Source organism: Peromyscus californicus, unplaced genomic scaffold (assembly GCF_007827085.1).
Source record: "Peromyscus californicus insignis strain IS unplaced genomic scaffold, ASM782708v3 Scaffold_13__1_contigs__length_99412109, whole genome shotgun sequence".
NCBI classification, from domain to species: Eukaryota; Metazoa; Chordata; class Mammalia; order Rodentia; family Cricetidae; genus Peromyscus; species Peromyscus californicus.
The window spans coordinates 48,665,665-48,809,843 of NW_026294424.1; the positions used below are offsets into that span (position 1 = coordinate 48,665,665).

The window sequence follows — 144,179 nt, forward strand, 5'->3', positions numbered from 1 at the left end:
CTGCATCATCCCCGGAGGACTGAGAATTCCATGAGAGAAGGGACCATTTTACTTCTCTTTGTATTCCTTGCCATTCTTAGCCCGCAGCAGGTGCTTTGAAAGGTCTTGCCAAATTGAATTGGAAAAAGAGAGCAGAGGGCAGTCTAGAATTGAATCATACTCTGACACACCTGCTTCTATATTGGTAAGAAACATTTTTTTTAGTGTTATGATTAAGGGCTTATTTTCTTTGTGTATGATTTCAAAGTTAAATATAAACTTCTTGATTGTTGCTTTAAGCCTGAAAATTGTTCACTCAGAAATAATTTAAAGCAGACATCTGTACAAAAACTTGCTGGGCACTTATACATTTCTTGTATGGTTAGTTACATTCTGTTCCCTGTCAATATTATGGGATATTATTTTATCTAATTACCTCAGTTTTGATATCTTATTCATTAATTTTTAAATACTAGGCGCCCTTTCTCTCATAATACTCCAGGGACGGTATTTTACTTCTTTTTCAGGTGAGAAAGCTGAAAGGGAAAGAAAGTCATGTAATTCTTAGGGCACATGCTAGGAAGGGAGTGAGAATGTTTTCTGAGTGCAAGTCTTGCTTCTTTACTCTAAGACCCTTCTAAGCCCGAGCAAGCACAGTTACCTCTTTCGTTACCAGCCCGTTATTCTCAGCATTAATGCAGAATTTACCATGTTTTTATTATTTTTTATTGTTATTCAAAGTCAGGTTGCTTTGAAGGTTCATGAGCAGGCAGGGTATTTCCTTGGAGGGACAACAAAGAATCCAGATCTATTCATCCACAGGTCCGAGACATTCTGTGTTGTGGGAGACTGTTTTGTAAAGAAAGTACCATATCCCTTTCCTGCTCGGCTCTTTCAGAGTTGTTTTCCTAAACCATGTAGACCAGGTGGGTTATCTAGAATCTGTATCTATCTTCATAGTAGCTCTGTGATGGTTCGACAAATGCCAGGATGTGGTAGATGTACATAGATGATAGGTGTTCAAGGTCTTTGAATTCTTGTTTATCTGCTCTAGTCCCTCCCTATTTAGAGTTTAGCTTTTTGATTACAAGCATTACAATCTCCAGGGCTTTGTCAGCAATTCAAATTACCAGCTCCCACTAGAGGCTCATTGAATCAGAACCCACATTTGATTTAGCAAAATCTCCTGTGATTCTTAAGCTCATTAAAGTTCAATGTAATTAGACCAGAGTAGCCTTTTCAGCAATCTCAGGCTGTTTTCCTGAAATACTACTTTTGCCTTGCTTAAAATACATGTACACACACAAAACTGAAATTAATCCTTAATTACTCCAGTGATATTATTCTAATGTGTAATTTTACCTTAGGGCTTCTGTTGAGCTACGATTGGCCTTTGGGTTGACATTCAATTAGTTAAATCAGTTCTTCTAATTACAAATGTCTTTCATATAGTTCCTTGAGGACAAGTACTGCATTTTATTAAATATTTGTGCTCACACAGTTCCTTGTATGTAAATGTTTGATAAGCTGAAAGTTGAACCATGACTAAAAGACTGAATGAACGCATGGAAGAGGAGATGTCTAGATGTAAATTTCTTGAAGACCAGGACAATACCTTAGGCATCTTTGAATTAATAATGCTAAAAAAGAAAATTACTAGTTATGTTTGTTGGTTAATTTCTATCTGTAAGGAGACTAGTCTTAAGTTATGACTCTAGAGAATAAGAAACAGTAGAAAAGGAAACAAAAGTGCAACTTCATGCACTGTTTCCTACCTCACCCAACCATCAAAACATCCTGTCAACTAGTGTAAACTGAATTCTGAAATTTAAGCACCTCGTTGAAATGCAACAGCTAGTATCATACTGGCTGGGAACAATGAAATAAAATCTGCTTCCCGGCCCTGAGCTCTTTCCGTCCTCGGAACGCAAGTGCTTCGCCTTTCAGATGCGGAGGGGACCAGAAAGGGACGGACACAAGGCCCAGCAGTTGCCTGGCAACGCCCGCTGGAGGAGTCCCAGCGTAAAAAAGGTCCGGGAGAAGTGTCAGCGGCCGGGAGTGGGACTCTGCAGCGCATTCTTTCCGTGCCAGCGGCTGTCCCCGCGGCTGGGCGGGCTAGGGCAGGGGAAATGTTGCAGGAGGAGTCCGACCTATCTCTTATCATTGCCCAGATAGTCCAGAAACTCAAGGGCTCCAATTTGTACGCTCAGCTGGAACGGCAGGCCTGGGTAAGCGGGGCTGATGGGAAGCTATGGAGACCGGCGGGCCGCAGGACGTCCTGTCTGCCACACTGCCTTCACCCAAGCCAGAGCTGTCTGCTCTCCCCACCTCTTTTGGTGTCTTAAACCCCCTCCCTGAGCCCCGCACCTTGGTTTGCTCAGACCCAGGGGTGGGGCGATTGTATTTTATTAAAGATGGGTGGGGCACATCATGCCTTTCTTCAGGCTAGAGAATGGCAAAGGCGTCTCATTTCTTTATCTATTCTTGTAGTCATTTAAGGGACCTATTCTCTTACGCGTTGGACTCACTGACTGGCATGCCTTCCTTCTCTTGTACTGCCTTGTAGGTGGATTGGGGCCCAATGTGCATTTTTTTTTTAATGTGTCACTTCGTTGCATTTCACTGTTCCTGCAGTGATTTCCGACCAGTCCACCTAGCATTTATTCAACACATTCAAACAGACTAGGCACCGCGAGTACATAGAATGACCGGGAGATCTTTACTATATGAGAATGTCATGTAAATGGAATCATACAGGATGTAAACTTTTGTGGGTGCTTCTGTCAGCGTTAGGCTTGTGGGGTCCACCCATACTGTTGGTATTTCAGTACTTCTGTTCATTTTAATTGCTGAATAGTATTTATTTGGAAGCCTCATTGTTAGTTTCTCTGTTTAGTACTTTCCTGGTGGATATTTAGGTTGTTTAGAAATTATGGGAAATGTCAAGATGTATTTTCTGTGACTTTATCTTTGATCCATGGGTTATCTAGAAAATGCACTGTTTAACTTTCAAATTTTGGGAGACCTTTCTAATATCTTTCTTTTGTTGATGTCTAGTTTAACTCCATGACGGAGAGCATTCATATTATGTTAATTATTTAGATTTTGTGGAAGAGAAAGATTGTAAGAGCCAGAAGTGATGGGTGATTCTAAGAAAATGGTGTCTTCCAGACACAACAGGACCAATGCACATATGAACTCACAGGGACTGGTAGCATACACAGGACCTGCACAAGTTCAAGTCAGATGGAGTCCCATCCCTGAGAGGGGAAAGTGGATACACTTTCAATTTCAATCGTCAGTTGGTGTCCACTGGCAAAGAGAAAAGCAGTTTTTTTTCCAATAGATTGTAACTGGGTCTATCAGTCATGCTCCAGGGCAGTCCCCATGCCCAGGAATAGTTAGCCAATACAAAATGAACTCAATGGCTTTTTTTTTTTTTTGTAGACTTTCTGTTTCACTTTGCCATTTTTTGTCTTATTGATTTTTCGCCACTTTATTTTGATTTTCTTTATCTTTTGTTTTTGTTTTTGAGAGAGAAAAAGAACATAAAATAGGGTGGGTAGTTAGGTGGGGAGAATCTGAGGGGCATGGGGTGGGGAACATGATAAAAATATATGGTCTGAAAAGATTTTAATTAAAATAGAAAAATGTAATAATTAAAAATCAATATAACAAAAGTGAAAAACATCAGTCTATGTGTTTAGTAGTTGATTGATATTGCCTCCTGTGTGCCAGCGTCCCTTTCCTCCCATGCCCTGCCAATAGTTTGTCCTTGGATGACCTTGTTTAGAATCTGGTTTGTTTTGTGTTCTTAACACTTTCAGGTTTTCTTTGGAGGTGAGTCAGAGTGGACTGAAAAGTTATGCTTTTTCCAGGTGGTGGTGGCGTACACCTTTAATTCCTGCACTCAGGAGGCAGAGGCAGGCGGATTTCTGTGAGTTCGAGGCCAGCCTGGTCTATAGAGTGAGTTCCAGGACAGCTAGGGCTACACAAAGAAACCCTGTCTCAAAAATCCAAAGGAAAAGAAGAGAAAAAAGTTATGATTTTATTTCAAATGATCTGTTATTGGTGAGAATTGGATATTGAAATCACTCACTAATCCTGTGTTGGGGTCAAACTATGGTTTTAATCTTACAGTGTTACTTTTTATGAAATTTTAAAATAATAAATAAATCCCAATTAGGGTTTTTGCTAAGGTAGAACACCCAGAGTGCTCGGCTTCTCAGCTCTACACTTGCTTTTCCTTTTTTTAAATCTGGAAACTACTTTCCATTTCTACTTCTATTGTTTTCTGTCAAATGAATTTCTATTTATACTGTAAAATTTGGTAAAATTTTGTGAAAATTTCTACCCATTTCTTATACCATACAAAGTTCTTTGCAGTCTCATACTTTATACATAAATTTATTGTATAATATATTTTGTTACATTTATTTATTGCTATGTCTCTGTTACAAGTAAGTTTTAAAGGCAAAAATGTTATGGCTTTATAAATATGTATTTTTCTCATTGTTAGTCTGTGAGTGAGATTGTCTCACATTGGCTTTCTAAGATGGAGTTGGCACAAACCCACTGATTTGTGTATTAAGGAATATAACTATGTCATGAGAAAAAAATCTCTGTACTATTTTTCTAATGTGTTTGTCACATCTTATATAAAGGTATTCTGGCCTCATAAAATGAGTAAGGGAGTGTTACCTCATTTTTCATTTGCTACGCTCTGCAAGTGTTAAGAAATTTTGCTTTTTTAAACACTGGGGAGAGTTCTCCAATATAGCCAGTGTTTAGGTTTTCTGCTTGGGAAGTTAATTTTTTAAATCAACACACTTTGTTTTAGAGTAGCTTCTGGTTTATATAAAGTTGAGCAGAAAGTACAGAGTCACTGTTCAAACCTTCCAAGTAGCTACCTTTATTGTCTCAGTGCTGTGAGGTGCAGCTCTTACTGATGACTAAAACTGATTCACCATTATTTCATTCTGTAGTTCACACTAGGGCTCATTCTTCTTGCTGTACAGCTCCAGAGCTTTCAGAGATATATATCATGTAAAACTCGATGTGCCCCACTGTTCATCCCTTCCTTGTGCTGAGTGCCCAGACTCCATCTACCACCATCATTTTCTGTCTGTAAACTTTTCCCTCTGAGAATGTCAAAAACCATCACACCTACACAGTACGTGGTCTTTAAACTGGCTTCTTGAACTTACCAATAGTGCATCAGTTCCTAGTGTCTCTTGCATGACTTGATAATTTTTCTTCTGCTAAGTAACATTTTACTGTGTAAACTCAACCATTTTGTATACTTAACTGCTGAACAAAAATCTTGGTTTCCTCCAAGTTTTGGCTGTTATGAATGAAGCTTGTATAGACAATTCATGTCTGTGCTTCAGGTGTAGACATACATTTTCAACAATATGAAGCACAGTGATTGATGGGTTGTGTGCTAAGATTATGGTTAATTTGCAAGAAAATGACATCTGGTCTTCCCAGGGGCTGCAGCGTGTTTTTATTTGTGTTTTACAACAAACGACAATTCCCATTGTCTCACATGTTTTCCAGTACTTGTAGTCACCCATGTCTGGTCTGTGTGACTCATTGTGTTAGTTTTCAGGTTCCCAACGACACAGCATTTCTTTTGGGACACATTTTCTAGATCAAATTGCTAGCTTTTGGGGGCTTAGCGTGCTAGGGTCTGGGATTGCTTGCATTCCGCCACTGAGTTATACTCTGAGTCTCAAATTTCTTGTTTTTTATCCGTCTGGTGGTGTTTCATTATCTTCAGTTTAAAGGATACTTCTGCACGTGGCTTTCTAAGTTGGCAGTGGTTTTCTGGCAGTGTGTTTGAGGTGTTATCCATTGTCTTTCCCTTTTTGACTTCTGTTGAGAATTCTGTCATCACTGAATATGTGTTGCCTGCTTCTGCCTGGTGGCTTTTTAACATTTTCTTTCTGTTTGGGGGATTTCAGCAGACTTGTTAAGATGCACATTGGTAAGGTATTGTTGTTTTTGTATTATTATTGATGATCATTTATTCTGTTTGGGTCTGTGCTGGCTAGTCTTATGTCAATTTGACCCAAGAGGAAGCCTCAGTTGAGAAAATGTCTCCATGAGATCGTGCTGTAGGCAAGCTTGTGGAGCATTTTTTTTTTTTTTTTTTTTTTTTCGAGACAGGGTTTCTCTGTGTAGCTTTGCGCCTTTCCTGGAACTCACTTGGTAGTCCAGGCTGGCCTCGAACTCACAGAGATCCGCCTGGCTCTGCCTCCCGAGTGCTGGGATTAAAGGCGTGCGCCACCACCGCCCGGCTTTTTTTTTTTTTTTTTTTTTAAATTTTATTTTTTTATTTTTTATTTTTTTGCATTTTCTTACTAATTAGTGGTTGATGGGGGAGGGCCCAGCCCATTGTGGGTGGTGTTACATCTGCATTGGTGGTCCTGGGGTCTATGAGAAAGCAGGCTGAGCAAGCAGAGGAGAGCAAGCCTGAAAGCAGCACTCCTCCATGGTCTGATTATCAGCTCCTGGCTCCTGATTCCTACCCTGCGTGAGTTCCTGTTCTGACTTCCTTCAGTGATGTACAGTGATGTGGAGCTGTAAGCCAAATAAACCCTTTCCTCCCCAAGTTGCTTTTGCTCATGGTGTTTCCTCAGAGCACTAGTAACCCTAAGTAAGACAGGGTCTGGAGCCTGTTTAAACCCAGCACCAGTTTGGAAAATCATCTGAATGGCATCTTTTCAAAGACCTGTTCTGCCACTTGTTCCTTGGTTCCACAGAGGGCCTCGTGGCTAATTATGTCTCTAATACTTTTTTTTGTAATTCCCCTGCCCTCTTCCTGTTTAGTTTATAGATTTCCTTTGTACCTTCTAATTCATTCATCTGTTTTGTACTGTTTCTTATCTCTGATAAATCCACCCAATGAGTTCTTGTGCATATATTATATTTTTCAGTTCTGAAATTTCCAGGCGGTTCTCTTGTAAAGATATATATGTGTGTGTATGCACGCGTGCGTGTGTGTGCGTGTGTGTGTGTGTGTGTGTGTGTGTGTGTGTGTGTGTGTGTGTCTGCCATATGTGTGTGTGCAGGTGCAGGTCAGAAGAAGGCATGAGGTCCCCTGGAGCTGGAGTTACAGGACACTGTGAGTCATTTGGTCTGGGTTTGGGGAACTAAACAGGTCTCTGGAAGATCAGCGAGTGCTCTTAACCGCTGAGCCTTGTCCCAACCCTTTCAGGTGATTACTGTTTATGGAAACCAGTTCTGAGTCTATTTTCCTGGATTTCTATAATCATTTTCCCATAAACGTGTGATATTAGGTGCTGTGTCTTCATATTGTAACGGTCCCTCTCCATTAAAACTGTTACCTAGATTCCTCATGGAGCTCTTTGTAATCTTTCTCCTCTTGCTTCTGTTCGGGGGATGTCAGTCAGACAGCCGCATGCCTTTATTGACAGCTTTGCATTCTGCACAAATTAAAATATAACCTCCAAATGACTACATCATTGTCACCTTGCCTCATGAGTCAGTCTTGGAACTAATTACCCACTTTAATGCCATTTTGGAATGTGTTGAGTCAAGGCTGAGTTTTCTCAAGATCGACTTTCCCATGGTTCTTTCCTGGGTCTCTCAGGTTTTCAACAAAGGACTTGATATATTCTGTGAGTCCTTTACATTTGGGTCTAAAGCTTTAATCTTTTTTTTTTTTTAGACTGCTGAAATACTTCCTCAGTGCTTTTTTTGTGTTTAGGTTTTTAGCCTTCTTTCCCACAGAGTCCCAGTTCTTGAGGATACTTCATACTTGCAAAGTCCCTACTTATTTCTCGGTGGTCTTTGGCAGTCCTTCATGAGGCTTTGTGCTGCTCTGGTCCTGATCCTCAAGCCCATGTCTTTCCCAAAAGGCTTACCATCCAGAGGAAGTGTAGCCAGTTACTCTCCCGGGAGGTTTTCTTGTTACTCTGACTCCTGTTAACTCAGAAATGCTTTTCTGCTTCTCTCTGTCTCTGTCTCTGTCTCTCTCTCTCCTTCTCTCTGTCTCTGTCTCTCTATGTGTGTGTGTGTGTGTGTGTGTGTGTGTGTGTGTGTGTGTGTGTGTGAGAGAGAGAGAGAGAGAGAGAGAGAGAGAGAGAGAGAGAGAATCTCTACTCTTTGTTCTAGACAAGAGTATTAACCAGCTAGCAGTTTCTCCATCCACCTTGTACAGATTTATCCCATTTGAGATATATATATCTATATGTCTCACACTTACAAGTAAGTGGTTTATAAAAGGAAACCTGGGGTTTTTTTTTTAAGGTGTGAATGAGACAGCATTTTTTTCGTCCAGTGTCCTTCATTGTCTCAGTGTTCAGTACAGTACTTTGCCTTTCACCCTTGAAACACTGACCCATTTATTCCTTTAGTTAGCTTTGCTAAAGTACTTTTGAACAGCTGACGGGATCCTATGTGTCTTTTACATTTAATTAGCATATTTTCCTCTGGTCCAGCTCCTGTACTGCCTCAAGTTTTCTATTTAGGTGTTCACAGAAATTGGAAGAGCAACTTACATAGAAAAATACAGTTGCATAGATGTTTTAAAGCTAAATATAGATTTTTAGATTTTCCTCCTTTCAATCTTATGCTGTCTTTAGTATATATAATTAGCCACCAATTGTGTTTTAATATATCCTCCTATATAGTAAACTGGTTATAGTTTTTGTTTTCTGAATGTTCCCAAGTAGCTGTCTTGAAGTTAGTCTAATCTTAGGATGGAGTTTTCTCCTTCATTCCCTAAACACTGGGGTGACAGTCCCATTCCAAACTGATGTCCAGCAAAACATCAGTATTGTTACTTTATTTTATTGTGATTAAAATGGATGTTATATGAAGCCCCGGAATGTTATTTTTATTCCATTAAGCATTTAATATGTCTTGTGATTCAATTTTTAATTATAAATAGTAGAATTATAACAGGAAGGGCCCTGAAACAAGATAGACTTTGGAGAGAGGACTATGTAATAGGTACTGTCGTGTCTAGAACCCCAGAACATCTTAATACTACTAAAAAAAACTCATGAAATTATATCTCAGATATACAGAATTTGTATTAGTATGAAAGGTCTGGGCCATGACTAGAGCAAAATACATTCTATCTTTAAAAAATATTTTTAAAAGTTATTTTAAAATTGTATGTGTGTGTGTGTGTGTGTGTGTGTGTGTGTGTGTGTGTGTGTGTGTGTGTGAATGCCTGTGAATGCAGCTGCCCATGAGGTTAGAGGTATCTCGATCTCTCTGGAGCTGGAATCATAGATGTTGTAACCAGCCTGATGTCAGTGCTAGGAACTAAACTTGGATCCTCTGGAAGAGCAGTATGCATAGTATGGTATATTTTTAGGTAATATTTAGCATGTATCTGGGGAAGATCTAGATTGGACTGTTAGAGTTGATATACAAATTAGAAACTCAGGGTCCCTTAGTTGTCCTGAACCAGGAAGTGATGTCATCCTTATCCATTTTATGTTGTCTTTTGTTATATCTTTAATTCTATAAGGTAGGATAGTAAAGAAATGAATGGTGGCATACAGAATTCCAAGAGCTCTTGCCTGTATGGAATTTATGCCTAAAATATAAGATATATATTACAATGTGAATTTGGCTTGTCAAAGTACATTTTGTGGCTTATGTCATCACTGAATTGCTTAAAAAATGTCTCGTAGGATTCCTGAATTAGTAAGAATAAGCTGAAAGGGTGACGGGAGAACATTGGTCACAAAAGGGACCTGAGGATGAGTCTATGAAAGAGAATAAGACGTAGTGGTGAGAAGGAAGGCCGAGAAGAGAGTGTAGGCGAAAAATGGGTCAGCTGGGGTATGTCAGCAGAAGGTGGCCAGGGAGGATCCGTCATCAGGTGACAGAAACCAGAGTCAGGCTGGAATTATACAGCACATGTAGAGTGTAAGGCACAGTCAGCGTTCTGGGCGCCAGACTTTCCAATCTGAAAGTAGAGCTTACTCCTGTCCACCGGGACTTCTAGGATTACAGCAATGAGTCTGCCCTACAGTTTTAGATGGAACCAGAAGTATTAGGAAGAAATGGAGATACTCAATTCAACATGTTTTCATTGAGCATCTCATTAGTGATGGTGGTAGGCTCTTGAGAGGAATTAGATGAAGTCCAGAACAATTATGGTAATGACAAGGATGTTTGGGAATTACTGTGGGAAAGGGCAATATCTTTTTAAATAGTATCTCTCACTTTTGTTTTTATGTCTTTAATTATGCTGTGAGATCTTCAAAAGTAAGGGAGGATATCTTCTTTTTATTTTTAAACTCAGCAACTGGCATGTACAAAGGATTCAATTAATTATTGCAAGAGCAATACAGATGAATGGAACATAAATGCACCTAAAAGAAATGGCTGGAGAGTCAGCGTTAGGAATTCTTGTGTAGCACTCAGGGTGGGAAGATGAAACCCAGTTACCAGTGTTGAGGCAATGAGAAGGCCAAGCTGGTTTCTGAGGAGGCCAAGTGCAGGAACTTTCTAGATAGGTAAAGGTATCTAGGTTGGGTGTGACTAGTGTTTTGGGGAGTTGGAAGTTCATGAATGAGTATCAATTATTGCTATTATTGTTGTTAACTATACAGGGCATGAAGGGCTTGAGGTATTTTCAGGAGGGGGAAGACACAGGATTGTTTTCAGAGCACACACATGCTTCTTTAATCAGGAGAGATGGGGTGGGTGGGACTCTTCCTCTACTTACTTTTACTTCTTACATTCTACGGAACCATCTGTGATTCCACAAACAGCACAATCTGATCCCAGGAGGCATCAACCCTACATAAAGAACTACAGGCAACGAAGGAATGCTGGGAGAGGGAGAAGCCGTCTTCCCCAGGGAGGAGCACACCAACTGGTTATCCAGTACCAAGTTGTCAGCCCTGAAAACATGCATACTAGTAACATTATACAGACTGAGCAGGTTATATTTAGGAATAATATGCATGTGTATTTATGTAACAGCTGTTAATGAAAAAAGAGACCATGAATTTGAAAAAGAGCAAGGAGAGGTGTATGGGAATTTTTGGAGGGAGGAAAGGGAAGGGGGTAATGATTTAATTATAATCTCAAAGAAAAAAAAGAAATAATTTCAAAACCACTTAGGAGTTACAAGGAAATGGAATTGATTTTTCAAAAGTGAAACAGTTGAGCAACTGTCAAAAGCTATTATAATCCATATGTACTCATGTGTGCTGTTATCATAGAATTCATGTTACTATTTAAAAGTATTTGGAAGATACTTTATCAAAAAATGAAGTTAACATGTCCCTTAAAAGAAAGCCATTATGTGTGGTGATAAAATTCAAGCTCTGAATAAAAATGTGACATTGGGAAAGTGTGCCTGCCACTGTAAATTTATTGGCTTACCAATATCTAAAAACTATTTGTGGGTGATATTGGTGGCGACATTAATGAATATTACTTTTTGATGTTGTTCAGTGACATGTGTCAATCACTTGACTTAGTTAAACAGTATTTGACCATGCATGATGTTACAGAATCATATGTAGGGTACAGACTCAAGTTCAAGGTTGACCAATGCATTTTGAAGTGTTAGAGACTAGAGAGTTTATTGATGTCAGAGTCCACATCACAGCCAATCTTTCAAAAACCACTACTTATCAGATTTTGGTATATTCTTAAAAGAACATCTTGAACTGTCTGAAAAGGATAATGAAATTCGACTCCATTTCCAGTTACACACATGTATATTCCATATACATCAGACAAAACAGCAAGTGCCATAGACTAACTGCCATGGAAATTTCAAGAATGTGATAGTTTCCATCTACTAATTCATACATTGAAAGATTACATAATGCTTCTTATTGATGTTTTGAATTCACATTTGTTTCTGAAAATTCAGCTACTTTAAATATTTAGTCTAATATGTAATGAGTTATGATGATTACTTTTAAATGAATCAGGTTATTCTTTATTGTGATCAGCTATGCATAAAGTTTACTTCTGCCCCTTAGGTGTGCAGTCCTTTGGCAATAAGTACATTCGCACTATTGTTAAACACACCAGACTGTTGAACATCATCCCGACTGAAGCTGTGTGCTGTTAAATACTGGCTCCCCAACCTCTCCCCCTCCTGGTCACCACATGCCCCTTTCTGTCTCAGCTGACTGTTCTGGGCAAAAGCAAATCACCGTATTTGCTTTGGTTTTCTTATGTATGTCCCTTTCATGTAGCATGATGTCTGCAAGTTCATCCATACTACAATGGCATGCATCAGAAGTTACTTTTAAAAGGAAGAATAAATAGTATTCGCATACAAGCAGCATTCTGCATATCTGTTCGTTATCTAGAGCTATTTGGGCTCTTTCCACCTTGGGGCTGTTGAGAATAGTACTGGTGTCAAGTATCTGTTTGAGTCCCTGCTTTGCGTTCTTTGGGTATGTAGCCAGAAGGAGAATTCCCGAATCACACGGTAATCATGCGCTTCATTTTTAACCACCATACTAATAATTATTTTTAATTGTTTTTACTTTAATCAAATGGTGTACCAATATGTGTAATCCGTGTAAAGCCTCCCAGAGTCCTTGATTTTAAGAGAATGGGGAGCCTGAACTGGAAAGGTTGAGAATAAGTGATCTGGAGGAACAAGTGAACCAGGTCAGTTAGGAAGTCACAGCAGTGGCAGACGGGCCAGGGGAGAGTTGCTTAGAAAACGTCGCTGTGACACGAGAGAGCTTGGCACAGATTTGGCCATGAGGAAAGCAAATTCAGAGAAGGCATGATAGTTCTGATTAAAGGTCTCTCACCAAAAGGGATCAAACCTCCTGTGGCCTGAGGGTGGAGTGGTGAGTGGTGGCTCATGTTAGGTTAGTGCATTTTACCTCATGACAATAATTCAGAGCAGTAATGTAAGGCAAGGTAGGACGTTGCTAGGGTAAGGATGTAAACCATTTCTAAGCTGGAAAGCTGGTTCAGCGTCCACGTTGGATTTTCTCAGGCAGATCACCACTTGCAGAGGGCAGGGTGCTTAGTGGCCCAGCAGAGCCCCCTATGGTCCCTTCTAATCCTAAATTTCCATGATTTTCAGCCATCGATGGCTCCCTGGAGTCCAGCATTGGTATGTAAGTGTAGTGAGAAGTGGAGGCGATGGGGCCCATCCAGCAGAGGCTCACCGAGCACTTTTGGTGAACCCTGCTGTGTGCCCTGCTCTCCCTTCCGGAGCCTGTGGCCTCAGCCTCCCTCCCCCACCCAGCTGCTGTTTCCCTTCTCCAGTTTCCTCTACTCACCAAGATCGGAGATGTTAGATTGTCCATAGCCAAGGCTTTGAATTTAGGAGTGCTGTAGTGGGAATGGAAACTGTGTGTGTGTGACCAAGTGTGTCTGCACACCTGTGCATTGGGAAGAGGAAGCTCATGTTTTAGACATGCAGAAGGGTGATGTCACCATCAGCATGAAAGGATGGAGAGTGAGCACAGGCTCAGAATCCCAAGTTTCTACCCATTGTCTTGCTAGAGGAGCATGTTTAGTTCTTGTGAGCTAGAGGCATTGGGTTTAAAGAAGGCTAAAGTTCTGCCTGTAGGTCTTTTAAAAACATCTCTCTCTAAGACTCCTGTCTTCTTCCGTGAAAATCTGTTACAGATATCCAGGCTATTACCATCTGGGCACACCTTATTTTATAACACCACTTTATATTGGACTACATAGCCTAAAAATTACTTGGATAATTTTTCCCTTGATTGTCATAATAACTTAGTTTTGTTCTCTCTGTTAAATAACGAAGAAACAAATGCAGAGATGTTAAATGGCTTAATCAAATTACTAAGTAAGTCTGGGAGATAATTTCAGCTCTCTGGTGCCAAACCCATGCGCATGCCAACTGTGCTCTATTATATCCAAGCTTAAAAACAGGCAATTTAACAACTTTTTTTTTTTTTTTTTTTTTTTTTTTTTCCGAGACAGGGTTTCTCTGTGTAGCTTTGCGCCTTTCCTGGAACTCGCTCTGTAGCCCAGGCTGGCCTCGAACTCACAGAGATCCACCTGGCTCTGCCTCCCAAGTGCTGGGATTAAAGGTGTGCGTCACCACCGCCCGGCTTAACAACTTTTTAAATAACTTCTCAAATTCATTAAGCACCAAAAAAGTTGTTTAGTGCATGGTCTGCATAGCTCCTGCAAATGTCTGCATTTGCACGTGTTGTATCTGATGCATTGCAGAAAGTGAGGATGCGGCTGTAGCTGTTGTACAAGGCAGGGTGTGGGGGGAGCACAGTGCGCATGCTCATGGGGCTGCTACTGTACTCTGCTGCTGGGGTGCAGCACACCAAGCAGAAGGAATACTGTGCACACACACTTGAGCAGAGGGGTCAGAAGCCCTAGTCTGATTTCTGTGTTAGTGATAAGGGAATTTTGGATTTATCCTAAAAATTTCTAACTACTTCTCTGTCAGTTTCCTGCATTGCTTTAATTTGGGAGTGTGGTTAGGTTGCTAGGAAATTAGTAATACGAATACTTCTCTGTGAATCCGAATTATTGTCCATGTTGAGTGATCAGAACAAAATATAGCAATAAGATACGAAACTGTATCAGAGTGAAGCTGCGCCTTTTAAACACTGATTGAATGTTTGTGTAGTAAAGCTGCCTTCAATGTGGTTTATACAGCCGGATTCCCAAGAGTGTTTCGAGGGAGTTTTCAGAGAGGCTCATGCTACTGAATCATGCATCAGAACTATGTCACAGTAGCATGTGATGCTGAGTTACTGCCCTGTTCTGTGTATTGGTTTGTGTGGTGCCTGTGGCTGTGGTCCTGGGCTCAGACCCAGATCTTTGAGCCTGCTAGGCCACCCTCTACCACTTAGCTGCATCCTCATCTACCCTGTCCTGCTTCAGGTCTCCATTTTCTAAAGATTTTAATAATTAACTTGAATGGCTAGTGACTTTGGTTTGTCCCATGTCCAGCAGGGCTCTGGGAATGGACCTCACTGGGGCAGCAAGGAGATGAAGAAAAGACAGACAGACAGACACATGGGCAGAAAACTGTGATCCAGTGGACTGGACTTTCTGCTAGAGAAACCTCAGGCCCTGTCCCTGCCCCCACCCTCACCCCAAGCTCAGTGTGCTTATAATAATAGAGTTGAATAGAGAGATGGGGTTAGTGCATACAGGTAATCTAGGAGGCAGCGTTTATGGTATATAGCTGAACCAAGGAGACAGATTTATCTAATCTTGTGGGGAAGTAGTCTTCAGTCAGTATCTCAGGGGAATGCTATGGTAGATATTTTCTACACTGTCACCATCCATACATGGACCAGAAGGGAAGGCTTTGCCATTCCTCCATGGACCTGAGGCTCTGGAGTCTAACACAGCTGTGCCCAGCTCAGCAGTACACATTCACTCAGGACTCCCACCTACTCAGCCTTCTCTCTCTCTCCAGGCTTGCGTTTAGTATAAAAATCCATCAGGGAGGTCTAGCACCATTGAAATAGTGAAAATGTTTAGAAAGAATAACAAGCTTTTCTCTTCAAATTCTTTAAATGGTACTCTATGAATCATTTCCAAATACAAGCCAGAGATGGGAAAGACAGACAAGAGAAGTTAAATTTCCATTTGCCTTGGCCATTGTGAATAATGAGCCGGAGGTTTTACAGCTTTTAAAATACTCCTGGGAATAATGGACTGGAAATCACTCTGCTCAGTTAAAAATAATTTTATGAAGTTCCTTATTTATTTTGGGATAAAATTGACTAAAAAAGAAAGAACATGGTTTGGGCAATATAATTTTGTCAAGCAGTGATTAATGCCAGGGTAATATATAAGATGTAGCAGTGGAGACCTGGCCCTTGTCCTTCAGTAGATAATCTCGTCAGAAAGATAAGTAAGTGAGATGAGCGCTCCATTATAGTCTCCGTGCTGTCACTGAGGACATGGTGTCCTATCTGTGTTAGGGGAGCTAGGGAGGAGACTTTGGAAGCTACTATGGATTTGTGATGAGGGAGCATTTTTTTCCTAAGGAAATGACATGAACAGAAGCTTGGAGCCCTCAAGGGATTTCCAGCTGTGGAATCACTGGTTGTAATTTCCTATGACTAGTGAGTCCCATGATGAGAAATTGAGAGCGTCTTCAGCTTGGTCAAGCAGCACCAGCAGCAGATCTGTAGGATAAAGTAGATATACATTGCAAAGAACTATGTATGCCTGTGGAAAATTTCTGGCTCCTTTGTATGTCTGCAGAGCCACAGCCAGGACAGACTTCTGTTAGGAAGAAAGCACTAGAGAGCAGATTGGAAAAGGAGATGTCGATCCATTCATTCATTCATTCATTCATTCATTCATTCATTCAATAAGCATATATTGTGTATCCACTTTATGAAAGTAACTAGTTTAGGCTCAAAGATAGCTACCCTAGTGGAGCTGGCCATTAAACAGTGAGACATATGCTTTGCCAATAAACATAGTAAATGAATTAATTGAGTGTAGGCTAGGAGCTAGTGGATGCTAAGAAAGAAGAAAAAGTACAGGAGCTTGGGCATGCCAGGTGAGGAGTGCCATCTAAGTAAGATACCAAGTTCAGAAACTGTTGCAGTTATTCAGGTAAAAGATGAGGCCAGGGGTTGTGGCGACAGCTCAGTGATTAAGAGCACTTACTCCTACAGAGGACCTGAATTTGGTTCCCAGCACCCATGTGCAGTGCTCACCACTGTCTGGAACTCCAGTTCTGGAGGATCTGACACCCTCTCCCTGTGTAAATTTTAAAAGAAAAAAAAAACTAGACTAAAGGTAAGACTTTAGAATGGAGAAACGGTGTTTTGGAAGATACATTTCTTTTCTTTCATTTTTGAAGCTTTTTCATACAAACAAATGACAAGTCTGGAATGCATTATTTCAAGGTGAATGACTTTGTATCACCTACCATGGAAGCGGGTAAGACTGTCACAGCCAGACCCCTCTGTTGGCCTCATTAGAACTGCAGACCAATTCTTCCTGGCCACCTGATGTTTATGGTAATCAACTTCTTGCATATGTATATCTCTTAGTATAGCTTAGTCTTGCCAACTCAAAAAACGAATGCCTTCTAGTCTTTTAAATTTAGGTTTGCATATTTATCTGTGTGGTATATGTGTGTGTGTGTAGACACAGTCATGTGTGTTTATGCTCATGTGTGCGCTTAGGTGCATGTACACATGTGTTTGCATGTATGTGGATGCCTCAGATTGATGCTGGGTGTCTTCCCCAGCTTTCTCCACTTTATATACTGAACAGGGTTTCTCACATGAACCAAGCTCTGCTGTGGATATCCCTCTGTATAAATAAACACTGATTGGCCAATAGCCAGACAGGAAGTATAGGCGGGACTTACAGAGAGGAGAATTGAGGAAACAGGAAAGGAAGGGAGAGATTGCCTGGAGCCGCCGCCAGGACATGGAAGATGTAAGGTACGGATAAGCCACGAGCCACGTGGCAAAGTATAGATTAATAGAAATGGGCTAAATATAAGAGTAAGAGCTAGACAATGATAGGCCTGAGCTAATGGCCAAGCAGTTTAAATAATGTAAGAGTCTGTGTGTTTATTTTATAAGTGGGCTCCGGGACTGGCGGGACTTGGTGGGAGCTGGAGAGAAATTCTCCAGCTACAAGCTCTTGCTAACTTGACTGCTCTGGTGAGCTAGCTTGCTCCAAGATCCCTGTCACTGTCTCTCCAGTCCTGGAAGTATGAGCAGGTCACCATATCTGCGTAGCATTTCTGTGAGTGCTGGTCCTCCCATTCTGGAGCTCCCATGTCTGGTCCTCACATTCTCACAGCAAGCACTTTGTTCACTGAATCTTCTTTCCAGCCTCTTCCTTCTTTTTCAAGAACGCTTCCTTAGCTAAAGGGCTGATCTTAGCGTTTCTCATAGCCTGCACTTTACTAACTGTAAACTCATAGTGTAGCTCATCATGCTCTGTCCTCTGTATGTTTTCTTGATTGGCAGCTGAACCCCAGGCTTCATCAGACTCAGGAGTATTGAGGACTGTTGGGGTCCAGCTCCTCGATAGCCCTCTCCCAGGGTCCGTGGAAGAATCTATCAACCAGCTGAGAAGTCTAATCTTAAGGATGGTGGATGAATCTATATACATGAAACTCTTTAGTCCATACATTTTATTCTTCTTAGTCAGTTCTCTCTCTACACAGCTTCTTTTCTGCTCTCACACTTAGTTCCTTTCTTGCCTGATTCTCTCTACATCTTTCTGCTGTTCCCTCTAAGACTGTCTTAACTCCTTTATCTTAGTTCTGCCCCATCTTCCATCTCATCTTTCTAGCTCTCTCTCCTAGTCCTCCAATCTAGTTCTTCTCTAATCTAGTTCTCTTCCAATCTAGTCCATCTCAGTTCATTCCCCTCCAGTTCTTACTCATCTACGTCTTCCATTCTCTTTTTTCTTCTCCATCCTTGCTCTGAAAATAAAACTACCTTTTATCCCTTTGGCCCTTCTCTCTCCAAGCTATTTCTGCTCCTGCCATTTCTGGCAGGGCAGGGGAAGTGTGCTCGGTCACTAGCGACTTGGCAAGGCAACTTCCATCACAGATAAATGTACCTGTAAGTGGGAACCCTTTAGTTCTGAGTTAATTGTTAAGGGTAGATCTAAAACTAGAGATAAGACTTTGAAAAGGAGAAAGTTAAGCTTAATTAGCACATCCACCAGGCCTTCTCAAGCAGATAGTCTGGATGCTTAAGTCTGTTCTTAGAGAATCTGAGGTATCTAAGATAAGATACTTTCGTCCATTGGGGATGGTCCTGGCTGGATGCTGCTAATGACGATAATTATAAAAAGGCCTAAAATTAGGGATCTTGGCTGCATTTCTGCACAGAAGGTTATCTGAATATTCCATTAGTAGAGGGGAAATTGGGCCCAATGGATGATCAACACACTGTTCTTAGAAAAGGAATCTAATGAAAAAGCTACGATAGTACGCAAGAAATGTCATTGCAGGAAAATGACTAATATTCAAGAGCTAATATCTCCAAGACTCCCTGGGCCTTGGTTTGACCTCTGGAAGGCCCTTGGCCTCTTCCAGGTATTAACTTGTCATAATCAGCTGACATCCTACTTCATATTATTGCGTTTGCAGCACAGGTGCCATCCTTTTGGCTCAGCTCTTGGAAGCAGAGTGTTCTTTCATTGAGCGGCACGTACTGTCTAGGTGTCTCTTCTGCAGAGTTAATAGCTGTGTCTGTTCAAGGCCTAGAGTCAGCATTTCACTGGGGTTGCAAAATGTGATGGTTTAACCAGATCTGTTTTAGTTATTAGCTACAATACTTTATATGTGTGTGTGTGTGTGTGTGTGTGTGTGTGTGTGTGTGTGTGTGTGTTGCCGAAATGTATATTCACACACTACATATATGCCTGGTGCCATGGAGGCTAGAGGGCTTTGGAACCCCCCCAACTGGGGTTATGGACAGTTGTGAGCTGCCACATGGGTGCTGGAAACTGAACTCAGGTCCTTTGTAAGAGCGGCAAGTGGCGTTACCTGCCGAGCTCTCTCTCCAGCCCTTAAGCTGCAATACTTACTAAATAAACATTTCCCCTTTACGATGTGGTTTCTCAGTTGTACAATGCTTATTAGAAAGACAGGATAAATGTGTTTTCTTTATTTACCAGTTTTCAAGGTAGTGGGTTATTTCCCCGTCACCCACAGTTGGGTGACTCTGTCCATGTTTTCGCTTTAGTGTGTTCCTATTAGAAAAGGGAGCCCTGCTTGGTTGGACTGCTCTCGTGTCTTCCTGTCTCACACTGGAGTAGACTAGCCCCACCAGGCTTTAGGTTCTGCTCTACAGTTGACTCATTAAATGTTCCAGAGCATGCTTATTGGCTAGTTGAGAGTTGTTTTTTTCCCACACATGTCAGGTACCCCTGATCTTTGGCTTTTCCCCACACGGGTGCTGACACTATACAGATCTCCTGGCTGTTAAGTGGTCACAGCCAGTTGTAGTTTGGGTTTATGGTAGAAATCACCTAGTTTTGCTATACATGTTTTCCCTGGAATTTTGGTTTTGTTATTAGTTGGTCTGTTTTTTATGTGATAATAAATAAGATAAAAAAAAGCTTTAAACAAGAGAGATGACTCAGTAGTTAAGAGTGTCCACTATACTTGAGAGAACCCAAGTTTGGTCCCAGCATCCATGTTGGGCAGCTCACAACTTTCTCTACTTCCAGTTCCAGGGAGATCCGATGCCTATGTCTTCGCAGGCACCTGTACTTGTGTACTCATACTCCTGCACAGATAAAGACATATATCTGCAAAATTACAAATAATAAAAATAAGTCTTACAAACTGTTCACGGCTACCAGCCTCCTCTTTCAGGAAGAGCTTGAGCCATGAGGGGTTAAGGTACAGTTGAGAATAACTAGATTTGAACATTTTGACCTGGACGATGAGATGGGTGGCAGTTTCCCTGAAGAATATTTAAAGTTTTAGGAAAGGAGCAAGGCACATGAGGATGAGAGCAAGCTTTGTCTTAGTAGGTTTGAAGTGAGCATAAAATACCATGAAGTACGGAAATGTCTTGTTAAGAACTGTGCTTCTAAGCATTCTTAGACAGAACTAAGTCATGAAACCCCAACACCTTGAGGGTGATCAATTCCATCACAAGTAGGAAAGAATACACTATTTATGGCAAAAACTGCAGTGTGGAATACAAAGAATCCATCTGAAGATAAAAGAGACCTTAGTAACAAACACTAATAAATTACAACTTTTACGTATTTTTCATAAACAGGCACAACACATGGGTACGTTGAACAGACATCCAAACTGCACGCACTTACATCAAGAGATCTGGTGCTTTGGTGTCTAGGTACCATGGATTTGGGGTATGATATGAGACGAGATTGCTAAAATCTGAGCATATTTCTACTTGAGACTTTAGGTAAACATGCTAAGTATTTGTAAGCTGCACACCCGTGTGCTTTGTGTAGATTGGTGTGCTATCTTGAGAGGAGTGAGACCTTCTCCATGGTGAGCCAGTCTAGGTGTGTCTAAGGTGCGTTACCCTCCAGTGCTTGTGAAGACATCTGGTGTTTCCTTCTACACATGTGTTAGCGTTGCATATGAACTCAAATGCCTTGTGACTTTCCACTTCTCTTTTCTCTTTGCCTTCTTTCCCCAAAATCTAGGCCTGCCTTCAGAGACCCGAGATCAGACTTGAGTCACTCAAAGAAGATATTAAGGAATTCTTTAAAATATCAGGTTTGTAAAGTCCCCTCTCTTCAAGCATCCACAGACTTTCGGCTTCTTCCTCAAAATCGATATAACTTGGCTGACGGGCTTCTGTTAGGAGAGGACTGGAGTTCACACATTTTGATAAAATTGTGCAAATACTCAAGGACACTGTAGAAATGACTGCTTTGCTTCCTACTCAAAGTATGTGCCAGTGTGGTGAATATATCCTTACTTAGTTGTTGTCTTTTTACTTCCTGCTGAGGGTCTTCTCCTTCTACATTATTTTTCTATGCTTTGAAAGAAAGAAAAGAGAGAGAGAGAGAGAGAGAGAGAGAGAGAGAGAGAGAGAGAGAGAAGAAGAAGAAGAAGAAGAAGAAGAAGAAGAAGAAGAAGAAGAAGAAGAAGAAGAAGAAGAAAGAGGAGGAGGAGGAGGAAGGAAGGAAGGAAGGAAGGAAGAAAGAAAAAGAAAATCTTAGTGTTTGGACAGAAGGGATGACCTGGCGTCAACCCTTGCATGTGGGAGCTGAGAGATTAAGTGGCAACTCCCTAGAATGTTCATTCTGCCTTTGCTGGCCAGCAGTTTGATGACTAGTTATTTGTAACTGCTTCTTTGTTCTGTCTCTGGCACGCACCAGATTCTTGTCCCTCTCCCCAACACATCCATCACAGCATCAGTTCAAAGGCACTGGCGTCCATTTAGCAGGTCGACAGAGGAAGAAGACATTACTCTTAATTGGAGAAAATGACTCAATAGTTTTACTTCCATAGCAGTTAATGGTTGACAAAATTCTTTTACAAATAACCACGATGCCAACACTTTAGTAAGTTGGGGCTAGAGAGATAGCTCAGCAGTTAAGAATACTGACTGCTCTTACAGAGGACGCTGGTTCAGTTCCCAGCACACATATGGCAGCCCACAACAACCTGGAATTCTAGTTCTAGAGGATCTGATGCCCTCTTCTGACATTTGCAGGCTCATGCACGAATTTTGGTGCATGTATGTACATTCAGGCACACACACACGTGAAGTAAAATAAATGCATTTTAGAAGTTTAAAAAATTACTCTGTCACATATTTAAGACACTAATGTTTTGTTTTAAAACAGGTTGGGAGAAGAAACTTCAGAATGCTGTTTATAGTGAACTGAATGTGTGAGTTCTTTTCTGTCTATTTTGAGATACTATTTTGTTTAAGTAGATTTAGTTTGTATGTAGTAAATTTAGTGTTGCTATCTATATGCATATTTTCATTTCTCATTAGTATACTTATAGGTGTCTAGTAAGTTATTGTCACAAATCGCTACAGTCTGGTCTGAGAATGAGTAATGATTAGGGGGTACTTTTCTATATTGCCAAATTTGTATACAGAGAGTGTATTCATCCAGTGTAATTAGGTAATGGGATAGTTCTCATAACACTTGCATTCTTTTTATTGTTGAAATTTGAATGTCATACTTCTTTCTGGCATTACAAACTAACCATTCTGAACACTTTTTCTTTGTAGGATTACTATTGTTGCTAAGAACCCAATGTTTTTATTTGTCTCAATTTACCAACAGGGCTTATTAAAGCATATAGAACTTGTACTCTAAAAAATTATAGCTGCAGAATATTAGTTTATTCAACACCCCATTGTTTACCCATTATTCATGGAGTGTTTACTGTGTGGTAGTGGGATGAGAAGCACTCGGGGTGTAGATTAGAAAACTAGGCACGCATCCTGTTCTCATAATGTGTAATAATCAGGCCCGAGGAGTTTCTCTGTTTGCTATTTTCTTTTACCACTTGCCCTGTCTCTAGCATTCTCCAGTTTCTAACACTCCCATTTTCCATATTCTCTGTTTAACCTGTTGTTGACTGGGAAATAAGATATCCTTGCTTAACCAGATTGCTCCTGAGGTAGGCCCCAATGAAGATCGGTCAGCTCACACTTAGTTATTTTTGTATTGGTGTGAAGAAACTCCATGACCAAGGCAACTTAGAAAAGAAATCATTTGTTTGGGGGCTTGCTTACAGTTTCAGAGGGGGAGTTCATGACCATCCTGGTGGGGAGCAAAGCGTGCGCAGACAGGCATAGGTCTGGAACAGTAGTGAGAGCCCACATCTGATGGGTAAGCCAAGGTGCGGGGGGGGGGGGGGGGGGGAGGAAGGGAAGGAGGGGAGAGACTGGGCCTGTGTGGGCTTTTAAACCTCAAAACCTATACCTCAGTGACACCCCTCCTCCAACAAGGCCACACCTTTTAATATTTCCCAAAGGGTTCCAAAACCTCAGAACCCAACATTCAAATATAGGAGCTTATGGAGGCCATTCTCATTCAAACCACCACAGACATTTTAAAAATTATTTTTAGTGTGTTCTTATCACCATCTTCAAGTTGGTCTTTGAATTCTCAGATAACATAAGATATAAGTGGTATCTATTACTGAAGTTGAGTGTAACCATATCATTGAGAGCTCTGACCGCCAAAGGAGTAGATGTTTGTCATGACAAATAAAAATATTAATTCACACAATGTAATGGATAGACCTGTTGTATATTATTCCCAATACTGGGTTTTCAATCTGAGATTACTAACGACTTCTGTTTTGGAGATCTAATTTCTGAAAGTAGTTTTGTATGGCCAACTGTCAAAGATGGCAAGGCCCATCTTTCATTCTATGTCATATCTTCAGTTCCCTACACAGTGCAACTTTATATATATTTTAATAACTAGTTGAGAGTTATATGGGGGCTCATTAATACTGCCTTTCTTCTTACTTGAGTTCTGAACAAAAGGAGAAAAATGATAAAACAGAATGGTAAGTGAACACTCAAAATCAGGCTTTCCTTAATGATAGAGACTAAGGGACACATGCACATATGCTCACACATGTTCACATACATGTAAACACACATAGAGTTGTTGTTGTTGTTTTTTTTTTTTTTTTTTTTTGGTTTTTTGAGACAGGGTTTCTCTGTGTAGCTTTGTGCCTTTCCTGGAACTCACTTGGTAGTCCAGGCTGGCCTCGAACTCACAGAGATCCGCCTGGCTCTGCCTCCCGAGTGCTGGGATTAAAGGCGTGTGCCACCACCGCCCAGCCTAGAGTTGGTTTTTTAAAGACTAAATAAAGGCCATAGCTTATAATGAGAGTTGAGGGAAACCCTAACCTCGACTCCAAGATTAGATAGTCTTAAAAATCCAGTCACACAGCTGGATCAGGGTTAGCAAGCGTGGTTGAGTCCTCTTAGATTGAAAGGTTGGAGAAGGTGTTAAGAATATTTGTAACAAATACTTGTGATGCTTGGGGAGAAGCTGAGGCTGTTGTAGTAGATGGGCTCTGTTCCCAGGAAATGGCATATAGAGAGTGGGGAAAATGCATCTCCACTGATGTAAGTCAAAAGAAGAAAGTGGACGTAGTGTATTTGTTGGGTCTCCTTCCTTTTTTTTTTTTTTTTTGGACACAGGGTCTCTAATCCCAGCACTTAGGAGGCAGAAGCAGGTGGATCTCTGTGAGTTTCTAGCCCAGCCTTGTCTATAGAATGAGTTCTGTTGCACTTTTCATTAGCAGCAACTATTGGATGGATAAATCAAAAGGCTGGACAGCTGCCTCAGTGGTTTAGAACACATACTGCTCTAGTGGAAGACCCAGGTTAGATTCCTAGCACTAACATCAGGTAGCTCACCCACCTGTCACCAGCAACAAGGGATGCAATGACTCCCTCTTCTGGCATCAGTGAAAACCTGCCCTTGTGCACATATCTCCTCCCCCACATATGCTTAATTAAAAGTAAAATAAATCCTTTTAAAAGCAAAATGTAGGGTAGAAATATTTGTTAGGTAACAAATAATTGGATCTAAACACACATACACACTCATGCCTAATAAAGCTTACCTCGTTTTGTTTTAATAAACACTTCAAAGATTTTAGGTTTTTATTAAACAGAAGGTCTTCCATATTCTGTTATTACATGAAATCTGCCACTCTAGCTCAGTTTGGTACTTCCCACTTCAGATTGCACACCTTGTTTCATTTTCCATTCACTTAAAGTAAATATATATCTTCTATTGTATAACAGCTCTCCAGGTTATATTGGTGTCAGTTTGCATTGCTGGAATGCTTACTTTGTATCAGTGTCTTGAACACTTTATGTTCTTTGGCTTATTTATGTACCAGGACATAGGTTCAATGCCCAGCATTACTCCCCTAAAAGAATAAAAAAAGAGAGAAAAAGATGGAATGCAATCTTTATAACCACTTCTACCAAGTAGAAATTCATATTATCAGCATTTTATGGAAGAGCAATCTACCTGACATGTCCAAGTTTTTGACATTTCAATGTTCATACTCAACTACTCAATCAAGTTACAAAGGAAAAAAATGCAATTAATCCAATAATTTTTAAGTAGTGTGGTGGTAGGTTTGTGATTTTGTTTTGAGTCACATTCATAGCTATACTTGGGCATATATAGCCCATGAGCTACAGGTTGTAAATGCCCAGACAATGTCTTAGTCTGTTTTGTGCTGCCCTGAGGGAAGACCTGGCAACTATTTAAGTGGACTGCTATGGTTTAAATGTCCCCTCCAAGTTCATGGTTGAAATGTAATTGCTACTATAACAGTATTACCAACTGAGACCCTTACGAGCCATTAGGGCACAAGAGCCTTTCCCTTATGGGTTGGACTGGAGATACTGTGAAAGGCCAGGTTTGGCCCTGTTTTCCCAGTGAGCCTCTTACCTTCTGTCACCAGATGTCATTGCGATTTTTCTTTGGGCCTCCAACCAGCTCCCAAATAAAGACACGGAGACTTGTTATTAATTATGAGCGCGTGACCTTAGCTTAGGCTTGTCGCACTAGCTCTTTTAACTTAATTTACTTTGTTTCTATTAATTTATGTTTTGCCTTGGGGCTTTTTTTTTTTAACCTTTCTTTCATTCTGTATGCCTTACTTTACTTCTTCCTCCTTGTCTGTCTGTCTGGCCCCTGGCATCTCCCTGGTTTCTCTTTTTCTTTTTTCAAGCCTAAATTCTTACTTACTCACCTATACTTCCTCCCTCACTATTGGCTGTTCAGCTTTTTATTAGACCAATCAGGTGCCTTAGGCAGGCAATGTAAACCAGCAGCACATCTTTACATAATTAAACAAATGCAACACATCTTTACATAGTTAAACAAATATTCCATAACATAAACAAATGCAACAACCAGATGATATAGGAGGATGTTGGCAGATGTTGGCACCTGGATGTTTGACTTCTGGGGTCTAGAACTGTAAGCCAGAGTGCTTCTGTTCTTAACAGATTACATTTTAGCCGGGTATGGTGGTGCACACCTATAATCCCAGCACTTGGGCGGCAGAGGCAGGACTAGTTAAAGGTCAGCCTGGTCTGTATAGCAAGTTCCAGGCCTGCCAGGGCTATCCAATAAGACCCTGTATGAAATACAAAACAAAACATTACCAATTACTAGAATGGTATAATTGAAATTTCTATTAGATCTGGTGTACATACCTGAACTGTTAACAGATCCTCTATTTTGTTTATAGCAGGGACTGCAGAGGTAAGTTACTTTTTACCAAGAGAATTCATTATTGCGAGCTCAGTATGCTACTTAGCTGCCTCTTTCTGCTTCCAGGTATCCTTTGCCCAGTCATCCTTCTGCACCTCCTGAGCATCTCAAAGAGCCTTTGGTGTACATGAGGAAGGCACAGGTTGGCCACTATTCATCTTTGTTTTCTTTTTCCATGCTAAGTAATGCAGTGCAGAGTATATTCTTATTGGCAATATATATGTATATATATTCTTCATATAAAGACTGCGTGAGAACCTCTTAAGCAATGTTAATAATTCTTGCACACTCTGCCTTTTTATTTTTGGTAATCAAGGTTCATACCTGTTTAACTATAGTAACCATGGAAAACATTACATAGAAAGGAAAGGGCTTGAAGTTTGAAATAGGGTAAAATCTTCTGTAACAATCTACTCCTCATGGCCCGTGAATTTAAAAGAATGGAATAATGTATTAAAAAACAAGCAAAACAAACATAAAAACAGACCCAAACAAAAACCCTCTGTCCTTTGAAGCCTGTGTTACTGATATCATATTAAAAATACATGCCGGGCGGTGGTGGCCCACGCCTTTAATCCCAGCACTCAGGAGGCAGAGGCAGGTGGATCTCTTGTGAGTTCGAAGCCAGCCTGGTCTACAGAGCAAGATCCAGGACAGGCACCAAAACTACACAGAGAAACCCTGTCTCACATAAACCAATATATATATACTGGGTTCTTCTCTCCAGCATGGCCTCCGAAATAGATTGAAGTCATTCCTGCAGAAATCCTGTACCCTCATCCCTCTGCTCTAGCAGACATGCCATTGCTGTTGTAGATGATGCCCTGCCGTGTCAGTTGCCAGCTTCACAGTAGTGCATGTCAGCAAGATTCTACCTTTTATCCTCATTAAAACCGCCTCCAAACTAGATGCTGACAGAGACAGTGGAACAGAAATCTATTCATTTCTAGGTGGTATCTCTAGGGTCAGATAATATTTATCTGTTTGTACAAAAGCATGATAATTAAATATATTCATGAAAGAGTCGTATGGCTTTTGTTATAAAGATTTAAACTAAAAAACCCCAGAAATGTAAGGTCTAAATATTTTTAAATAACAATTCTTTATTGATTTTTTGGGGAATTTCACATCACATACCTCAATCCCACTTACCTCTTGTCCCTCCATATCCGTCCCTCATTCCTGCAGCATCCCCCCGCAAAGAAAACCCCTCCAAAAATTAATTAAAAACAAAACAAAAAACCCACCACCTCACTTCTGTCTTTCCAACACCTGTTCATTCATCCTAGTGGCATTGGGAGCTGTGATGTGTCACGTGGTATACCCTTTTGTCTAATCAGCCCCACCAACAAAATGTTCATTTCAACAAGTCATGAGTCATTGGTCTGGTTTGAGGCCTCTGGTTTCTGGTACATCATCATCACTGGAGCCTCACCAGAACTCCTTTCAGATATCCTGCTTTTGACCTGAGTCATGGAGATCTTGCTGCTATCATTCTACAGGACCAGTCCCTCAAAAGCTCCAGGAGGTCATAGATGTTAGAGTGGGCCAACCCAAGGCCCAGGATGTGGGCCTGAGTGGACCACTCACCTCAGGCGAGAGGTGGAGCCAGCTCTCCTAGGCCCATGCTAGCAGGTCCAGCTCTCCCAAACCTGTGGCGCGGGGGTGGGGGAGCTTTCCCATGAGGGGCAGGGCCAGCTCTCTTGCTGCAGTGTCCAGTCAGGGCCAAGACCAGAGCCAACCCAGCACAGTCCCTCAGATTTCAACATGCATGGTTCCTATGGCCCCGTGTGTTAACATGGGCCATGGGCATTAACACAGACCCCAACTGCAGCAGAACCATAGACCCAGACATGGCCCTCAGCTGCAGCCCAGGACCAGATGTCACCGTGGCACCTTGTGGCAGTGCAGGCCACCCAGATCTGTATGGCCCCAATGCAGCATAACCTTTAGACACCAACATGGTCTCAGGTGGCTGACCCGACCCCAGGCACCCTCACGGCTTTTGGTGATTACTGAAGCCATGGACATCAACACAGACCCTGGTTACCATAGGGCCACGGACCCAGACATAGCCTTGGCAACAGCTCCGGCCCAGATGTCATCATGGCCCCATGTGGCAGCACAGGCCATTGAGATCAGCATGGCCCCAGTGGTGGCATGGCCCTTGGACACCAACATGGCTACAGGTTGTAGCCTATACCCTAGGCATCTATGTGGCACCAGGGGCCATGAACATCAACACAGACCCTGGCTACAGGACCATGGTCCTTGGCAGCAGCCTGGGCTCTGATATGATTTTTCAAAACAAAACAAAAAACAACTATTTTTCTTGAGGCAGGGTCTTACTATGTAGCCCTGGTGAGTCTGGAACTCGCTGACCTCAAACGCAGAGATCCACCTGCTTTTGCCTCTGTGGTTCTGGGATTAAAGATGTACACCACCATGCCAGGATAGTTAAAATAGTTTTAAATCACAGGGTCTAACTATTTAGCCCTTGCTGGCCTGGCACTCACAATGTTGATCAGACTGGCCTCACACTTACAAAGATCTATCTGCCTCTGCCTCTAGAGTGTTGAGATTAAAGGTGTGCACTACCATGCCTAGCAGAAAATTGTAATTAATGAATATAGAAAAATCATCAGTTTTAGCATCTGAGAAACAAAGGGCAGAGGTTGGCTTTCTCGCATGACTGAAAGGAGAGATAGAGAGGTACGGTAGTTTGAATGTAATTGGCCCCCAATAATCTCACAGGGAGTGGCACTATTAGGAGGTGTGGCTTTGTTGGAGTGGGTGTGGCCTTGTTGGAGGAAGTGTGTCACTGTGGGGGTGGGTTTTGAGGTTTCCTGTGCTCAGGATACTTCCCAGTGTCTCAGTCAACTTCCTGCTGCCTGCAAGATTTAGGACTCTCAGCTACTCCTCCAGCACAACATCTGTCTATATGCCACCATGCTCCCCACCATGATGATAATGGACTGAACCTCCAAAACTGTAAGCGAGCCCCCCCCATTAAATGTTTTCCTTTATAAGAGTTGCTGTGATCATGGTGTCTGTTCACAGCAATAACAACCCTAATTTGCCTAAGACAACAGGCAAATAGTAACTTCATCTCTAAAACTGCCAGTGGCTGACTCTGAGTGGTATCAGTTTGTTCTGTATATGATGGATTCTGTTTTCTTTTCAGACTGAGGACTTGTCACACAATAGCCTTTGGTCTCAGTGCAATCTGACACCTGTGTTTTAGGACTAACAAAGGGAGTTTTACAAGTGTTTTTAACTGACTACAAAGCAAATTAGAATAATATTAAGAACTGAATTGTGTACACCAGAAGAATGGCCACAACTGAAGACTGACAAGATAAACACTGGTGGGGTAGTGGCAGCCTGAATTCGATGGTGTCACTGCTGGGGTGAAGTCTGACAGTTTAATACAATAATAAACTTGTGTATTATGACCCACAAGCTCCATCCCCTATCTTTTGCCCAAAATATAAAAAATAAGTATCCATGAAAAGACTTTTAGAAGGATGTTCACAAAAGCCTTATTCCTATGAGCCCCAAACTAGAAATCACCTGGCTATCAGTTAGAAAAATAATGAGCTATGTCCTTTGCATAGTTGGACTATCATTCAAAAATGAAGAAAAACAAGCTATTAATACACACTATAGTATAAATAAACCCCAACATATTATATTGAGTCATATCAACTTTACATAAAGAATGTATGCTAGGGTCTGGAGAGCTGGCTCAGAGGTTAAAAGCAATGGCTGCTCTCCCAGAGGTCCTGAGTTTAGTTCCCAGCAACCATATGGTGACTCACAACCATCTATAGTGGGATCTGATGCCCTCTTTTGGCGTAAAGTTGTACATGCAGATAGAACACTGTTACATAAACTAAATAAATTCATTAAAAAAGAATATAGAATGTATGCTATCTTATTTTGTCTTTTTTTTTTTTTCAGAGCTGAGGACCAAACCCAGGGCCTTGTGTTTGCTAGGCAAGCGCTCTACCACTGAGCTAAATCCCCAACCCCTATTATTCCATTGATAAGTTCTAGGATGGGGGGAATTAATCTATTCAGATTAATAAGGAAGTTTGAGGGTAGAAGTTTACAGGAAGAAGTATGAGGGAATTTGCTGTGGATAACAATCATGTTCAGTGTCTTGGTTATAGTTTAGGTTATACATGTGTATCTATTTGTGTGAGCCCCGTGGAATGACACACTTAGATTATACATTTTCTTTTTTGTAAGTATTATTGGTGGTATGTATATGGATATACAATTGAGTTATTTTCACCTTTTATGTGTGAAAATTTTTATAATCTGTAAACAGTGAGGAATAATAAGTTTATGGCACAGGAAAATGATAGGAATTACTAAAATATATTTTTGGAAATAGTCATGCTTAATCATTATATATTGTCTTGGACCCTTTCTGCACTACAGGAGTTAAGTAGTTGCAATGGAGGCCCTGTGACCTGCAAAATCTGTAGTATTTACCTGTTCTTTTGTTCCAAATGTTTACTGCCTTTAAGATCATCTGCCCCAGCACCCCACTAGTGCCTAGCCTAGAGAACTTCTGAATAAGTGTCTGGTGAATTAATTGATTCCTTACCCATGCCTATGAACTATCTCTTTCTATTAGTCAGGTCTTTGTCACTGTGGGAAGTACCTGAGAGAACCACTTGAGAAGGAAGATAGATTTATTCTGGTTCACAGTGTTGAGAGGTTCAGTCCATGATCCTCCAGCTCCATTGTTTAGTGCAGTGTTTGAGCAGAACATCATGGTGGAAGGGTGTGGGGGAACAGATCGGTTTATCTCTTGGTGGACAGAAATCACAGGGAAGGAGAAGGGCCAGGGATGAGATCCATCTTTACAGAACAGATTCCTAGAGACCCAGTTCTTCCAACTGGTCTCTGTCTCCCACTCTCACCACTTCCCAGTTATACTAAGTATTATGTGTCTGTAAGGGCATAACCCACCAATTATCTCAGAGGTCGTATTATCCATTCACTTTTCAGATTCAGTTAGCTGACAACAATAAAGCTCCTGCCCAATACATGAGCTTATGGAGGCATCTCATAGTTAAACTGTAACATTGCGCTCTCCACTTCTAAAAGTTCACGTTCTTCTCATAAGGTGATAACATTTAGTTCATCTTCAGGAGTCCCCGTATTTTTAACAGTTTTATTATTGCTCGAACATCTAAGTCCAGATTGTCTTCTAAGACTTAGGGAAAACTCTTCTGTGAACCCTTATAAATTTAAAAAAGCAAGTTACCTACTTACACAATGATACAGAGTGAACAATTATATTCCAAAAGATAGGTAACCGGGTCATGGAAAGGAAGGGTCAAACCAAAGCAAGACTGCGACCCAACAGAATATTCATCTGTCATCTGGGACACATGGTAGTTTGACGTGAGCTCCAGATGCTTTGGGCAGCCCCACCTCTGCAGATGTGTCCAGCTGTGGTCCACATGGCTTCTCCCCTATGCTGGCTTCTCCCAGCCTACAGACATTCCACATTCCTGGCATTAGTTTATCCTTACTTGAAATCTGGGTGAATGCCTCTGTGGCACCAGAGCGCTTACTTACATTTTGTGTGCTTGCAAAGCCAGTATCCCATGGATGACAACAAGATTGCCTCAACCAGAGTGACAGCCAGGACTCTCTGAACTGTGCCAGCAGCAGCCTCTGCCTCCCTGTCCAGCTGAGCACAGTGACTCTCTGCCAGCAGGGCGCCCTGTCTCAACACACGCTGTTGTCATGAGAAAAATCTTTCAAATGAATGTACCTTTTGTAGTTTTGAGTTTGTAATAGGTGGGCTCTGGCCAATTCCTGGTATGCCTTCAAGATGTCTGTTGTATTGTCTGAATTTCAAATATCTGGCTTCTTTTTAATAGTGTGAATCTCTTAATAAAACAAACCTTCCTTAACACCAATTTTATATAGATGTTTCTGACCAAACTTCAATATTTGAATCTTTCTGATCTGCATTTTTTTCTCCTGGTTCTCACCATAAACCACATGGCCGAGTTTTGTCATAGTAATGACCCCACTCCTGGTACCAATTTCCTATTAGGCTTTTCATGACTGTGACAAGTATCTGAGAGAACGACTCAAGAGGAGGGGAGGTTTATGGCTCACACTTCAAAAGCTTCAGCGCATGATCAGTTAGCTCCTGTGCTCTGTGCCATGGTATGGCATAAGGCTGTTGAGGAACAGATTTTCCCTCCTCTGTCAGATAGAAAATGGCCAAGAGTCAGGGGTAGAGGACAAGACATATCTTTATAGGGTGTGTCCCCAGTGACCTAAGTCCTCCCACTAGGCCCCACCTCCTATTTCCCACTATCTTCCAATAATGAAATTATATTATAAATCCATCATTAATGGATTAATTCATTAACCCTCAGGATCCAACCACTTCCCAAACACTATTGACTGACAGTTGATAAATAGCTTGTGGTGGAACATTTTGTATTCAAACCATTATTTCTAGAATATAACTAGAATATTCTCCTAGTTAATGGCAGTCTTTTTCCTGTATTTGCTGTCCATAGGAAAGCCAGTTCAGTTCCCTGTCCTGTTGAGCAATGTTCTCCAGTTTCCAGGGAGCCTTCTTGGTCTACATCTCATGACTACCATTTTGTCACGTCCCTTCCTGTGCCTCATAAGCCTTTACTCCTTCAGATGCATTTGTTGGATGTTCAAGGCCTTAGTCTAATGGTACTTCTACTGTCTATTGCCTCCTCTCAAACTGTTGACAACTTTGGGGTCAGAAAGTCACTTAACCATTTTGTTAATCATTAGTCCAAAATCATTTGTTTAACTTTTAGTGGATTAATTTTCTGCTTGCTGGTAATTGTATACTTTTTACTTAGTATCTGCCTTCCATTTAGATTGTACCAGAACTTCACCGTGCTTGAATGACTTACAGTTCTACTAATGCCCCACTCCTCTTTAGTGTCTGTCGCTTTCTTTGTTGAGAATTTTGTGATTGTCTCATAAACTAAGCCATTTGATACATCGCTGTGACTCCCAGTTGCCCGGGAGGTGGAGCTCCTAAGCTAAACCTCTGCATGAGGAACTTTCACTCAGCCCTCAGCTTCCCCTCCGTGTTCTCCGTGTTGGATGACTGTCCTGTGTGCTCATCTGGGGCACTGTGTCCTTCTCTCCTGCATTATGAACGCTGTTTGCGCTTTGTCTTTTTGTCCTGGAAAGAGCTTTCTGCTTGCTTTGTGTCATCAAGATGCCGTTTATTTTGTGAGGCTCAATTAAGGTGGCATCTTTTCTCTGATGTTGTTGTCCAGTGTCCCCGTTGAAAGGATCTGCCCCCTTCAACCCCACATCTCTCTGTTTTATAGCCCTTAGTATCAGCTGCATTAGCAGTTTCTGTACACACCCTTCTGCAGCTGTCTGCCCCTCAAAGGACACTTGAAGCATCCTTGCATCCGTTGCCTCTACTCTCCTGACCTCGATGCAGCAGGAACTCAGTTCATATTGAACTAAGAGTTTGCAGCTTTTCTACCAGTCATGCTTCCATAGTTGTGTAAGTTTGAACAACATTGGATTAAGTGAAATTTAAACATGTAAAATTTTATCCAGTGTTATTTGAACTTCCATGATTGTGAAACCCCATTTCTGCATAAGAAACCTTGGGAACTACTTTGGTACATTCAAAGAACGTAGTATCTGAAGAAACTGGTACAAGTGTGGTGCTTGTAAGTGGGTCAGTTTTCTTTGAAACTAGTGCCAGTGGTACACAGAGCTCTAATGTGCCAGCAACTTAGTACTTCACATGTGGCCATTTGTTTAGTATCCATGGCAACTGATGAGGTGAGTCACTCTGCCTAACTTCACCAAAGCAGTCAGTGGAACTAGACCTGGACAGTGTGCACCAGAGTCCATGCTTCCTGGTGGAATTCAGTTAGCCCTTATCTACTTGTGAAACTCAAAAAACACCATGTGTCGGGCACCAAAATGCCCTACAGGACACCCTCCCAATGCCTTAAAGGACTTTTCACTGGGTTCTAGTTCTCAAAAAGTCCCATTTCCTCTCAACTGTACACTGCTGGGGTCCAAGACTTTAATATATGGGCCCAAGAACACTGACTGACCAAACTACAATATGGTGGATGTCAGCACTATGGGCAGTACCCGATTCAGAGTGAGAAGTAATTGGTGTTTGTTGAGTGAACTAATGAGGATGCCGATCTCAACCGTCTTTGCCATTTCTATGAACATCGTAGTAATGTTTTTTCTTACTAGTGTGGATATTGCTAGTAAAAAACAATGATAGATTGTTCCTTTTGTTTCAGGGAAGTTGGGAAAAAAGAATCTTGAAGAGTTTAAATAGTATGTGCACTGAACTGAGTATCCCATTGGCACGAAAGGTAAATTTAACATTTTTCTGCTGAAGTACCTTTATTGTGAGTTAACTGAAAAATGTCACAAAGTTGTGCAGCTGTTAGGCTTGTTAGTCTTCATTTGCTGGTGTATCAGGTTTTTTTTAATGCAAACCGGTAAGTGCCAATTGTTTGGTTATGTCTTATACATACTCTTACTTTATATACTTTAGTGATTGTTATAATGAACTGATGCTGTAGCCTACTTAGACATTTGGCTGTTGTCTTAGTTACTTTTCTATTGTTGTGCTAAAACAGTGTGGCCAAGGCAAGTTGTAGAAAGAACGGTTTGTCTGGTGCTTACTTCTCCAGAAGGGTGGAGTCCTTCACTGCCGCAGTGGGGAAGCATGGCAGTAGGCAGGCCTGGTGAACAGCGCAGCAGTTGGTAGCACAAGCAGGAATCAGAGAGCAAATTGGGAATGGTGCAAACCTTTGAGCTCACCAAGTGCACACCCCCAGTGACATATTTGTTCAGTAAGGCCACACCTCTTAACCTCCGCAAATAGCACCACTAGTGGGGGGACCAAGTATTCCAATGCCCAGGACTTTAGGGGGCATCTCATTCAAACCACCACGCTGTAAAGAGTGAGTGCACTTTAAAGATTTTAATGACATTTAGTCTTTGTACATTCTGAGCCAGTGAGCACAGTAGCACTATTCCTTGAAGGCCACAGTGATTGCAATCTTATCATTGGCAATATGATAACATCTCCTAGTATTAGTATAAGGAATAAAAAGAATAATTTGTTGTATCTCTGCGAACATGAACGTCTATTTAGATCTAGTTCTTACTTAATGGTGGGAGAGGTAGGAAGTGAGAGAAGAATCACCAGGAGTCTGTTCTGGATACTATGGCTGCTCACAAGAAGAAGAGAATGAGTTTCCCTTCACTGCCTTCTCTGCCTGCCAGTTATCCTCCACTGTTGAGTAGATCAGGTGCATACACTTTTGATGAGAGCCAAGGAGAAGCCACTGAAGGCACCACCAGGGTAGTGTCTAGAAAAAACTTAGAGAGAACCTGTCTGCATGTGTAGTATGATTTGATACTGTCTTTCACATCAGAAGATCATGCCACTGAGTCAGGCGGCTTTCCTCAGCCAATCCTCTTGCCATGCATTTTTGAGCTTGCTGATGGGTAGGAACTGTAGGATGTGGCTGCAGAGCAGGCAGTTCTTTGTGAGAGTTACTGGCCAGTCTGATCATTTACCTTCCCTTCTTGGACTCATTGGCATCAAGTTCCAACTAAGCCATTGAGACTAGATATGTTTCAATCATTTCAAAAGTTAATTTAAGTGTAATTCCAAAGAAGTTGTCCATGTGTAATTTGTTTATCATATGCTATGGTACCTTAAACTTTTGAATAAGTTACTGATTTTGAAACTACTTAAAACCAATTTTAGAGACCAGTTGGAGAACAGAAAGAACTTCTCAATAAATGGAATGAAATGGGAACTGATGAACCAGGTATGTGAAGGGTTTCCTGCAAGATGTCTAACTTGACTGAAGTAACATAATACTTCTTTTGGAGCACTGCAGCCTTCCATCTCCACTAAGCCCTGGGTGTTTGATCTGCTGGTGTCTAGTTTGCAGCTCAAGAACTCCCAACTTTAGGCTGTGTTTCCCATTGCTTAGACAGCATTAAATCACTTTTCCCTTTTTTCAGGGGAAAGTAAAACATTTTTATAAGAAAGTATGTAACCTTTCTGCCCCCTCTTCTGTGATGTTCTCTGAGCCATAGGGTAGGGTTTGTTAGTAGATTTATCAATTAGGGAAGATTGTAAAGACAGAGGACCAGGCGATCTACTGTGAGATTGTCTTCTATATAGGACAGGGAAGCTGTACCCATGAAATGACAGCAACATGGCAGGGTGGCCTAAACAAGACCTAAACAAGGACACCAGTTGCTTTGCCAACATGGATGGGGAAAGATCTCATGAAGACCCCTCTGCTGGAGGAAGGACTGCAGATAGTTAATGTTTGCTGAGAGAAGGAATACCAGCCTTCCCTAGGGGTGCCCCAACAGTTATCCAATGCCGAGTGGTCAGCCCTAAAAACATACTTATGAGCAACACAAAGTGGACGTGGTTGGTTATGTTTATAGAATTAAAGAAGAAAGACAGTAGAGATCATCCATGAAGGGGGACTTGGAGCTAGAGAGAGTGGGGCAGTGGCAGGAGGTGGGTGGTGACAGGGATTGAAGTCATCAGAGTAGGTTATACACATGTGTGAAATGTCATCATGAAGCCTGTGAGTTTATACAATTAATAAATGCTAATGAAAATGAAAAAATCAAACAAGTAAAGAAAATGGATTCAATAGCTTCCCGAGACTTGTCTTTTAGTTAAGGTAGAAATTCTGTAAGCTTAATTATGCTGAGGAGATTGACTAATGAAAAGTAAATTTCAAAAATTAAAGTGTTTTAAATTGTATTTTATCTCACTTTAAAGTTAATATACAGCCAGATTTATAAACATATAATGAGTAACAACTGTATACTGTAGATGCCTATAATTACGTGGACAGATGCATACAAGGCTGCCCCCAGCTTGTGGCCCCCACTACTAAAGCTAGTCTGGGAACCAGGCGAGCAACATGCTATAATAGGAAATGTTGCACCTGAAATCAGAGAAGTTTAAAACAAGCAGAGGAATTCACTGAGAATGTATTATCTGTATTCTAAATACAGAATCTTTATTTGAAACTCTTAAGATCTTCTGTAATATGTTGTTTAAGTTGTCAAGGACTGTGTTTTTATTTCTGTGTTCCCAGTGTTTCACACAATGTACAACAAATAATCAATACTCAATACATATGTGATCCATCTCTATGGAAACACAGTAAAGTGACATTAATATTTATTGGTCATTTCATATATTACCTGAAATTTTGTTTAACTCATTCCAGATTTAAGCCTTTTTCGACCTGTTTATGCACCTAAGGACTTTCTTGAGGTATGTTCTGTTGGAAAGATATGCAAATAAGATGGGTGTAACTGAAGACTGTGCATGACCCCAAATGGCTTTTTAACCTACGGTTTTGCAACAAGAATTATCATGTTTGGCAAGGGCAAATCTATACAAAACACTAACCAGGCTTGTTGTTTATTTTTAAAGGTATTAATTAATCTCCGCAACCCAAATTATGAAAATGGTGACTCTCTTAGTTTTAGGACTCATTTGGGTTTAATCCAAGTTCCTCTGAAAGTAAAAGACATCCCTGAATTGGTAAGTATAGACATTGAAGAATAAATTAATGTGTATTAGAAGATAACCACCAGAAAAACATTTTAGTGCAGAATGTATCTATTATAAGAAGAGTCATGGATGCATTAAACAAATTTCTAGTGTGATATCTTTTTAGTTGGAAATATGTGCATAGAAAGAGCAAGTTTGTATGTAGAAGTCAAAGCAAGCTCACATTGGCCTATAAATGTTTTGCCCATTATTTTAATAAAGAGCAAATATTTATGAGGGAGTTTGCTGGGACGCAGGTGTCTGATGCATGGCTGTAAAAATGATTGGAACAAATTCTAAGATTTATAAAAGGATGTTTAAGAAAGTGCATGTCATTTCATTTAACCAACTTTCCTGGAGCCCAGAACGTGGTGAGACACTAAGAGAAGCTGCATTTGCTCTGGAAGCAGATTTCCTGATGGTGGAGCCACGTTGTCATCACTTCTGTTACCCATTCCAGAGTAATAAAGGACATAGCATCGCCAGCACCTCTGTGGTGATGCTCTGAACTTTAAAGATGGAGAGGCCTTGATAAATAACCTAAAGCCAGAGAAGTCTGACCGGATGGGAAGTGTGGATGCAGCTACACAGGACCCACCCGTCTGTCGGCGATCTGCTGCATTGTGCTAGATCCTGACTATTTCCTCTTGGCAGCAGGCCTCATGTTATTTTGTCGGTGAAAGGATGAGTGTGGAGAGACATTTGAAAGGCTCCCGCAGGAGGACGTTGTCTCCGTTCTGATTCCCATGTGTAATAATGTCGTCCGCAGCCCAGATCCAGCCGGCTCCTGGGCATTTTTTGTTTTTCCACCACCCTTGGTCTTGACCATGGCCTTGAGCCCTGGGAGGACACTTCTGATTTCTTTTCATTTCTGCTCCGAGAAGCCATCATTGCTTCCTGCATTTGCTACTTTTGTTTTTCTCTCTTGACGTCTGTGGCATGCCTTTTCTTTCCTAAGTAGAAAGTGACTGATGAAGAAAGCAAAATGGGGGGGCTGGGGATTTAGCTCAGTGGTAGAGTGCTTGCCTAGCAAGCGCAAGGCCCTGGGTTTGGTCCTCAGCTCTGAAAAAAAAAAGAAAGAAAGCAAAATGGTTTTCTTCGTAGAACTTTGGAAAGGCTCAAGGGTCAGAGACATCCTGAGTACCTGCCATGGCAACCCACAGGGCTGAGATTAGAGCTTCTGTGGAAGACTGTCATGCCGGGCTCCTTCCCACTATTCAGAGTCACACGGCTCTCCCCATCCCCATAGGAGCCCAGAGGCACATTCACCAGAGATACAGACTCAGAACAACTGTAAGCTCAGAAACCTCTGATGTTCAGTAGGAAGATAGAAGTCGTTAACACAGGGATCAAGTAAAAGTCTATGGAGTAGTGAGACTATATTCTTACCTTTGCTGCTATGCTTCCTGACCCTCTACCAACTCTAGAACACCAGAAAAGCTGGTGGAGATTTGGAGAACCTTCTGTAAAGCAGAATTGACTGTCTAACAGTGTGGCCCACCACACTCCAGGGAAAGTCTGTACTGCATAGCTCCTAATCACATTTTACTGCTTTATTCTCAGACTTGAGTGGTGAACCTAAAACCCACAGATATTTAAACTGTTGCAATTTGAGAGCATGAAGCAATGAACTCAGAGACCAAAAGGAGAGGGGGATGGGGAGAAAAACTGAGACTGAATGAATATGAATATAAATTTATAGAATGGCCACTAGTAGGTGTTGTAGATGTTTAAGGTTTGGACTTAGGGTGACATGAAGAGAATAGGCCACAGCTTGACCCCACAATAACTTAGATTTATAGAATGACACAAGACAGAAAACAGACATGCCCGTGTTCCAGCACTGATGTCAAAAATATATTCTCCTGGTGGTCTCAAGCTCTGGCTCCAATCCTGGTCTGTTTGGGGTCCTGGTAGAGTCTTTTCCCTTCTATTTTTCTCTTCATTGCCATTTCTAGAAATCCCCCTTCTCTGTCTATGGTTTGAATAGTATTTGTTGGGCAGAATAACGATTGCAGGTTCTACCCTGTGGCCTGTGATCTCCCGGTCATGGATTTGACAAGGATTATAGTACCAGGCACGATAGTCTCTCTTGTGGAACAGGCCTCAAGTCCAGTCAGAAAGTGGTTCGTCACACCATAGCGGCCATGCCTCGATTGCACCGCCAGTGGGCACATCTTGCCTGCCAGGTCAGTATTTAGTGGAGCAGCCAGATGGGACCAGACACTGGTGTTCAGTATTTGCTGGGTCAGGTGCTTTGATAAGTACTGGAGAACTCAGTACTAAGAGACAGTCCTCATCTCCAAAGGACAGCAGGCTGGTAGGGGGATGGACAGTAAAAGAACAGTTTTACTATAGTATAGTATAGTATATAGTATAGGATGGTATATAGTATAGTATAGTATATAGTATAGTATAGTACAGTACAGTACAGTATAGTATAGGTAAAGGCTGAGTAAAGATAATATACTGAGAGTTCCTTTTGTCAGGCTGGCATAGCAGGGAAGACTTCTGAGGAGGAACATTCCCTGTGATTAATTTTGATGGAAATCTGAGAATTTGCTAATGTTGAATGACAAATAGTCCAGAGCAATGACATAGAAAATGGACATTCAGATCTCACATGTCATAAGTAAAACTCTTCATTTTGATTACAGAACCTAGTATTGAAGTGCTGATTGGCCATAGATTTGTGTTTTAGTATCCAGATCAATGCTATTCTCAAACTGAGATTCATAATCATTAACAGTAATGATTCAGTGAAAGAAGAATCATAAAATACATGGAAGACAGTGGTTGAAATGGAAGAATCATGAAACTCACCAACATACATAACAGATAATTTGGAAAAATTAAAATTAATTCAATTTTATGCCGGGTGGTAGTGGCACATGCCTTTAATCCCAGCACCCGGGAGGCAAAGGCAGGCGGATCTCTGTGAGTTTGAGGCCAGCCTGGGCTACAGAGTGAGTTCCAAGACAGGCTCTAAAGCTACACAGAGAAATCCTGTCTCAAAAAACAAACAAACAAACCTCAATCTTAAAGGAGAGTGAAGTATAGCTCATCAATCAGAATAGTTATAAAGCACTGAAGCAACTATTAATAGAAATATTTAATTACTTATAGAATAAAAAATATGATTAATATGGGGTTTTCTATGCTTACAAAATACAGATGTGATTATTGTCTTAGGACATTACCAGATAAGAGAAGGAAATCTTATGAATAATTCTAATCCATCCTTATTTTAGCTGAGCGCTCAATAGTTCAGTTTGGCTCAAAACTGAACTTGTTTTGGATATTTGTGGTTTAGCTTCTTATCATCAGAGTAAGATGCCAAGTCATAGAAAACACAGAGAAGTTTATGTTGGTGATTTTACTGTGGTGTTATAAAACTGATAAATATGATGTGAGTGAATGAGTGTTTTCTGTGTGCAAGCAAGTGTGTGCGTGTGTGTGCAAGCAAGTGTGTGCGTGCATGTGTGAGTGAGTGCTTGCTTGCTTGCTTGTTTTAGGAAAGGTTAGAGCATTGCTATGCCTTTACCTAGAAGGATAGGTATCACCTCTTACTATGCTGATTTGTGGGTTACCTAAGGAGGCAAAATGAAGGAAAAACTTTTGAAGAAGATAATGCCAGTATTCATCCTGACCAAAGTGTTCGAAGTGAAAAAATTTAGAAAGGAAAAAGTGATGGAAAGAAAAACATTACCAAAGGTCCTGTACTGGAAAAATACTGTATGTTTATGTTTTTTCTCTCATTATGTTTACTAATTTTTCCTAATGCTATGGTTTTTCTAGTCATGTTTATTTCATGAAAATGATACATAGCCCTATCTGCAGTACACAGCTGTGGTTACTCTGCCCCTTAATGTTTAGAGTCTATTACTGTTCTTTTATTTTTGATATTTGAATGAAAAAAAGATTCATTTTACATGTGATTTTCTTTACTTGTTAGTATTTAGGTAAAAGTAACCTTTTTGAATACACTAGAGTCTGAGATGTTTGCTAATTCTTCATATGTTATTTTTCAGAAAGAATGCTTTGTAGAACTTGGCTTAAATACAGGACAACTGGGTATAGATGATTCTACACAAGTGCCTCCTGGTTAGTATTTCCCATGCGACATTTAATTAGTGACAAGTGATAGCTTCCAAGTACACAAGCCATCTGTATGCAGATCAGTGGGTTACAAAGTGGGCACACGGTGTGACCTCCAACCCAGTCAAGAAACAGCATATCCCAACAGCTTAGATGCCCCCTGGGCACAGGTACAGACTCTGCCATCCCCATAGGAATGGCTATCCTGCTTGAAACACCACAGGGCTAGTGTAGACTGTTTGCATTTACTCGCTGTACCCACTTGTATCTGGTTTCTTTGGCTTACTGTTGTCTATAAGATACATAGTGTTATGACAAAAAATTATTTGTTTCAGTTTTTGTATTGTGATCCACCATATGCAAATACTGCTGTCTGTTTTGTCAGTGGTTGATGGCCATTTGAATTATTCTCATCATTTGGTTATCATCTGTTGTCCTGCTGTGAATATTCTTTGATGGGCCATTTGGTGTGTATGTCCATCTGAGGGCACATACCTGAGAGTGAGCTGATAGTTATCATAGCATGTGCATATGTACAGTGTCAGGAGATATTGCCAGTTTTCCAAAGTTGCCATGCCAACGTACGCTCTCATCAACTTTGTATGAGAAGTTCATTGCTCCATACGTTTTTTCATTTAAAATTGCCAGTCTTTTTTTGTTTTTATCACTGCCGTGGCTCTATGTTTTATATGCATTCTAATTATTTTATCTGATGATTAATATAGTCAAGCAGCTTTTTTCCTGGTTTTTGTACCATTGTTGGTTGACTGTTGATAAAGAACGTTTTCAAACTCTTGGCTTATTTGTGTCTGGCAAGTGCCTCTTTCTGTAAGACTTCTGTCTTCATAAATTCTGGATACAAGCCCTCTGCCCCATACACATTACAAATACATCCAGAAACTTACCTTGAAAAAACTCCCTTGATGGTGTTCTTTTCTTTTACTGTGAACAGAGTTTATTTTAATATGTCGTAGTTAATGAGTCTGTTTGCATTATGACTGATAGTTTTTAAAGAGCAACTGTTCCAGTGAAAGTTTTTGCATAGCATTCATGAGGCAGAGCTTCTCCCTACAAGAGACAGGCTGTGCTTAGATAACCTTTGATGCTCAGCTGGAGTGGAACTAAGACTATAAATGAAGCTGTTAGCAAGGTGGCTGGGTTTTTAGTTCAGAGAAATTTTTCTTTATTTTTTAAAAGTTATTTTGTATTATTTATGCGGTGTGTGAATGTGTACTTCTGTGTGTATGTGTCTGTGCAGTTGTGTGATTGTGTGTGAGAGGGTGCCCACAGAACCAGAGCAGGCGCTAAATCCCTTGGAGCTGGAGTTTGCAGGGGCTTGTGAGCAGCCAACATGAGCGCTGTGAGCTGGTCTCGGGTCCTCCTGAGTGAGCAGCCACAGCTCTTAGCCCTGAGCCATCTCTCCAGCCACTGGAATGATAGTTAAAACCAATCTCTCTTTGAATTTTTTTCTGGATGTACAGAAATATTTTTGAATAAGAATATATTCTGTTTTAACAAAAGAAAACTTAGTTTGTCCATTTTTGTTCCCCACTTAAATGCACGAACTCACTTTTAACAACTTAGGTAAAGGCTTTCTGCATTTAGGCTGCTTATTCCAGTGTTCAGAGCCAGTGTGGTAGTGTGTGCCTTGAACAAAGGCTGAGACAACCGGGTTGAGAGCTTGAGGCCTCCCCAGACTGTTAGTGAGAGGAAGACCAGCCTGGGCAGCAATAATCTGTCTCAATTAAATAAACAAACAGACAGATAAATAAACAAATACATTCTTACATTTTCTGCATAGTTATCCAACTTTAAAAATAATTAAGTACCAGTAATGGGGAAAATACTTCTTACTCTAAATGTAATTGAACATGTTTGTGTCTAATAATTTTATTTTCTCTTAATATTTTTAGAACTTTTTGAAAATGAGCATGTGCGTATTGGGCAAAAAGGTAAGTGTAGTCACATTTATTAAAATCTATAAAAAAAAAATTGAGAGAGTTCTAGGTAACGGTTCCCATGAAATAGTCTCAGTTGAAATTTATTCTCTATAAAGTGGAGCGCCGGAGTCATAATATTTAACCGAGCAGGTAATCTAACGGGAATCTTTATTTAGAAGCAAATGCAGGGTTTTAGCTGCCTTAGGAAATTAAGCACACAGCTGGCTCCCTGAACAGGAAATGCAGACCCACATTCGTCAGCCACATGAGAGGCAAGCACTCTACAGCAGAATTTCATCTCACAATCAAGGAGGCAGCTTCCTCTTTAATGCACCCACACACCTCTCATTAGCGCTAATGAGGGCATGCTCCTGCATCAGGAGAGGATGGAGCTCTTAAATCCTGCTGACGGCTCACAATGATAAGGCTTAATAAGCGTAGCAGGTCTCCATATCCTGGGGAACAACTGCCCATCTTTTGGGCTCTCTTTTTCTTGTTTCCATAAATCCTTTACTGTCTTGGAGGTAAGAAGGCTGTGTGTCAGACTGAACCGTCTATGACAATTATTTCATGTACCAATGTCCCTACTTCAGCTTTTCAAAGTCATTTTAATTTCAAAGACTTCTTTTGTAGGCTTGGCCTCTTTCATTAAACATTCAGATAAAGAATGTTCTTTTAAAATTATTATACTCTCCGTGTCTCTTGTCATCATGTCTTTTTTTTTAGTAGAAAATTTCCTCTTCCCTTTAAAAGGAAACAAGAAAATGATACTGTTAGATAAATATTGGGTGCATGGTGGTCTCATATTTTGTTTGTTTGCTTTTATTTTGTGGGCTTTTTATTTTCAGGTTGAATAGTTCATATTTTAATTAAAGAAAATAAAAATGAAAGCAAAATGATACTGTACTGATTTTTTTATATGGGTGCTTAATGATAATTTTGTTGCAAGCTTCTTAGTCTGCTTTGCATTTCTTTTCCAATCTGACCTTTTTTAAAAAAAATTTTCAGAGCTAAGAAGTTATTTGGTAGAATGGGTGTCTTAACATTCTTACACATTATTCTTGGGCAGGATACTGCGTGTACAGTGCTGCTTCCAAGTAACAGAAGCTCCATGACTTGGTAGCATACATTCGTGAAAATTACGGGTTCTGAAGATGAGGCTCTTAGTGGTCATAGTGGCCAGACACCAGTCTCGGTAGTAGTTGCAGATCTGTGGAGCTGTGGAAAAGCACAGTGATCTAAAGGTTTCAACCCTGAAAGCTTTGATTGGCTGAGGAGAAGCTAAGGGAGATTAAGACTTGGAACTTTTGGTCTGTAGTAGGGCCGTCTCAAAACCCAGAGAGTGAAGGAAGAAAAAGATAGATCTGTGAGGTCACATACAGAGGCTGACGTTTTGCTTCCCGAAAGATTTATAATGAAAGATGTCTGAGACGCTCCCGGCACTGGGAATTTTCTAACAGGATTATCACATGCATTTGACAGTTCTAGGGCAGCAGGATAGCGCTGCTGCCCAGCAGTACATCCGACAAGGAAGTCCCACGGCACTGAGAGCTGAGCTCTGGGCGCTCATTTTGAATATCTCCAGTCAACCCGAGGTAAGAAGCAAACAGAGGGATCAAATTTAGTTGTTAAGTTTGTTTTCTAAATATTGGTTTTTCAAAGCAGAAAAGCTGCCACGTAGTTTGTTCTTCACCCTGCTTTTCAGTCCCAGAATCACAGTTGTTTTAAGGTAAGGCAGGATTTAACACCAAACTTGATCAGTATGCTCAACAGACACTTTTAAATACCGTGATCCTGTATATGTGTAATAAAACAAGAAGCAAAATCTTAAGAACTCAGGTCAGCGAAGATGTGACAGAGTGGGACGTTACAATAGCAAGTAATGCAGAAAACCAACTGGGAACGAGTAAGTGAATTCTCTGTGATTTTTTGATTTATTTGGTTGGTTTTTTGAGGTAGGCTTTCATGTATTGCTTTAAAACTCATTTAGGTAGCTGAGGCTGGCCTTGAACTCCCAATGCTCTTGTCTCTGCTTCTGAAAGTGCTGGGATTATAGGCATGCACAAGTACACTTGGATTTATGATTCCCTTTGAAGTGTGTGCTATCCCTATGGTTCTAAAATTTGACATAATGTACAAATATCATTTTTCCAAAAGACGATCATTTTTCCAGGAAATGCAATGAATGTTAAAGGAAGTGACAAAATCACTAACAGACAGACCGTGGATGTTTTGTTTTCTGATGCTGGGGATAGAGCCTAGGGCTTCATGCCTGCAAAGCCAGCTCTCTGCCAACTGAGTTATATCCCCAGCCCAGGTCATAGACTTCATAATGAAAACATGCGTAAGACATTGACTTCTGGAATATTCTTACTGTGTGCACATATGTAGTTACCTATGTATAGTGGTTATATATATATTTGTAAATTCACCCATTTAAAGATTTGTAATCATTGTAGCACCAATAGTACAACAAGTTCTATGATTATATAAACCTGGTTTAAACTCAGAGTTCCCTAACTTACTGAAGACATATCACTGAGCAAATTGCTTCAATTTCTTTAAGCTTAAGTTAACCTGTACATAAATATAGGTAATAATATTTATGTCACAGATTGGTGATAAATATCCAGAAAGTAACATGTATGTCTATTATGTAATAATGGACACCAGTGTTTGCCACTAATGGCAGTAGTCATAATAATTAGTATTACTTGTAATTATGTTACAGATTAATTGTAATGAATAGTTCTGATAACAAAATAAGACATTAATGTTTGTTATAAAAACTACATTTCTAACCTTTGCAAATTATGTGAAGTGTGTATGTATATCTATGTATGGTGTGTGTGTGTGTGTGTGTGTGTGTGTGTGTGTGTGTGTGTGTGTGTGTGTTTCAAGTCTCCCTCTGTGAACAGCACTGTCCGTATCTTTTATTTGAAAGAAGAAAGCTTGGGATTTGCTGCAGAGCAGTTTTACAGCGTGAGATATTGCTGTCTTTTGTAACACTTTGGAGAGAATTGTTTACAAAACAGACATTTTTCTGTTTGTGTGATTTTCTAGAAAACATAATTCTTCACTGGATTTAAGTTTCCAAGTAACATGCCACCCTCAACTGCTGTGGAGTCAAACAAATCCTGTTCTCTGTGCAAAGGAAATGCTACCTTTTCACAACCAAATTTAGGATTTTCCAAAAAATATTACCTTAATAATGACAGATAATGATTGTTTTTTGAAAGTGTTCTAATATGATTTTTACATTTGAATTTTGAAGTTGTAGCCATTTAAAAATTTAAATTTAAATGCCAAATCTAACTAACATTTATAATTAGAAAATAGTATTTTCAGAAAAACACTCGAGTACAGAAGTTTCAAAATAACTGTTACAGGTGATGCATCAAGGGTGGGTAGGGAAAGGAAAGGGAGGGTCCTTTTTGCTGAATTAATTTTCTATCCCTTAAACTGTGTATCTAGTTACAGTCATAGTTGAAAGTTTAGACACATAGGCAGAACATTCAAATTTTACTCCTCTAAATCTATTCTTTAGAAGTTTGGTTTAACTCATTGTACTATCCTTGAATGTTTCCAGTAAATGAAAGCTATTCTAAAGTAAAATTTTATTGAGATATTTAATTTTTTTGTTTTAGTGCAAAGACCTTGAGCATAATACTTTTAATTCCTGTTAGTTAATGTAGTACATTCAATAGAAAATTATTTAACTTTGATTTTTTTGTTTTTCAAGAAAATAAGTGATATGTTTTAAAGGATTGTTTGTATATGATCATTTATACACACAAAATGTATTTAGTGAATGTTGTTCATATTTTAAATATGCTTAATATCAAGTTTGCTAACTAAAAACAAAATCTTTTCTCTATTTTGCTCATTGATGAAACAACACTTCTCTAAGGTTTTCTAGTGGCGTGGTGTTGGGGTGCTGGGCATTAAACCCAGTACTTCAGACTTCCTGAGCGGTGCCCTGACCCTGACCCCCTTCTCCACATGGGTTTTAAGCTTTCGGTGGTGTGGCTCTTGTCATTTGTACGCGTAATCACCCTCCTTAGCTCCTCCAGCTCCCGCTGCAGTTGTCTCAGGGGGACGGTCTGCCGGGTCTCTTTCTTGAGGTTCAGACAGGGCTGCCCAGTGCACTGATGCACATGAATGTCTCCAAAGCACCTCGAGCTCAGGATGTCTCAGTTCCTCCTGAAGTCTTTGTTTTGTACCACTGTCTTCAAAACGCCCCAGATGAAAGGCTAGTGCCATTCTCTTCTTTCTACCCGAATCTCATAACATATTCATCTCTAATTCCTTCCTGACTCAGTTCCTCCATATATTTGAAATTCATGTATTTCTCTCTGTACATGTTTCTACCATTCCATTTCCAAATATTATCTTTTTGTCCTGCATGTAGCCTTGTTCCCTACAAATCTTTCAAACATCCTTTCTCTAATATTAACATCTGCTATTTCTGACCCCCACCCCTGCCCCTTTTAGTTTTTCCAGATGGTTTCTCTGTGTAGCCCTGGCTGTCTTAGAACTCACTCTGTAGACCAGATTGGACACAAACTCAGAGATCTGTCTGCCTTTGCCTCCCTAGTGCTAGGATTAAAGGCATGTGTGACCACTGCTCTTTTGCTTAAAACATTTTAAACCTCTTCTTTAAGATTCCTTAGCACACCTTATTTCTCTCTGATCTTTTCATATGTCCCATATACCAAACAAACAAACAGACAAAATCTCCCCCTATTACAGGTTGTGTATGCCTGTTATGTCCCCTTTCTCCAGAAAGCCTGCCTGACACCCACACTTACATTAGAACTTTCTCACTAGTTATTTAATCAACAAATATTTTCTGAGTACTGTCTATTCTGAGTGCTGTGGCAAAAACACAAAAAACAAAAACAAAACATATCTAGCCCATAAAAGGTGACCAAGAAATATGTGTTGAATTACTGGATCCTAATTTAATTAAAAGCTTTTTATTATTTTTAAAATTCTGTGTGTGAATGGGTGTTTTGTCTGCATGTATGATGTGTGTGCATCACATACATGCAGTGCCCTCTGAGGCCGAAAGAAAGCACTGGATTCCCTGGCTGGAGTTTATAGCCTGGGGATTGAACCAGAGTCCTCTGGAAGAGTAGCCAGTGCTCCTAATTGCTGAGCTATCACTCCAGACCCCAACTTATTGAATTTTGAGCCGTCTAATGACAGGCATGTTCATGGAGAATTAGTATGACTAGGCTTATGGCCATCACGTTCTTAGAGAGTGTTGTTCAAGCGTGATGAGCAAACTCTACGGAAAAAAAGAGTTGTGTCTCGGTGCATCCGTCCCTCGGCATAGCCCTGCAGGCTTGAGCCTGGCCAGGCAGTTCACATCCTCTCTGTTCTAAGAATAAAAGCAGATTGTAGATTCTGTGTCTTTTCTAGCTGTCTCCCTATTCCTCTTTCCTTTCAAAGCTGCATCTTAGACAAAAGTCTGTGTTGTCCTGAATTTCATTAATCACTTACATTAACTAATAATTAATAAATTAATTAAATAAATAATCAATCTGCCATAGTCTAGTATCTATCCCCACTACATAGCAGCAAATGCCCTACACAAATTGCCAAGGAGCAGGGAACATACTTTAATTCTTGTAGCTGCTGTACTTAATACTTTTGACTATTTCGTCCTTGGAATAATCTAAATCTTCCTTTTAATTTACCCTTTTTTAAAATTTGCCTTTTTCTATTTTTTTTCTATTTTCATGGAGAGTAGGGCTTCTTGGAGGGCCATGGATAGTTTCCTCTTCCTCTCGTACTGCTCTGAGGCAGCCGAGAGCCTTCAGACTGGTTTAGTAGATGTTTTTAAATCTTGAGGAACTAAAATAGTGTGGAAAATAGCACTTACCTTTAGTTTACTATTGAACAATATAATTTTGAGTAAATGATGGACTATAATGTATATGATGATCTGCATTATAAGAAAACACATTGCACAATGGTAATTCTAGAATAGGGTAGCTCACCTCACCTTCCAAGAAATTTATCTGAGCTTGTGCCTAAATCACAATTTACAAAATAGTCTTGGGATTGGAGAGATGGCTCAGCAGTTAAGAGCACTGGATGCTCTCCCAGAGGACTGAAGTTTGATTCTCAGAGCCCATATAGTGGCTCACAAAACCATCTGTAACCCCAGTCCCAAGGGATCCCATGGCCTCCATGGGCACATACATTGTACAAAAGCATAAATGCATGCAAACACCCATACACATAATTTTTTTTTAAATTCTTTTAAGTCTTAGTTTAACTTATAGTTTTGTGAAGATAACTTGTCTATCTAGATTCTTTCCCTAGCTCTATCTCCAAAAGATAGACTATTAAATGTCCAAACAATTTTAAATAAAATATGCTAAAGGTTAAACATTTGTTTAGCTGAGTCATATGACATAAAAAATAATTAAAAGCAAAGTACAAAGGTATTTAATTGTATAATTATTTCTTGTGTACACAGAAGCTTTGGTACATGGCAGTATCAATAAATTATTATAGTTTATTTTGTATGCTAATTGGTACTAAAATCAATGTGAAGGTGCTATGGTTATCATCATTTTATGAAGGCTATAGAAACTTCTCCATTTGTTTATTAGAAGAAACCAATATATTTTAACTACATAGTGAAAAGAATGTGAACTTGTTTTATAAAGTATCTTAGATATCTAGCCTGTGATTTTGAAATTTTATGGACAGATGAGTTTCTGAACCAACATGACCTTGTTTTCACTCAGTCACCCAGCATTTTGTATTTGTTGCACAATATTTCATTGCTTGTCTGAATTTTAGCCAGTTCAACTAAATCACGAGATTACTATATAAATATATTTATGGGATTGTTGACATTTTGAGTAATTGGGCCCAGTAAAATTTTTCTTTGTGTTTAAAATTTTATTCAATGCTTTTAAATACATATTTCTTTATAGAAATATTTGATCCTAAAATTAGTATATTAATTACTCTTATTAAGATATTTATTACTTTTCTAGCAATGGCCAGGAAAAGCATGAATTAATTGATAATAAATAGCATTATAAGTACAATTGAAAATAAATAATGTTGAGTATAGCAATTAAAGTGAAGTTCTCTGTGAGCATTTATAATTCATAAATAATAATGCAGATAAATTATCCAGTGTTTATTACCCAAGGAATTAATTCCTATAATTGATTTTATTTTATTTATTTATTATGTTAGCATATGTATGAACAAAAATTTTTAAACAACAAATTAAAATAAATATTAATAGTGTAAACTCACTGAACCTTTCTTTTCTTAAGCACTATTTTTTCAGATGTCACCAGGACTGTGTTTCTCTCTGCTTTCTATGGGAGATATAAAAGTCCTAGGATAAAATCAGTATCTCACTGATAATTCTCAGCTGCAGAGCTGTCCCCCTCCGACAGGAATGGTCGTCTTTGGCTACACATACACTGTAGACAGTCACCACGGGAGGGAAAGAAAGCCTGTCCTGTCCAGCTTGGATCAACTGAATTCACGCTGGCAGGGTACTGAGTGATGGGTGGCCCTGGGCCTTCAAATCCCAGACATCAGCATATTCATAGAGAAAAGTCACCGTGGGTGCCATATAGCCTAGGTGACATCCAACAGCCCTTTCGAATCAAATCTTGAAATGAAAGTACTGAAACCTGAGACTGTTCCTACACGCCATCGGAGTGTAAGCTGAAGAGCAGTTCTCCCATTCTTCTGGTTAGAACCAGCAGAAGGCTGCAGTAGCACCACTGCTTACACAGCATTGTTGTTCAGGTTCTAGGCAATGTTGTCAGCCAGGAATATGAGCAGGTTTATAACTGGAGGAAGAAGACACACCGTCATATTCTCCAGAGATGATTATGATCATGGTTGAGTACCTAGAAGACTAAAAATTTACTATAAAATATTTTAATAAGACATAATATAAAATATTTAAAAATTAGTTGCTTTTATCCATATTTTTGTTTTTCCAAGACAGGGTTTCTCTGTGTAGTTTTGGTGCCTGTCCTGGACCTTGCTCTGTAGGCCTCGAACTCACAGAGATCCGCCTGCCTCTGCCTCCCGAGTGCTGGGATTAAAGGCATGCGCCACCACTGCCTGGCTTCTTTTATCCATATTATCAACTTGAAATACAGAAGTGAGAAACACCTGGTTTATAATAGCAGGAACATGAAAACATTTAATGTGGAGAGCAGGAGAGCCTTGGAGCCCATCTGAGGAAAACAGTGCACACAAAAGGCAGAACAGTAACCCGCCCGGCACTGTTCTGAGCTTACGGTATGTTTCCATTTTCCCCACAGCAGCCCTACAGAAAAGGTGCTGCCATCGTTCTCTGAAGCCCATAAAAGCTTGTGGATTTGCCTTACACGACAAAGATCTCCATCGTATTCTTAATGGGATGCCTTAGCATCATAAAACATCCCTTCTTTTCTAAACAAATACTGGGTAAATTTCTGCTATTTTTAACTGGGTGTAGTTACCTTAAGGTTTTTATGGAGGTTAAGTGTCTAAGAATGACCAGATCCACTGTTAAGGAAAATGGAGTAGTGACTTAATAGATAACTCTTGCTCTGTAATTTTACTTCAGTTGAGAATGCTGACGTTACACTGGCAGAGAACAGTAAGACCTCTTGATACAAGACACAATAATAAGATCGAGGAAATGTACAGATATTTGAGTGAAAACTATTTGTATGAACATGTGATATGGAAGCCTGTCCTAATGCAAGAAAACCCAAAGCCATAAAGAACACTTAGGGAATTGTCAGGGTTTACCATAAAATTCAAGGAACATGGTACTTTGAAGAAAAGTGCTTACAGCATAATGACAGGAGGTCAGTTTTCCTTCTTAAATGAAGAGGCTGACACACTCTAGGAAAAGACCACCTACAGGACAGGCAGATACAACTGGGAAGGGCGAATCCCTGCTATGGAAATCCAAGTGGCCAGGAAACAGCGGGAAACTCGTCAGGTTTTTGGTTGAAAAAGCACCCATGAACACAACAATGAAATATCATTTCTGAGATAAAGGTGTAGACACAATGGCACCTCATTTTGCTGGGGGAAATTTGGATTGGTATTGTTCTTGGGAAGTGGTCAGGCAGTCCATATGCTGACGTAAGATGAGTATAGTTTTCACCCTCCAGCTCTGCTTTGCCTATTTATCCTGCACACAGGAAAGCACAGTGCAGGAAGGGTGTTTATTGTAGCAGTATGCATCAGGACAAACTACCTAGAGACAGCCTGAGTCTCCATTTATAGGGGCATGAGTTTAAAATTGTGATATACGAGACTTAGAGGACTTGACCTGGAAGCCTTCTCCTGAGGACCAGCTCTCATAGTATTCACAGTAGTCCTGCCCAACTGTAGAGCCATGACAGTGACCAGTCTGTGGCTTTGGACAGCGAGTTATCGTTCTCTCTGGACCTAAGCTCCTCAAATGTGAGTGGAGATAGTTCTCACTGATCCATTTCACTTTGTTAAAGGAATTGTAAGATGCACCTAGTTCATAAATATTGTATTTATTAGTAGTAAATATTGAGTGAATACCCACTAGATACCAGTATTGGAAATGGGTGTATTATTAAACATCTACTGTTACTTAGCTATCATTATGTAGTAATGAATAAAAGAGTCCCTATCTCTTTTTTTTTTTTTTTTTTTGTTTTTTGAGACAGGGTTTCTCTGTGTAGCTTTGCGCCTTTCCTGGGACTCACTTGGTAGCCCAGGCTGGCCTCGAACTCACAGAGATCCACCTGGCTCTGCCTCCCGAGTGCTGGGATTAAAGGCGTGCGCCACCACCGCCCGGCGAGTCCCTATCTCTTAATGGTTATAATTTTATTATTGACTATTGTTTATTAAGGTTTGAGGCTGACCTTATAAACATTAAATTTTTGTGTATTTTACTTTCAAATATAGGACATCCTGTATTATGAGCAACTTAAGACCAATGTGATACAGCATGACCTTTTGGTGGACAGTCTAATTTATAAAGTAAGTATAAGTATCCATTGTTTTTCCATTTCATCAGTAGCATTTACAGTGAAGAGTTTTCTCTCTGCAGGGCTTGAACTGTGGGCAAAAGTACATATTAAACTTGAAAAATAATTGGAGTGGCTGTGTGATAGTACATATCTAGGATCCCTGTACCTGAGGGCAGAGAAAGGAGGACCAGGAGTTCAAGGTCATGCTTGGATTCATAGTGACTTTGAAACTAACCTGGGCTTCCTGAGACCTTGTCTCAAAAAAAAAAAAAAAAAAGGAAAGGAAAGCAGAAAGGAAGGGAGGGAGGAAGGAAGGAAGGAAGGAAGGAAGGAAGGAAGGGAGGAAATACCTGACCCAAGCTGCAGACACTGTGATCTTCTTCTCTAGGGAGTTGTTCTTGGGTTCTTTTCCCAGTCACTCCATGTTTTTATGAAGAGAAAAAACATTGCTCATCTTAAATTCAAGTCTGTTTTTCCATTCCACACAAAGAGAATGGAAAAACAGCTAAAATTAAAACAAGACTGTAGTATTGTAATCCTGTTTGTCTCATGATTATTTAGGGCTTAGATGTATATTTTCTTTGTAATAAAGCTATTTTAAATTATGTGTATATGTCTTCATGTGGAAGTGTGCACATGAATGCAGGTGCCCCTGAGGTACAGATGGTTGTGAGCTGTCTGAAGTGGGAAAACTTGAGTCTTCTGAAAGAGCAGTACTACTGTACTGACCACTGAACCATCTCTTCAGCCACAAAAAGAAAACAAACGCTTTATTTTTTAGCTTCGAAGTATGTGGCCAAGTATATCTTAAGTTTTATCGTAGAGATACATTGAGTAGTTGGTGCCAGGAGTTATACTGTAAATGTAAACATTTCCCCCGGGATGATTGCTTCTCTAGGACTGTGTGGGAAGTCGTATTGAATACCTTCCCGGAACTGAACACTTGGACTCTTCTACCTGTGCTGGGTTCCCTCACCTCCCCAACAGTTGGCCTTGTGTCTGGAGCCTCTAGTTCTATTCTACTCTTTCCTCTGGCCTGCCAGTCACACCAGTGTTTCTCATTCTTTTCTCTCATACCCCTAAGGGAAAAGCTTAATTCATCTCTAATAATAAATGACAATGAACAAGACTCTGTTACAGAGTGAGGATTAGCTTTGCGGCTCCACGTGCCACTGTAATACATAGTTTTAACCCCAGGACCAGTTTTGACTGAGTCAGTATCACCTTTGCTGAGAAGGTACAACTCTCATGTCCACCCATGGAACCTCGACGTCATACGAATGATCCATTTCTTTCCCTGTACTCTGTAGTTTCAAGTTTTCTCCAGAGTTATGCAGGACTTATTCCATCGAGCCCTGGACTTCTGTTTGGTTCAGCTGTTTAGTTGAATGTCCTCGACTGTTTCAGCTCTATAGTCATGGATTGTTTTAATCTGTCATTGTGATTCTTCCCATATTTTTATTACATATCTGTTCTTTTCATTGATATGGTAGATTTATTTTTTATGTATATGGAGGTTTTGTCTTCTTGAATATCTGTACACCAGAAGAGGGCAACAGATCCCATAGAGCTATAGTTATAGACAGTTGTGAGCCCCCTTGTGGGTACTGGGAATTGAACTCAGGAGCTCTGGAAGAGCAACCAGTGCTCTTAAACACTGAGCCATCTCTCCAGCCAATATGGTAGATTTCTTGAAAAATAAACATTGTCTTTGTTTTCTTTGTTTGTGTTTTGATTTTGGTGTACTTCATCCTGATCAACCAATCAGTACTTGTTGAAATGATTATATGGTGGGTTCGAAAGTATCACCATCCTTTGGGTGCAGAGGTTCTTCAAGGTATAGTCAGTATATACCTGGAGGGGCTTTTGATCAACTCAGAGTTTTTTGAGTACTGGCTCAGAATCTGTTGTTATTCTAAGCACTTGCCACACCTTTTGAAGTAAGTAGTAATGTGGCAGTACTTTATGGTTGGGACCGCCAGCCTGCAAATAATGACATGGAGACTTATTATCAATTATAAAAGTTTGGCCTTACCTTAGGGTTGTTCCTAACTAGTTCTTATAACTTAAATTAACCCATATTTTTAAAATCTACACTTTCTCATCCTGCTTCCTTGGCATCTGGCTGATGACTCCACCTTTCTTCTTTCCAGAGTTCTCTCTCTGCCTGGAAGTCCCGCCTATATTCTCCTGCCTAACTATTGGCCGTTCAGCCTTTTATTACACCAATCACAGCAATGCATCTTCATACAGTGTACAAATATCCTGCAACATAGTAACTACCCATTTACAGACATGGAGACTCATTTTGAAGAAGGAAAGGCTTACCTTACTGTGTAGTTCATGGCTGTGGAGCTCTATTGCTTTTGGGTCTGGCAAGTCAGTACCTCGTGGCAAGAGTCAAGGTAGAGCAAAACTACTTGCCTCGTGGTAGCTAGGGTACAAGGAAAGGGACAGATAGGTACCAGGGTCCATATTCCCCTCAGAGTCACCTCTTAGTAACTGGACTTCCCTCATTGGGTACCAGAACTTAAAGTTCTAGCACTTCTCAAGAGTACATGAAGTGGGGGGAGGTTAAGCCTTTAACACATAGGCTTTTAGGGGTCACTTATCAAAGCACAATGACCTAGATTTGGAGTAACTAGCCAAAGTTATGTAGCTAGAAGTGGTTTAACTGAATTAAACTCTTAGTCAGATCTGGTGGAATGTCTGTGCTCTTCACCCTGAAGTACATGATGAGCATGTTCAACTCACCATAGAAACTGTTGAGAGACCGTCTAGGGGGTCTGATGTTGGTTTGCTGTTGGAGAGGTCTCCTATGTAATGATACATTGCATCCCAGAGAACTGCAATTAGGCAATTCGTTTCTGTTCATTTTATCATTGAGTCATCAAATATGTGTTGGACACTTAGGTGTCAGACCCTGTGATGGAGCTAGGTGTGTATGAATCAAGGTGGTAGAGCTGAGAGAGCCCTCAGTCTCAATGGGAGAGTAGAATGTTTTTAAGTAGTCTCAGATCAGGAAATCTACATAGAAGTAGCTAAAGAAAGGACCAACATTCTATCCAAGGGATGACATGAACTAGCCCTGAAGTTCATGGAGCAGGAAATCTCAGATATTAGCCTCCCAGGAGTATGTGATGATTCTCAGGTAACCAATGACACACACGTAGGAGATAGTTGAAGGAATGCCTAAGTGTCTTAGATGTGAGTGGTGAAGACGGAGTTTAGTCTGGAGAGAGAGTGTTATGATTGTTGGAGTTAGGATCCTGTTTGGTTTTTTTTTTTTTTTTACAGCTTTAAGACATCTAAGAGGAGATTAACTGAAATAAATCATAAAGAGTTATTAATGAAACCTTAAGGAATTAGAAATCAAATAATGTAGTACATATTTTGCTGAATAAGTATGTCAGAGGAATAAAATCTCACCAGGAAATTTCTATAACATCACATATATATAAAATTCATTGTAATATTATTTCCAAATGTTGTATTCTTTAGAGTTAGAGGCAGATCCATTTGAGTAATTTTTCAGTGCTTTGCAACTTTTAATTCTAGGATGTGAAGCTGACAGCAAGCAACGATGATTACTATTTTGTATTTGAAGATTATTTATATCAGGTAAGTTTTTACATTATCCAGATCTTTGTTTTAGGTTCTCTAAGTTGTAATACTTTAAAGATGTTCTATAGTTAAGTAAATCTTCCAAATTCCCAATGACTTTCTGGGCCGCCCCTTTTGGTTATATATGCTACAGCCAGGATATGCTAGCAGGTCAGTTTTCTAAAATTTTTGTTGGCACAAAACTTGTAGCTAGAGTTTTCCTGCCTGGCCCACAGTCAGGACAAATCTCTGTCACCTGCCAGTCCCACAGCCACTCAGACCCAACCAAGTAAACACAGAGACTTATATTGGTTCCAAACTGTATGGCCATGGCAGGCTTCTTGCTAACTGTTCTTACAGCTTAAATTAATCCATTTCTATAAATCTATACCTTGCCACATGGCTCGTGGCTTACCGGCATCTTCACATGCTGTTTGTCATCATGGTGGCTGGCAGTGTCTCTCTCTCTCAGCCTTCCACTTCCCAGCTTTATTCTCCTCCTTGTCCCACCTATACTTCCTGCCTGGCCACTGGCCAATCAGTGATTTATTTATTGACCAATCAGCAACACACTTGACATACAGACCATCCCGCAGCAGATAAGTCACTGTACTAACATCATTATCTTCTGTATGGAGAGTTCTTATCCCCAGCATGTAAATGTTGGTGTGCATGTGGTCTGCCAATCATTCCAATTTTCAGAAGGCACAGATAGGATCCCTGGAGCAAATCAGCTGGCTAGACTATGGTGCCTGTATTCTAGCTATGGGTTCAGTGAGAGACCTTGCCTCAATGACTAAGGTAAAGAGCAATCAAGGAAGACTTCTGACATCAATCTTGGATCTTCCTACACACATGGACATGCACACACATATAAACATGTACACATGCACCTATACACATACATGCATGTACACCATACCAAATTTTAAAAGTGTTATAACACCAAACTTATGGACATATCAGTTACCATGTATTGACCAAGAGCCAACAATGACATGATTCATAATCTCTGACTACTGTATTTCTATGTGTGCTCACAGGTTTGTTGCATTGGTGAATGAAGAGACTGTCAGTTTTAAGTTCCAACTATAAAGTCTTTTGGTGGTGGTAACAGGAGCTTCTTGCTAGGTGACAAATGCGTCTCCCTTGCCAGTGAGCAAGCATAACAATTTCTCCAGTTAATCCCAGAAAGTGACCCGTAAGGGCATATCCATTTTCCCCACACATAAATAACGATGTGTAAGAAACTTGAAAGTAAACACGTCAGACAGCAGAATCATTTTCAAACAGTGCATGTGTTTGCTGAGGAAAACCAGGACAATCTTCAGGGGATCCTTACTGTATAAACTACAGTTCCTTTAATAGCCTCTCTCACGAATTTATGATTGCTTTTTGCATAACTGAAATGTTATGCCATTGAATATCAACTCCCTCTGTGCCCTCTCCAAACTCTGGCAAGGACCATTCTGGTCTCTGCTGCTGTGCATTTGACTGTTTAGAAGTCTCATATCAGTAGGATACTGCCATCTTTGGCTTTATGTGACAGGCTTACCTCAATTAGCTGTATCCTTTAGGTTCATCTGTACTGTCTCCTGGGGCAAGGTGTCCTTCTTTTTAAAGACTAAACATTATTCTATTGTGTATACACACTCTTTTCTTTATTCATTTTTCTAAATAAGCTTCGATGTGCATCTTTATCCTCATTGCATAATGAGAGGATAATTACAACACTTTTGAGGACTTAATGAAGTTTTTATATAGTCAGGTATTAATAAATACTTTCTTCATGATGATATTTTAAAGTTATTTTATAAGTAGCCTGATTATTTAAAACTATAAGCAAAATAATATACTTACAGATGATATGATTTTATACATAAAACATCCTAATAACTCTACCGGGAAACTTGTACAGCTGATAAACACTTTCAGCAAAGTAACAGGATACAAAATTAACACAAAAAAAAAATCAGTAGCCTTTCTATATATGAGTGACAAAAAGAAATCAGGGAAAAGTACCTTTCACAATAGCCTAAAACAACAACAACCACCTTGGGATAACACTAGCCAAGCACCTGAAAGACTTGTATAATAAACACTTTAAGACACTGAAGAAAGAAATTGAAGAAAACACCAGAAGATGGAAAGAGCTCCCATGCTCATGGATTGAGAGGATTAATATTGTGAAAATAGCCACGATACCAAACGCAATCTACAGATTCAGCACAATGTCCATCAAAATTCCAACACAGTTCAAAGAAATCGAACAGTCTTCAACTTCATATAGAAACACACACACACACACACACACACACACACACACACACACACACACACACACATACACACACGCAAAAAAGAAAACAAAAAACAGGCTAACAAAAAGAATCCTGAATAATAAAGGAACTTCTGGAGGTCTCATCATTACAGGTTTCAAGTTGTACTACAGAGCTACAGCAATAAAAACAACATGGTACTGGCATTAAAAACAGATACATTGAGTAGTGGAATGGAATTGAAGACACAGATTCAGTCCATACACCTAAGGACATCTGATTTCTGATCAAGAAGCCAAAAACACATGCTGGAGAAAATACAGCATCTTCAACAAATGGTGCTCATCAGACTGGATGGCCACATGTAGAAGAAAGAAATAGACCTATGCTCATCACCCTGCACAAAATCAACTCCAGATGGATCAAGGACCTCAGCAGAAGACCAGATGCCCTGACTCTGATAGAAGAGAAAGGGGAGAATGGACTTGAACTCATTGTCACAGAAGGGACACTCTGACCAGGACACTGATAGCACAGCGCTAAGACCAACAGTTAATAAATGGGACATCACGAAGCTGAGAAACTTCTGTATGGCAAACAGCACCATCTTTTGGGCAAAGAAGCAGCCTGCAGAATGGGAAAAGAGCCTTACCAGTTACACATCTGGTAGAGAGAGAGTATCTAAAATATATGAAGAACTGAAAAGTTCTGAACATCAAGAATTCAAATAACCCAATTAAAAATGGGGTACAGCTTCTCAAAAGATGAAACACAAATGGCCAAGAAACACTTAAAGAAATGTTCAGCATCCTTAGCCATGAGGGAAATGCAAATTAAAACTGTTTCAAGATTTTTCTTACCCCTGTCAGAATGGCCAAGATAATAAAGCAAATGGTAGCACATGCTGGCGAGGATGTGGGGAAAGGGGGACCACTTATTAATTGCTGGTCATACTGTGAAATGGTACGACCACTGTGGAAATCGGTGTGGTGATTCCTCAGAAAGCTGAGCTTGATCTACCTCAAGATCTATACCACTTATAGGCAAATATCCGAAAGACTTTTTGTCCAACTACAGAGGTACTTGTTCAGCCACATTCACTGCTGCTCTATTGCTAATAACCAGGAACTGGAAACAGCCTAAATATCCACCACCTGATGAATAGATAATGGAAATGTGGTACATTTGCACCATGGGATAGTATTTAGCTGTTAAATTATTTTGTTGTTACTTCGTAACTGTGATTTTGCTACTATTATGAGTCATAGTGTAAATATCTGATACACAGTATATCTAATAGGCCATCCCTGTGGGGGTTGTGACCCACAGGTTGAGAACTGCTACACTAAAGGAACATAGTCATAAAGTAGTTCCTGATTACATACTGCTCTACTAACAGATCAGTGCTTTCCTTGGCTCTCATCAGAGAAGTTTCTCCTTGCAGTAGATGGGAATTAACACAGAGGCCCACAAGTGGACAATGTGCAGAGAGTGAGAGACTTTGGAGCACTCAGTCCTGAATTCATCAGACTACTCCCCTCGAGTACCACAACTACGTTAAAGAAGAGGCAGAAAAATTCTAAGAACCAGAGATGATGGATGACTCCAAGAACACAGCATCTTCCAGACACAACAGGACCAACACAAATATGAACTCAGAGAGACCATGACAGAGCATACAAGACCTACACTGGTTCAAGCCTGATGGGGTCCCAGCAGTGAGAGGGGGAACTGAACACAGGCTCCTACCCCCAACCAAGGAACACTCTGCAGTTGGTGCCCACTGACAAAGAGAAAATCAGTTTTCTCCAAATGATTTTCACTGTTTATATCAATGACACTCCAGAGTAGACCCCATGCCTAGAAGTAGTCGGCCAATGCAAAAGAAACTCAATGGTGTTTTTTGGACTTTTTGTTTCATTTTGCTTTATTTTGGGCTTTTTTGTCTTATCAATGTTTTGCTTGTTTGTTTTTATTTTCATTTTTGTGTTATTGGGAGGGTTGTTTGCTGTGTTTTTTTTTCTTTTACAAAAAAGAAAAAGAACATAATGTTGGGTGAAGAAGGAGGTGGGGAAGGTGTGGGAAGAATCAGGGGAGGGGAAATGTTAATATAAGAAGTATAAAAATATTTTATTATAATTATTTTAGAATTAGTCTGAATTATTTAAAGTTTATAAAAAATATATATATATTTATATATAATTGTATGCATTGAAAACAACATTTGACTATTAAAAAATGAGTTCTTTTTCCTCAGGGAAATTTTTATAGATTTTTATTCATATATATTTGTAGTGAGTTTTTCTCTGTCCTGCCAGCCAGTTCCCAAATCACAACACGGAGACTTATTAATTATGAAAGTTTGGCCGATAGCTTAGGCTTGTTTCTAACTAGCTCTTATAACTTAAATTAACCCATATCTTTTAATCTATGTTCTTTTATGTGGCTTGGTTACCTTTACTTTGTAATGCCCATACAGCTTGCTCTGCATCCCTGGCATCTCCTCAAGTCTGCACCCTTCTTTTTCCCAGAGTCCTCTGTGCCTGGAAATCCTGCCTAGCTATTGGCCATTCAGCTTTTCCTTAAACCAATCAGAGTGACATATGTTTACACAGTGTAATCAAATATCTCACACATATATATGTGTGTCATTAAAAACAGTAAGACAGGAGAAACTTTGCTCATCTTTAATTACACTTCCCTTCGCCATTTTCTAGCAACACAGCTGCTCTAGGGAAAATCATTAATGATAATAGAGTAAATTTGGCTTTTCGGGCATACCAAGGGCTCATATCCCTCCCAGCTAATGTGAGTCCATTGGATTTTGTGACTAGACTACAGAATTAGATGGCGTGTGGCATGGTGGTATCTGCGTACAGAAGGGGGAGTCTCCAGTGATCCTGCAGCAGCCTGCCCCTGAGCATGTCACTGCTGCTTCTGTGTCTCAGGGTGCAGCATCAATACTGCAGAGATAATGCTGTCAGTAAGAAAGAACTTCTTAACATTTTCATTTTAGACCTTCTATTTCATGAAATCCTTACAAATGTTTAGTGATACTGAGTTTTCAGTGACCTCAATTTTAAAATGTGTTCGATCAGAAACCATCTCTTACTCTACAAAAGGAAATTGGTTGGTTTAACAGAACCTTTCAGGTTCCTGAACTAAATGGCATTATCACAATGTACGTAAGTTAGCATGTCTAAAGTACATAAAAGTTTGTAGAAAAGAATCTACATAATAAAGACTGGAGGATTTACTCTGTGTTATGTGCTAAATTTTCCTCATATGGGGCATGTTCTGAGAAGCAGTGCTGGAAAATATGGTACATTTGTAAGGTGTTCTGTCACCAGGGTTTGAGAAAGACCCCAAGGTAATTAGGTGTTCACATGTGATTGAGTGCACATGTGTGCAAGTTCACACGCATGTGTGTGGGCCTACATGTCACTGATACCAGAAGTCTTCATCAGTTGCTCTCCCACATACTTATTGAGGAAGAATCTTTCAGTGGAGTCCAGAGCTGCCCATATGTCTAGTCTAACTTCATCTGGGGATCCCCTGTCTCCATACTCCAAGTGCTGGACCCAAACAAGCAGGTCACCACTCCCACCTAGCATTTTTGTGGTGACCTGCTTGTCTGGGCCATTTTACTCAGCCATCTCCCCAGCCTCTAGGTATCTTTTATTCATGTGTCCACTTAAGCACATTATTGAATGTTCTGATACAGACACTGTTAGGTGCTAGCAAAAGATGATATTTATTAAAGCTTATGTTTTTGGGGAAATTGGGAGAATTATAAATATATAGATGTTATTTGACAAGTATACTAGAGGTTTGTGTTCAGTTCTGTGCAAAATCAGTTAAAATTCTAGGAATGCACAGAGTTCAGTAGTAACTACAGAATGAAACATTTTAAGCAATGTCTACTTTTTTTTTATTGTTTGAAAATTTCATACATACACGTAAATACGCATTCCCGTTCCCTCCCCTTCAAACCTTTCCTAACCTCCATCGCTTTCCCCTCTCAACTTCATGTGCTCTTTTTTAGAAAAACAAAGACAAAACCATCACCAACAAAACACTGAGTCCAGTTAAGGCTGCCTGTGTGTGCATTGGTGGGGGACCATCTCCTGTAGAATGGATAGCCTGTCAGGGGTTGCATTCCTGAAGAAAACTGACTTTCCTTCTCCATCAGTCATCAGTTGCCAATAGTTACTCAGCTGGAGGTGGGACTTCATGAGCCCCTCCCCGTCCATATAGGGATTTTTGTCTTGCTTGGTCCTAACGCAGGTTTTGAGCATGCAGTCAGAGCCACTGTGAGATTATGTGTACAATTGATCATGCCTTCTTCAAGTTTCTTTCTTTTCCTGACCTTTAGGATATGAGGCGCATGAGTTTTCTGGGTCCTACCTGCTGGCATTCTCATTCATTGGCTGATTTCTCACTGTTTCCTCCTCTCTGATGTCTTATTCTGGAATCCCTACACCATACTTCCCAAGCGTTATCTTCCCTTCTTTTTTCTTTCTTTCCTTCTTTTGGACTCTCCACAGCGCATACAGTGGTCAGTGTGATGTCATAGGTTCCAATGTCTCTGTTCACTTTAATATTTTGTTTCTATTGCACAAACCCATTTATTTCCATTGCTTTATCTTCAGCTGTGTTGAATCGATTCTGCCTGTTCAGATCTGTCTTTCATCTTCCAGTGAATTTTCATTTCAGTTATTGTCTTTCCTATCTGGTGCAGGGTTACTCTTTTGTTCTGCTGTTGTTTTTCTGAGTTGGTTGTCTCTCGGCTGGGTTTCCATTTTGTTTAAATGTCATTGTTTATGTGAACATCTTTGATAGCATTGTCTTAACACCTGAACCTATTCAATTTGCCATCGACTCTTTTCAGGAACAATTTTATTTGACTTTTTCCTTTGAATGGCCCATAGTTTCCCACTTCTCTATTTATTCTTTATGATTTTTGTTGAAAACTGGATATGGAGTATAATAATGTATCTCTGAAAATTCTACTCTCTTCACCTCCCAGCTCATATTTTTGGTTACTGTTTGGAATTTTGGTTTTTGTTGCTTTGGTTTTTTTTTTTTTTTTTTAGGTTTTTCGAGACAGGGTTTCTCTGTGCAGCTTTGCGCCTTTCCTGGATCTCGCTCATCTAGACCAGGCTGGCCTTGAACTCACAAAGATCCGCCTGCCTCTGCCTCCCAAGTGCTGGGATTAAAGGCGTGCGCCACCACTGCCCGGCTTGTTGCTTTGGTTTTTGTAAGTTCTTTCTGAAACCAGCATGAGACATACCATTAAAGTCTTTACAGAGCTTTTCTGTGCCTACATTTTTACCTGGGCATGTAAGGTCACCTTCTCATTCTCTCCACAGTGAGGGGCATTTGCTATAATGTCCTGTCTGCTAACAGGAGGAAGGAAGAATGGAGCAGGGGTCGGGTTGGGATGGTTCTCTCTTTAAATCCCAGGCCCCTCACTTCAGCTCAGAAGCAGTAGAGGTGTGCATAACAGCAGAGCCTTCTCCGTCTCTACCCTCTGCCTCTGCACCACTCCGGGCAGATGTAGTAACCAGCAGTCAGGGTGCAGGTGTCCAGTGTGGTGTGCAGCTCGGCAGCGTGCCAAGGAAGGGGCTGTCAGCTCCCACTCTGATGTGGCATTCTGAGTTGGATTCTCTATCTGTGAGGAAATGGCAGGCATGCTGGAATTTTCTAGAATGTACACTTTAAGGAAGTAGCAGTTGTACCTAGAAAACTTAAATTTGGTTACTTACAAAGTAAGTAAAAATTGCATTTGTATTGGGTGGGGTTATGCATGGTAGTTATTTGCTTTATTTACAAGAGTCTTAAGAACATACACACAGCTGCTTGTCAAGACTAGGGAGTGGGGAGTGGTAAATGCTGCTGTATTACAAGCTGACATTGAGCAGGTTAACCCCAACTGAAGGTGCCCCTGAAAATTCCAAGCTGTCAGCCGACTCCATGCTTCCCAAAGAGCTAGATCAGACCTATCTGCCAGCACAGTGGTTGTCTGCACAGGACGATACGGGCTTCCTACTTCATCATCTTAGGAGAACTCTCTTGATAGCCAATTCGTGCAACCTCATAAAATGTTCCATTGTTTGGCTTTGAGTTTGAAATAGGGTCTTGCTATATAGTCCATGCTGTCCTGAAACTAGTGATCCTCCTGCCTCAGCCTAATCTCAAGTGCCAGGACTGCAGGGATGATTGGCTCTACAGGGTAACTTTATTCACTTTTTGCAGATGAAATGCAGAAGATAAGATCCCAAGCTCCTACAACTACAAGAACCACTAGCCAGTTCCATCCGTGTCCAAAACCCAGCAAGCCACACTGCCCTTGAAGTTATGAAAAATTTACAGCAGGGAAGAGTACTTTAAAGCCATTCTTGGAATTTGATCATTTCTTCATTAGCTTGGAGAAAAATGCAGAAGTACACAAATGGGAAGATGTATAGCACTTATATGTTAAAGATGTTGTCCAGTTGGTACCCGTCATTTCTTTTGTGGTTTTCATGACACAAACGACTTTTTTCTTAGAAACATTTAGAAGAACTGTACTTTGACATATTAAGAAAGCTTTTGGCCCAAGTAAACCCTTTGCAGACATTCTTGGTCTAACTCTGTGGTATCCACCCACAGTTCATATTAGTGCCTGGTTTCTTTATAGTTCTTTTAAATAATGGAGAGCCCTGCTGTGGGTCATCTCGCCTAGTACATTTACGTTTTTCTTAATTTTTAAGTGGCCACCATCTTCTGAGCGTATATCCTAGCAGATTTACAGTGAGCCTGCCATCTCCTTACAGATAAGGAAATCAGTGTTAAACCAGCTCAGACTAGAGTAGGAGTTGGCAGCACTCTGCTTGTAGGCCAGGCTTGCACCCAGTACATACTGTCGAACCACCACCTCTGGCATTCTCACTTTACAGCCCCAGGGTTCTCCTAGAGCAGTCTCAGATGTCCTGCCTTCTCTGAGGCCACAGGCCACAGGGCCTCCATGGGGATATATTTAAGCACAGCGCTTCTTCTAAAGTTACTGTACTATCCCAGTCTGCTAAACCAAGGGGATGTTGATAAGAGACATTTTCCTAGGGTTTTCCTCTCTGAAACAACGATAAATTATTACAGATTTACATTTGTGTATTTTGCCTTTATTTAGATGTATCTGTTATATTAGTTTATTATTTGTATTAGCTTACTGCTGGTACTGTAATGAATTATTACAGTTCAGTGATTTAAAGTATATAAATCCTCTTGAGGTTCTGAAACACAGAAATCCGAGTGGTTTGACTTGGTCACACTCATGGTATCCACAGGGTTGTGTTATTTCTGGGCTCTGAAGAAGAATCTATTGCTTTGTCTTCCCAGCTTCTAGAACACTCTTTCATTCTTGCTCATAGCGGGTCCACCATCTTCAGAGCCGGCAATAGACAACATCAAGTCTCTCCCCATGCCTTGTTGCCTCTGCCTCACTGATAAAGCTCTTTATGATTATGTTGGGTCCAGTCATTCAACCCTGGATAATCTTACCATTCACAGACTGTCATTTTAATGACATCTGTAAGTTCAATTTTTAAAAAATCAATTTTGAGATTATAATTACATCATTTCTGCCTTCCTTTTCCACCCTCCGTGCTTTCCCCACAACTTGCCCTTTTTCAAATTCATGGCCTTTTTTCTACAGTTGTTTAACTTTCAAATATACTTACATATTCTGAAATACATAATTAGGACCCACTCAGTCCATATAATGTTATTTGTATTATGTTCTCAGAGCTGACCGTTTGGTATTAGATAACCAGTTAGTGTGCTTTTCCCTCGGGAAGACTGTTTCTGCAGCTCTCAGTGTTCCTTAGCTGTCTGTAGTTCTTTGTCTAGGGCTGAGGCCTCACGAGTTCCCCCCTCCCACATTTGCATGTCTCTTGGTCTTTTCCTTGTTCCGTTCATGTTTAGGCAGCTGTGTTGCTAAGATTTCATGGGTGTAGCGTTGGACGTTTCTAGGAGACGCAGTCTCACAGCAAACTTTGAGCTCTTCTGTGTTAATCTTTCCACCCTCTTTTCAAAATGACCCCTGAGCCTGAGGTACAGGAGTTGTCCAGGAGACCCCCAAAGTCTTGTAGTCCATTGCTATTGCCCTTGGTTGCCCCCCAGAAGTGGAAGGTAAGTCCCTATTGCTGAAGACACCGTGCACTTCAGACATCGAGCACAGCGAGAGGCCCCTGAGCTGGAACTGATCTGAATGCCCCTCCCTGAGGACTATCCCCAGGTTGCCAATACCCAATACCAGGCTTGATTTCCCGCTTGGTGAGCCAGCCTTAAATCCAATTAGACTTACTAGGATTTGCAGGCAAGTATTGCACCCTTAGGGTTATTGTGAAACAGGCAGAGATCATTGCAGCTGATCACTTATGGACCCCAGTCCCGACTGATACGTCTAGAACATAATTCCTGTAAGTAAGGTTTGGGGATCATTGTGGAAGAGGGGACAGAAAGATTGTAAAAGACAGAGGACCAAGAAGTTGGCTGAGATTGTGTCTCCTAGAAATCTGTCAGAGAGGCTCCGTCCATGAAGTCTCACCAGTATGACTGACTAACCATGACCTGAACAAGGACAACATCAACTGACATACTAACGTGGAAGGAGATAGCTCACAAGACTTCAACCCTAGACAGCCTTAGAAGTACAGGCACCTGAGCGATGCCAACATCAGAGATCTTCTCTCGGGAAAAGTGCCCCAATTAGTTATCCAGTATCGAATGCCCAGCCTGGGAAACGTGTACATACAAGGAGCATTATATGGACTGAGCAGGTTGTATTTATATGTTTAGGAACACACATGCGCGCGCGTGCACACACACACACACAAATGCACACATAACAGTTAAATAGAAAGAGGCCATGAATTTGAATGAAATAAGATGGGAGTTACATGGGACGGGTTGGAGAGAGGGAAGGAAAGGAGAATGTTGTAATGATATGATAATCTAAAAAAATTAAAATTATAAATAAAATCAGTACACAAAATGAGATCAATATTATATACCAGTTCAATAACATTTTATAACTTTTTTTTTTCTTTTTTTTTTTTTTGGTTTTTCGAGACAGGGTTTCTCTGTGTAGCTTTGCGCCTCTCCTGGAACTCACTTGGTAGCCCAGGCTGGCCTCGAACTCACAGAGATCCGCCTGGCTCTGCCTCCCGAGTGCTGGGATTAAAGGCGTGCGCCACCACCGCCCGGCTACATTTTATAACTTTTTAATTGTTGAGACCAATGGTTTTGCCTAATTATTGGAAAATATACATTATATTAATAGGTCAAAATTAAAAATTTACTCAGTAGATGCCAATAATTTTTCTGAGCTGGGTTTAATAAAATATTTTTAGATTTATGGTTTAAAAAAACATGAAATTTGCCACCTTAACCATTCCTTAGTGTGCAGTTGGTGATGTTAAGTGTTTACATTGTTAATATTTACAACCTAATGTCCATTTTATACCATTTATGTCCTAGAAAGGAAATGTATTTCTCAGCATAATTGTGTCTATAATAGCAGCATTCCTGTCCTAATGTAATTTAGCGTTACTTACTGTTAAGTGCTGGGCATATTCTCATTGACGCAAAGGCACCTGCACCTACCACTGTGCATCACGGTCCACCTCCGAAGCCCCAGAGCCTCCTCTCTCAGCCTCTGCCTCTCCTTCCCAGGGTACTCTTCCCCAGTTAGCCACACACTTAAGTTTCCCAACCCTTTTCAAGTGTTTGACTAAAGGGCATCTTCTCAAAAACCACTTTCTGTGGGATGGCAAGCCCTTCCCTGGGTCTCCTTTATCCTGTTCCTGCGGCACTTGCTACCTAATGTGCTACTTAATTTACTCACCACGCTAGCTCTCTGTTACCTCCTCCACCGTAACTGTGCGCAGTGCTTCGTTTGCATGTCCGTTTTGTATGTTTGTTTGTTTGTTTTTCGAGACGGGGTTTCTCTGTGTAATTTTGGTACCTGTCCTGGATCTCGCTCTGTAGACCAGGCTGGCCTCGAACTCACAGAGATCCGCCTGGCTCTGCCTCCCGAGTGCTGGGATTAAAGGCGTGCCCGGCACATGTCTTTCTTTTGATGTACCCCCTACTTCACCCTGACATTTGTGCTTGGTGTACAGTAAGACTGAAAGAAGACAACCAACTGATTTTTAGAAATCTGTGGAGGTTCTCCAAAGTGGAGTTCGAAGTGATAAAATTAATTGAAAAGGACAGAAGGTTGAATAAGTGTAGGTCAGAATTATAGAAGTCCTATAAAAGTAATCAGAGAAAAGTGGGGATCATTAAAAAATGTAATACTTGCCCTTGTCATCCAGTTAATAAACTGTGTAGCTACAGTTTAAAGCCCAGCAAAATTAAGTCTAGATGGGTAACTGCCCTGGCACAAAAGGTTCCAAATCATTCTGTGCCCGTTTTTCTTTATGCAGTTGTCTTTGTGATATCTTTAGAATCCCGGGTCTTCTAAATGTCCTTTCACCTTCCTGAGGACTGGACTCCTGCCCCCAATTTCAGATCAGTGTCAACAATCCAGTTGCTTCTACTGGGAAGCCTGGGTCCTGATTGCACCCTCTCCATTTTATTTCTTGATAGAGTTGCCGTGTGCCCCTGCTGGCCAGGACAGCCAGCTTCTACCTGTACTGGGAAAATTCCTGCTTTGCTGCTGCCATGCTTTCTGGGGATGGATGCCCTCCCCTCATTCTTGACAGGCCCAACTGTCTGGTTCAATTTCCTATACCCTCAGTGCTCGTGTGTGATCACCCACAGGTGCCTCTATGTAGTTCTTATCTGTTAAGTTTCTCAAGGTTATTTTGTTTTCTGGATAAAACACAGGAAAATCAGCATATAGTTAGCAACTTGCATTTTCTGGTGTTTGAAGTCTGGGAAGCAAATAAGGAAAAAATCTTTTTGAGAACTGGCTGCCTTCATGAGGAGTAATGTAGGTGTACCGATAGAGGGCGCTCTTCCCATTGCAAAGCCCAGTGCCGAACTTGAGCCGTCTCACTCCAGTGCCTCCTCGTATGAAGTTATAATTAATTTAATTGCTATCAGTTGTTCTACAGCAGTGCTCATTGTTTATTTTTCCAATGTTATACCCAGGTATTACTTTGTTTTTCACGGGATACGTCTGTACTGGGTCACTTTGCATACAACAGTGCTTCACCGCCGAAATCGTACATCAGAGGTAATATTTTCATAATACTAAAGATAAATTACTAAAGACTTACATAATCATTCCAAGGATGTTTGAATGTTTTATATCTTACATTGGTATCTCCAGGTTTTTTTTGTTGTTGTTTTGTTTTGTTTTCAAGACAGGGTTTCTCTGTGTAGCTTTGCGCCTTTCCTGGAACTCGCTCTGGAGACCAGGCTGGCCTCGAACTAACAAAGATCCGCCTGCCTCTGCATCCTGAGTGCTGAGATTAAAGGCGCGTGCCACCACCCCCCGGCTGTATCTCCAGTTTTTAAAGTGAAAATTATTTCCGATTTCTCTGCAGCGCTGACTATTGTCTTTTCCTTTCAATGTGAGCACCCAGCAACAGATCACAGATCCTCCTCCAGTGACAGAGATAGCGTTGCGGTGGTCCTTGTCATCTCCTGCTTCCCTGTCCCGTGTGTGCCAAGCCTGTCGGTTTTTTTTCTCTCCTCTACCCATAAACTCATCACAGTTGGGATTTTTTGTTGTTGTTGTTGTTTGTTTTTTGTCTTTTAACTTTCTTTTTGTAGATTAATCTTTGAATTTGTCTAGTTCTGCTACACTTAAATTTATGGTATAAAACACGTGCTATTACCCCTCTAATTTCTGTTCTCTCTTAAGGCTAGCTGCCTCAGCCTGTCGTCACCTAAGACTGAACTAACTTGAGCCCTTCTCCCCTTTTCACGGAGTGGTAAACACCGAGCACTAAAATCTCACTGCCCTGTTGTGTGTTTGTGTGTGGCCCTTCTGCCGCCTCCATGAAGAAAGAAACCACTTCTGCAGGATTTTATCGCTGCCTGGTTGTTGCAACTCTTGCCCTAGGACAGACCCCATCATCTTGTGTTGGAGTCAGGCTCCCGCAGCTTGGGGCTGACATGGACACATAAAAGCTTCCTTTCCTTTTTATCTAAAGCGATTGTTGGGGTGGGGAAGTGGCTCAGTTGATAAACTGCCTGTGGTGCAAACCTGAGGATCTGACTTTGGTTCCCCAGTAAAGCCAGGCAGAGCAGCATGCCTATAACCCTAGACTGGGGTACAGAGACAAGTGGGTCCCAGACACTCATTGGCCAGCCATCCTAGCTGAATCATCAGAAAATAAGGCGGAGGGTGATCAGAAGACAGATGATTTTGATCTCTGATCTCTACATGCAAACACACCCCTACACGCGGCGCACGACACACCCCTACATCCCGACCTGCACATAGAGTGGTAATAAAATTTAATTTCCTAGTGGGCTAAAATGAGCTATAATTTTTAAGACACTCCACCTGCGCACACTGTCTTACCCTCCTTTCCTTCCCCGATTATCTCACAATGTGCTATATTCATTCTAGCCCCCTCCAGAGTCCTAGTGCATGAAAAGCTTCACACTCCTTCCCCACAAATTATAGGTCCTCGATGAACCAGCCTCTATCTCATGTCTACCAACCTATCATCAATCCCCCCCTCCCAAGCATTGAAACCCTTAAAGCCCATTTAAAAGAAGTCAGCAAACATAGTCTATTATTTGTGGCTTGCCCTGGATTATAAAGTGGTGGGGGGGGGACTGTACCCTCTGTTTGCTGTGCTTGTCTTGATATCTACTGCTTGATCAACTGTGTGTCTGTGTTTCATTATTCCATTTGTTCCTCTCACAAAGATCAGTTCTGTGTGTCTTCACCTTCACCTAAGATGGCCACACTTTTTACTCTCTCTTCTCCCTGCCTTATACCCAATTAGAAAAAAAAAACTTAATAATTAATTTTAATTCAAATCCCAGTACAAAAATGAATGTCTTTTTAATAAGTCCAGAGTTGTTAAGAAAACTGTTAGGATGAAAGCCCCCAGTCTTAGTTAGAGTTACTATTGCTGTGAGGAGACACCAGGACCAAAGCCACCAGTCTTAGTTAGAGGTACTATTGCTGTGAGGAAACACCAGGTCCAAAGCAACTTGGGGAGGAAAGGGTTATTTGTCTAATGCTTCCATATCACAGTTCATCATCTAAGGCAGTCAGGACAGGAACTCAAACAGGACAGGAACCGGAAGGCAGAGCTGAAGCAGAGGCCATGGAGGAGTGCTGCTTACTGGCTTGCTCCTCATGGCTTGCTCAGTCTGCTTTTGTATAGAACCCAGGACCACCGGCCCCATGGATGGCCCCACCCACAGTGGGCTGGGCCCTTCCCCTCAGTCACTAATTAAAAAGAAATGTCCTACAAGCTTGTCTGCTTACATACTGGTCTTATGGAGGCATTTTCTCAATTGAGGTTTGATCCTTTCAGATAACCTTAGTTTGTGTCAAGCTGACATAAAACTAGCCAGCACAGTACCTCAAGTTATTCAGTGGATGATGGGAAAAGTGAGCAGCTGTTGAACATTATAGAGAATGTACTTGCGCAGAAGCAGAAGAATTCTGTTTTCAAATGTTTATCCTTTTTCTCTGATCAGACAGACTATGTTGGGAGTCAGGATAGACGACTGTTGTAGTTGAAGACACTTAATTTTTAACTCTTCAGTACATTTTCTAAAAATGTAAGCTAATGGGATATGGCAAGACTTCAGACTTGCTTTAAGGAACAGGGTTTTTAAGTTTAGAAAAAACAATTTTATGCTTACAAATTATTCTCAAGTGCTTAAGGAAATTTGGAAGCATTGTTTAAACAGTATTATTGACTTTAATTCCTAAAAGACTTTGCTGGTATCAGATAATTGGCTGACAGATTTTTCAACTAATTCCATATAAGGAAATGAAATAAAGTTAGACTATGGTTAGTTTTAAAATTCCATTCGTTATCCATTTGTTATTAGGACATTCACAGAATGTTGGTTTTTAAAACTTTAGCTGGGCGTGGTAGCGCATGCTCTTAAGCCCAGCACTCAGGAGGCAGAGGCAGGGGGAATCTCTGTGAATTCAAGACCAGCCTGGTCTACCCAACAAATTCTAGAAGAGCCAGGGCTACACAAAGAAACCCTGTCTCAAAACAACAAAAACGAAACCAGCAAACTTTGTTTTACTGTGTGTATGACTTTCTCTTACAGGAAAGCTGGGATTAGAAGAATATGCTGTCTTTTATCCACCAAACGGTAAGTGATGCTTCTGCTTCCTCTAGAGGGGGATGGGGAAATGACAGCTCTTGTCCCGGGCATGTAACTTTCTCATTCTGTCCTTAAAATGGAGCACAAATTATCATCTGGAATATTCCTTCCTTCTCTAAAAGCTATATTTTAGTAACTTCCTCCATGTTTGTATAGTTTAATGCCAAATTGCACACAGCCTTTCCAGCTCTGTTTGGCCAATAGATTTGTGAGAAGCCGAGTCAACGCAAGCACCCAGGTATAAGGCATGTAGTTCTCCTTGAGGAACACTAACTAGCTCAACTAGGACTTTTTTCACTCTATGTTATCATCACAGTGCTGGAGTTAGGGGAGCAGACTGCCCTGTGCTGTATTTCATTGTCTTCATAAGGGGCCAGTGTGTATTTATGAAATACAAAGATTGTGAAGAAAATCATTGGACTTGCTGAGATGTGATTGCACATGACCTATATTTACTATTTAGACATTCAGTATCCATGTCCTTTAGTAAGTAGAGAAACACAGCTTATAACTGTCCTTCTCCTGCTGGGGTTAAGCTACACCCTGAAGAACATTTGCTTTAGAGGAATTAAGAGCTTGGGCGTTGTAACTCAGTGGATCTGGGTTCAGATCTGAGCTCTGCCATCTCATCCTCTGCCCTTGGTTAAGTTACTTGACCTCCCTGACCTCAAGTCTCATCAGCTTAGTGTGTGGCTAATGGTCACATGAGGTCTGTTATGAAGACAGGAGCCCAGGGCCTAACTTAGTGAGTGCAGACAGTGCAGCCATGGTGGCTGTGTTTAGCAGGATCGGGCACTCTCTGAAACCAGACATGGCTTTCCTCCCGTCCATCTTGTACCTTTCAGCTCTGTGACCTGGGTCCTGGCATCCTTGTTTTGGTGCTCTTCTTCTCTTTTCTTTTCACACATTTCCCTAACCCTCCACCTTTCATGGATCTATTTGTTAATTACTCAAATTTCTCTCTCTAGTTCTAACCTCTTCTGTGATTACCCCCAAACTTAATGTGACCCAACTTAGTCTATTATTTTCCTGTGCCCCTCAAGACAAAAACAAAAAAACAAACACAAATTAAAATAACAAGCAACCAACCTATACCTGTCTCAGTTAACTGCCATTTTCATCTACTCAGTTTCTCCAGGCCTGAGACCTGGAGGTCATCCTAGATGCCTCAGTCTTGCCCTGCCCTATCTATGTCTCCAGAGCCTTTCGCTTTCCTCTGGGGTCGTCTCTTCCTCACTCTTGTTTTTTTTTTTTTTTTTTTTTTTGGTTTTTCGAGACAGGGTTTCTCTGTGTAGCTTTGCGCCTTTCCTGGAACTCACTTTGTAGACCAGGCTGGCCTCGAACTCACAGAGATCCACCTGCCTCTGCCTCCCGAGTGCTGGGATTAAAGGCGTGCGCCACCACCGCCCGGCCCTCTTCCTCACTCTTATGGCTGCCTTGCCCTCCATCTGACCTGTCTCCAGTGGAAGTGTGATGACCATCTATCCTGGTGCCTCTTCCTTACCTTTTCTAGTTCTCGGTTTTTGCCTCTGCCATCTCAGTTATACCTCCAAAATGAAAATCTGAAGATTGCCATTTTCCTTAAAGTTTCTTAATGTTGCTGAAAAGTTTAACACCCAGGCTTCTCAGTATGATACGAATTGTGGGACCCCTGGAGTCTGACCCCTGTACATTCGACTCCCTAGCTTCGTATATTAACATTTCCCATCTCAGTGTTAAAAAATTAAAATTGATATCCAATTGCTTATTCTCACACACAGCCACACATACTCTGACACAAACACTGTGCTGCTTCCGACCTCATGCCCAATATTGTTTCTAGCTTAGGACGGACCATTCAGCTTTTCTTCCCTTGACCATCGTGGAGGCTCAGTTCATGAGCTGTTTGGGTGCATCATTGCATCCTCTTAGGTTAAGGGCCTTTCTCTTGGCTCTCACGTGCCCGGGCAGAGAACTTTGGTATCTCTCAACTTCATCTCCTTCTCAATGTGGCAGACTTCATAAAGTCCAGGGCCATATTCTTTTTTCATCCTTGTGCTCCCAGGATCTAACATATAGTAATATTGCAGCAGGTCTACTTGAACTAAATTAGATGTGTTTTAATTTTAATATCTGTGTGTAGACTTAAATTTTTTTTATCCTTTATCCCAGGGACTTAATTTTTCAATAACTTTTTGATATTTAAGAATTAGAAAATCAGAGAAAAATGTCTCAGTAGCTGGAAAAAAAAAGTGTTCATAGACTCAAGGTAACAGGAGGCATGGTTTAGAAGATCTTAGCTTTTACTTAAACACATGCCCGACATGTGTCAGAACTGAAATGTAAAGACCTCACACTATAAAACATTATACAGGAGCACTCCAGCAAATCATCCTGGGACTGATTTATATAAAAGCCAGTAACTCTCTGATCTTTGCAATGATTATAGGTTGTAACTCATTGTAATTTCAGCTCTTTTGTGTATGTTTGTGGTACTGGGTGTTAACCCTGTGTCTCAGATATGCTAGGCTCATGTTCTACCACTTTGCTATATCTCTAGCCCTAAGATAAGATCTGCATAATCATTTCAAGAAGTATGTATGTACAGTCACCGTAACAATTTAGGAGTTGTGGATGCATCAGCTAATATCTTCTGAGCCACACTAAGCAGCCAGAATTGTGTTAAGTATATATTAACTCATGAAATCCTTATAATAACCCTATGATACAGGTACTACTGTTACTCAGTTTGCAGTTAAAGATACTGAGGCACAAAGCTACCCAGCTGGTGAATGACAAAACCAGGCTTTGAACCCAGGATATTTGGCTTCAGAAACAGTATTTGTATCACTTGCCCCCAAGCCTCAGAACATGTAACTGAAGTTGTTACAGTATCTTTGGAAGAAAAGAAAGTGGCTAGAGTATTGACAAAGAGTTCCATAGAGTAGTCCTCCAAAGAGTTGAATACAAGCAGATGTAAACTCACAGCTGCTCACAAATTTAATTCTACAGAATCACTTCTTTTGAGTGGTTTTAGAACTCAGGGCCAGGCGGTGGTGGCGCACGCCTTTAATCCCAGCACTCAGGAGGCAGAGCCAGGCGGATCTCTGTGAGTTCGAGGCCAGCCTGGTCTACAGAGTGAGTTTCAGGAAAGGCACAAAGCTACACAGAGAAACTCTGTCTCAAAAAAAAACAAAACAAAAAAACCAAAACAACAACAACAAAGAACTCAGAGTCAAGCACACTTTTCTAGAAATAAAGTCCACTTAGTGTACGGACTCCTTTCTCTGAAGCTTAGGCAATACTATACCATATTTCACAGTTTCCAACCTCTGCCAGAATACTACTACTTTGAAAGCTGAGGGATATCTGTAGCACTATCCCAGTCAGAACTGGCCTGACTTTCCTGGGCAGAGACATTCGCCTGCAGCTCTCTGGAGTGCTCTGTCCCTGACCAGCGAGTGCTTCCGTGGACAGAAGTTTTCTCACCACCACCCACATTTTCTCTCCACACACCCGTGACTACCTTTCCTAGGATGGAAATTGAAGCCATGGTGGTATGAGACATTACCTCACTGAAGAGTCATCAGTCAACAGATCCTCTCTGATAAATTAAATTCTTCTTAAACAAGATGTCTGAGCTGAGGGAGACTTCTCACAGATGTCTTCAAAGTCATTCATATTTATTGTTGTTATTCACCATGTATAGATTGCCTCTGCTCACTCTGGCTCAATGCTGAGTGACCCAAGGTAGTAAAGTTACAAATACAGACCTGCTGCCAAGGACCGTTTACGCTAGTATAGTAGAGAGGCAAGAAGGAAAGAGAAAATCCTGGAGAAGGTGGCGAACTAAATAGAAAAGGTATCGGAAAGTGTGGGGAGCTGGGGAAGGCCTGGCTGGTGTAGCTAAGGCAGCTGAAAGGGCACCCCAGAGGAAGTAGAAAAGACTAGAATCTGAGTGAGCGGAGCGAGCTATGCCAAGCAGTGGGAAAAGAACATTCCAGAGGGAGAGTGTAGCATGTTTAAGGCCAAGAGCAGGACCAAGACTGATGGTCTGAAGAACATGATGATGGGTAGGGTGACGTCTAATGAGCTGAAACAGGGTAAGGAGGAGAGGCAAACCCGGGCCACACCAGGGTGGGATATGATTGATGTAAGTCCATCCAGGATCACTCAAGACAGTTTGTATTCATTCCTTTTTACTTTTCCCCCTTGTGGATGAGCTGTACTTCATTGCTTTGCATACCTAGTAGATTTTTTCCATTGCTGAAAGTTGGCTGTCTCCCCGATTATGATGCGGTGATTCAGGGACTTAGATTCCCCTCCGCCCCCCAGAATTCACTGTTGCTGCTTGTGCTTTATAATCGTTTGTTTAGTATTTATGACAACTCTTCTATAATTATTTTATTTATTGCTTTTGTGCCTACTGAAATCTCTGTTCCTTTAGCTTAATAGTGAGCTAGTGATTTGATGAGAATTTCCCTAAATATTTAGAACTAATTCTTTAAATTAAAACTTTCCTTGGTGTTTGCAAATTGCCTTGGAGTGAGTCACACCATGAAGGTTATCTAGGCAATTCACAACTCTGTTAGTGTGCACTTCTTTTACAGAGGCCTAAAGTCAGAAGTGAAAGCTGGGTTCTCAGGTCCTTGCTCGACCCGACCCTCTGTATTCTGTACGCAGGAGATCTCACAGTCCGTATTTCCTGCTGTAGCTCCTTTCCATGCTTTTCAGTCTGTCTGTTATTGGCCCATCTGTTCTTCCTTCTTCCTTGGGGCCATAGTTAAGGTATTTGCCTTTAAAGCTCATGACAAATGCTGCCTAGCAGGCCACTTTGGTCCTGAGAAATCACTGGGACTAGCAGGTGTAGCAAAGCATATCTGAACCTGTCCTTCAGGTCGCTGCTAGGCAGCTCAGAACACAAAGGAACAGTTTTTTTTCCGTAAAGATCTGTATTGTTCCCTCTGTCACACCAGCAAGTTACACCAGGAATGTGGGCTGCTGTTTTCACGGCTGTTGCCAAGCTGGGGAGTCGGGAATGGCAGTGGGTGGATAATTTAAAATGCCACAGTTATGTCTTACCAAAATTCTTGCTTCATTGAGCATCCCCCTTGTTGTGAGGGTATTTTTTTTTATTAGATTCCAGAGTGTTTAAAAAAAAATTGATTCTAACATGTTTTTGGTTAAGCATTGCTTTAACTAAAGGGACAGTGTTTGGGAATTGCCTCCTCCGTTCTTCTCCATGATGGCTCTCTTCCATTTTCTGATTAATACTGTCAAAAAACATTTGACTACAATCATCCTGGCTGCTATGTACACTATGAGTGTCCTTACCATGTAAACTTGAAGAGAACACAGACTTTAACAGTTTTGATGACCAATACATCCAGCATTTGTAATCATATGTAGCATGAAGTCTATGATCAGTAAACATTATGGGATGAATATGAAAATGAATGAGGGAACTAATGCAGAAGAATCCAGAGGACCAAGAAGAGAACTGAGGAGATCTTCCTATGATAGCAGGAAAAATACCTAGACATCTGCCCGAGAAGTACTTAACTGTGCGTGATTTGTAAGGTCATAATGTACTAGTCATTAATCACTAAATGACATTGAGTAGGGAAGGTTGGGCTCTAGAACAGTGATTGTCAGCAGACACCTCATATCTATTTAGAGCATGAATTTAGATGTAAACTGAGAAACTCATTAAAATTTTATTTTAAAGATGACCTTTGGATTCACATTTAGATGTTGTTATATTGTAATGGTTTGGAAAACTTTAATTACTTAAATAAAGTATCAAAGTCAAAGCTTAAAGTTTTAATTCAGAAAGATGATGTAAATAGCTTAAAAAGCCAGTTCGTCCATCGTCTTAATCTCTATCCTTCCTGACATGTTGGTTATTTGTAAGGTGAGAATAAACAGAGGAATTCATTATCTCAACAAATGAATGTCATAAAATGTACTGAGCAATCCCAGATGAAGAGGTTTAACCCCTTCAACTGGTGTGAGTTGAAGTGAATCAAATGTAAGTTATGAAGATAGTCAGGAAAGGGGGCAACAGATTTGGTAAGTGTGAAGCGTGTTGATAGTTGGGGTGTTTGTGAGTCATATTTACTATCTATATCTTATCTAGTTCAAGATGTATTTTTGTTGACAGTGTTTTCTGAGATCTGACAAGGGTATGTTACACCGCTTCTTTGGACCATTAGTCATATTACATGGGATGGGCAGTTAACATTTGAGACCTTCTTCAGATGCATAAGGGAGGCATGGATCTGAAAACAGCTACTCATAGCACACTTGTGGAACTTGGAAGCCAGATGCAAAAAGTGTCCCCAGCACTGATGTTTGCAGAAAGCACATGCTTGGATAGGAGCCAGGTGAATGAAACTTGACTCTTGAAAGGCTGAAGTGTTGGGAGATAAAGGATGGGCCTGAAGAAACTGACTAACAGCCCTGCTATCCAAGAAACCCCGTGGTCATACCGGAGTGCTCATGGGTACTTCACTACTCCTCGGGCCCCTGCTTTTTTTCCCCATCCTTTTACTGTGTCCCTCTTCAGACTATGGAGGCTTTTTGGAGCACTCTTTAGTCAGGCTTTTCGTGGGTTTATGCTCATCCTTTGTGGTTCTTTCTCTGTGAAGAGCATAAAATAGCTGTGAGTATTGAACATCAATGTGTACTAGAGATTATACTGGGATATTTTAAATGTAACAACTCATTTGTATTTGAAGGGAACTATAGCAGGAATCTTAAAGAGTCTTATTAATAAAATCAAACCTGTGGCCAGTTATTGGGATGAATGCTGGATGGTCAGAGAGACAGAACAAACTATAGCTAACCTCACCTGGCCAACTTCTCAGCTGGTCTTGTTTCCTCAGACTGGAAGCTTCTGTGTCCTCATCCCAATGGCTCTCAGCTGAACTGCTGCTCGAAAGCCTGAAGCTTAACCAGCTAAAAGCTTAACCAGCTAAAAACTTCTAGTTTCTGGTACTCACGCCTTATATACCTTTCTGCCTTCTTCCACCACTCCCTGGGATTAAAGGCTTGCTTTCTGAGATTAAAGGCGTGAGTCACCTGCCTGTCTGTATCCTTGAACACATGGATTTCTGCCTCTGGAATGCTGGGATTAAAGGCGTGTGCTACCACTGCCTATCCTCTATGTTTAATATTGTGGCTGTTCTGTCTCTGACCCCAGATAAGTTTATTAGAGTGCACAATATCTTGGGGAACACAATACTACCATATTTCCCCTTTTTTTGTCTAAAATTTTAAAAAAAGCTTATAACTAATACAAGAAAAACTATCCAATAAGCATATACAATATATACAGTCAAGAGTTACATTAACGATGTCTAGTCCATTAACATTTGACAGATTCAGACAAAAAACTTCATTAATATATAACAATGTCCAGTCCAGTAACATCTGATAAACTCAGACAAAAAATTTCATTACTTATTCTATGTTATTTAAAACAAGTAGTTCCCTTTCAAAAGTAGATTCCATAGTCTTCCTTTTTATCTTATCAGGGAACCCAGCAAAAGTCCATAAATTAAAACAAGGATTCAGAGAATGGTAGCTTGACTAAGGTCACAACGAATTCAAATCCATGTCTATATGACGTCATTAAGTCTTTGTTCTTTACACTGTCATATAGAACATCCTGTGCTATATTGTAATCACATGTTTATACGTGATTTTTTACTTGAATGTTTTATTTACAAGCCTTTATTGTATTTCTAAACCTTAACCACATTAACTATCTGGCACCTTGCAGAAGAGGCTGTGCTGGACTCTGAAGATGATCCACGGTGTGAAGTGTGGGCCTTCCTTTATGTAGAGCAGTTGCAGACGTCAGGTCTTGGGAGAATGTCGGGAACGTTTAACTGGCCACAGCGATGTCAATGTGACGCCCCTTTGTGCGTCTGTGCAGGTCACCGGCACCTCACCGTTATCGTTCTTGTTGAAAGTGCCTGTCCTGATAAAGCTATGACTCTCTTAGCACATCCTCAGGATTTGTAGTCGGTGAAAATAACAATGGCTTCATTTCAACCCACTGATCAAATGTTTCGGTAGAGGCTTAGCAGGGAAAGACAATAGAGTTTTAAAAAAAAAAACATTTATTTTATTTTTAAATGTAAATGTTGTGGGGGATGGAGTATGCATAAGAGTTCAGGTGCTGTGAGTGTTGAGATAAGGTTAAGAGATTAGGGATTTTTTTTCTTTTTAGGTTACAGTTTATTCTAATAGAGTTTTGATAGGATGTGTTGTATACAGAATCATCATTAAAAGCTACTGAAGTATGAAAGTACTTGATAAGAGCTAAAGTACACTAGATGGTGAATCTAATTTGCTACGCCTTAGAGGCTCCGGACTCAGGATCGTACTGTAAAGAAGAAACAGATGTATCTCAGGTTGTGGGGCCAAGTCAGAGGTTTGAATTCCCCTCTGTAGACATTTAACCAAAGTAACAAAAGCAAAATTTGAATTTCAGTAATGAAGGGTCTGTATCTCACTTATTTTATCCTTTCTAGAGGCTACAGAGTAGGTATCTACGTATCAGTTAATTCAACAAGTAAAAGTTTAGCAGACATGTGGTGGATAGATGAATGACCAACAGAAAGCCATGGATGCAGTGGTCTTCCTCATAGTCTCAGCTGACTCAGTGGAGGATGAATGGGTAGCAGGAAGCCCCAGATGTAGTGGTCTTCCTCATAGTCGGAGGTGACATGTGGTGATGGACGAATGGGCAGCAGGAAGCCCCGGATGTAGAGGCCTTCCTCATAGTTTGAGCAGTGTTTCAGAAGATAACTTGAGCAATTTCAAAAGTTGGTTAGTGACTCGAGCATTTGGAGGGAGGAGCCGAAATTGGGAGGCTTTGCAGAACCACAGGTAAGAGCTCATAGAGTCCAATTACAGGCCCTGGATGTAAGGTAACTAAATAAAAGGTTTAGAAATAGCAGAGGCAGGCTCTCTAGGCTCCGTGCACTCTTTCTGAAAGCATGTAATGGGCACATTTATTTTCTTGGCACAGTGCTTATCTTAGTGGATAGGTAAGTAATAAGTAGTTCCTATGCTCGAAGGATTTATATTTCTAAAAATGAATTATAGGACAGTGAGATAAGAGAAGGAAAATGGCTTGTGTTAATTACTGACTTCTGTCAAGTACTGTGCTGCATTACATACATTATCTTATTTACCTAACCATTCCATTGGCAACACTTTATATGAAAGCTGGTCTATCCATAACCCTCACAGGATCCATCTGTCATAAATCTAAATATTGTAAGTTGTAAATCAAAGCAGTAATCTGGTCAAACTTTCTGTGTTTTCTTCCTGGACACAGACCTTCATAACAACCCAGAAGGCCAGGTTTGGATTCTCTGACTCCTCAGCAGTCCCTAAAGCACAATATACACACCCCTTCTCATCCTGTTCTTGCTTCCACAGTGACCCACCCCTGGACTACTTCTCTGTCCTGCAGTATACATCCATCAGGACTGAAAAGAACGTGTAAGCCTTGTGAGCTGGCTGCAGGGAATTTGGCCTGGAAGTGTGGGATGGTTACTCAAAGGAGACGTGAACTTGGTGTAGGGAGTATCGTCAGAGCAGAGTCCTCTGCCCAGGGCCACTGTCCTTAGCCTGAGAGAGTTCTGGAAGAACAAATAGGTTCAATAACTTCCCTCCACGTCTGTAGACAGTGATAGAGTTGGATTTGCATAGTGTTGCCTGGGTACACAGAAAAGTGGTGCCTCAGTCGGTCAGGGCAGGTCAGCTGGGACAGGAGTGCTCTGTGATGAACTGGTGGGGTGAGAAGTCAAGGAATGTTGGGAGATGATTCTAGAGTGTTGCTAAATATGATCAAAATACATTGTACAAGTTCTTAAATAATGTGATTTTTTAAAAAAACCTTGAAGGGTAAGTCAGGGACAAGGCTGGAGGAGAATGCCATTGCCTGTAGCCCTGTCCACCAAAAGGCTAAAGGGGAGGCTATCCACTGGGGAGGAAGAGCCATGTTTGTGGGGTAGGCAAAAAGAATGATGTTGCTGGTGTAGCCAAGTGCACAGCTGACCAGAAAGAGAAACATATACATTGGGTTCCAGATCCAAAGGAGAACTAGGAAGCAGTAGTAGCCGAAAGATTCCTTTCCTGCTTGTCAGGAGATGGCTGCACATTCATAGAAACAGCATCCAGAAGGAGGCAAGATTCTGGGATTCACAGTTTCAATTAAAGAGTAATAATGAGAATTCTGGGAGAGAATGGAAGTAAATATGACAGTCTTGGAAGGCAGCTGAGGTTAGGAATGAGCAGAAGAACCACAGAAAACAAACCACGGAAACTCAAGTTTGGGGGAAACAGCCTGATCTGGCCAGGTCATCATTGCCATGGGAAGGTCAAGGTTGAGAAGATGCTTCAGTTGTTGGAAGCTAACTTAGTCATGACAGGCAGAGAGACCCGAGATTTGTTGATCAGAAGTTATGACCATATACGCAGAAAATAGACTTCCTCATAGATGGGTGTCTGGGGAAGAAAGTGGACTTTTGATGATGTGTGAGGAGATGTATAGGGGTGTGTGTGTGTGTGTGTGTGTGTGTGTGTGTGTGTGTGTGTGTGTGTGTGTGTGTAAAATCTTTGAAAAGTTTCTATGGAAACTAAAGTTACAAAAACTTAGGAACCTCTGTGCCCCCATAGTAGAAGTAAAGAGCAGACCCACCGCCAGCCACCTGAGACTACTTGTGAACGGTGAACTTTTCTCCTCCTCACAGCCATCAGTTGACTGTCAGCGTTTCTGCTCCCTTCACCCGAAGCTTACCTGTCCAGCCTCTGTGGCTTCCTCCCGCTGGCCTGGCTATCTGCCTCACCCCTCTTCAGTCTGCTCTTTTTCTTGATCGTACTTATCACAGTCAGAATGTAGGAACTTAGGATTTTTCCCTAGCAAAAAGTCAGTGCAGTCCTTAGACTAGCATCCAGCACGTACTAGAAGTTCAGCAGATACTTGTTGAATAATATGCATGGAGGAGAGAAGGGATAATTTGATGGACAGGATTCCAAAGCAAGATTGGCCGACTTTTCCTCTAACCAGCTGGATGGTCAATGTTTTCAGTTTTTCTGGCCACCGTCTTTCTGCTCCATATTATTATTTGTTTTTATAAATAATCCTTAAAAATACAAAAGTCATTCTCAGCTCACGAGGCAGACATAAACAGGTTGTGGAGCAGAATTAGCTTGTCAACAGATGCAGACTTTAAGGGACCAGGATTTAGTGATCTGAGAGAGGAAAGGGCAATGTCTTCCTGCCGAGAATGTGAGTGAGAAAAGTGAATATAAACCACAGCCAGGTCAGAGTCCATGCCAGTGACGTCAGCCTTCTCCTGCAGGGGAAGGAAGGTCTGCTGGGTGTTAAAAGTGAAAACGTTTTCCAAGCAGAGAGTGGCTAGAAAAACAGAACCCTGGAAAACCCAGAAACAGCCAAAGTAGACAGTGACTTAGAACCCTGCCACGTGCTGCGAGGTGAGACACCTAAGAAAGGGATGCAACTTCAAGCGTGGGACACCTAAGAGCTGTGCTGCCTAACTTCTGGGGGCTCTGGAGCACTCGATCAAAAGAATAACTGCATTCCCATCGTAATGTTTTTATTAAGTTGTTTTTAAAGAAATATGACATCGCTTTGTGACTGCTTATACGTTTATTACAAACCCAAGCATTTTAACTCTCTATTGATGGCTGAACCACAGTCATTGTCTCATGTGATCGTGTAAACTAGTTCTAGCATGTTCTCTGATTTGTGGATAAGGGAACTGAAGCCCACAGAAGTCAAGAACCTTACTGAAAGACATAAAAAGCTCCTAAATGACAAAACCAGGTTAGCCGTCAACTCTGCTGTTCCCTCAGCATGCTCTTCACTGACTACCAGGGCTCTGGCTAATGAGTTGGAGCCCACTGGAAGGTGGTCTAGTGACAATGCTGTCCTCACCCTTCCCTGTTCACCATTTCTATGTGGCCTTAGATGAGCACGTGGATAGTATGTGTCAGAGAGAATAGCAAGCACATTAGATAACCATGCAAACCCAGAGTTATCTCCAACAGGAGTGATTCCTCAAAGAAGAAATGTAGCAGATAAGAGGACAGCCGCTACTCGGGTCCAAAAACAGCTGTCCAAATGCACTGTCATAGCTGTCCTATGTGGGGATGAAAACACTTAGAGGTTTTGGTCATAAACTTTTAGATGAGAATAAATCAGGGGAGCCAGATCATTCAAGAACCTCATAGAGCCTTTGTGGGTCCCCAATTGTAACAGGGCTAGGGTGAGAGTAAATATTTCTGAACATTTTCCTGTACGTTAGAAAGCAAATTAGACATGTTGCATATGACTTTCATGATCAGAATTAGGAATACGAGGTAGACATTTGTCTTTCTGAGTCTGGGTTACCTCACTCAGGATGATATTTTCTAGTTCCATCCATTTGTCTGCAAATTTCATGATGTCATTGTTTTACATCGTAGTACTCCATTGTGTAAATGAACCACATTTTCTTTATCCATTCTTCAGTTGAGGGGCATCTAGGTTGTTTCCAGGTTCTGACTATTAGGGATAATGCTGCTATGAACATAGTTGAGCAAGTGTCCTTGTAGTATAATTGAGCATCCCTTGGGTATATGCCCAAGAGTGGTATCACTGGGTCTTGAGGTAGATTGATTCCCAATTTTCTGAGAAGTCACCATACTGATTTCCAAAGTGGTTGTACAAGTTTGCACTCCCACCAACAGTGGAGGAGTATTGGGATGCCTTGCTCAGCCTTGATGCAAGGGGAGGGGTTTGGTCCTGCCTCAACTGAATGTACCAGGCTCTACTGACTCCCCATAGGAGGCCTTACCCTTTTGGAGGATTGGATGGGGGGTAGAGGGTAGGAGGGTGGGAGGGAGCAGGAGGAGGAATGGGAGAGGTAACTGTGGTTGGTATGTAAAATGAATAAAAAATTTAAAAGAAAAAGAAGTGATCATTAGAGGTAGTTGGAGATTGAACCAGATGAGAAACTTGCCCACAAAGATGCCTTGGCAATGGCCCATGTCCTCTATTGCTGGGCATGCTTTAGACTGAGAACCAGCTGGGGTTTCTTATAACCTAGTCTAGATGGCCTTCCAGGACTGGTTAGAAGAATACAGCATTTCTATACTTCAAAATAAATAAATATAAACTTGAATTTTTTCTAGAGTGCATTGATAAACTGATTTAGTGCATGTAAGATTCTCAATGGTATATATTACAGATGCTCTCTTTTTTTTTTTTTTGGTTTTTTGAGACAGGGTTTCTCTGTGTAGCTTTGCACCTTTCCTGGAACTCACTTGGTAGTCCAGGCTGGCCTCGAACTCACAGAGATCCGCCTGGCTCTGCCTCCCGAGTGCTGGGATTAAAGGCGTGCGCCACCACCGCCCGGCAGATGCTCTCTTTAGAACCAAGGCTATGCAAATCCCAATTTTTCACAGAATATAGCAAAATGTTTAGTGTGCTAAAGTTAAGATTTGGGTCTTTCTTTGTAAACAATGTAGATTTTGTGTAATTTTTTTTCCGAGTCAGTTTCTCTGTGTAGTTTTGGTGCCTGTCCTGGATCTCACTCTGTAGACCAGGATGGCCTCGAACTCACAGAGATCCACCTGGCTCTGCCTCCTGAGTGCTGGAATTAAAGGCATGTGCCACCACAGCCCGGCTTGTGTAAAATTTTTGCCAATGATTATACCATATGAATTTATAATACAACCCTGTCAATATGTCGTCAATATGTCTCCTAAGTCACTCCCAGGATGTAATTATTAGTAAAACTGATGAAATACTTGTAATTTCTATAGAGTTATGTTTATAAGAAGTGCCTTGAAAGTCTCACTGGTCCTTGGCAGACTGGATTCTAGTAAGCTGGATGTAGTTGTTTAAGGAGGAACATTAACACCTGACTTTAAGATCATCGCGGTGGTTCTCAAATTTAGTCCCATGGCTAGCCTTTATGGCTTGATTCTGGTTTTTGTAATCATGTATATTCAGTTCTTCTTGCTCTACCATCTCAATAGAAAATTAATTGCGTGTCTCATCAGGTCAAGATTTCCTTTCGATTCTGGTCTTTCTAAAGGAAAGAATCTAGCTGAGAGATACAGACAGTGGCAGAAGTTAATTTTCAAAGCAATGTAAAATGATAGAACAACCCGGAGAGATTGGAGCAGGCTGACCCAAATCTGTATATGTAGGGGTAGGGGTGAGGGCGGGGGTGGGGATAGACAGTTGGGTACTGCCTTGTCAGGTTTTTTTTTTTTTACTGCTTTATAAATATTTATGAAGCTTGTGGTATGTTTGTTCATGGACATAAGGTAACCTTTTTACCTCTTTGCAAATCATGGTGAACCCCATCTCCTTTATAAGGCATATCTTCCTATGAAAAGGCCACAAGGGAAAAGGTCCAAACTGTAATGCAAATGTGTTATGATTAAAGCTTAACCCTGGGCTTTTGAGGATGATAGTAAGTTGACCCTTGCTAGTGCCCGAGTCATGGTTAGGAAAGGATAACGCCTTAATTCCCGACACAGTGGGAACAAGCATCTACAGTAAAGGATGTTCATGCACAAAGCTGCATTCTAACCGTAACTGGACACACATACCAAGACATGGGCAGGTCGTCAGCTCTCTCCTCTCCAGCTCCCTGCCTAAGACAAAGGCCACTGTAGCTTTCCACAGTCACCTCGTGGCTAATTCCTTGCTTACTCAGTCTCGGATATATGTTTGAAAATGTCTAGTTTCCTTTTCTAAGAGTGTTAAAACAGCTGTTACTGGTTACAATCACTGTCTTTCTGACATTTCAAACAAAGTAGAAGACGACAGCTAGAAGCATCTCCATTGGCAGTTTTGATCCGGTAACTTCCGGCATGAAGCAGAGGTGTGTGACCGATACTCTTTTTACTTTGCAGGTGTAATCCCTTTCCATGGATTTTCCATGTATGGTAAGTTGGGCTTGATATAGTCACCATTTTTGTTATGTTTTCAAAATTTAAACATAATGATAATGCTTTATATCTCACCATTCATACAAGCTTAACCTATTATGTATATTTTAAACATTAAATTCAGTATTTTTATGTTTCTAATTAAGAAAATTAAAAATAAAGATCAGAACTGTTCAGGTAATGATTTCTCAGCAGATGAGAATTAAAACACACTGTGAATGCTGCTGTGAGCTTTGCCATCTAATCTAATGTAATAAGGACACTTAGTATTTAGCTCTATTATAGTAATAAAAACAGCATGGGATTGGGACAAAACCAGACACACTGATTAATGGAATCAAACTGAAGACCCAAACTAGGTTCACATGCTGTGGATACAATGTTTATTTACAATGAAGTAAAAAATAACAGGCTGGAGAAAATACAGCATCTTCAACAAATGGTGTTCATCAGACTGGATGGTCACATGTAGAAGAAAGAAATAGACCTATACTCATCACCCTGCACAAAATTCAACTCCAGATGGATCAAGGACCTCAGCATAAGACCAGATGCCCTGACTCTGATAGAAGACAAAGGGGAGAATGGACTTGAACTCATTGTCACAGAAAGGACACTCTGACCAGGACACTGATAGCACAGCGCTAAGACCAACAGTTAATAAATGGGACATCATGCCGGGCGGTGGTGGCACACACCTTGAATCCCATCACTCAGGAAGCAGAGTAGGCAGATCTCTGTGAGTTCAAGGCCAGCTTGTCTACAGAGTGAGTTCTAGGATAGGCTTCAAAGCTACACAGAGAAACATTGTCTCGAAAAAAACAATAAACAAACAAACAAACAAATAAATAAATGAGACATCACAAACCTGAGAAGCTTCTATATAGCAAAGGGCACTATCTTTCAGACAAAGAAGCAACCTGAAGAATGGAAAAAGATCCATACCAGTTTCAGATCTGACTGAGAGATAATATCTAAAATATACGAAGAACTGAAAGTTCTGAACATCACGAATGCAATAACCCAATTAAAAATGGGGTACAGAGCTAAGCAGGTAGTTCTTAAAAGATGAAACAAATGGCTGAGAAATACTTAAAGAAATGTTTAGCATCCTTAGCCATGAGAGAAATGCAAATCCAAACTCCTCTGAGATTTGGTCTTCCCAGACAGAATGGCCAAGATCAATAAAACAAGATCATGCTGGCAAGGATATGGGGAAAGAGGGAACACTCATATATTGCTGGTGGGAGTGCAAACTGCTACAACCTGTAGCTAGAGTTTTCCTGCCTGGCCCACAGTCAGGACAAATCTTTCTCACCTGCCAGTCCCACATCCACTCAGACCCAACCAAGTAAACACAGAGACTTATATTGGTTACAAACTGTATGGCCGTGGCAGGCTTCTTGCTAACTGTTCTTACAGCTTAAATTAATCCATTTCTATAAATCTATACCTTGCCACGTGGCTCGTGGCTTACCGGCATCTTCACATGCTGTTTGTCATTGTGGCAGCTGGCAGTGTCTCTCTCCGACTCAGCCTTCCACTTCCCAGCTTTATTCTCCTCCTTGTCCCGCCTATCCTTCCTGCCTGGCCACTGGCCAATCAGTGATTTATTTATTGACCAATCAGTAATGCACTTGACATACAGACCATCCCACAGCAACAACCACTATAGAAATTTAAGTATGGTGATTCCTCAGGAAGCTGGAATAGACCTGTCTCAGAATTCAGCTATGCCTCTCTTGGGTTTATACCCAAAGGACTATCCTACTACAGAGAGATACTTGCTCACCCATGTTCATTGCTACTGTATTCATAATAGCAAGAAATTGGAAATATGTCCTTCAACTGATGAATTTACACAATGGGACAGAATTCAGCTGTTAAGAAAATAAAATTATGTAATTAGTAGGTAAATGGTTGTAGGTAGAAGAATTACCCTGCATGAAATAACCTGGACACCAAAAGACAAATATTGTGTATTTTCTCTTATATGTGGATTTAGATTTTAAGCCTTCAGTAAGTATGCTACAGTCCAAATAACCACAGAGGTTAGGTAACTAGTAAGATCTGGGGAGAGGAGAGAACCTCCAACACAGTGTTATGGAGAGTCAAAGGGAAACTAGAATAGGAAGATTAAATAGGGAGGGGATGGAAGAGAAGAGTAAAGGAAGGAATATGGGGAAGGCCAGTTAATATTAAAGGCCATTTGAAAAACCATATGGATACCTACTACTATAGAAGATTTCTGAAATAGACATACCTATATATTTATATTCATAAATACATTTGTGTTGAATATATATTTATATAGTAAATTAATGTATAAATGTAAATTTAATATATAAATCAATATACTTTAAATTATATAACACACACACGCATATATAAAAGGAGTATAAATGAAATCACCAAATAATGGGGGAGACAGTGTGCCAGCTAGACATCTTGTGTCACCAAGTAAACCTTCAGGGCAGGAATAGGTTACATCTTGTTGCATCATTGGCCAAAGGAGCTCCATGGAAACCCACAAACATCATAGGATATTGTTAAGGCTATTGGTTGCTCTCTACAATCTGATGATAAGGCCCTACTGCTGAAGACAACAGTTAATTAAATCATCAAACATGGAAATGTTGAGCTGTGCCTACCTAGAGGCTTCAATAATGACTACCATTATTGTATTGGTAGGTAGCCTTCTCACTCTCAGAGAAGAAAGATAATCATCGCTATCCCCCAGCTACAAACCCTGTGATCTACAACAGTAACCTGCCTGTCAGATACGGTAGTGAAATAGTGGCACAAATGTTATGGGAAGAACCAACCACTCTTTTTTTCCTCTTATGAAAATAGATTATTTTCTTACATAATTTATCCTGATTACAGTTCCCCCTGCCCACTTCTCCAAGTTCCTCCTTACCTCTTCTCTTATCCAGATCCCCTCCCTTTCTGTCTCTCATTAGTAAATAACAGACTTCTAAGAGATAATATTAAAAAATAACAAAATATAGTAAGATAAAACAAAAACTATCACATTAAAGTTGGCAGGACAAACCAACAGAAGGAAAAGAGCCACAAAAAAGGTACAAGAATCAGAGACCCACGTGTTCTCACACTCAGGAATCGAATCCATAAAAACACTAAACTGGAAGCCATAGCATATACACAGAGGACCTGGTGAAGACCTGTGCATGCCCTTTGCATGCTGCTTCCATCTCTGTGAGTTCATATGAGCTTTGCTCATACTGATTTAGGGGACCTTGTTTTCTTGGTGTTTTTCATCCCCTCTGGCTCTTATACTCTTTCCACCTCCTCTTCCATAGGGAGGAAACAACCACCTTTTGATTGGATTTAAGGCCCACTCCATGAGATGGAACCCTTACCTGATGCTTATTAAGTGGCCAAGAACCTGAGATGACATAGATCATGGGCCTGGAGGAAAAGCCATTACCTTATTCTGCTAAAGGAACATAGCAATACAATAATCCCTAGTGACATCCTGCTATACTCCATAGATCAGTGCCTTGTTCAACCCTCATCAGAGAAGGTTCTTCTTGCTTAGATAATAATCAGCACAGAGACCCACAACTGGACAATGTGCAGAGACTGAGAGACCTTGGAGCACTCAGTCCTAAATGGGATTCTTCATAACCCCCCCCCTCACCCAAGGCTCAGGGATCTATGCATAAGATGAGACAGAATGATTGTAGGAGCCAGAGGTGATGGATGACTCCAAGATGCAATAATACTGATGCACATATTAACTCACAGAGACTATGGCAACATACACAAGGCCTACACCTAGTTCAAGGCAGATGGGGTCCCAGCACTGAGCAGGGCAGGTGGATATGGGGTCCCACCTCTAATCAAGAAGCTATCTGCAATTGATACCTACTGGCAAAGGGAAAATCACTTTCTTCCAGTGGAGCGTCACTGGCCATCAGCCACAGTTCAGTAGGCCCCATGTCTGGGAGTAATTGGCCAACACCTAATAAATTCAGTAGTATTTTCATGGGCTTTTGCTTCACTTTTCTTTTTTTTTGTCATTTTTTGGTCTTATTGGTCTTTTGCTTACTTGTTTTAAGTTTTGGTTTTGTGTTGTTGTAAGAAATTTTTGCCTTTTTTCCCCCTAGGTGAGAAAATGAACATAAAATTGGGTGGGGAGGATCTGGAAGGAATTGGGGGAGGGGAAAACATGATCAAAATATATAATTTTTTCATTAAAATACTTAACTCTAGTAAGTTCAAAATCAGGTTGCATAAATTTCTGCACTAACCCTCTAAAAACTATTATGTCAGAAAAAACCTGAAGGAAGGGACAAGGTGAGTGGTGACTCATGAATTCTCTGGACTCTTGGTATGCCTGCTGTTGGCTCTGTGGGAGCATTCTTTCATCCTTAGGGAAATCCATCTACAGGCTTGAGAACTCGGAGGCCTTGGGGGCCTTACAAGTCATTGAGGAATAGTGAACATTTAACAAAGATTGGCAAGAGGAAGAATACACTATACTTCATGATGTCACTTAGATTGTAAGTGTTCATGAGTTACCTAAACTTATGGCATCTATTTTATTCTCCCCATGACCTTTAGGATACATAGAAATACTTAAATATTTTACCATTTTAACACAAGCCAAGCAATATACCAATATCTTTAAAAAAATACTTCCACATTGACAATCAAAGTCATTATGAATGACAGAATGCACTTTTCAAAGTTGTATACAGTAAGAAATGTGCAGGGGACCTAGAGGACCTTCACCTTGTGCTGTCCAGATGGTGTTGCTCACTGGCTTGCGTGAGAGTGTGCTCTGTTTTATAAACTTGCAGTATTATAGCGAACCTCTGGCATATTACTTTTATAAGATTGCAAGGAATCTGAAACAAGAAACATGAGGTTAAGAATATAAACTTTACCCTTGACAATAAATAATGTCTGAATTTTATTATTTAATTTAATAGCTCCAAGTTTCAACATTTTCCAAATAAAAAATGTTTAGCCAGGTGGTGGTTGTTCATTCCTTTAATCCTGGCACTGGAGAGGCAGAGGCAAGCAGATCTCTGTGAGTTCGAAGCCAGCCTGGTCTACAGAGTAAGTTCTAGAACAGCTAGGGCTGTTACTCACATAGAAAAAAAAAAACCTGTCTCTAAAAACAAGCAAAAACAGATAAACAAACAAACAAATGTTTAGTATACACAAGTGAATTGAAGTTTACTTATGCCATGAAGGATTAGACACCTGGCAGATTTTAGTAGACTCAGACTCTGCCCATTCATGCTCATGATCACTTAAGTAGGTTCACACTGATACACCTAAGGGAGAAATGTTTGATAAGGAAAAAAATGATGCAAAATATTTGATGAACAGTTCACATATACTGCGTTAGGAAACGGGAGGCATCCGTGGAGATGTTAGCAGCAGCCAGTTAACGGCGCCAGTGTTCCAGCACAGCAAACCATCGCAAAGTGGTTAGCACTTGGCCATTTCAGTTTCTTCATTTTACAAATCACAGTATTTATCTGTTTTCAAAATCCACTCAAAACGTACTAGTTTAAACTGTCTTCTGATCCTCATTTATATAGATAAATAGTTTTGTAAGTACATAACCATTATCATTTCCTTGGTAAAGTTTCACCACACATCTATATTGCTTTAAAAGTTAATGAAGCCGGGCGGTGGTGGCGCACGCCTTTAATCCCAGCACTCGGGAGGCAGAGGCCGGCGGATCTCTGTGAGTTCGAGGCCAGCCTGGGCTACCAAGTGAGTTCCAGGAAAGGCGCAAAGCTACACAGAGAAACCCTATCTCGAAAAACAAAACAAAACAAAAAAAGTTAAAGAATAAATTTCTTTTTATAGAAGAACCAAGTAGGGAAATATGCATGAAATCAAAATTTCAGTCTTGTTTACTTTTTACATGTCATATGTAATAGATGGATGGTTTGCTATTTTGTTGCTCTTTCAGGAAATTCAACAAAATATTGTGGTGCCTTGAATACTGATTACTTGTAGAAATTTTTGTATTATTTATGTTTATGGAAATGTATTTATTTTTAAGCTCATTCTTCATTTCTGCATTAGAATGGTTGTTAATAATCTCAGAACCTATAAAATCTTCAGTTGGAGGTTGCAGATTTTAATTAATAAAAATAAATTTTTTGAGAATTTCACACATGATTACTATATTTACATTATTTATGCACCCCCCCCTCTCCAACTCCTCCCATTCCACTCTTCCTGTCCCTTAAATTCATGTCCTATTCTTTAATCATTGGAAATGGAAATAAATTCCAATTATTCATTTTGAAGTTTTATTAACAATTTATTACAATTAAAGCATGAATTATAATTTTTAGATATATGGAATGCTTTAATTTGGGCTATTTCTGGAAGTTGCAATGTATTTTGATAAATTTCAAATGTTAGTTTTGAAATGGAAGGGCACACCTCTTTGGCTATCAACCGTATATCTATATAAAATATGTACTATATATGAGTTTTCTCTATTTCTAAGTAATTCATTTATTAATATATATTTTAACTCCTCTGAAAGTAATTTGTTCCTTGCATGCCCTACAGAAAAAGTAGAATTTGCCATATGAAATGCTGACTTCACTGAATTTATCATTCACAGTGCAAGCTGTGCTTTAGGCTTATAATTGAAGCTTTGTGCACAAGCAATTACAATATTTTTATAACTTTTCTGTTCACTTTGTCAAAAAGAAGAATGCTAAATTTTTCCACTGGTTTCCCTGCTTACTCAATGTCCATCCACTGTCCTCAGAGTTTACCAAGATATTAAAGAGCCCAACCCAGTTTGTACCATATGAAAACACTACAAATAAGCCAGACTTTTTTTGTTAAAATTAATATTTAGAGATTCAGTTTTATATATTTGCATTGTTTATGCTCAAATTCCTGGAAAATGTGCCATTGTTTGTCAGCATAGTAGAATCGTGTGGTCAGATTGGTCCCCATGATTAGCATTTTCTGACATCCCACAATGTGCTTAACTGACAATAACTGGATACAAAAGAAAACATCATTTAGCACTTGTTACCGAAATGAATCTTTGACCGGAGGAGCATGTTAAGTTGGTGGAAGCTATTTTGATATGTCAGGGGCTGAGGAATGTAACTTAGGTGGTAGCCAGCTTACCTCGCACGCAGGACTCCCCGGCATCACAAAACAGCAAAAACAGGAACAAGTGGTACATGCCTATGATCCCAGCACAGGAGGTAAAGGGAGGAAGATCAGAAAGTCAAGGTCAGCCGGGTGGTGGTGGCACACACCTTTAATCCCAGCACTCAGGAGGTAGAGCCAGGTGGATCTTTGTGAGTTAGGGGCCAGCCTGGTCTACAGAGCGAGATCCAGGAAAGGCGCAAAGCTACACAGAGAAAGCCTGTCTCGAAAAAAAAAAAAAAAAGTCAAGGTCATCTTCTGCCTCATAGTGAGTTTGAGACCATAAAACATTTAATATAACATAACCAGTAGTAGGAAGACATTATTCACATGTTTGCTTTCAAAGTGAATTAATTAAAGATGTTGAGAAGTCATCTTATGTTTTACTTACTTAACTTCCAAAATTAACGTCTTGAGGACTGGTGAGGTGGCACAGTCAGTAAAGTGCCTGCCACAAAGTATGATGGCGACCGAGTTCTGACCCTCAGCAGCCACATAGCAGCCCGGCGTGATGGCACTCATCCCTAACTAGAGCACTAGGGGTGGAGTTGGGGAGGGACAGGCATTGGGGGGAGATGAAGACAGGTGGATCTTTGGAGCCAGGCTAGCCAATTTGTACACTCCACATTTGACGACAGACCTTGTCTCACGATGTAATGTGGGAAGTGATAAAGGAAGACACTCAGCATTGACCCCTGGTCTTCACATGCATGTACTTGCACACACTTATATGTATACACACAAATACGCATACAATTTTTTTAAATTAAAGTATAATTTCACCATTCCCTCACCCCCTCTCCATCCTTCAATTCCTCCCACGGCCCCCCAAACACACCTTGCTCTTTCCCCAATTTGTAACCTTGTTTTCTTTCATTTCTGTTATATAAATACAGCCTGCTCAGTCTATATGATGCTACCTGCATGTGTATGATTTTACGGCTGACTACGTGGGATTGGCTAACTAACGGGGGGGGGGGGGGGGGCCTCTTCACTCAGGAGGACTGTTTCTCCCGCTCTCCGAGTTCCTTAGTTGCCTGTCGGTCTTTGTCTAGGGCTGAGGCCCCATGAGGTTTGCCCTTCCATGTTGCCATGTCTGTTGGTGCCTTCCTCGTTTAGATCTTCCCTGAATTTTCTAGGAGAGTCAGTCTTAGGGCAGACTCCCTGTTCTTTTGGCTCTTACAATCTTCCCGGCCCCTTTTCTACAATCATCCTTGAGCCGTGGGGCAGGAGTTGTGTTGTAGATGTATCAGTTGGGTGTCACTATCACTTGTTCTCTGTTTTTGTGTTTTTATTGATTGTAGTTTTTTTTTTTTTATAATGTTCTCCATCTATTGTAAAGAGAAGTTTCTTTGGTGAGAGCTATACTTATCTATGGCTATAAGGACAAATATTTAGGATGTAGTTAGGGGTTTTGCTGGTTTACTAAAGGGTTAATGGTAACTTTTCCACCAGCATCCGTAACCTCACTGCCCTGCGTAGTTGACTAGGTTTCCAGTACCAGGCATGATTTCCCTCTTGTTGAGGGGGCCTTAAGTCCATTGAGAGAGCTGTTGGTTACTGCCCAGATATGCCTGCCACTACTGCACTTGTAGGGTTATTGTGTGTGCTGGTGGTGGTTGTCCATAGGTGTCATAGGTAGGTAGAACTATTATTGGAGTCCCTCCCTTGGAAGCTTATATGGCACCTTCTGCTTTATTGAAATCTAAACCTCAGGGAGAAGGTTTTCAGGCAGATTCAGCTTGGATCATCTGAAACCTGTGTCTGAAGTACATGGTGTTTTCAGCAATAGGGACTTACCTTCCACCTCTGGGAGATAACTAGCGGCAGCAGCAGTAGCCTACAGTTTGGGGGAGTGTCTTGAACTACCATGACCAACAACTGGAAGGGAGCTTCTCATGCCTGCTGTTGGGGTTCTTGTTAGTCTTTGGCTCATTGTCAGCCTACATAGGAAAATATCATTTAGTTTACATATGTGTACACATAAACTTATATGTATTATATGAAACTTCAGTAAATAGATAATAATATGATTCCTCGTGAGTTTTCCAGACATCCTCACTTTTGTTTTACCTTCTTTATTCCCTCTCTTTCTGTATTGGCATCCTTCCCCTCTCCAAGTAGCGCCCCTCCCCCCTTAACCATTTTCCTCTTCACATCACTTGCACCATGCTTCTTCCCTCTCTTCTGCTCCTCCATCTTCCCTGGTCCCTTTTTCCTTTCCTGGTTTCTGCAGTTACTCTAGATTACAGGAGCACACCTGAATATCTAGAGGTAGGAGCCACAGATGGGAGAGAGAACATACAACACTTGTCTTTCTGGTTCTGGATTATCTCACTCAATATGACCTTTCCCAGTTCATCCATTTACCTGTAAAGTTCATGATTTTGTTTTTCGTTACAACTGAATAGTATTTCATGGTGTGTGTTTACCACATTTTCATTATCCAGCATATGACAGGCATTTGGTATTTTCCCATTTCCTCTCTATTGTGAATAGAACATCAGTGAATATGGCTGAACAATTATCGGTGGAGTAAGATGTCTAGTCCATTGGGCATATGCCAAGGAGTGATGTAGTTGTGTTATATGGTAGATTGATTTTTAGCTTTTTGAGAGTTCTCCACACTCTTTTCTAGAGTGTGTGGGCCCATTTGCAATCTCACCAACTATACATGAGAGTTCCCTTTTCCCAATATCTGCTCCTGCACTTTTGGTCAATTGTTTTGTTGATCCTCCCCATTCTGACTGGGATAAGGTAAATGTTTGATATTTCTTATTTAAGATATTTCTTATTTTAAGAGCTCTGTTCAGATCCCTAGCCCATTTTTAAATGTGTCTCTTTGTTTTGTTTTGTTTTTGTTTTTGACTCTTTGTTTTTTAGTTCTTTATATATTCCAGATGTTAATCTATCAGATGTACTTCTGGCAAAGATTGTCTCCCTTTCTGGAGGCCTCCTCTTCACTCGATTGATTGTTCCTTTAGCTGTGCAGAAGCCTTTTGTTTTTGTAAGTTCCCACTTGTCAATTGTTGGACTTTATTCCTGGGCAGATGAGGTCCTGTTCAAAATTTCCACTCATACACCTAAGTCATGTAGGATACTGCCCGGGTGTTTGTGTAGCAATTTCAGTTTTCAGGTTTCACAGTTAGGTCTTTGATCCAGTTGGAGTTAGTTTTTTTCAAGGTGATAGATACAGATCTATTTTTCTTCTTGCAGCCATCCAGTTCTCCCATCATCATTTGTTGAAGATGCTATCTTTTCTCCAGTGTATGTGATTGGCATCTCTGTCAATATTAGTTGGCTGTAGTTACTCGTACTTGGGTATTCTGTTTTATTCCATTGTTTTTCCTCCATCACTTCACAGTCAAGTGAAGAGGAGGCCCAAAGCCTGGGAGACAATTTTGCCAGAAGTACATCAGACAGAAGATTACTACCCAGAATATATGAAGAACTAAAAAACAGTCAAAAAACAAACAACTAAAGACACGTTTAAAAACTTGGCTAGGCTTCTTCTTCTTCTTCTTCGGGAAAACACCAAATGGCGGACGACGCCGTGCAGCGGGAGGGCCCGGAGGGCCTGGGGGCCCAGGATTAGGAGGCCGAGGCGGCTTCTGCGGAGGATTCGGCAGCGGACTTAAGGGCCGCGGTCATGGCCGCGGGGCTCGTGGAGGTAAAGCTGAAGGCAAGGAGTGGATCCCCATCACCAAGCTGGGCCGCCTGGTTAAGGACATGAAGAGCAAGTCCCTGGAGGAGATCTACCTATTCTCCCTTCCCATTAAGGAATCCGAGATCATTGACTTTTTCCTGGGCGCATCCCTAAAGGATGAGGTTCTAAAGATCATGCCAGCGCAAAAGCGGACTCGGGCTGGCCAGCGGACCAGGTTCAAGGCTTTTGTCGCTATTGGGGACTACAATGGTCATGTTGGTCTTGGTGTTAAGTGCTCCAATGAAGTAGCCACTGCCATCCGAGGGGCCATCATCTTGGCCAAGCTGTCCATTGTCCCTGTGTGGAGAGGCTACTGGGGGAACAAGATTGGCAAGCCCCACACTGTGCCGTGCAAAGTGACAGGCCGCTGTGGCTCTGTGTTGGTGCGTCTCATCCCTGCCCCCAGAGGCACTGGCATCGTCTCTGCTCTTGTGCCTAAGAAGTTACTGATGATGGCCGGTGTTGATGACTGCTACACATCAGCCAGGGGCTGCACTGCCACCCTAGGCACCTTTGCCAAGGCCACCTTTGATGCCATCTCCAAGACCTACAGCTACCTGACCCCTGACCTCTGGAAAGAGACTGTGTTCACCAAATCTCCTTATCAGGAATTCACTGACCATCTTGTGAAAACCCACACCAAAGTGTCTGTTCAGAGGACCCAGGCTCCAGCTGTGGCCACCACATAAAGGTTTTTATACAAGAAAAATAAAGTGAATTAAATCTGTAAAAAAAAAAAAAATTGGCTAGGACTCTGAACAGAGAGTTCTTAAAGTAAGAACTGGAGGAAGCGGAAGTATCTCACTGTTCCATGTGTGTGTTCGTTTCCGTACCAGTAGCATATTGTTTCTATTGCTATGGCTCTGGAATATATCTTGAGGTCTGGAATGGTATTCCTTCCACATTGGTCTTCTTGCTCAGGATTGTTTTGAGGAATTCTTTACAAGAAGCAAGGGCATGTTGCCGGTTGGCTACACCACTGAAGAAAATGGAATATTAATTGAATATAAATCCTCAGGGAGGGTTGGAGCCTGATGCGATCCTCCCCAGTCTATAATCAGATGTTGATCTTGTGTAGGCAATCATAGCCACTGTGCGTTGAAGAATGCAACGGCCTTGTGATGTGAGGAAATCTGTGTTCCACATCTTTACTTTCCCACTGCTTCCTGCTTCCTCCACTCTTACATTCTCTCCACCCATTCTTCCACAGTGTTTCCAGAAACTTGCAGGGGTAACATAGGTACCCCATTCATGGTTGAGCTTTCAGCTGTCACTCATTTCCATCCTTTTGACCAGTTGTGAACATCTGCAGTTACCACTGTTCACTGCAGAAAGAAGTCACAGAGGGGAACTGGTAGTGAATTTGATAAAATGCATTATATATGTATATGAAAATGTAATAATGAAACTATGAATAATTTATACTAATAAGCAAAATATTTGCAATAAGAACTTTTATCTAAGAATAGGAGGGAATGTCTTTATTCAGATCAATAATACCTGAGTATATAGTAAATATTATACTTGGCAATATTAAAAGCTTTGTCTCTAAGAAACCGATAAAGATGTCCCCTTGGTACTGTTATGTAGTTTAGTCCTTTGAAGGTCATAGCCAATGAAACAAAGCAAGATAAATAAGTAAGGAAATAAACAAACAGATACTGGAAAGAAAATAAAGCTTCCATTATTATCAGATATTGTAATTATATACATAGAAAATCTAAAAGGATAATCAGATAATCTGTGAGGATTAACAAATGAATTTAATAAGGTTGATGAATACACAATCCATACAAAGGCAAATTTTCTCCCTATGTACTAACAACAAAGGTGCAGAAAATTACATCTTTTGTAGAAGCTCTGCTTTAGGGTAAAGATGAGCTGTGGGGGGGGTCTTCATTTCTCCAAGGGCACATGAACAAGCTGGTGTAACAGATGGAAACACAGACACTGAAATAAGTCGGTGCTGTAGCCTTGGATAAATACCTCAGCTCCTTTGTGCCTCAGTTTCTCCATCTGCAAATCTCAGATAACAGTTATTCTAATCCTAGTTGTTATGATGACTAAAAGAAAGAAGGAGGAACTTCTACTTGGAAGGCTGAGGTGCAGAAGGAGCTCGGGGTAAAGGCCAGCGTGGGCTATGGCACCCTGTCTCAGAGAAAGGGTAAGAAATGCTTGGGTGTTGCTTTCTTGTGGCCTCATTTCTATGCATACCAGCTCTGTCACTCCGTTCTCGGTCAGATGATAGGCTGGGATCCTAAGCATCATAACTTGTACATCTATAATGTTTAGCAGTTGTCTGGACTTCCACATGCGTATATTCCCTTTGAACATGAAAGCACAGTGGACATATGACAACAGACTTTGCTGTGGGCATGAACACTGTGCCTTCTTGTTCTGTTCTTTGTGCTTCATGAACTTATTCTAAATGTTTTAGTCATGCAGTATTACCAATTCTTTTTTCTTCTAGTTGCTCCACTGTGTTTTCTGTATCATGAACCTTACAAATTGTATCAGATATTCCGGGAGATGTACGTCCGCTTTTTCTTCCGACTCCACTCCATCTCCTCACACCCTTCTGTAAGTTCCTGAGCTGGGTCAACTCAGCCTCTAAACTGTTCTTTCCTTACAGAAGAAGTCTCCCATTCAAATTACAGAGCAAGAAATTGTAATTTATGGTTTCAAATGTGTTTCTAGAATCAATGAGAGAAAAGAAAGTGACGTTTAAATATTTTGCAGAGTAGAGAGAAAAACATCTCTTATTAACTAGATTTTTAGCACTCTGTGTAAAAATTTAAAAACAAACAAACAAATCTGGGCTGTCTGGATTCTCATCCTTGACAAAGACGCCAACCTTCTTTGCTGCTGTCTCCATCTGAGAAGGGAGGTTGGTGAGGTCATCTGTGCTGCTGTGGGAAAACTTTTAATCAGAGTTGCTAAGGAATAAATACATTTTTTTTAAAAAAAGAAAAACTTGCTTAAGTTGGTTACTTCTACTTTACAAACAATGCCCTTTTTAAAAAAGTAGATTTAGTAAACAAAGTTTTTATTCTGAGTTATCAGATATGTTTGTCTGATAACTTCTTGATGTGATTCAAAGAGGTGAGAAAAGCAGGAAATGGTTTCCCAAAGACACACATGGGGAGAGAGGGACCGGAATGCCCACAGCACCAGGAAGTGCCTGGGAACTGGAACATAGCCAGAGAAAACGAAGTTTGCTAGACCTGAGTGGTGGTATGTGGCTCACACAGTGGCAGGTTTCCTGTGCAGAACGTTTATGTTTGCCTTGGGTTCTCCAGCTGTGGGGGGTGAGGGCTGCTGTGTCTAAAAGGAGACTGCTTAGCATGTCAGCAGGTGTGTATGCACGATGACATAAAATTTACCTTTAAATGGGGTGTCAGAGATCCATTGGTGTGCTCTGTTTTGATTCACAAGGATATTAATATGCATTGTCGTTGTTGAATGATTTGTTCCCATCATTCATATTTAAAGACTAAACCATGTCTCTTCTGACTCGTTGTTGGATCCAGGGTATCGTGTCACTGTGTTTGTTGTTTGAAACCCTTCTTCAAACGTATCTTCCCCAACTCTTTTATCATCTGCGAGAAATCGGCGCTCAACCGTGAGTAGTTTTATTGCCTCGCTGCCTCTTCACAATGCTTCCCCATGGTGAAGCTGGAAACACACACACACACACACACACACACACACACACACACACAGCCACAACATGTCCTCAAGGAAGTAAGGCAACAGTTCTTCCCGCAAAAGTACTAATCATTAAGTCCAACTCTATTGTGAAAGAAACAAAGGTTCTTGGAGGGGTCTGTGGCTCAGTGGGAAAGCACTTGGCCAACATGTGTGAGCCTCTGGGTTCAGGGTCGAGCACTGAAGGCAAAACATACTTAGAACAATGACAAGTGTCCTGTTAGAAGTTGTATTCCCTGGGATTGGCTTCTGTGTCTGCTGTGAAATCACCAAATGAATCTAACTTCAGTTCATAAAGAAAACATTGATGGAAACAATGGAGCCTGGGAAATGTGATACTACCCAAATTAAGGCAGTGTGAACTAGAGTTAGCAGAGTGCAACTCTGAAATGCGTAAGGTTCAAGTTTGCTGTTTTCACTCAAGGGAAGCAGACCAAACACCTCCCAACAGTTGTCCCGTGTTTCCCCCTTACAGAAGTTTACATTTGCTTCACTAATCTCAGTATGAGTAGTGGGTTAAATATGCAGATTGGCTCTGACTTCAGTAAATGGTTCTGTCTCCTTTTAAATACTCTTATCTAGATTAGGGTTTTGCTCCTGTCCTCTCTAAGCAGCCTCACACACTGTTAAGGAAGGTCTATGTGAAAAATGGACACTAACTCTTTGAGAGGACTTAATGGCAACCAAGTTGTCTTCTTCATACGTCAATCTGCAGCAAATGCCTACCTTAGTGGATATAAATGTAATCCTGCTGCAATCTCCATCTCTACTAGGCCATGCCATCCAGGTAAAGTTATTCATGCTGTAAATTCATATTTATACTTAAATCAAGGTAATTTCTTTATCTTAAAATGAAGAGAATTCCCACCTTGTGGAATTGTTTCCAGGTTCAGTGAGTATAGACAAGATACAGACATGGAAGGCACAGATGTGAATGCTCTATCACCTTTCTCCAAAGCCCCATTGGATTTGAGAAAGATTTCAAGTGTTATTTAAAAATTATCCTTTGATAATTCAGAATTGATACTCTTTCTTTTGTGGCCTCCTTTGAAAAATATTCTGTTCTTCAATGAGACTATAAAACAGGAATGTGGCAAAAATCGTTTATATTGAGTGCAAAAGTTCACTGACCTCTGTTTACTGTTGTGAAATTAGCAGTTGGCTATAACTAGGCCTTTGTTGGGTTGAAGATGTTTAGTCCATTGCTAAAAAATAAAATGTTGATGGTTTTTCTAGTCTACTTGCACATTTTAAATCACTACAAAGAACATTTAGATTTGGGTGACTTAAAATTCTTCAACAGGAAGAAGTATAAAAAACACAGAGATGGTAGAAATCAATTTTTAAAAGGCTTTCATAAGTGAGAACTACTGCTGTTGTGTTTTTGTTTTTTACTTATTATTTAGTGTATACACACACAGAGACACACACAAGCATGTGTGTGGAGATCAGAGGACAATTTGCATGAGTCTCTTCTCTTGTTGGAGTTGGTCCTGGGCTAGGGCTCAGTTCATCAGGTTGAGAGGGCCTGCCCTGCCTCTTTTCTTGATTTTTCTGCCTAGAGATTTATTAACTTCAGCCATCTTTGAAAGAATGAGTTCTGTGTTCTGTTGAGTTTTCTCTTGTTTTACAGTTTCAGTTACACTCATTTCTGCTCTTCCATTTATATCTTTTTCCCTTTATACTTGCTTTGGGTTTATTTTGCTCTTATTTAAGGTACCTTTCTTTCCTTCTTTGATACAAGCATTAATGTTATAGATTTCTCTCAAAGTCAATTTTACCTCCACCTAGTAAAGTTTGATATGTTATCATCTCATTTTCATTCAATTAAAAATGTTTAATTTCTCTTGTGACTTCCTATTTGTTCGTCAATTATATTAAAAACTGTGATGTTTATGGAGAAACTGAGCTCATGCTCCCATTAGAAGCTTCACCCTTACTGACATAGCAGTCATATTGCTACATGGTATTATACACAAATAATCACCAGTATTACCCAGCTATGAACCCTGAGAGCTACAATAGCAGCCTGCCTACAAGATATACCCATGGGTACAGTAGTGGTACAAACGTTATGGGAGTAACTGACCCAGTTTTGACTGGACTTAAGGCCTACTCCATGAGATACAATCCATACCTGAAACTGCTAACAAGTCCAGGAACCAGAGATAGAACTAACTAACTGCTAACAAGTCCAAGAACTAGACAGGTAATGGTCCCTAGAGAAAACTTACTATTATTCTACTAAATGAATATAGCCGATTAATGATATGATGATATCCTAATGATATATTGATATCCCCATAATTCAGTGCATCCCTCATCTCTAATCAGAGAAGCTTCTTCTTACAGTAAATAGCAATTAACACAGCGACCCACAATTGAACAATGTGCTGAGAATGAGAGACTTTGGAGACTCAGCCCTCATGGGATGTCTTCATCAATCTCAATGTCCCCTCCATCAAGGTTCAGGGATCTATGTATAAAGGAGGTGGAAAAAATATAATAGCCAGAGTTGGTACATGACTCCAAGGAATCAGTGTCTTCCAGATCCTCCAAGGCTGACACACAAATGAACTCACAGAGCCTGTGACAACATGCACAAGAGAAGATGAACTGGGCCCCAAGTCCCACCCCTAACCAAGAAGCTATTTACAGTTGATACCTGCTGAGAGGGAAAATCAGTTTTCTTCAGTGGAACGACACTGGGTATATCAACCATACTTCAAGACAAGCTTCATGACCAGAAGTAGTTGACCAACCCAAAACAGACTCTATGGGTTTTTATTGTTGTTTTGTGATTTTTGTTGTTGGTTTGGTTTGGTTTGGGGTTTGATGGAGTTTTTAAGACAGCAAAAGAACAGGGAGTTATGTGGATAGGGAGGGGGAAAATATGATAAAAATATATTGTATGAAAAACATTTTGTTAAAAAATTCAAATTTGAGCTGGGTGTGGTAACACTTACCTTTAATCCTAGTACTTGGGAGACGGAGGCAGGCAGATTTCTATGAGTTCAAGGCCAACCTAGTCTACATAATGAGTTCCAGGACAGCCAGAGCTATGTAGAGAAATGCTGCCTCAATCCCCATCCCATAATTTTTTAATGTTATATTGCTTTCCAAATATTGGAAAGGTTAGATATTTTTCTATTATTCCTTTCTCTTTTTATTCTGTTGTTTTTAGACATCACATTTCATATGATTTCAGTGCTTTTAATTTTTTCAGATTTGTTTTTGACTCAAATATAATCTATCAAGACAAATGTTGCATATCCACCTGAAAAGAATTTATGTTCTTGGGCCAAGGAAATGGCTCTGTGTGTAAAAACATCTGATGCACAAGCCTGACAGCCCAGCTTCCCATCCCCAGGACCAATATAAAAAGCTGACTGTGGTAGCTTACACCTGCAGTCCCAGCACTACTGTGGAAACATGGGAGGCAGAAATGAAGGCTGTACCAGAAACCCGCAGACCAGCTTCTGAGCTGGAGTACACAGCACAGATTGAGAGACAGCCAGAGACCCTTCCTCAGAAGAAAATGGAAGACAAGACCGGCTCCTAGAATCCTAGAAGTTGTTCTATAACTCACTCTCTGTCTCTCTCTCTCTCTCTCTCTCTCTCTCTCTCTCTCTCTCTCTCTCTCTCTCTCTCACACACACACACACACACACACACACACACACACACACACACACACACGAAGGATTTATGTTTCATGAATATTTGGCAGAAGTCTGTAAATGTCAATAAATCAACTCATATTGGAAAGCCTTCTTTCTACTTTTATTCAACTCTTTGTCAGTTTTCTTTTCTTATTTATTGAGCAATATTAGTCTCTATAAACAATTGTGGGTGTCTTCTTCCTTCATTGTTATATATAATTTGAATCTCCGTTTTAAGGAGACGGCCTAATTATTTATCTTAATTCTTGACCATAAATCAGCTGTACTAGATACTTATACAACTATGACATGTATTCTCTTGATTACAAATTGTATGGTGTTTTCTATTTTTAATTTATCAATTATCAGTGCTTTTAATTTTCAAGTGGATTTCTTGTCAAAGTATAGTCTTCCTACATAGTAACCTGTCTTCTAACTGGTATGTTTATGCCACTTATTATTAACATAATTGATATTGTGTGATTGAAATCTTGTGCTAAAACTGAGCACTTTTTACCCTAGTTTATCCACACCATTCCTTGTTTGTTTGTGCTGTTAATGAATGATCTTTGGTAGGTGCCTCCTGTTTCACAGCATATTCCACTTTAAACAAATTCTAAGCTTGAGATGCTCCTGAACACTTCAGGAAGGATCATTTTAGTCCTTCCTGTCTGTGGTTGCTATCAAGACTTGTGTCTTCACCTTTCAGCAGCCTGATTGCAATGTATGTAGACTTAGATTTCTTTCGTTTTGGATTCTGTTGATCATCTTATGACTTTACAGCTGTTGTCATCTTGTGGGACTTTTTGGTTAGCTTCCCTCCTCCAGATGTGTTTTGAGCACCACACTTACTCTCCTCTTCTGGGTTACAATGACGCCACGTCAATACTTTCAATCTCCCGGACCCCCGCCACCAAGATGCTTGAAGCTCTATATGTGCTTTTTGTTTATGTGTCTGTTTTAACTTTTGTTATTTGGTTTTCCATTCATTTTGTCTGTGATTTGGACTAGAGACTTCCTTAGATCATATTTCTAGTGATATATATGGTCAGATCCATCGACTCTTTCCTTGGTCATTTCAGTCTGCTATCAGACCTACTCAGTGACTTGGAGGTTTTATCATTATGTTTTATCTTTTTCAAATAACTATTATACTATTTAATGCTACAGTTTTCTTCCTGTCATCTTTCATATAAAATTCATGGAACTGTACACTTGTAAGGGTAAGATTCTGCTATGCTAAATCATCCCCCAGTAAACTTGATGCTTTTAAAGCCATTGCTGTGCTATCTCTATGGGAAGAGACACTATTCCTTCCCCAAGACACTGAGAATTTGAATAAAATGAAAATGATTAAATGTAATAATTTAGATGTATTTTTCAATATTAAAATATTTATGGACAAAGTTTTCTTTTGTTTGATTTTAAACCAATCAAAAGACTTAATTTGTAAATACTACTGACCAATACTGGTCATATTAGAATCTAGAATAATTCAGCAAAGAATTTGACTGTGACCTCTCAGGTACAATCACTTGATTCTTAGATGCTGATAGATAATCCAGAAATTTGAGAGGTTTGTTTATCTCTTAGGCCATTAAAAACCAAAGGGCTCATTTCCTAATTCTAGTGAAAAACTATTACTATAATATAGATGACTTATAAAAGTGGGACCTTATACATCTTTGAACTTTTTGTAGCAAAATGAATTCAGTTGAATTGTTTTTTTTGACCTCCTCATTAAAACAAAGGGTTTTAAGGTATGTTGTTACTTTAAACCATTTTTCTTCCAGATTTCTACTTGTTGCTTTACTTTATTTTATCCACCCCATGTAACAGTTTGCCTGAGATGTACGGGTAAAGCTTATTAAACTGGAAAGTATAAAAGCACTGAATGTTCTTTAAAGTATTTAGAACAGCAGTCCAAAATGTCCTGGCTGTCCTAAAATTAAGACATTAGAATCCAGCTGTTGATCACACTCCAAGAAGGTACAGTGTAAGATGGTTTATAAACAGGAACTCCATCACACACAGTTCTTCCTTTAGTTTAGGAACATCAAATTGAAGACCCACCTTCTTGTCACTGACCCTTTTCAGCTTTTAGGAAATGAGGAGTCTCAAGAGATTTGTAATAATGACAAAATTGGTTGGATTCTTCTAATATTCCCTTTTTTTGAGGGAAGGGTCTAACAACAAAATTAATTCTTATTTTTCTTGTCTACAGACTTCGTATATCATTTAAATGGATGGTTCGAGCTTTTTCTGGATACTTAGCTACAGATCAACTCTTGCTTTTGTGGGATAGAATCCTAGGATACAACTCTCTGGAAATTCTTGCTGGTAAGAGTAAGTGCTTGTCTGGAATAAATCCATGCTGTTTCTCCATGAAGCCCCTTTCCTGTCTAACACTTACCTATGTCATTAGAGAAGGGTCTACATTCATCATTGAACATTGAATCGATTGAGCAGGACTGTGGACATTTAATAGATTGGGCAGACCTAGAAAACAGGTTCTGAAGGTCTGCACTTTTGATACATCCATCTAACTACTCTACACCAGTCTATTCCTAGTCTCTGTGAGGTTCATGCAGCAGATACATTTGCTTTCTGCTCTAACCCGTGAGCTTCATAACATTCTGTCTGGTACCCCTTTTCAGAGACTGAGCCCCTCTGCATATGTCAAAGCACATCTCTTCGGGACTGCAGTTTATCCTGGATTCCAAACCTTTTCATTTTTGCTAGTAGTCTCTGGCTTCTACCCTGGCGCCAAAATTTCTTCTTTTAGGTATTCTCTCATTTAAAAAAAAAATTAAAAAGGCATTTCTTCCTTTGCACAAGGAAGCCATAGATTGATCCACTGTTAATGATTAAGCAGTTTACACAGCAGATGTACACAAATCACACTGTAACATACCAGGTACATGTTCCTTATATGTTCTGCACCCTAGTGCACAGTTGACTCAGTTACTTTATTACTAGGATTATTAGAAAATTCAAGTAACAACTTGGATATTTCTGCAACAACACACGGGGGTACAGAAAAGCTGGGAATGTTTTGTTTGCTTCCTTGCCGTTACAATCACCTCTCTGGGATATTGTGGAAATAAGACTTAGTTATAAAAGTAATGTGCCAAGAGTATTCTCTGGGCACCATATTAACATTTTCTTGAATGCCAGAGCCCATAGTATCTGGGTGACATTTGGAAAGGTAAAATTAGAATAACTATAAAGTACATGAAGATAGATGTCACCTCGGGTGCAGTCAGACTGGCGTTGATTGATGCTTTAACAACTCCCAGCATCCTTCCCTCATTTTTCTTAAAGCTCATACCAGCTTGTTCGAGAAGAACAGTCTACCCTCTTCAGCTTAGTTAAAAGACCGTGGCAGATCACCTAGGAAAGCAGGAATGCCAGAGAGCGCCCTCTGGCTTTTCAGACATTTCTGACCAACTGTTCTTATCCTTTGTTCCATACTGAAGTGCTAGATAATCATGCCCTTTCAGAGGCCCCATTTCTTTACGGATATGACTTACTAATATGTGCCCCTTTTAGGGCCTTTGAGGTGGCTCAGTGGGTAAAGATGCCTACTGCCAAGTCTGACGGCCTGAGTTAAATTCCCAAGACCCACTTGGTGGAAGTTGAGAACCACAAGTTGTCTTCTGACTTCCACACACATACATGGCTTCCATATGTGCACCGTGGCACTCACAACCACACACATACATATGTGAACACACACAAAATAAATAACATAACTGCTAAAATTAAAAGTGTTTCTTTTTGTCTTTTTAAAGACGTGTGTGTGTGTGTGTGTGTGTGTGTGTGTGTGTGTGTGTGTGTGTGTGTGTGTTTGCCATGTGTGTGTAGGTACCCACAGACACCAGAAGAGGGCATCTGTTCTCATGGAGCTAGAATCGCAGGCAGTTATTAGCCATTCTGCCTGGGTGCTAGGAACTGATCTCAGGTCATATGAAGGAGCAGCAAGTGCTCCTAACCATTGAGTCATCTCTACAGCTCCAAATATGTCCCTTTTAAACCAAGGTGTTTTCATGTTTTTTCTGTTTCACCCATCTTTCCCTAGACTCTTCTATTTTCTAGACTAAGAGTCTGGTTTTCTGCTACACAAATGTCTGGATTTTAGATTTTCACCAAGCTACTCTTTTTTGTATATACCAGAAACTTTGAAGAGCATACTCCTCCACATTTGGTAACATTTCAGAGAAAACAGTGAGTGAGCATTAAAGGAGGAGGCTCAGTGTGGGAAAGTGCTTCCTCAGAGAGTAGCTGTAGAGTGAACACTCAGTGTGGGAAAGTGCTTCCTCAGAGAGTAGCTGTAGAGTGAACATTTAGTGTGAGAAAGTGCTTCCTCAGAGAGTAACTGTAGAGTGAACCAAATTGTCACCTGAAAAGTGGGGAAGTTTTCATACAAAAGAAGCTTTGATTCAGAGAACTTTCAGGACTCTTCAGATTCAAGTTCTCTGATTTTGTTCCTCAACACTGCTGTAGCTGAAGGGAAAGGTAGAGAGAAGTATGTGGAATACTGGATTTGCTCCTTACCAGGTAGTCTGTTAGCACAGTACATTAATTAAAAAGAGACTGGCGAGCCTGGTGGTGGTGGTGCACGCCTTTAATCCCAGCACTTGGGAGGCAAAGTCAGGTGGATCTTTGTGAGTTTGAGGCCAGCCTTGTCTACAGAGTGAGATCCAGGACAGGCACCAAAACTACACAGAGAAACCCTGTCTCAAAAAACCAAAAAAAAAAAAAAAAAAAAAAAAAGACTGGCGGAGAGATAGAAACTGGTCCATATATTGCATCCATTCAGCTGCCTGAATGCTCTCAAAACTCACAAGGAAGAATTTTAGACCATCTACGAATGAAACTGGAATGTTGGGAGCTCTCAACCTTGGAATTCAGATGAAAGTCCACAATAATAGATCATTGCATGAAGAGATACACAGATTTCTCTAGAGGCCCACAAAGGTTTCCTAGTGAGATCTGAGCTGGCTTTACCCAGCAGGGCTGCATTAGAGGATTGCTTGACCATGTGTGTGGTTACTAGGTGATTGGAAGGGTCTGCACTTGGCTGTGCTAGGGGGAGGTCTTTTGCTCCACCTCTTGGTATTCCTATAAAAGGCCCTTTAGATGAGACAGAAGGGGCTGGTGGATAATGATCCAGGCCCTCCCGAGGCTATCCTGTGTTTCTATCTGCTTCTTTCCCCTTTATCCTTCTATCTAAATATTTCTCACTTCACCCTCCTCAAGAGTACCCTAGGGAAAAGTGAAAGGGGGCCCCCACAGAGAAATGGGTAGGATTTCCATCAATTCTGTCGTATACTTTTGATAAAGGTAATTAAGAGCTACTTTTTTATATCAAATGTTTTTATAGAGTCTTAAGAAATCTTTTCATAAATATATTTGTCCTTTACTATGACTTACAGACCATTAAAGAAGAGCTTAAAACAGAAGTATCTTAATGTCATGATAGTTTATTAAGATCAAAGTAGTGAGAATAGTTGTAAAAATCCCAAAGTGAACACAATTTCCACATTTCATATGCAGCATGATTTCAGTTAAGGATATCCCACAGTATGCGTCCTCTCTCCAAAGCAAGCAACCCTGTTCTGTGCAGAGGGGCTGGACAAACTCAACATGAAGCAAACAGAAAGGCACTTCTGTGATGTGACACCAAGATAAATAAAGGCTATGAGCACACATTTGGATGCTGAGTTCAATCAGTGGACTTCTCTGCCTTTGGACAACAGCTGACCACCATCTAAGACTCCTTCCTGCTACAGCAGAATATTTGGACATCCTGTTAAGCTTTCAGCCAACTGCTCAACTATATACAGGAATGAAAGTGGAAAGCGTATTTCTTAGCTTCTGAAGTGTTTCCACTGTCCAAAATATGATTCCAGATAGTGGGAAGCAGTAAACAATTGTTGGCCTACAGAAATGGATTTAATACTCTTGTAAACATGATGTCCCATGACTTTACATTCCTTTTTAATTCTTTTCAGTTTAAGAGAAAATCCTTGGATCCAGATCTCTCATATCCCTTGTTTCATGGTGAATAGTTCCAGATGATTTATTTGAATTTGTCTTCTTATTATCCCCTAGTTTTTTCCAGGCTCTTCTTTTCTATCTAATTTATAATGCTCTTGCCCAGACTTCCCCAAATCTCTCACCTCCAAGCAAAATGCCTGAGCTCCCCGAGATTGCACTGTTCCTACCTGGGGTGATTTGGAAGCCTGGACAGCAAGAGCCAGATATCCACTCCTCAAGCACAGCCTTCCTGTCAGGGCCCAGGACCACTGCAGCCCTACGTTGCAGGCCACATCTGGAAGTCCGTGAGGTGCAGCAAAGCTGACCCTCCCTAGGAGATCACAGTCTCTGGTGTCACGGCTGAGTCCTCCTCCTTGCCTTTGAACTCAATAGGGAAATCATGCAAGGGTCACATGCACAGGCTTTAGAACCAGGCTTCAGTATCAGCTCTATTATTTCTCCCTGTGTGACCAAAAACATGTCAGCCAACTCACCATGCCTCAGTTCCTACACTAGCAAAATGGACTTCATGATACTGCTTAGTGCATGGTGTGAAAATTAACTGCCATGCTTATTCTCATAGTAAAATCATTTAAAAAGGTTTGTGTTGGCTATGCAGTACACCCAGGAATCAGTCTCCCAGATCCTGTTTAATGCTTATTACCATGTATCCCCCAACGTCAGTGCTTTGAAAGGTAGGGGGTGCGCTACCACCTCAGGCCATGGGGAGAAAATGGTAGAGTCAGGAGCTCTCCCCAAGCAATTCTATTTTCTTTTCTTTCTTTCTTTTCTTTTGTTTTGTTTTTTGGAACAGGGTTTCTCTGTGTAGCTTTGGAGTCTTTCCTGGATCTCACTCTGTAGCCCAGGCTGGCCTTGAACTCACAGAGATCTGCCTGCCTCTGCCTCCCGGGTGCTGGGATTAAAGGTGTGCACCGCCGCCCTGCGCAATTCCGTTTTCTTACCATCGTTGCCTGTCTAGTATGTGGGTCCTCTCCTCCTCATAGCTCATCACTTGCATGCATATATATCGGGACACCTCCCTCAGACACATGACTTTTTAAAATTTAACTTCCCAAGGCTTCTCAATTTCATAACTAGAAATATCTGTGTCAAAATGAACTGTGATTTGTAAGACCACCATTAGAGTGTCATGCCTCTAACTAGATACAATGCTAGTTCAGGTGTGAAAGAGATAGTTTACAAATGACTTTTTAAGGCCACCGAGTTTTCCTTTCCCCAAACTGTGGACTCACTCGGTCAAGTGGCCAGGCACTGTTCTCTAGCCGGTGTCCCGCAGGGGAACAGCCGCCCTGCCGGCTCCTTGTGCATGGTATGGTGGCTGTGGGCGGAGCGTGAGTGTCCGGGCTGCTGAGGAGGCCAGCCGTTGAAATAGTGTGCATTCTTTTCCAGTGCTGGCCGCTGCCGTGTTTGCCTTCCGAGCAGTGAACCTGATGGAGGTGACGTCACTGGCTGCAGCTGAAGTAAGGATAAGCTTCACTCCGATGGGATGGAAATAGTTCCTGGGCGGCCGCCAGGCTGTCACTCTAGTGTCTGGTGCATAGGACGCGCACTTCTTGTAGCTGAATTTTGTAACTCGGGTAAAACCTATAAATTCTGAGTTAAGTATTATTAAGTGCTCAGATTTCCCTAATCACTTGAAAACAACCTTCTTATGAAGGGTCATAAACAAGATTATTACAGGAAACCATTATAATCATTATGGGAAACCCAATACCTACTAATTTTAATGGAAACCTACGGTACACTTTCTGTGCGCATGCGTCACAAACAGGAACGCCAGTTGAAAGAGTTAAATAGTGTGTGTTTGAAGGAAGTTCTAATGGCACAAGCTTTGGATTCTTTTCAGTGGTGAATTAACTATTTAAAGCTGGTTTTCTTCTTTCCTCCCTTTCTTTCTTTTTTATGTCATCTCTGTTCATTTCTGTCCATCTCAAAACCCAGGCATGACTTTTGCTGGTGTTCTACCATTTTTTTTTTCTGTTGGTGCCTTTTTTTTTTCCCTTAACAATTACATTCATGTAATTATATAGTGAATTTTGGTCAATTTCAGCCACCCTGCTTACACTCTCTCATCCCTCTCTCTCAATGAAATCTTTTTTCCCATTAATCAATACACATGCTTCTTACTCTGCTCCCCACACTGTGTACGTGTGTGACCCCTGGGGTTTAATTAGGGTTGCTTCCATGAGCTCGGGTGTAGGGTTATTGACTGAAGTATGGTCAACTTATTAGCTGTTACACCACTGGAGAAAATGACCCCCGTCCTCCATCAGCCATTAACCATCAAGAACTCCTCTGGGACAGTGAGGACCTTATGAACCTCTCCCCCATGCAGATGGAATTTTGACAGGCTTAAATTGGTGTAGGCCTTGAGAAGATAAGCACAACTGTGAGTTCATGGGCGCGGTGACCATGTCTTGTCCATATGACACAGGCTCACAGCCCCCCACCCCATCCTCTGCCTCTTACATTTTTTTTTCTTCCCTCTTCCACGATGTTGCTGAGTTTTAGAGGAGAACGGAGCACTTGACAATCACCTATTACCAGCACTTTGACCACTTACGAGTCTCTGCATTAACTGGTGCCCACTGCAAAAAGCAGCTTCTCCGATAGGAAGCTCAGATCAGCACTAATCTCTGGGGCAGGAGCCCAGGGGAGGGCCTATTTGCCATTGACTCTTGTTCGAGGGGGGTGTCATTTTCCGTGGTGTAACCACTGAGAAACTTTAAGGCTGATTTCTTTCAATAACAGAGTTTAGACCTGAGATGTGGTTCAGTTAAATAGTACCCGCCGTGGTACCGTATGTGTTCTCTCTCAGAGAGATGTAAGTCTTGTCCTTCAAATAGCTGCCTCCATGTTGTGTTTAAAGGGAAGAGGATGTTTATATGTCTTGCAACTGACTAAATATTAACTCCATCTCGACACGATTCCCCGCAGTTACTTTACACTGGAGTAATGGGTCAGGCTTCCCAATGGAGGTTTATTTATAGAAGCGAGCTGAAATGCTAGACCTCCTATAAACTCCTACTGCCTTGTGGATGTGAAGAGAGTGCAAGGCTGAGGTCGGGTTATTTTCTTATGTGTACTTCAGATTTTACACATGTTCAGAGATCCCAAGAAGGAAGTTGTAGCCCTGGGAGAGAGTGGAGCCAGCCAAAGAACTTAGAGGGATCACGGCCAAGATTGTACCGAACAGGTGTTTAGGTTGTGCTTGATTTGACAGACTTTGGTGTTAATAATTCCTTTTTGGTTTTTTGTTCCAGGCAGTTCTGGCTGACCTTTCTACTTTAAAAGTTATGCCTCTTCTTCAAATTTTTCTGTTCGCCACTGTCACCTGATCTTAGAGGTCACTGACACCACATCTAGTTTTTCATTAGGAACTAATCATGAACTATGCAAACTCTGCATACAACCAAAATTAAACTCTGCATATAAGCCAATAAAGATCATGTTCCCTCCTCAGTTAACGCTAAGAAGTTGTTCACTTTCGGAGACAATAGCCCTCCACACCAAACACTGCATTTGCATGCTGATGATGGTCAAGAGAGAAGCAATAGACATCTCTTCTGCTGAACCGAGCATCCTACCTGCACAGATCATTAACTTGTAACGGGCACGCACCATATTATGCAATAAGAACTCAAGGCACTGTAATAAACTTCAAGAGGTAACACAGCTTCTTGTCGGTTTGTAAACTTCTCCCTAGATCATAGTTCTCTTTTACAAAGTGCTCCCCACTAAAGCCAATGATGGGATAGGACATGAAAAGGCTTGGAAATATAATGCGTTTCAATGGGAATTCAAATGTGCTTCGATATTTTTTTATCAACTTTTATGATGGATTTTCAGATCCTTTCCATTTTATTTCTCCATTAAACAACTCTATTTGAAAAAGTTATACAGCTATCTCCATCCCATATTTTTTTTTTGTTGTTTTTTTGAGACAGTTTTATATAGCCCAAGCTCTCCTCAAATTCACTGTGTAGCAGAGGATGACTGAATTCCAGATCCTCCTGCCTCCATCTGCCAAGTGCTGGGATTACAGGTGTGTTCCACTCCATCTGCCTCCATCGTATAATAGTTTATTCTTCACTCTGGAAGTCAGAAACATATAGAGGGCTCCCTTTGCACCCCCGAAACCTTCTGTCTTTTACGTAGAAGCCTTGAGACTGCTGAGGCATGGTGCCAGAGTCTGTTTCCTTGGGAGAATCCAAGGAGGATGAATTAAAAACCACAGTGGCTTTGCTGAAGCTCGGTCCTTCCAGATTGACTTCTGGAGCAGAACAGCTCAGAGGCACCACAAGTATTTATCCATTCTAGAACTGAAGCCATTATTCAAGGCATCGGGTCTTATTTTAGTGTTTATTATGAGCAAAAGGTTTTGTTTTATATTACTTTAGTGACATACCATTTTAGTATATGAAATAATAGGATGTGAAAAAAACCATTGTCTTCTGATTTTAGATGAAAATTGAAGATGCTGATCACTCTAATAAAGCTCAAATAAATCAATAGATTGATACTCTCCTTATCTGAAATTTCATTAAGTCTCATCCAAATATATCTTACAAAATTGTTATTGTCACAGCATATATTAGGAAAAGTATGAAATTCAACATAATACTTCAAGTGTGGTGAAATTAGGTATGAGGAATTTACTGAAAAATCTAAATTCTCTTCTTTATCAGGTACCTGCTGACTTCCTGAAGACTAAACAGTTTATTCTGTGATTGATTCCTAATAAACCCCCATGTTATTTTGTTGAAAGTGACACATTCATGTCATATGCCTTGCCATTGTGCATGTCCAAATGCACCTCCATGGAGGGGACAAGCATGATTTCAGAGATAGTGTCCTCTCCCTTTGCCACAGTGGCAAAAATATTAGGAAGCAGTTGTGTTTTAGATGATTAGTAGCTGTATACTGACATGCCTATCTTTAAACTTTTTAAAGAAAAATATAAACTTATTAGTTAGTTTGTCTGATACACTGGATTAGAGACTTCTGCCCTGAGTACATGTTCCTAAATAATTAGATCTCTATTATTGGCAATTGAGAGGGAGACCAGACAGACAGTAACAAATTATTATTTCTACTGTGTTTGCCTTGCAAGATTGTAAAGGACCACATGAGAGAATATATCTGAAAGTGATTTTTTAAATGTGAAACACCAATTAAATACGGTGTTATTAATTTTTATGTGACAGCTTAAGGTCACCTGCTAGAAGGTGACATATGAAGAATGCCCAGCTTCATTGGCACGTGTTCTTTATTTCGTGACACCTTGAGATTATGTCTCTTGAGAAATGAATCATTACATGATAGATGCTTTCATTCAGTGCAGTTAGCTCTAGCCAGTAGCTCTGAATCTTAGTCCCAAACCAAAGCTGGTATGCAACTTCCCACTTTGCCATGATGGCAAACCCCTGTCAGGCTGCTGGTTAAGCTGCTGGTGCTGCTGGCTAAGCACTATAAAGAGAGCAATCAGGTCGTCTGCCCACTCCATCCCTAACTGCCTCTCTCTTCATACTGCCTCACTTGGCTTCCTTCCGCGGGCATTCTCCTGTGCCATCTCTGATCAAACCACTGACACCCCCTCCCCTTCTGCTCGGTCATTGACCACAGGGGTCTGGGAGACTAGTGGTGCGGTGCTAATGGTCATGGACACATATTGAAGCAGCCTCACAGGCAAGTTGTGTTTGGTCCTTTTGAACTCAGTCCACAAACATGCACCATGGCTTTGTGAGCATCTTTGGATCAGGATGCTTTGATACTGCAGTTTCCTGGCTAACTGAAATTTCCACCTTGACTTAACTGCCTAGTGTGTCTTGCTCCACCTGGACTCTTCTCCCACTCCACAGGGAGAAGGGAGACCAATAAGCTTGTACCTTCTCCACCCTCTCGTCCAAAGCTTAGCTTGATCCCCATACTTGATTCTTCCTTCTTGTCTCAAGAAGTCTCCCATCTATTTCTGTAGTTCCTGAATGCTGATCAGTTTGAGTTATTTCTGTGCTTACAAAGTTTGTCTCCTTGTTGCTTAAAAGATGAAGTCCCCACTCCTTAGTAGGGCAGGAGTAGGCCTCGTAGCCTGGCCTTTCCATTTCCTTGTGATGATCCATTCCCGTGCACAACCTCAGCAAAATGCAGGATGATCTTCGGCCAGGTCTGGCTGTTCCGTTCGTTTTATCTCTGTAAAAGGAGCCCATGTATTCAAGGTCCCACTCAGAAAAGGCTCTTCTGTTGGCCAAGATATGCTGGAGCCTACACATTAGAATTATTCTGTGTCTTTGCCCATCCATTCATGTGGTGCTTGTCATAGTTCTTAAGGCAACAGTCATTAACTTCCTAGCTGTCCAAGTCACAAGAAGAGATTGTCCACATGTTTTTGCATTTCCTTAGTTGTTCCAAAATGGTTGGGATATAATTTTCTTCAACACAAATACCTGGTTTCTCTTCTTCCACAAAGGCTCTGAGTTCTACTTGCGGTTGCCTCTTCCCAATGTGCTTCAGGTGACACTGAGTCCTACCCCCAAGTTCTCTGGGTTGGCCCGGCAGCTATATGTGCCATCCTACTGGCCATGGGATGGCTCTGGGATCAACTCAAAGTCTATGACCAGTGAAAGCCAGTGGCACTTGGTTAGAAGACTGTGATCGAACCTTCAGGGAAACTGAATGTGAGAAAGAAAGAGTATACTCCAGACCTGGTGTCCTGGTGTCCCATGGAGAGAGAGAGAAAAACTGCTCTTGGTCCTTGTGGGTCCTCAGAACACACCCCAGTAGACTTCTGCTGGACCCTTTTGTACATAAGCCAAAGGATTTTCTTTGCAATAGAAAGGATCCTAACTTCTATGGCTGTTTTCCTTTCAGGTTTGAGATCCAGTAGGTGAGGAAGCCCCATCTACACACTATTCAAACTGGTATAGAATTTCTAAACTTCCCTCAGTCAAGGCAAAAAAAACTGTGGCCTTACAAGGATAAAGCCTGTGTTCCGTGCCTACTTGATATGCCTAAGGGTCTTTGACCTTTGGCCTTTTAGCATATAGCTCCCTCACTTGGAATGCTGTCTCTTCTCTTCTTACCTAACTATAACTTGTACCTCAGAACCTACCTCAAGTGCTGCATCGTCAGGAAGACTGCTCCTCATACCCTAAATCAGCCCAGGTCATGCCAGTCTTAGCTTGTCTTGCTTTTCTGCTACAGGGTAACTCCTTGAGGGCAGAAATGGTCTCATTTTAGCTTTACATCGCTAGAGCCCAGCATAGTCCTTGCCCCATTATAGGCGTAATGAGTGTTTACGAGTGAATAAGGAGCCATCTTCTTCAGTACTCATTTTACTTGTGATGGGGAACATTGTTCAGAGCGATGACATGCCCAGCATCATTTGGCCGTTTCCCCTCTAGTTTCCTACAGAGGAAGTTTCAACGGGAATAATATCTTTAGAGGACAAAGATTACTGCCTCATTTTTTCATTTAAGTGGGTATGTATACAATAAAGCTGTACATACTTAAAGTAGAATTCACTTTAAGTGTATGTACAACTGACATGTATAAATGTACCTGTGTCACCACTTTCGACAATTGTGGTAGCAGAATATTTACATCACCCAAAACGGTTCCCTTTGTGCCCTTCCTATTCAGTCCTCCACACACTCGCTTCAAACATAGAACTGTGGCTAGCCTAAAGATTAGGGTTTCTTCTCTAGAGGTTCCACATCTGTCCTCTTGCGTCTGCCTTGCTTTACTTGGCAGAATGTGCTGAGATCCGTCCGTACTGTGGGGTTGGTAGTTCACTGTTGGTTATTGCCAAATACACATCTTCATATGGACGTGCATCTTCCTCTCCCTGAGGCAGTTGCCTAGCAGTATAATTTCTGGGTCACATGTAAGCACTTGTTGACTTTTCTAAGATGTCTCCAGTTTCTTTTGTGAAGGGATTCCACCATTTACATTCCCAACAACAACCCAAGTCACTCCAAGTCCTGCTTGTTGTTAATAGGTGGCCATGCTTTTCCTGTTATCTCCTTAGTTAGATACAACAGCATCTTATTACGCTTAGTTGCTGTTTATACATAAAGTATTATTTTATACTCAAATCTTTTGTCCATTTAAAATCAATGACCTTCTTATTACGTTGAAAGACTTCTTGATTGTGAATATAGCTTAGAAATCCCATTCTGTGGGTTATCCCTTATTTTTTTAACCATTCCCTTTTCTTTTTAATTTTATTTAAAAATTTGCTCTCATTCATATTTGCATACAATTTATTACCTCCCATGCAGAGCACTGATTAAACTATCTTTTTCAAGAGCAAAAGCTTTAATTTTATTGAAACCAAATTTAGCTTTTTTTTTCTTTTACAGGTTTTTTTTTTGCATACTATCTAAAAATCTTTGTTTAACTCAAAGTTACACGTACTTTCTCCATGTTTTCCTTTGTAAACTTTATAAATTTAGCTCATTCATTTAGGTCTACCTTTTTTTTTAAGTTCTTTTTAGTGTGTGTGGCAAGTTAAGGCTGAGTTCATGTTTTCACCTTGGATACCCACCATTCACTTAGCAGAGCCCCCTCTTGCCTTCTGCATCAGGACCTCCATAGAGTCAGGAGAAGCTAGCTGGTGTCTGAGCGTGATTTTATTTCCTGTGGGTTTGTGTCGTCCTTACCACCACAACATAGCATCTTGATTTCTGTGAGTCTAGAGCAGGTCTGGGGATTGACAGTACAACTGTTCATGGATGTCACAATGTTGATTTCTGTGGGTCTAGAGCAGGTCTGGGGATTGACAGTACAACTGTTCACAGATGTCAAAATGTTGATTTCTGTGGGTCTAGAGCAGGTCTGGGGATTGACAGTACAACTGTTCATGGATATCAAAATGTTGATTTCTGTGGTTCTAGAGCAGGTCTGGGGATTGACAGTACAACTGTTCACGGATGTCAAAATGTTGATTTCTGTGGGTCTAGAGCAGGTCTGGGGATTGACAGTACAACTGTTCACGGATGTCAAAATGTTGATTTCTGTGGGTCTAGAGCAGGTCTGGGGATTGACAGTACAACTGTTCACGGATGTCAAAATGTTGATTTCTGTGGGTCTAGAGCAGGTCTGGGGATTGACAGTACAACTCTTCACGGATGTCACAATGATTCAAGCTACGTCACTACTGCTTTTCTAAATAACTTTTAGAATCAGCATTTTCATTTTCCACAAAAGAGTTTGTTAAGGATTTTTTTAATAGACAGCATTAGCTCTATAAATAGGCTTGGGGACAATTGATATCATAAATATTGAGTTGTCCAATCCATGAGCACAGTATATCTCTCCATTTACTTAGGTTTTTTTACATTTTCACTCAATGATAAAATGTAGTTTTGAGTGAACAGTTCTTGCACATATTTTGTTAAAATTCTCCCTAGTTATTTCACATTTATGTTCTTGTAAATTATATTTTTAACCTTCAATTTCCAATGGTTTGTTGTTAATATATAGAAGTACAACTGAATTTTATATTGACCCTGTATCCTAAAGACCTTGAAAAACTTAATATGCTGTTATCCTTTTTTTGTAGCTTCCCTAGGATTTCCTACATATATAGTATATCAACTGCAAATAAAGATAATATTGCTTCTTTCAAATCTTTGTGCCTTTGGTCTCTCTCTCTCTCTCTCTCTCTCTCTCTCTCTCTCTCTCTCTCTCTCTCTCTCTCCTCTCTCTGCCATGGATTAGAATCTGCAGTAAATTCCAAGAAGAGTTCTTCCTGAACAATTCAAATAATCTCTCTCCATGCCTTGAGCAAATAGAAATAATGAGCAGGATGAAGCCAAAAGAGGAAGAAGAGAACCAAATTCATCAGACGAAGGGAAATAGCCAAGTCACCCAACTAGTACAGTGCCAGAGCAGAGGCACCTGTCCATAGCTCTTGCTATCTCAAGAAGCAGCCAGCCATAGCTAGACTTTACCAGGCTTCTTTCTTCATCAGTGGAATTAGTATAAAGCTCCCTTGGACTAGAAAGCATGCATTATCTCTAATATACAAATTTCCCAGCACACATAAGGCACAAACTAACACATAGGGCAGAAAGAGGGAGGGAAGAAAGGAGAGAGGAGACAGATAGAAGGGACACACCACCCAGCTTTGTCAGCTCTGGATGATGCCAAGCTGCTTCAAGTACAGAAATGTGGTAAGACACTCTGTGAGTGACAAGGAACTAACGCTCCTCAACAGAAGGCCAACCCAGCTCGTTAGCCTGGAAATGAAATCAGTGGACTCAGCTAGAGAAAGGCAACAGCACTTGTCCTGGCATTTCAGATTCTTCTTACCAGTATAAATCTTGGTTGTATGAAGTCACCTCCCAGGATTATCTTCAGGCCTCCCTTCCCTTCTAAGGTACCACCAGGACATCCAGTTCAAGTGAGGGAGGTGGCTGAGAGGGAGGGGAACATTTCCTATGTGTATAGAATTTGTATATTAGTCATCCTTGATCTGCAGACACAGAAAACAGACATTATAGTTACAGATTCTCACGTGGACGCACAAATATCTCCCCATTTTTTTGTTTATAGGCTATCAAAAATGGACTTCAGTTCTACCTCCACCATTACTGAATGTGTTGCCTAACATTTATAAGCTTTCATTTCTTCCTATATAATATGCAAATGAATGTTAACTAAATAGGACTCAGTCTGTTTACCAAGTGGAACCTGGGAGAATGGGGCCGATAAGTGAAGTTGGATTAAAGTATCATGCAGTAGCCAACTTTATTCAGAGGATCAATTTATACTCAGAATTAAGAGGAGTCATATGAGTAAAGTGTCCAATCACAAGGGCAAGCTTCATGTGACAGACAAGCAGCACACTCAAAAGCATGTTTTTCCATATAAACACACAAGAATAGCCAGGTGTAATGAATAATCGGAAGTAACTTCACTCCTCTCCGATACACCTGGGAGGGGCACGAAAACGCATTCCAAGAAGAATTCCGTGTTTTTAAGAAACGGAGGTCACAAGACTCTTGTCTATTTTCTTGGAGATTCCTCACAAGCACACAGAATTCTTGGACTGTGTTTCAACATTGGTCCTCTGAATATGAAAGTATATATAAAACATTTAACACTAGGAGTTGAACTATCAGAAGGAAAAGAGACACTGCTCATTGACTGGATTACAATTAAAAGGTACATAGTCATGCAAAAATAGTGACGTCAGAACAGTGGGCTCCATCAAAAATGCTTTGCCCTTAAGAATTTTCTCATAATGAATTTTGGAGCTATTCCGTACTATATATCCCTCATGAGAAGTCACACTGCACACGAGGACATTAGAGACGGAGAGTTCTTACAGTGAAATTACCTGATTAACTGCCTGAGCTCCTTGATAGTGCACATCTTGAAGGTGAGGCTTCCTCAAAACACAGTCTGAGAGGATTCCCACTTCTGAATAAGATGAGGATTAAAGACCAAATGTGCCTATCTCAAAATCATATGATGAGCCCCAAAACCCAATGTGATGAGATTAGAAATCGGGTACTTTGGGAGGTAATTGTGCTCAAAAGAGAGCATAAAATTAGGTACCCAAGGTGGAGTTAATATCCTTATAAGAAAAGGAAGAGACTGATCACACACTGGCCACTTGAACACATGGTGAGATGGTGGCCACCCACAAGCCAGCAGAAGAGGTCTTAGAATAAATACTACCTTGCTGGCACCCTGGGCATTCTGTTCTCCAGAACTATGAAAAATGAATATCTGTTGTTTAATCCACCCAATCTATGATAGTTCATTATGGCACCCCAAGCAGTCTAAGATAATGGATGCAGTAGAAGCAGATTTACCAGAAGAAACAATCATTCTCAAGTTAAAACCAAAGACTAAGATCTGTGAGCCCCAACTTGCTGTCTGTAGGATGATTCAGTTATGCAGTCTAAGAAGGGAGCTCCCAGGAGAAGTCAGGGATCTCCCTGAGAGAGGGAGAGAAGACTCCAAGTAGAATAAGGACAGAACAACGGGAGTTTGAAGAAAGGACAGTGATCAGAAAGGAGGGAAATGCACCACGAGAGAAAACTAAGGATCCAAAAGATCCCTCAGCTCCACAGCTGAGAGCTTCCCTTGTGTAAGGAAAACTACCCAAGGTCAAAAGAGAACTGCTCAAAAGGATTAAAGGGAACAAGGCTTCAAGCTCACGTGGGACCCAGAATAGCGCCTGTCCTTGCCAGCCAGAATGAAGAACTTCCTAATACCTGGAGCATTAGGTAGTACACTCAGAATAGCACTGCCCCGTTAAGGGGGAGCCTTAACCCTAGACCAAGTGCTATTCTGATCACTTCCTGCAAACATTTAAAAGACTCAAGGGGATTAATGATTCCTAGGTAACTTATCCTAGAACAAAACTCAAGACTACTTACAAGAATACAGATATATCCAGCACCCAGTGAGGTAAAACTCACAACACTGGGCACTTCATTTAAAACATTGCCAGACATCAAGAAGTAGAAACATTTGACTCAATAAGAACAAAATTAATAAACTGAAGTTGACACTGATAACAGAGTGGGCAAATGAAGTGTTTATAAATATTTCCTGTTTAGCAAGAAGGTAGAGAAGAAGCTGGCTGCAGGAAATGGAGTTTTGGGAGACATTGTTAATTTAACCATGTGTTTCTGAGTGTATATATGTATTTATATGCATCCTGTGCATTCAGGTACCTGTAGGGCCAGAGCAGGGAATCAGATCCCTCCGAGCTGGAGTTACAGGTGGTTGTGAGCCACCATGTGAATGCTGGGAACAGAACCCAGTGCTCTACAAGAGCAACAAGTGCTCTTAACTGCGGAGGAATCCTCCAGCCCCATGGATGATGCTTTGGAAAGTTCCAAGGCAATGTTCTAGAGAAAATGCAGCATCTAACGTGCAGAACAAGGAGCTGCTTTAAAAAGAGGTTAGACCTGTTGGAAGAAAACACTAGCGTGAATTCTGAGGACCACAGGAGCAACCTAAAATGAGACAGAGAGAAGAGATCATCAATAAATGTGAACTTTAGTGTGTGTGTGTGTGTGTGTGTGTTGGTGAGGATATGCAGCAGAGACTGGAACTCTTATGCACACTTTCTAAGAATATAAAATGATGCCACCACAATGGAAAACAATTTGAGGTTGCCTCAAAAGGTTTAAAAATAGAAGTATAGTAACATCCAACAATCCTTCTTAGTATTTATGCAGAAAAATTAAAATGACGATCTCAAAGATTTGTTTGAACTCCTGTGTTTGTTACAGCATTAATTTTAATAGCCAAGGCATGGAAACAACACACTTGATTCATCGATGAATCAATAGATAAAGAAAATGTGGTGTAAACGTACCGCAGAGAAGGAAATCCTGCGTATTGTAAAAACTTGGATAATCCTTGGGAATATTACGCTAAGTGAAATGAGCCAGTTGCAGAAGGACAAACACTATGTATGTAGTGCATATGAAACTGTCAGAACAGAAGCCCGGGTTCTGCTTGCTAGAGGCAGGATAGTGAGAAATGAGCTACTTTACTGGGGGATAACATTTCAGCTATTCAAGAGAAACAGGTTCTGGAGACCTGCGCTACAAAATGTGCTGATAGCAAACAGGCCATGTTGTAGACTGAAAGTTTTGTTGACAGGGCTGACTTTGTGTTCAGTGTTTTGATATATTTTAAGTGCTATGAAAAATAAACAAGAGGAAATTAAACCAAAACTAAGTAAGACCAAGGAAATGATAAAGATCACAGCAAAAAATTATGAAATGGACAAAACCAAAAAATAACAAAAAAAGATAAGACCTTGATAAGACCAAAATAATTAATAAAGCTGTATATGAGCTGATAAGGGTAAAAAAAAATTACCAGCATCAGAAACAACCAAGATGATATATACATGAAAAACTTCATGTCTATACATTTGATAGCAAGCAGGGTTAGCCTTCTGACTTTGTTATGATCTCAAGTTGTTTTGGCTGTTCTGGATTCTCTGCACCTGAGTGTATTGTGGCCTAGGACCAGACTTAACTATTTGGAAACAGGCTACGGACTTTGCAACACAAACAGACTACCAGGCTCTCTGTGTGACTGTAATGATGCAACCACAGACAATCACAAAGGTTCTACATGGCTGGTCTCAAGGGAAGAAGCAGACATGCCTACACCAGAAGAGGTGCCCAGCAGGTGCAGTGCCTTGTCTGTGGTCATGGCCTCTCTTCCTAACCTATGTACCTGCATGCGCGCCCTTCCTCAGAGCCTCGTTCTTCTTTAGGAGAGGAACAGAGACTGAAGACACTTTTCTCCACACTGACTCAATGCCCAACACTTTCCCACCCATAGTCCTTCCCCTGCTGTCTCCTCCAGGTCCCCAGCTCTACACTGTGTCCTATTGGGGTGCCTTGGCATTGAGACAATCCTTCACACCTGTCCTGACTGTCAGCCAGAACTATTTCTTGAGGGAAAATGAACAGGCTTGTGGGTGGGCAGACCTCTTTTCTAGGTTACTCTCTTCTTATCCTGCCCTAGTATATGGTTACTTTGACCTATGCTTATTGTCTTCACCAGTTAGCACTCTGATACCAGGCTATCTTGGCTCTTGATAGTGTGAATTCCAGAATCACCTGCCAACTTCTCAAAAAGAGAGGGCTTCTGGGATTTTGATTAGGATTTCGAGTTGAATCCATGGATCAATTTGGCTGAAATTGACAATGAAGCGATCAGTTCCACGGTCCTTTTAAATTTCATTCAGTGATGTTGTCACAGTCTGTCTGTATTGTTGTCAGGGTACAGGTCTTGCACAGTTTTTGTCCCATGTTTCTTCTTGAGACACAGTCTTACCATATTGCTCAGGCTGGCCTGAAACTCCAGAACACAAGTGTTGTTGTTGGCTTTTTTCTCTTTTGGATGGCCCGCCACCCAGCTCCCAAATACATCACACATGGAGTCGTATTATTACTTACAAACATCCGGCCTTAGCTTGACTTGTTTCTTGCCAGCTTTCCTTAACTTAAATTATCCCAGCTACCTTTTGCCTCTGGCTTTTTCCTTTCTCGAACTTCTGTAAACCTCACTCGTACTCCATGGCTTGCTGTGTAGCTGGGTGACTGGCCCCTGGAGTCCTCCTCCTTCTCTGGCTACTTCTTTCCTCCTCCCAGATTTCTCCTTCTATTTAGCCTCTCTGCCTGCCAGCCCCGCATATCGTTTCTCCTGTCTTGCTATTGGCCGTTCAGATCTTTATTAGACCATCAGGTGTTTTAGACAGGCAAAGTAACACAACTTCACAGAGTTAAACAAATGCAACATAAGCAAAAGTAACACATCTTAAAATAATATTCTACAACACACAAGTGTTCCACCTGTCTCAGCCTCTCTGCTAGCTAGGACTAAAGACATGTGTCACCATGCTCAGCTAAGATTCACATACAAGGAATTATCAGGGGCTTCCACATGCTAGGTCAGCACTCTATCACTGAGCCATACCCTAAGCCTGATTCACATTTTTCAGTGTTACAGCAACTGCTATTGCTTAATTCTGGTCTCTGACTGATTTCTGATATATAAAAATAATTGATTTTTGTACATTGGTCTTTTATTCTAAATATTGGTAAAGTGTTTTTTTGTTGTTGTTGTTTTGGGAGCTTTGTGGTAAATTGTACGTTTTATACCTAAGTGACAATGTGGTCTATAAATAAAGACAGTTTTATTTCCTTCTTTGCAATCCAAATGACTTTTTTTGTCTTAGTCTTTTTACATTGGCTAAACTTCCCATAACATGTTGAGAAGTTGAGTGAACATCCTGTATGCCCTGAATCTAAAAACAGAAGTACTCTCCATTTGTTAAGAAAATGCCAGGTTTTTGCTGGTGGTAGTGATGTGAATTTTGTTAACATGTAGCTCAGAATGGGCTGAAACTCTCTAAGTAGACGAGGCTAGCTTTGAACTCATGATCTAACTGCATCAACTTCCCGAGTACTGAAATTACCTCGATGTGGAAGCAGCCAATTTTTAATAGGCACCTTTTGTCATATTCAAGAAATTACTTCTAACTTTGCTGAGTTTAATTTTAATTAGAAATTGGTGTTGAATTTTGTAAAAATGGATTTTCTATATGTATTGATATAATCATGATTTCTCTCTTTTAATGTGTTAATAAAACAAATCAGTGATTATCTTGATTAATGTAGCACTATACTGCTGTGGTCTGGGTTCTGTCCTTTCCAACCTTTATATTGTAATTCAGGTACCAGTGTTAACAGCATTGCCTTAGAAGGTGGGCTTTTAATGCCCTGTTAAACCATGTGTGTTCCACCCTGGCAGATGGGCCCACTCCTTAATTAAACGGCTTTCAGAAGCAGGCATTTTCTCTTTGTCCTCCAATGTCATATGAAACAGCAAGAAGATCCCTTATACGTAGATGCTGTTGCCCTGATGCTGGATTTTCCAGCCTCCAGAACTGTGAGCCAATAAATTTGTTCCTATAACGTCTGGGTCTCATATTCTGTCATAGCAACACAAAATCAACTAGTATGAGAATATATAGAGCTGTTAGAATATACTGATTCTTTCTCTTTATTTATTGATTATCAAGATACTGAATTGGCTCCTTATTCTAAATGGTGATTTTTTTTAACCATGGTGAAACATTAACTTAAACACAATAATGAATTATTTGCAAATTTCAAGACATTGCAGCTTTTATACCATTGGAGCTCAAATGGCCAATCTTTGGTCAGTTGCAGCCTCTCTGTGGAGCCTGCTGAGTCCTTTTGACATTACTGGCTCATCGCTCAAAGTGTGCTTGTCTGGTGTGACAAGATGTCCCAAGTTCATCTTGTACATTTTCTTCCCTAAACCCCAAATCAGTCAATTACCTAAAAAGTCCCAGTTGTGTCTGTCAGTGTTATTCATTGTAACAAGGTTGGTTGTTGGTACCAGGGCTTTCCAGGCACCTGCAGTCAACTCCCAATTCTAACACAAACTGTTTTCACTTCAGTTTGTATTCTGCTCCCACCCCCACCCTCCCATCCACCCCCCACACACATACACAAAATCACAGATCTCAAGTATCGGCAAAATGATGGATAAAGTATTCATTTGTTTCACCCAGCAACCCACATGTAATAGTTGCTCCCTCTGTTCTAGCGTGACTGCTGAAACATTCAGCACACCTCCATCATCAGCATGCAGCACACACTTGCATTTCATTCATGCTAGTCTTGCTTCTCCATTGCCTGTGGCTTGCCTAGTCATTAGGGTTGTGTGACTCTTGCTTTCTAGTGGACTCCCCCAGAGGGCTGTAGGAGAGCAATTCTCCCTAGGAGCTACATGGTAAGCATGAAGTTCTGTGTAGCTTGTTTATTTAAAAGTAAGTTTAGTTGGGTATAAAATCCCTGGTTGTGTTTTCCTTGAGAATCTTAAATGTGGTATTCTTATTTTCTCCTTTCTCTATTCTGACTTTCTTTCCTTTAGAAGCCATGTAATGTTTTTGTATAGCTATCCTGAGATGCGTGTCCTTTTCTTTAAAGTAAGCAGTAAAGAAGACTTCTTGGTTGGCTGTGTTCATATTCTGAGGTTCACAGTATTCCCCTTCAATATGTAATCTTAACCTCCTTTTTAAAGCTCAGGAAAATCTTCTTGAATTGTAGTTTATTTTCACCAAGTATTCTGTTTGGTTACGTTGGTTTTCCTCTACAAGAAGAGACAGTGTGAGTCACTTTGTGTCATTATTACGCTCTTCTCTGGGGTCAGAGGGGCAGACATTTGCTATGTAGCCCAAGCTGGCCTAGAGCTTGCTGTGCCCTGCCTTACCCTCCCAAGTGCTGGGAGTACAGTCATGTGTGACCCTGCACCACATAGCTCCATTTTTAAATTGAGAAACCTGATAGTGACCAGGAAGATTATTGAATTTATTCAAGGTCCCACAGCTGGGGTAAGACCAGAACACAGCTCTGCCCAGCTCTGAACCCTGAGTTGGCTCCAGGACCCTGCCACTTGGTCCAAATCTGGCACAGAGTCCTCCGATGCTTACAGCCTGTGTTTCTTCACACATATGCCTTGATGCCTTGTTTCTCCATGAACCAGTGGCCCTGGCATTACTTGGGGACACATAGACACACAGAGTGCCAACTGTCTGGGCCAACATGATGGGAGTCTCAACGTTTTTGAAAATGCCAGTAAACCTCTTTGCCTGTGAGGAAGAGAGAAAGGAGAGAAATAAGGTAGCTTAGGCTGTGGTTCTCAATTCACTTCATATTATATCCCCTGAAATCATATAAAATCTAAGTTCCAGACCAGAACCTCTAGCAGTTGGATCACAGTGTCTGGGAGTCAAATGTTCCCAGGTACAGTCAAGTTCACTAGCCCACGTGTAAGGGCTAGCTCCCTTAAGCTCCCTCCCTAGTGCTGGTTCAGTGGAACCCAAGATTTGGTCCTGGTAACAAGTCCCTCAGTGGCAGGGGTGTTGCTGGCTCAAGGTGTTTCTAAAGTGAAATGAAACTGCCGAGGGTTTCCTTCAACACTCTCAGTAATGACCAATAGGGAAGGGAGGCAAACCCTGCTATGGCGCGGTAGTCCTGGTGTGTTAATTCTGAGCTAAAATAATGAATTCTGACAGAACGGGAGGGGTGCTCCAGGCTCCTAAGGGGCCGTCAGGTACCTCACACCTAACAAGTGTACTGGTGCTTGTGGGGCAGGCTGTGATTCCTAGGGCCCAGGGGGCCAGTCAATATCCAGCTACTCCCTGGCGCCCCAGGGCCGCAGCTCCTGCAATACAACTCCTTTTTCCCTGCCAGTGTCCTTACCACCCATCTACAGCTTCTTTCCCAGCCTATCTATGCTTCTCTTGCTTTTCCTGACTTCGCGGGTCCGGAAAGCTTCCTTGGTTTGGACTAAATTAAAACTTTTTAGTCTTAGCCATGAAGCTAAGGAACGTAAGCCAGGAAAGGAGCCATGGTGACGAATGCCTAGGAGACGTGGCGTGATGGAACTTGATCAGCTCTCCACTCTTGACTCCATTCATGACAGGCAGCATTTAGTCTGGTGACTGCCATGTAGCAGGATTTAACATGTACTGTTCTAACTCCAGCTTATAATTTACATACTTTTCTTTCTGGCAAGACCTGAGCAACTGTCGTCAGCGGGTTGTGAGGGACTTACCTCACACGGGGCAAGTCTATGTTGGGTTTAGCAATAGCCCAGAGAATACGCCTCGCCTCCCCTGGCCTGGGGGGGTAGAGTGGAGATGATTGATTCTGAAAACAAAGACTGGGTAGGTCCTGCTTTCTGGGGCTTCCAAGTCCAAGGAACTCTCACTCACAACTCACGGTAGCTGACTGCACCTGAGATGGTAGAACACCTCCCCAGAATTCCACGGGGTCAAAGGTAACCTCTATCACGGAGCAAACTAATCCATTTTTTTTTTCTAGGCTTCCCAGAAAGGAAAACTGAGAGCTGAAGCTGTCCAATGGGCAGGTGACTAAGTAGGACTCCGAAGTTCCCGCCCCCAACACGCATGCAGACTCTACAGCCCCTAGCTTGGGGCCAGCACCAAATCCTTCAGGAAAAGCCGCCCCAAGACCTGAAAATTTTCACATAGCCCAGAGGTTTCTTTACAAAGAATATCAAGAGACATTAATCCTAGCTATTCTCTAAAGGACAGCTGAGGGAAGGCTTTGTTTCCCAAAGGATGTGTTTCGACAACCTCTCTGAGACCACCGCCCTAACTGGCAAATGATCAGGTACCCACCAGGCAGGCTGGTCAGCCTCTGCGGAGAGGTCTCTGGTAGTCTGTGACTGGCCAAAACAGGTTCGCGTTCTCCTCCTCCCTCCCCCAGCCTACCACCACCCCCCTTGGGGCTGCTATTTAATTGTGGGGTTTTGAAGACGAAATAAGAGGAGAAATATCCTGGCCCATAAGTGAGTAATTAGCCTAATGAAAATTCACTTTAGGGGTAGCTAATTAGCCAATAGAGGACAAACAATGTCGGAGGGAAGTCCCTGGGGGATTGAGAAACTCACTGGGTGCAGACAGACTGTCTCTGAGTTCTGGAGGTGGAGCAAGGTCACGGTGGGCCTGCAGCTTTAAGCATCCAATTAATTAGGTGAACTTATCTGAGGCGTCTAGGATCCAGGCCTTAAGCCAACTGCCTTATATGTCCCACAGTTAAGATTCTTGCCTCACCCACTGGTTCTCAGTGTAGTCTCCAGGAAGCTGCATCAGCGCCACCTGGAAACCCAGGCTGCTGAGTCAGAACGCATGTCTGCTAGAGGACCCCACAGGCTGTGCTCAGCAGGCTGTCTACATGATCCTGGTTGAGGCTTATACTGGAAGGTCACTGCTTTAATGAGATTCTTTTAGCTCCTTTAGGTGAGACTGAATGGGGATCCACCAGAGGTAAGGGGGTAGAGGTCACAAAGAGGGCCTTAAATTCAGCTGACCGTGGCCTTGAAACCTGATAGTTATGCAACCTGGTTCATGGGTTTCCTTGACTCTGAGATGGGGCAGATACAACCTCTTCTTCAGGGAGGTCGTGAGTGTCAGGCATTTCAAAGATTGTCTACCCGGGGCCAGGCCTGAAAACACAGTTACTTGAGAGGTTGAGGAGAATAACATGGTCAAGGCCAGCCTGGGCTTTGGTATAAGCTCCAGCCTGGCCTGGGTGACATAATGAGACTCTGTCTCAAAATAACAACTGCAAAGAGGCCGCAGGAGCCCTCTTCCTGATGTGTCCAATCAATGAGATGAGCTGATCTGGGAGTGTAACTCAGTGGAAGAGAACAGAGAGCTTGCTTGACCCTGGAGTCAGCTCCCAGTACTGCCGAAACGAAGCCCCCCAGACAAAAACAAACACAAGAAACACACACACACACACACACACACACACACACACACACACACACACACACACACACACAGTTTGCCTCTTACTTAAAAGGAAGTCTGCAAAACCTAATTTATGCCTAGGACAAAAATCTCAAGATAGCAGATAGCTACATCCATGTATACAATGCTGCCCTTAATGCGTTTCTAATTAACTTTTTAAAATGTTTCTGGGCCTGAGTAATTCAGCTTAGCCTCTGAGTCCTGAGGATAAGGATTTATTTTTTTTTTTAAGCAGAAATATGTTTTCCAATGCTTTTATCCAAATAGTTTCAAAGATTAGATTAAAACTCTTTAAAAGTGAAATTTAGCTGCATGCACTTACACTCTGGGGGGCAGGGTGGGTGGTATCTTTTGTTTTGTTTAAAGAGATGAAGACCAGATCATGTGATGCTTTTGTTTTAAATTTGTAATTAAATCTGACAAAACTAAGCAAAATTATTTGAGTACTTTCCTTACCTTGTAATGGAGAACATTTTCACTGTATTGTACACTGTGTGGCTTCCTGTTATAAAAATAGACATCTTTAATAGAAATTTTAGAAAACACAAGGAAATGTGGAGAAGAAAAATAAACCCCGTCCTTTCACTCCCCGGAAATAGCTATTTTAGTCATTCTTTTGTACCATTTTTCGGCTTAGATGTATAGTGTTCATATGCACATAGACTTGTAAAAATTAATGGTGATGCTGCTGGGATCCCCCAAATCTTTAGATTCCCAAACTGACGATGTCACACATCTGCACACATGCACTTAGCTTGCAGAAGAGGGTCTAGAATGGTTTACTATGACTGAGACTCTCTGCTGAAAGAAGACCAGGAACCAGAGTCAGTTAAAAAAAAATGCTTGAGATGGTAGAGAAAGTCAACAGTGTCCGGATTTCACTTGTGGCCAGAGGTGGTGTTGGCCTGAGACACTCTCTCTGCTCCACAGACAGGCTTTCTGCCCATGAACTAGGTGCTCCTGTGGGAACAGGACAGTCAAATATCAAAAGTAGAGATCTAATCTCCTTTCATGGACACAGAAAGTTTTGAATCTGTCTCTTCAATTTTTTTTTCTCATTGTGTAATCTATGTGAGGCAGAAGCTTAAACCAAAAGCTTTATTGTGAAGCTAAATTTCCCTTGATGCTGGCATCCTGTGGTTACACTGGTGTTTCTCATAACTGAACATTTATTTACTCATATTCTGTAAGAAGAGAAAGTGTGGATCATAAACACCATTGAGGTTTGGCTTTGTTTTTCTCACAAAACAACCAAAAGGTCACAGAATAATAAAATACAGCACATCCTGAAAGCCAGCTTGCCCTGTGGAAAGAGTTCAGATCATTTTGTGTGTGTATATATATTATATATTATATTACTATCACCTGTGACTTTCAAATGTAGTGTAAAATGGGGCTGACCATAAAACATGAGGGCCGTGTAATCACTATGCTTTTAAATACCCATCCTAAAAAGTACAGGTGCCTCCCATGCGACAGTTAGAGTCCCTGCCATGTGACAACAAAAGATAAGTCAGCTTCACACATGGCTCTGAAGTAACCACAGGGCTAGTTTTTCCATCCGTATGAAAGAATGTTCCAGCATCTTCAATGACCGAAGATAATCCTCTGTCATCATCTCATGCATCTAGGTTATAAAAATATATGCACGCCTTTGAAGAAAGGTCTTGGTCCACTGATGTCAACTGCAGGTCAGATCATGGAAAACTGGCGTGGCTACAGCAGGGAATGAAGCCTGCTTGTGTTTTCACTTGGTATTTTGGACAGAGAATTTCACTATGCAGTTTTCTATTTGGAGCTCTAATTAAGGCATGCGGAGTGATTGATTTGAGATGCGATCAACTGTCGGCCAGCTACCAGGGTTGGAGGCAGAAACACTTCCTACCGAACCACACAAGGAAAAACATTTTGTTTCAGAAATGAAGACCTGAAAAAATAAATGTTTTACGTAGATGGGGAGGATCCGAACAACGTGGCATGCCTTACACGACATTAAGAGAGCACTTTTAAAGAGATGTTGTGTGTATGTAGACTCACCAGCTGCATTTCCGCCCTTGACAGAAAGTTGGTCACCTTTGATAAATCGAGTGGGTATGCTTTCTGAACTGAAGTATCAAGATTGGCAGTGCCTTGTCAAAATACCTTCCGGGTGGGGGAGCTGCCAACAGAGGGCCAGGGCAGGTGCGTAAACTGGGAAGGCGGCTCCTCATCTGGATTTAGAGATATGGCCTATTCTTACTGCTGTGTGCTGTAGGGTGGAATGTCAATGTCAGACATGCTCTTGCAACACACTTCTGGTGTCCACCATTGCCACAAAGCCTCTCTCCAGCTTCTGTCCTGGCTACCAGGAACCAGTCAGAGCAGAGCTCCACACCCTTCTCTCCAGGAGTCCTCTATACGAAGCCTGCTGAGACTTTTAGCCACATGACTTTGGCTCTAAACGGCCTCTCCAACTCACTGAGTTCTGAAAGCGACCTGACAGCACTAAGCTGGGGGAGGGGCAGGGAACGCAGTCTAATGGCACCTGAGCACCTGAGCACTGAAGGCAGGGTCAGGAGAGGAGCTGTCCTCTCTCTTCTGTCTCAGCTTTGGTGACCAACCGCACGGGAGCGAGGTCACCAAGAATCCCAGAGGATTGCCTTGGGTTTCCTCCAATGGGCTTTTGTCTTTGCCACCGTGGTTATGTTCTCTAAATCCAATACTGGGGAAGGCTATCAAAGAGTCAAGATCATTTTCTAAGCCTTTGACGACCCCTGTGAGTGTGGCCTCAGGTCTTGGACCATAGTTAACATCAGCTTCTCACTTATCTTGATGACTGGGAAATGCTAGGCAGCTAGATGACTAGCAGCTATCAAAAGCCAATGGGGTGGCTAATATTTAATCTCAACTTGACAAGGTCTAAAATAACCTGGGAGACCCTGTGTCTGTGAAGGAGTTTCCAGATTGCATTAATTGAGGTGGGGAGACCCATTTTAAACATGGGCAGCAATCCCACGGACTGGAGTACCAAACTGAATACAAAGGAGAAAGCTGTAACATTTACCGAAAAGAACTAGTATTAATAAAAATTGAGGAGTCCGAAATTGAGATTAAAATCCCATAAATCCAAGGAACAGCAGAGGGGTGATAGGCTGATCCTACTCTCTGTGTTTTCCCCGATCCAAAAGCGCCAGAAATCTCAGGGGCCCCTGCTCCTTCTCGCTTCCTGTCCCTCTCTATCAGACTTCTTCAGCCCTCCAACATCTCTATGGCTAATCTCAGTCAGCCAATCACTGACTCCATCCTTGATTCACGGTGGCTTTACTGGCACAGCGGACTGGCAATGCGAACAATTCTCCCGCAGCAGAAAACCAGCCGAACACCAGCATTAGTGTGTGTGTCTTGACTGCAGATACAATGTGACCAGCGGCTCCAAGCTGTTGCTGTCACGCCGTCCAGACCATGATGAGTTGTATTCCCTTGAACAGTGAGAGCCAAGACAGACTCTTCTTCCCTTATGTGGCTTGTGTCGGGTACTTGATCACAGAAACAGGAAAGGTAACTAAGAAAGCAGTCAAAGGCCCAAGAGGGCATCTTTATGGCGTGTTTCCCCAAACATCTTCACAGCCTGCTCTTCACCATCCCTAGGGGACATCTCTGAGAACCCTCTGCCCGCTCTTACTTTCCTCCATTTTTGTAAAGCTGGAAAGGTTTCCGACTGCCTGGCACCAGGCTCTGTGGGATAGGCTTCTCTCCAGACCTGAAACAGCAATCTCTGTGATAACCCCCAAACATGAGACTGGTGAATCTTCCCAAAACAGATCTTAACTCTCGACCACAACATGTTTTGGGATCTTTCTATCTATCTTATATAGCAAGTTTGTGTTCTAGTACCCAACGGTTGATACTTGAGAGAGGAGAGGCAGTCTCTGCATTGGAGAAGATTGGGGAACTGTTTTTAGAGAACTGGAAATGTCTTGATGTAAATTCAGGCGAAGATTTAGGTTGAGTTACTTGCTGGTATTAACTGTGGACCCTGAAGATAATTGTAACAATAACCCTGACTTAGTGAACACTGTTCATGTCACCTGCTCTCCTGAGTACTGCACCCATATCCTCCGTGGTGCCCCCAATACCATCAAAAGAAAAGAACTGTCACTTCCTTAAGCATGCAGTAAAGCTGAGGCTCGGAGTGCCAAGGTTTACCCATGTTCACACATCCTATTAGAGGCCATTTAAAACTCCTGGCCAGCGTCCTTTCAGCTCAGCTCTTACCTCTCTATAGCTATTCTTCGGCCTAGAATTGGTGATCTCGAAATTCAGTTGAAATAGTTTTTTTTTTTTTTCAGACTCATGAGTTCTTTGGCACTAAAAGGAGATAATAAGCTGACCTAATGTTTCTGACAAATCACTCAAAAATTAGAGTCTATAATGATAAGTGCCTCACGAAATTACACAAAGGTCTTTAAAGCATAGCCCAACCCCTGGGAATTGGAGGAGCAATTCCCTCAAGATTGTGTGGACGGATAAATCCAGCTGTGGCCATAGAGTAGACCACACAGCATCTGTGACACATGTTAACCATCACCCCCTGATAAGGACCAATGTCTTCTCTCCACGACTGCCTTCTGAAGGAAATAATCACACGACAGTGATAATACAGTGAGAGAGATACAGAGACTGTGGCCAGCACCAGGGACAGGAGACTACGGCAGAGGTGTTGTGGGAACAAAAGCTATCCCACACCAGACTTAGAGTGTGCATGTGCACGCACGACTCTTAGTACTATTGCCTGCCTCTGCGGCCAGCTCCGCCTTCGATCCAGACAGCGCATGCTCTCATCACTTCCTTTTGTGTGAGCCGCACAGCACCAGGATCTCCAGGGGCTTTCTAAAGATAACGCTTAGGATGCTGCCAGCAGTGTTTTGGTTTGGCGTTCTAGGCATCAGAAATCGCATTGTCATACAACCAGGCAGCCAGCAGGATGGAAAGAAAATGAATTATGCCTACTAACGAAGCTGACACTACATTTCCTGTGATTGTAATCTCAAGGGTAACTTTTCATGTTTCTGTGGCAGGGTTTCTTGATAGCAGTGTTGAAAGTTTTAAAAGTTGAGCTGGGCTTCATTTGAGTCCAGAAGGACATTGGCTTAGGGCTTTGGCAAGGAGCTTATCATCTCTTGTTAATTCTTGAATGGCCTTCCCTGAGCCTGGTTGCCCAATGGCATTGAATCCTAGATCCTAGGAACATGACTACCCTTGTACCCTAGGAGCGTTTATATGTAACACAAATTGCAAAACCAGCTTATGAATAAAAAACCCCAGAGCCAAATAAAATATCACTACATGTATACCCAAAGATGGGCATTCAGCGGTCTTCCAATTGTTCATCTAATGCCCTCAAAGTGTGAGACCAGCCAGGCTCTGTAAGGAATGCCTGTATTTGGCGCTCCTAGGACAGTTCAAGATTAATGCCTACTCCAGGAGAAGCACCACAATGGGCTGACTGAGCATGGTCACAAACTTTGAGTGACTCAGGACTTTGGAGCATGGAAAATGCTGTCTCACTACATCTAAGTATGGGAAGGGGATGCGGAAATGGGGGGATTGTCTGTTGAGTGACCGGTAGGGTGGGCAGATGGATAGAGAGATAGTAAGTTGTATATATGGCATTGGATCTAGACAAGATTTGCTATTCTGTGACTTCTTGGTGATGTGACATCAGGATATTTAAATGCTGCTCCAAAGCCATCTTCGCCCCCTCTAAGATGGGGATGACACTGTTTGCCCGGCCTGTTTGTTAAGGGAATGAACAATGAGGCCTGTAGAGCACCAGGCAGGTAGTAGGCCCTCAGCAAAGAGAACAGCCTTTCAGTCACATTAGTGGTGGCTAGAAAATCTTAGAGGTATTCCTGGGGTTTAAGCCAGGTTCAAGAAAAGAGTGGACTGAGATGGTGGGAAGGAGGAGCAGGGTGGTTTGTGATGCACCAGAACCCGTGCCTGGAACTTCAGAGGCTGGTGGGTCAGGGGGTGGGGATTGGGGGGGCGGGGCTGCTATAGAGTCATGGGGTGGGAAAGGCAAGTCAGAGCCTGAAGTTTCCCCTGGATAGCAGCAGAGATTTCTGGAAGGTTCAGAGAGAACTGGGAAGGCTCCCAGGGGCCCCCTTCTTCCACGGCCTGACTTTGACAACATCCGGACTTCCTCTGACCTGGGAAGCTCTGTTTTTTAACAGTATTTATAGTTCTCTTTACCTTTTACAAGTGACCATGACTTCCTGTGTCCACAGCAGCTGCAGGATCCTGGCCATGAGCTCTCTTCCATCCCCAGGGAGCAGCGTCAAGGCTGCAGCAGACAGAAACTCTCAGATGGCAGGAAGTCAATGTGGTTGAAGGGTTTTGTTTTGTTTTGTTTTGTTGTTTTTTTAAGGCAAGGTCTACTACTCACACGACCCAGACTAGCCCGGATTTCCCCATGTAGTCTAAGACTGACTTCGAACTCATGGCCACCCTCTTGCCTTAGCCTCTCATGTGCTAGGATTATGGGCATATGCCACTATATCTGGTGCCAATGAATTTTGAAGATTAGATGGTACTGAGGGAAGCAAAGCCTTCAACCTCATTTGACTCAAAAGAGCGTCCAGGCGTGTCCTCACTCACCCTCTCAAACAAGGCTCCAGAACAGTCTGTGGCTGCAGATCCGGGGCACAGTTCCAGGTGCTCGGAGGCTCCTCAGGGCCAATGATTCTGGGGAGAGACTGTATCTCCGGCCACGCTGACTGCAGGGAGGCTGGCACAGTAACCTAGAGCCTGGAAGGTCCCTTCTGTAGGAGGCAGCAGAGTCCAGGGCAGTGATGGTTGCCTTTGGGAAGAAAGAGCCCGAGAAATGAAAGTGCTCACCATCCACCTGGTCTGAGTGGGCAAATCATGGATACCCTGCAGGGAATCTGTGAACTCTATATTTAGGCTAGTGAGTTCATTTTATAAGAAGAACCTGCCCTCCCTCCTCTCCCTCTCCCTCTCCCTCTCATTATCTCTCTCCCTCTCTCTCTTTCTCCTTCCCACCTTTCTTCCTTCCTTCCTTCCTTCCTTCCTTCCTTCCTTCCTTCCTTCCTTCCTTCCTTCCTTCCTTTCTTTCTTTCTTTCTTTCTTTCTTTCTTTCTTACTTTCTCTGTGTGTTTTCTTTGTCTTTCTTCTTTTATTTTTGTGGTGTTTCTCTGTGTAGCTTTTGGCTGTCCTGCAACTCGCTCTGTAGACCAAGCTGGCCTCGAACTCAGAGATCTGCCTGCCTCTGTCTCCTGAGTGCTAGGAATAAAAGGCATACGCCACTATGCCCAACCAGGACCTTCTCTTTCAATCAGACACATGTTCTTTTAAGAACTTTGTGTATCAGTTGACACAGTCTCACTTCCTCATTTTGCCCACACATATACTCACTGTGGTGATTGGTCCATCGTCACACAACTGGTCTACACCAGAGGAGATTCTCAGCCTTTTCTACTCCCCTGACACCACGAGAGCCTAAAATAAGGAGCCTTCTGAGACATTCTAATTCTGGCTTCAAGACCGAAATTAAACATGTGAAAGCCTACTTAGAAAGCCTTCTTACCACGAGCCCCACCCTCCTTCTAGCTAGTCTTCCTCTGCATAGCCCCCACCTACCTGTCAGGCTAACTTCCGGTTAAGGGGACATCTCTTGGTGCTATGCATGCTGGCTGAAGCCGGTTCTTAACTATCCAGCACTGTCAAGGAGGTAGAGTGGGCAAACTCTGGCCCAGATGGCTATGCACTTGGCAAAGAGTGGTTGGAAAATAAACCGGAACAAGAATTTGGGGTGTGCCATTGCCTTTTGTTCCTCTCATTCATCTGGATGACCCGCTGTCATCTTAAAATGATTGGCTTAATTCCTACCCTAGCCGTAATGACACAAAGCCCACATGGATACTGACAGCCTGGGACTAAGTCCCAGCTCTGTTATGCATTGCTGACTAACTTTTCGACAAGTTTCTTGTCCTTCTGCACTTGGGTTTCCTCTAGGTGAATACTAGGCATCTGCCATTGGCAGAGGCTGGCATGCGACAGTTAAGACGTCCCTGCCACACGGCCACCCTGGTCCTCCCAATCCAGCTTTCCTAACAGTCAGGGTTGCTGTGTAGTTAGATTCTCTTGCCAATGGAATGTGATCCTCCACTCTCTCTTTACCACCTGCTGGTTGAGGGTGTGTCCGACCCAAGGGCCTTGGGGAGTGATGGAGCTACCATGTAAAGGAGGCTAGGGCCTCGAGTTACCGCATGAGAGGCTGACTGCCAAACATTTTCACTGAAGACCTAATTAAAAAAATAATAAAATTAGCCGGGCGGTGGTGGCGCACGCCTTTAATCCCAGCACTCGGGAGGCAGAGCCAGGCGGATCTCTGTGAGTTCGAGGCCAGCCTGGTCTCCAAAGCGAGTTCCAGGAAAGGCGCAAAGCTACATAGAGAAACCCTGTCTCGAAAAACCAAAAAAAAAAAAAAAAAAAAAAAAAAAAAAAAAAAAAAAAAAATAAATAAATAAATAAATAAATAAATAAATAATAATAATAAAATTAAAAGAAAATTATTATGCTAAAAGGCTTAAAATTTAGGGTGACTTTTTATAAAGGGTATCCTGTCCCACAATGCTGTTGACAGACTTAAATAAACTAGCATAGGAAAGTCTCTAGAACACTTTCTGGGACATATATAAATGATCTATATACGTGAGTACTGTTGTGATGGATGCCTAGGTAAATTAATGAGAGAAAGCAAAATAGAGAGAGAAAGAGGAAGAGAGAGTGTTTGCAAAGGCAGTTGACCACAGTCTTAGTTCTTTGTGTGTGTGCGTGTGCGTGCGTGCGTGTGTGCGTGCGTGTGTGTGTGTGTGTGTGTGTGTGTGTGTGCGTGTGTGTGTGTGTGTGTGTGTGTGTGTGTGTGTGTGTGTGTGTGTGTATGTGTGTGTGTGTACAGCTGTAAAGTTTACATTTTGGTGACAAAATATGAAATTAAAGAAAATTATGTTGAGTCATTTATTAATTATTATTATTTATTAATATATTATCATGGTCCTTAATACAAAACCAGTTCCTTCAGATAGATATATTTTTAGACGAGGTAGACAATTAGAACATTCCTTCTCAACCAAATAGAGTGTTTATGCAAAAATACTTTCTATTTTTCCTCCTAAATCATCACTGATGTGCCCATGCGGGGGACAGGTGAGTAGGTGAAGCCGGACTTCCCATGGTGCTCTGCAGCTAGTGCTGGGGTTCCCCTTACAGTGTTGCCTTTCTGTCCCCATGAACAAAGCAGAGCCCCCAAGTCACCGCTAGTCTTCTGTTCATCACCAGGATGATCCGGCCAACCTACCACCATGTCCTCTTCACTGCCCAGGACACCCCCTTTTCCACTTCCTCTTGCCCCACATCCTGCCTCTTCCA

The 144,179-nt window shown here is 41.2% G+C and overlaps 1 protein-coding gene and 1 pseudogene across 3 annotated transcripts; both read left to right on the forward strand.

Moving 5' to 3' along the window:
* The first annotated feature begins 1,991 nt into the window (after window positions 1-1,991).
* On the forward strand, window positions 1,992-118,392 carry Tbc1d19 (TBC1 domain family member 19). Of its 3 annotated transcripts, XM_052734945.1 has the most exons (21): window positions 1,993-2,207; window positions 21,106-21,178; window positions 22,258-22,303; window positions 26,767-26,842; window positions 35,025-35,099; window positions 36,512-36,575; window positions 38,016-38,062; window positions 38,225-38,335; window positions 42,376-42,448; window positions 44,356-44,394; window positions 45,865-45,977; window positions 54,328-54,402; window positions 57,951-58,013; window positions 71,417-71,501; window positions 74,531-74,575; window positions 89,525-89,557; window positions 102,916-103,025; window positions 103,976-104,067; window positions 110,040-110,155; window positions 115,268-115,338; window positions 117,142-118,392. In XM_052734945.1, exons 1-21 carry the CDS (start codon window positions 2,109-2,111, stop codon window positions 117,214-117,216), a joined length of 1,581 nt encoding a protein of 526 aa, XP_052590905.1. In that variant the 5' UTR covers window positions 1,993-2,108; the 3' UTR covers window positions 117,217-118,392. The 3 variants fall into 3 exon arrangements, with proteins under 3 accessions (XP_052590906.1, XP_052590905.1, XP_052590907.1); XM_052734946.1 differs by lacking the exon at window positions 89,525-89,557 and having other exon boundaries at window positions 1,992-2,207; XM_052734947.1 differs by lacking the exons at window positions 21,106-21,178; window positions 22,258-22,303 and having other exon boundaries at window positions 2,098-2,207.
* On the forward strand, window positions 100,278-101,161 carry LOC128108439 (40S ribosomal protein S2-like; annotated as a pseudogene).
* Window positions 118,393-144,179: the final 25,787 nt, after the last annotated feature.

Bases quoted from the DNA above. Each gene is read 5' to 3' on its own strand.
- Tbc1d19 (XM_052734945.1), top strand. From the start codon at position 2,109: ATGTTGCAGGAGGAGTCCGACCTATCTCTTATCATTGCCCAGATAGTC. The intron at 22,304-26,766 runs GTGAGTTCTTTT...TTCTGCTTCCAG, and splicing joins GTTTATAGTGAACTGAATGT to GTATCCTTTGCCCAGTCATC. The intron at 26,843-35,024 runs GTTGGCCACTAT...CTTTTGTTTCAG, and splicing joins TGTACATGAGGAAGGCACAG to GGAAGTTGGGAAAAAAGAAT.